Here is a 144,179-nt window from a genome sequence, read left to right as displayed (position 1 = left end):
ACCTAACATTAGAGTCCCTAACTATGTAAAGCAAAAATTAGCAGAGCTAAAAGGAAAAATAAACAGTAATACAATACTAAGTGAGGACTTTAATACTCCACTCTCAACAATGAATAGATCATCCAGACAGAGAGTCAATGAGGAAACAGCTGATTTGAACAACAACATAGACTTAACGGACCTAATAGACATACACAGAACACTCTATCCAACAACAGTAAAATACACACTCTTCTCCAGTACACATGAAGCATTTTATAAGATAGAACATATGTTAGGTCACAAAGCAAGCCTGAGTGAGTTCAAGAAGATTGAAATTTTGCTAAGTATCTTCTCTGCGCACAAGAGCATGAAACTAGAAATCAATAATAAGAGAAAAACTGGAAAATTTCCAAAACACATAGAAACTCAAGAACAATCTCCTGAACAACCAATGATTAAAAGAAGAAATTAAAGGAAAAATAAAGTTTCTTGAGACAAACAAAAGTGGAAATACAACTTACCAGAAATTGTGGAATACAGCAAGAGTAGTTCTGAAAGGAAAACTCACAACAATAAATGCTTACACTAAGAAGCAAGAAACATTCCAAATAAAGAACCTAATGTTGTTCCTGAAGAAGCTATCAGAGAAATAAAAAAGAACGAACTGGACCCAAAGCTAGTGGGAAAAAGGAAACAAGAAAGATTGGAGAAGAAACAAATGAGTTAGAGCACAGAAAAACCATAGAAAAGATTAATCAAACACATTTTTCCTTAAAAATATAAACAAAATTAACAAATTTAGCTATATTAACAAAGGAAAAAGGGAAAAGACACAAATCAATAAAATTACAAGTGAGAAAAGGAGACAACTGATACCACAAAAATTCACAAGATCACAAAAGGCTTCTATGAACAATTATACACTAACAAACTGGCCAACCTTGAAAAAAATGGTAAAATCTTAGAAACATACAACTCACCAAGACTGAGTTGTATCAATAATTTATTCATTATTCAGGAATAAATATAAAATCTGAATAGACTAATTACTAAGAAGAAGTTTAATTCAGTAATCAAAGGCTCCCAAGGAAGAAAAGATCAGGGTCAGATGGCTTCACTGGTGAATTTTAGCAAAGATTTAAGTAAGAATTAACACCAGTCCTTCTCAAATATTTCAAAAAAATTGAAGTGAGAACACTGCCAAATTCATAATACAAGGCCAGCATTATCATGATTCCAAATCCAGTAAAAGGTATTACCAGAAAAGAAAAATACAGGCCAACATTCCTGGTAAATACATGATGCGGGGTCGTTGAGCCGAGGAGTCGAAAGAAAGACTTCTTAGACTCTCAAGATCTGGCAGTAGTGCTCTTTTATTTAGAGAATAGTGTGGAATAGCATGGGGACAGGACCCACGGGCAGGCAGAGCAGCTGCTGCTGCCCCCGCTGTCATGGGGACAGGACCCACGGGCGGTCAGAGCTCCTGCTGCTGCCCCGAGTTGAGGGTTAGGGCTAATTTTATAAGGCATGGGTACGTGACTTATTTTTACTGGAGAAAAGAAAAGATGATGTAAAACGTCATTAAATGATTTCAGTGCAGATGGGGTCTGGTTATTGTGCGGTCATATAACTTTAGATATGAATCTGGCCATATAGATCGGCATGTAGGTGAGGATGCCCTGGGCTTCTCTCCCTGGGGCGGTCCTAATTCATACCATAAAAAAAAGTCCACTGGGTCGTATAGTTTGGCATGTAGGCCAGGTCACCTTGGGCTTCTATAGCTGGGACAGCCTTAATCCACATCATACAGATGCAAAAAATGTCATTAAAATGCTAGCAAACCCAATTCAGCAGCACATTAAAAGTATCATTCTCCATGATCAAGTGAGATTTATCTGTGGAATATAAAGATATTCCAACATACAAAATCAAATGGATACCTCATATTAACAGAATGAAAGAAAAGAGTCTTACAATCATCTCAATAGAAACAGAAAAAGCATTTCACAAAATTAAAAATTTATTCATGATACAAACCCTTAAGAAATTAGGCATAGAAGGAAGATATCTTAGCATAATAAAAGCTACATATGACAGGTCCACAGCTAACAACATATGCAGTGGTGAAAGGTTGAAAGCTTTTTCTCTAAGATCAGGAACAAGACAAAGGTTCCTATCCGACATAGCACTACAAGTACTAGCTACAGCATCAAGCAAGAAAAAAAAATGTATCAAATTGGAAAGGAAGAAGTAAAATTGTCTCTATTTGCAGATAACATTATTTTATATGTAGACAATCTGAAAGACTTCAACAAAAAGTGTTAGATTCAATCAATGAATTCAGAAAAGTTGTAGGATATAAAATTAACATAAAAAATCAGTAATGTTTCTACACACTAACAACAAATATCCTTTTTTCTTTAGGAGGATTAATCCTGAGCTAACGTCTGCTGCTGGGAGCAATGCTACCGACGCCTATACAGCCTACATTAAACAATGTGCTGACTTTACACCAACCTTCATGCAAGAAGTTGCCATAGCAGCTGCCTTAAAAGGGGAAAGCCCTCTCTGTTGTGTGCAAACTATGACTCAGAAAGGAAATAGAGCTGTGAGAGCAGATGGTGGAAATGCCTGTTTTTCTTGTGGACAACAGGGACACTTTAGTAGACAATGCCCCAATAAAGCCCCAGGGCAAGCTAGACAGCCAACACCTCAGATTTTCCAACAAGTTCAGCCACAAAATATGAAAGGACCTCCAGAGTCTTTATGCCCTCATTGTCAAAAAGGTTTTCATTGGGCTAAAGAGTGCAGATCTAAATTTCATAAAAACTGCCAGTTTCTGGGACAACCTCAAGTGACATTACTGATGCTGATCTCACAATGCCCTGTGCTGACCCCCACAGCTAATCCTCCGGTTCAGGGAAACGGGCAGCGGGGCCTCCCCCAGGCCCCAACAATGATGGGGGTCAGCACTCTGAACCCTTCTATTCCCTTCGTCCTGTCTCAAGTCTCCTCCAAGCCACTCCAGGGAGTGCAGGACTGGACCTCTGTTCCTCCACCACAACAATACTAACTCCAGATGTACCAGTCACTCTTATCCCAATGGGAATTAAGGGACCTCTGCCAGAAGGAATCGTGGGGCTAATTTTAGGATGAAGTTCCCTTTCCATACAAGGCTTGTCAGTTATTCCTCTGGTAACTGATTCAGATTATGAGGGGGAAATAACGGTTATGATTGACATCCCCACAAAAACTCACTTCATAACTAAGGGTCAAAGAATAGCTCAATTGTTACTGTTACCATATTATTCCTTAGGGAAAACAGTAACGTCAGCCCCGCGAGGCGAGGGTGGCTTTGGTTCTAGTGACATGGCCTTTTGGTTGCAGGAAATTACATCTAATAGACCTATGAAGCAACTTATAGTGGAAGGGATAGCCATAGAGGGGCTCTTAGATACTGGAGCAGATGTCTCTTGCATTGCTGGAAAAGATTGGCCCTCTTCATTGCCAATACAAGTGACACCGATCAACTTAGTAGGAAGTGGAAAGGCCCCACAGGCTGACAAGAGTAGCAAAATTCTCCATTGGTCAGATGGACAAAACAATACTGGAATTTTTCAACCTCATGTAATTCCAGCTATTCCCTTTACTCTATGGGGGAGAGATGTCCTGGCTCAAATGGGAATATTATTATTCAATCCTGACGATAAGGTCACTGCTCAGATGTTAAATATGAAATATAACCCTCAAAAGAGTTTGGGCAAAGCTGAACAAGGAGTTCAACTCCCAATTTCTTTACAACCTAATAAAGACAGAAGAGGATTTGGATATGAGCCTGACTGTGAACTATCAAATTTGTCTTAGGGGCCACTGTTGAAAGGGCTGCAGACCCCATAACATGGAAGTCTGATATTCCAGTGTGGGTAGAACAGTGGCCTCTTCCATCTGAAAAATTGAAAGCAGCCCAAGCATTAGCTAAAGTTCAGAGTTGAGACATATAGAAACTTCTAATAGTCCTTGGAACTCTCCCATTTTTGTTATCAAAAAGAAATCTGGAAAATGGAGATTGTTACAAGATTTGAGAGCCATTAATGAGACCATGCAAGATATGGGGGCCCTACAACCAGGACTGACTTCTCCTGTAGCAGTCCCAGTTCAGGCTGCTGTTGTGGTTATAGACTTACAAGACTGTTTTTTCAACATCCCCTTAGACCCTAAGGACAGGCCCCGAATGCCTTTAGCTTACCTTCAGAAAACTTGAGAAGACCTTATCAGAGATTTCAATGGAAAGTATTGCCACAAGGAATGAAAAACAGTCCAACATTGTGCCAAAAATTTGTTGACATGGCCTTGATACAGATCAAACAAAATATCCTTCTATCTACCTGATCCATTACATGGATGACTTATTTCTGGCACATCAAGATAGAAGTTATTTACAGCAAGTATTACAAGAAACAGTTAAGGCTTTGACTCTTTATGGCCTACAAGTGGCACCTGAAAAAATACAGACTAATCCACCCATTAATTATTTGGTTCGAGTCATTCACACAGATCTAGTGACTCCCCAAAATATCCAATTACGAACAGATTCCTTGAAAACTTTAAATGACTTTCAAAAGCTCTTGGGGGATATAAATATGATTCGGCCCCTTCTGAAACTCACAATGGCCGAGTTCCAACCCCTGTTTGAAATGCTCAGGGGGAATAGTGACCTCACCTCAGAAAGAACTCTAACACCGGAAGGATCTTTGGCCCTACGAAAGGTAGAGGAGGCCTTAACACAACACCAATTACATCGAATAGATTATTTGATGCCCTGGAATCTTCTAGTCCTCCCTACACCTGCCACCCCCACAGGCTGTTTATGGCAATTAGGGCCTCTTGAATGGTTACACCTTCCTGCCACTCCCAAAAAGATTATTGTTTCTTATCCAACCTTATGTGCTCAATTGATAGCAAAGGGGAGAAAAAGAAGCATAGACTTATTTGGAAAGGAACCTGTTAACATAATGATTCCTTATACTAAAGATCAATGTGATTACCTGTTTCAAACAGATGATGAATGGCAGGTCTCTTTTGCAGGTTACTCAGGTGCTGTGTCTTTTCACCTTCCTAAACACCCCATACTACAATTTATCAAGAGACATCCCTTTATCTTTCCCACTAGATGTCAGAAGGGGCCCATAGCTGGAGCAACATTAGTATTTGCAGATGGTTCCTCTAATGGGAGGGCAGCCTTAGTCATGGGGGCAATTGTAAAACACAACAGACTAATGAAACCTCTGCTCAAAGGGCTGAGTTGATTGCTGTAATTACAGCATTTAGAGAACTGTCTAATAAGAAACTCAATCTTCACTCTGATTCACAATACATAATTCGTCTGTTTCCTCAAATTGAAACTGCCACTATCCCTGTTTATAAGACCACCATTTTGGCCCTGCTTTGTCAATTACAAGAATTAATTAGAGAACATTCCCACCCCTTTCATGTGGGACACGTATGTGCACATTCAGGTCTTCCGGGGCCCGTCCATGAGGGCAATGAATTAGCTGACCAGGCAACAAAGATAGTTGCTTGTTCAGACATAGAAGAGGTCACCCAGGCTCATCAGCTACACCACCAAAATGCTACAGCCCTCTTTATCAATTTCAAATTTCTAGAGAAGCCGTGAGACAGATAGTGAGAAATTGCACTGCCTGTCCCACTACTATGCGCAGCCTGGCCATGGGAGTAAATCCCCGAGGTCTTCGCTCTGTCTGTGGCAGATGGATGTAACTCATGTTCCTCAATTTGGAAAGCTTTCCTTTGTACATGTGTGTGTAGACACTTTTTCTCATGTTATTATGGCTACTGCCAGAACAGGAGAAGCCTTTAAAGATGTGATTCAATGCTTGTTTGCCTGCTTTGCTTATATGGGACAGGCTTTAGAGCTAAAAACAGACAATGCACCTGCATATACCTCTAAGGCTTTTCGAGATTTCTGCAAAACCTTTCAAATTAAACATTGCACAGGTATTCCATATAATCCTCAGGGTCAAGCCATTGTTGAGAGAGCCCATGAGACCCTGAAACAACAATTGGAAAAATTAAAAGGAGGAGAGCTCAAATATAGCTCTTCCCATCATTTACTGTCATGCTCTATTTGTAATAAATTTTCTCAATTTAGGCTTTCATGGTAAGTCACCCATGATGAGACATTGGAGTGATGATAAACAGAAAATTTTACCACAGGTTAAATGGAAGGACTTGCTTACAGGACAGTGGAAAGGTCCTGATATTCTCTTAACTAGCAGTTGAGGATACACTTGCATATTTCCACAGGATGCTTCATCTCCTTTGTGGATTCCCGATCGTCTGATTCGGCATGTACCGCAAGCAGGCTCCGTCCCCACGTCCACTAAGGTGGATGAGCCCCAGCTCCCAGTCAAGATGGGTGATGAATCTCCCCCGTAGCCCAGATGAGACCACTTTCACTCCGTGAGAAACCTTTTCAATGTTCAACTCCCCATCCGCGCTTGCCTCCGCCCTCCTATCAACGTGCTCAGTCGACTCTTGCAGCATTGATACCGACCTGGGGCCAACTTAAACATCTTACCCAGGAGGCTGAACAGCTCGTCCTGGGACAGGGAAGCATGGTTACCCCCTCTACCCTATTTGTAGCTATGTTGGCTCTCATTGCGTGCCAGGTACAAATGGTCTCCTCTTCCTCTACGCAATATTGGGCCTATGTTCCTAAACCGCCTCTGTTCCATCCCATAACCTGCTATGAGAGACAAATACCCATAACAAACGACAACCCTCAATTACTTGGAGGCATTGCTGGATACCAAGTTAAACATAGCTTTAACAGATATTTTTCTTTCCTGGGTACTTCCACTAGCCCCCCCCCATATGTTTTGACATTAATCCCTCATTCCATGTGACAGCCCAATTACCCTTAACAGAGATACATGGTTGCATTCTTACTTCCATAAAAGGGCTTCTCACTGACTCTCCTAATGGTATCTGGAGAGATTTGTGGTGGTTACAACTTCTCTTACCCGGAGGTACAGACCCTAGAATTCAAAGGTCTACTGCCCACCCTCAAGGATATCCTACTTGTCCAGGGTTGCCCCCTGAAAAATTGCCAACACGTAATGATTGGATATTCATAGACAAAAGGGTCGGGTTCCCCAAGTGGAGAGAATGTATGTATCCCTCAAAAATCATAATGTATATACCCTCCTTTGCGGGAGAGGTATTTGATTGGAGCTGCCAGGACCCCACAAAAGATTATAGAGATTATTTACATGAGGCTGAAAGGTATCAATGATCTGATCACTACATTCCCTCTGATCTAGGAGTAACTCGGCATGTGAATGGCGGGATTCCTCCTATTCTTTCTACTGACTCTGGTAAAATCCAACCTCACTTGTGGCAGGCAGTTGTTGCTTTAAATCCCATCACGTTACATAGAACAACAGGACATGATACTTACAAAGTTAAGGCTTGTGTTCCAGCTCCCTGTGTTTTTCTTGCTGCCCCTACCTACAGTCATGCTATGGCTATTCTACCACCCACCGGGAATATTTCCATATACAATATTACCTGTCTCAATTGTATTTTAACAAACTGCTTGTCTCCTGGTATGGATGTTGAGACTGTTATGATTCTGCAACAACCTCCTTATCTTGTGTTGCCTGTAAGCATACCTTAACCTTGGTACGATGATGCTGGTTTGCTCACCTTGAAGCAGGCTACAGACCTTTTACAGTGACTGCGCTGATTTGTAACTGCTCTCATCTTAGGCATCTCTGCTTTAATAGCGTTGGCCACCTCACTCACTGTTTCTGCTATTGCCTTAATGAAACAAATACACACTGCTTCCTATGTTGATGATCTATCCAAAAATATAACTTTAGCTTTGGCCACACAAGAGATGATAGATAGAAAATTAGAAGCAAAGGTAAATGCTCTTGAAGAGGCAATGTTACAGATCGGTCAGGAACTCACAAACCTCAAAGTTAGGCTAGCTCTTCATTGACACGTGTCCTATAGATGGATTTGTGTAACTCCTCTTCAAGTAAATCAATCCTTACACTCTTGGGAGAGGATTAAGAATCACATCCAGGGAATATAGAATCATTCCTACCTCAGTTTGGACCTCAATGAGTTACATGAACAGATTCAAGAAATTAGTCAGGCTGAAAAGTCCTTTTCTTCCTCTGAAATGGCTTCCAATTACTTTACCTCTCTCACCTCCTACATAGGCAGACAAGATTGGTTATCCTTTATTACTAATGTCGCCATTACTATTGATGCCTTATTTATATGTCATTGTCTTTTTCCAGTCTTCATCAAAATAATATACAAGTCAATCTCTCAAGATTCTGTGGAATTGCATCTCTTGGCCTTAAAAAATAGAAAAGGGGGAAATGCCGGCAGCCGTGTTACTGATGCCTATACAGCCGTCTGACATGGTCTGGGCTGAGAAGGGCTGAGGGGTGCGGGGATGCCCCTCGGTGAAGAATGGCCAGCTGACACCCCTGATATTTTCTGAAATGTATGCATGATTTCTATCAAGGTTATGACTATACTTGTTCCTGCTTTTTATTCTTGAAGATATATAATTTAACTTAGCTTTTCAGCCTGATGCCTTACTAGCAAAATGATATTTTCTCCAGGCAGTGTGCTCAAGGGACAGTTAGCCCTACCTCCTGAAAGACAAAGGAATGCTTTCACCCCCTAACGGGGGTGGGAATGTAAAGAATTTTAACTACCCACCGAGAATGCACATAGACCTGGGGATAAGATACCCAGGAGTTGCCTTTTGTTCCCATTAACCATCTACACTAATGGCATGGATGATTGAGGGAAGCAGGGGTGGCTCCCCCAAGAGGTAACCAGACAGAATGCTGTCCTGTCTGGAGGTATGGACCTTCTCTCTTTGATTTGACTTTACAATGAATTACAACAGATGTCAAGGTACCTATCTCTTTTAGCTTAGAGACAATAAATAATAGTTAATTGTGGAGAAGAGGATCATTAACCTTATGCTCTATAGAATGGAATGCTAATAAATATTCTTATGCTCGTTTTTTACTTCCTTATCTCTCTGAGAATATTTGTAGAGCTATTTCTGTACTAATCCTGAAAAATATAAAAGAGGCCCTTGTGCACAGTAAAGTTAGACATGATTACACCAACTCAAGTCTCACATCTCTTCCCTCACTGCGCCGACTCTGTCCCTCCCTCAGGAACCTGGACTCAGCTGGAGCAGGACTCCAGCAATCTGCTGCCAATCCTCCTCTTTTTTTTTTTTGGCTGAGGAAAACTGGCCCTGAGCTAACATCCATGCCCATCTTCCTCCACTTTATATGTGGGATGCCTACCACAGCATGACTTGCCAAGTGGTGCCACGTCCACACCCAGGATCTGAACCAGTGAATACCAGGCCGCTGAAGTGAACATATGAACTTAACTGCTGTGCCACTGGGCCAGCCCCACAACATATATTCTGCAAAAATAAACAAATTTATCCCATTTACAATAGCATCTAAAATACTCAGGAATAAATTTAACCAAGGAGGTGACAGATCTCTACTCCAAAAACTGCAAGACAATAATGAAAAACATCACAGAAGATACAAATAAGTGGAACGGAATCCCATGTTCATGGTTTGGAAGAATTAATGCTGTTAAAATGTCAATAGTATCACAAGCCATCTATAGTATCAATGCAATCCCTATCAAAATTCCAATGGCCTTTTTCATAGAAATAGAAAAAGCACGCCTAAAATGTATGTGAAATGATAAAAGATCCCAAATAGCCCAAGAAATCCTGAGAAAGAAGGTCATTAAATCAGTATGGTACTGGCAGAACAACAGACAAATAAGCAAATATAACAGAATTAAGAGCCCAGAAACAAACCCAGTCATATATGGCCCACTAATATTTGACAAGGGAGCCAAGAATACTGAATGGAGAAAAGACATATCCTCAATGAATGGTTCTGGGATAATTGGATATTCACATGTAAAAGAATGAAACTGGATCCATATCTTAGATCACACAGAAAAAATAACTTATAATGGATTATAGATTTAAATGAAAGATTGAAACCATAAAATTCCTAGAATCAAATGTAGGAATGAAGCTCCTTGACATGGGTCTTGTTAATGATTTTTTGGATCTGACACCTAAAGCACGAGCAACAAAATTAAAAATAAATAAGTAGGACCAATTCAAACTAAAAAGCTTCTACACAACAAAAGAAACCATTAACAAAGTGAAAAGACAACCTACAGAATGATGAAAAGGGTGCAAACCATGTAACTGATGATGTTAACATCCAAAATGTATGAAGAACTCATACAACTGAAAGCAAATAATAAATAACCCAGTTGAAAAAAAAATAGGCAAAGAATCTGAATAGACATTTCTCCAAAGAAGATATACAAAAGGCCAAGAAGTGGATGAAAAGATGTTAAACGTTAATAGATATTAGGGAAATGCAAACTAAATCCACAGTGAAATATCACCTCCTGCCTCTTAGAATGGTCATCAACAAGAAGAAAAGAGATAAATGCTGTTGTGGATGCATAGAAAAGGGAATTCTTGTACACTATTGGTGGGGATGTAAATTGGTAGAGTCATTATGGAAAACAGTATAGAGAGTCCTCAAAAAATTAATAAAAGAACTACCATATGATCCAGCATTCTACTTCTGGGAATATATCCAAAGGAAATGAAAACACTAACTGGAAAAGACATCCACTTCCCTATGTTCATAGTAGCATTATTTACAATAGCCAAGACGTGAAAACAACCTGAGTGTGCATCAACAGATGAGTAGATAAAGAAGTTATGGTATACATATATGCAATATAGCATTATTCAGCCATACAACAATAGGAAAATCCTACCATTTGTGACTATATGGATGGCCCTTAAAGGCATTACGTTTAGAGAAATGTCAGAGAAAGACAAATACTGTATGATCTCACTAACGTAGAATCTAAACAAACAAATAAAATCTCATAGAAGCAGAGCTCAGACTGTGGTCACCAGAGGGGGAGAGCGGGGAAAAGGGAAACCAGAGGAGGGTGGTCAAAAGATGCAACCTTCCAGGTATGAGATAATAACGTACCAGGGATGTGATGTATAACACGATTTCTTTAGCTAACATTGCTGTGTCAAAGATAGTTGTTAAGAGAGTGAAACCTAAGACTTCTCATCACAAGGAGAATTTGTTTTCCCTTTTTAAATTTCCTTTATTTTTATTGTATCTATGAGAAGATGGATAGATGGATGTCAGGTCAACCGATTGTGGTAAGCATTTTACAATACCATCTTTTTGTACACTTGAAACTTATACAGTGGTGTATGTCAATTATTTCTCAATAAAACTGGAAAAAGATATATGAAATATCACAAATACAAGAAATGAAAAAGAAAACAGCAGGTGTTAAAACTATAATAAACTACTTTGTAAAACTCCAATAAATTTTTTAAAAAAACAAAATGGAATTGTTAATATTCTACATAAATGTAATTTATCCAAACTGATTCCAATACAGAAAGATTATTCAAATGTTTGATTTCCACAGAATAAATACATCAAGTTTTGACAGAGTCCCCTGGCCAAAAATCACCTCAATACTTTTGTTTTACAGGATATTTTTTACCCATCCTCACATCAGATAGTACCAATGCTACTTCAAGTATTCTTGGGCACACTCGATCATTTTCCTGAAGCATGACATTGATATAATAAACTGACAGAGTACACAAAAATGCATACACATATTACTTATGGAAATTGATGCTAAAACATTGAATAATGTATTAGTGGAGACAATCCAATTGCATATTAGAAAATCTATCATGAGTCTGCAGATCTTGGTTCCTTTTGTGTTCAGGTCCATTCCCAGCTCTTCCTTGCATTTCTCTATATCACAAGGTCTGGTGCTAACAGGTGTTTTCAGGCTCAATTGTGCTGGGCTCTGGTTGGGATCAGCAAATAGGAGCAAATAGTGAGAAACTGGCAGAAATCATCTCCAGTTTAGCTATCAGATCTTCTGCCATGTTGCCATTTTTAACTGAATTACTTCCATTGTAAATATTTGAAATGACTAGTGCATCTCTTGGTATAAGGAGAGATAGTAGGAAGTATATTCTCAAAGATAGTATTATGAGATTGCATTACTTCTTTTATTTGGGAAAGTGGAACATTATTAATAAATAGAAAAATTCATCCCTAAATTTAACTATCATTTTTATTGATTTGGGATAAACTGCCTATTGTACAGGATCTGGGGGAGTCAGTATTAGCTTCTACACTGCTGTCCAGCAGTGACACAGTTCATAACCACTGTAAGGTAGATATGTACTTGTGATCACTGGAGAGTTTATTAAAAGAAAAGTTTAAACAGCACATAGGTAGCATATAGAAAGCTTTTATGGTTGTGTTAAAATATATTTCTTTTGGTCTTGTGGATGCATGACTACATAGTTGAAGGTCAGGTTTAGGGAACTGGTGGAGAAAGAGAAGGACCTTGAACCTTGGATAGGAACATGCAAGTGTCATAGGATGCAGCCAAGAATTTTCATTCTAATATAACTTGAAGCACATTTGCCAAGGTAAGCCAAGCTTACTCTTCTAATTAAGGAGACCACCAAATCTTGCTTAGTTTCTATAACGGTGTGACAGGAGGCAGGTACCTTGCAAGTGGATACCAATTCTCTTCAAGACTCAATGCCACCATCTCATATTGCCTCTAAGTTTTTAAGAATTTAAAATCCCAGCCTAGCCAAGAGGGAGATTTGCAGTGTCTGCCCAAGTGGGGAAGTGCACAAACTGAAGGAGTTACATAATTTGTCAGATTGTACTGCTAGGCACCTGGGCACACTTGTGGGTCTGGATTTTCAGTTTAATTCAAGAAGGAAGAAATGCAAACTTGGATCCAGCTTAATTTGTACAAATGCCTGAGATTCTTGATGTGGTATTCTACCTCAATATAGCATCATCTGATGTACAAAGTTTTAAATTTTGATGATGCCCAATTTATCTTTTGGTTGCAGTTCTTGATGCTTAGATTCCGTTGTACATTGAAGATCACTTACCCGTGGTTTTCTTCTAAGATTTTTATAGTTTTAGCTCTTATATTGAAGTATTTGATATACTTTGAGTCGTTTATTATATATGATATGAGATGGGGTACAATTGATTATTTAGCATGTATAAATATAATAGTCAGCATCATTTGTTGAAAAGACTGTTTTATCTCCCATTGAATGTTCTTGGAACCTTTGTCAAAGATCAATTCCCTGAAAACATACTTCTGAACTCTCAATTCTATTGCAATGCTCTGTGTCTATCTTTATGCTAATACCACACTATTTTTATTAATGTAGTCTTAGAGTAGCTTTGAAATTGCAAAGTGTGAGTCCTCCCACTTTGTCCTCTTTTTCAAATAAGTAAATACAAAGAAAAAGAAGAAAAAGAAAAGAAAAAATATGCTCCTGGCATTTACAGATAGGCTTTGAGTAGGGACAGCTCTTCAATTTTTAGCGAATCCATTAGAGTCTGCCTTAGCCTTCACTTCCTGTTTATGCTGAGCCTTAAGATAAGCCAAAGGTAAATGTTTAGAGACTTAAGTTATTTTCTGATCACATATTCTTCACTGGGCGTGTGTCTATTTATCCAGATTCTCTGTCATATTATAACACATGAGAGTTTTTCCAAACACTGTTCCCCAAAATAATTCTCTCTTCAGTTTTTCCTCCTTGGCTATCTGCATGTTCATTGTTATACCTAATTTTATACTCTTTTGCCCCAGGTGGGAGTGGCTTGTTCATTTGTCTTTCAAAGTTTTTAAGGAACAGCCTCCACTTAGCCACCATTCCACCCTGAGAGATTTAGGATTAGACTCAACAAGGGCTAGTGCCTTGTCTCAGACCTTTGTGGAGTCAAGATTCCTTCTACTTCCCCCAGAACGAGGTCCCCACACCAGGAATGCAGGTTTCCACTTTATGACCACCACTGGGAAGGGAGGCAGATTGAGTCCAAGTTAAATTTCACAAAGCTGTTTTACTATTCATAAATAATATTTTTCTTGATTTAGTGTTTACCAATTGCTTAAAACGTTGACTATTTTCCAATTTTCTGACAAGGGTGATTCTGACAGATTTGTTTTTTTTGATGTTTCTGTGGAGAGTTGGGCCATTGGAGCTCCCTACTCTACTCTTTCCATTATCACCCTAAGTTTTAATTAATCAGAGTTGTAATTACTGACTCATTCTCTGTAGTTGTTATAGGTCTATTATATTTTCTACTTCTCCTAGACTTAGTTTTGGTATCTTGTGTCTCTAGAAATTTGTGCAATTCATCAGAGTTATCTAATTTGTTGGCTTACAGTTGTTCATAGTATTCTCTTATAATCCTTCTTATTTCTATAGTGTCAGTCATAATGTCCCCGCTTTTTCTGATTTTAGTAAATTGAGTCATCTCTGCTTTTTTCTTAGTCAGTCTAAAGGTTTACAATTCTACTGATCATTTCAAAGAAGCAACTTTTGGTTTTATTGATTTTCTCTATCGTTTTTTCTATTTTTATTTCACTTTATTATTTCATTTCTTATACTAACTTTAAGTTTAGATCATTCTTTTTTTCTAGTTTCTTATAGTGTAAAGTCAGGTTATTGAATTGAGCTCTTTTTTCCTTGTCTCTTTTAAGGTAAGCATCTTTGGCTACAAATTTTCCTCGAAGCATGGCTTTTGTTGCTTCCCATAATTTATGGTAGGGTGTTTATTTTTGTTTGCTTTTATTTGTCTCCAAGTGTAGTCTAATTACCCTTGTGACTTCTTCTATGGTGGATTGGTTATTTAATAGTGTGTTGTTTAATTTCCACCTATTAGTAAATTTAGGTGGATTTTTGTACAGAATCTTTTTTATGGTTGTTTGATGTTTTCCCACTAATTCACCTCATGGGAATTTTTTTTTCAGGTATGGTCCAGATAGTTGGATTAGACAACTCAGTGACAGGCAACATCTTCATACTGACTCCAGACAAGTAGAGTGAGTGATATTATGTTTGAAACTACTCCTCTATATCCATTACCTTCTACTGGAATAATCAGAAATGTTGCTGAGTAAAATGATAGGATTTATTTTTCACTCAAGCACTTTTGGAGTTCAGCTGATCTGCACTGGGCTAAACTGGGTTGTGTCCAGGCCTTAGGTTGGGTTTAAGTTTGTTCCATGTGCTTTCTTTTTCCTGTGACTAATTGGCTTCCTAGGACATACTCTTCAAAAGACATTGGCAGAAGCTCAAGAGGCAAGCATAATTACTTAAGGACACTTCAGAGCTCTACTTGCACTATGGCTACTAATATATCATTGGCCAAGGGAAGACACACAGCCACACTCATGGTCAAAGAGTGGGGGGAAGTACAGTCTGTCCACCAAGAGGCAAGAGTGAGAGCTTTATAGGAAATGGCCCCTGATTATATTACAGTCCTGCTACTTGGAAGAACCTCATCATGTCATTATTCTCTACAGCTCTTTGTTCTATCCTCTTGGAAGATTTTCCTTTACATTACCTGCATGGGCCAATTTAGAAAGATTTATGTTGGCAACCATAATTGAATCTACCACACCATTCCAAGGAACATAGAAAACCGACAGCAATACTACATCAGTTGGAAATTTACAGAAATTAGTCCTTGAATATTTTGAAAGACTAGCCTTGGAGTTTGCAGGATTTCTGATTATGTTGTCAATAAAACCTGGGTAGGTCTTAGAGATCGATTGTGGACAACTGTAAACTCAATCATACCATAATACCAAATGCAGCTGCTTTTCCAAGTAATGTATAGTTACTGGAATAAACCCACAGAGTATCAAACCCTTTTTATTCATCCGTGGATATGTCAAATTGTTATTCTTGATATCAGCCTGAAAGAATGCACATAAGTGGTTCATTTCACCTGCTGGTAGGTGTGGAAATTCCAATTCCCTTCACTGTCTTAACACAGCCTTAGTTAAATCTGCTACGATAGAACACCGAGCATGGATATCTGATATCAGCTGCCCCAATATAAAATAAAGGTGCCTTGTCAAGTTTCTAGAATTGAGAAGGCCTCAGACCCAGAGGCTACTGAGGATTTATTGGGCCTAAATCCACTCTATGGTTATTTCTCTATTCCTTGAGCAGACTTGTAGAGTGAATATATTTAGCAGCTGGCAGAGCTCTGACATTGGTTCCCTGACTGAGAATAAGAGCCATCAATGGGAGTAGAGCCATAGCAAAGTGAGAGTTCTTGAAACTATTTTTATCTCCCTCCTTCCTAAGGCAGTATACAAACACACTAGTAAGCACTGTGTCTTTCTAACTTAAAAACACATCCCAGTGATCACTCCATATCCATATACTGAGATTGTTCTCATACCTTTTACACTTGCATAGCACTTTATTGTATGGATTCCCTAAGTTCATGCAACCAGAAAGATATTGATGGACATGTGGGTTATTGGGAGACTTTGTAGAGCATAAAATCAGACTCCCATGTACAGTCCTATTTCATGTACTTTTTTATATTCATGGAGATGTGACACTATTTGAGCAGGTAAATTAATGTGAAATATTGTTAGTCATTTTCTAATTCCCTCCATAGAAGTTTTACTGGTTTTTATCTCCTCATGCAACAAATGAGAGTGTCTGTTCCCTAACAACCTTGAAGCCATTATCTCATCAAACGTTTAGATTTTGGCCAACATTAGAGATGAAAAATTGAAACAGTGTATTTTCTTTTTAATGAATGTTTGTGTTTTGTGATAATTGTAGATTTATACAGAACATAAAAATAATGCAGACAAATCCCTTTGCATTTTTCCTGGTTTCTCCAAATGAAATCAACTTGGAAAACTACAGTATAATATCACAACCAGATATTGACATTGATACAGTTTATCAAAGTTACATAGATTTCCTTAGTTTTACATGCACTAGTCTGTGTGTGTTTTGTCCTCTACGATTTTATCACATATGCAGACTCGTGTATCCACCACTGCTGGCAAGACACTGAACAGTTTCACCACCTCAAGGATCCCTCATTGGCCCTTTAGGATCATATTCAGTGACCTACTGCTCCCCAGCTCCCCAGCCCCTAACAACTACTCATCTGTTTATTATTTCTAAAATATTGTCATTTCAAAAATGTTATATAGAAAGAATCATATAGTATGTAGGCTTTTGAGATTTGCTTTTTTCACCCAGCATAATTCCAAGACCCATCTAAGCTGTTATATGTATCAATAGTTTATGTCTTTTTTATTCCTTATATTATAGCATCCTATAATATATATACAACACAGTTTGCTTAACCAGTCACCCTTAGAACAGCATCTGTGTTGTTTCCAATTTTAGCTGATACAAGTAAAACTGCTATGTCTTATTCCATGTGGGCTGCTATACAAAAATGCCAGAGGTTGGGTGTCTCATAAAGATCATATATTTACCTCTCACAGTTGGAGAAGATGGAAGACCAAGATCAAAGTACCAGCATGGTCATGCTCTGGTTAGAGTCCTCTTTCTGGTTCATAGCCAGCACCTTCTTGCTGTGTCCTCACATGGTGGAAGGGGCTGGGAGACATATGAGATCCCATTTATAAAGGCACCAATCCCATTCATGAGGACTCCACCCTTCTGACCTAATCATCCTCCAAAGGCCCCACCTTCTATACCAACACACTGGACATTAGGATTCCAACATGCAAATTTGGGGAAGACACAAACTTTCAGGCCATCAAAGTCTATGAACTTGTGTGTATGGGTTTTATATTACCATAAGTTTTGAAGACTACAATCATTGGGTCATATAGGAATTGTATGTTTAGCTTCATAGAAAACTGTTCAAAGAGTTTTCCAGGATGGTTGTACCACTTTTCCTTCCCTCTGAAAGTATATAATGATCAAGTTTTCTGCCTTTTTCCCATCATTTTCTGTTGTAAGTTTTTCATTTTAATCATTTGGATTAGTGTGTAGTGATATCTCATTACAGTTTTAATTTGTATTTCCATGATGGCTAATAATGCTGAATATCTTTTCAAGACATTATTTGTCTTCTGACTATCCAGTGAATTACAAGTTCATGTCTTCTACTCATTTCTTAGTTGGTTTTTGAGTTTTTTATCATTGAGTTTTGAGAGTTATTGATATATTCTAGTACTTTGCCCAATATTAGCTTGCAAATATTTTCTCTGAATTTTTATCTTGCTTCTCCCAAAACTTACCAGGATTTTTCAAAGAGAAAAGTTTTTAATTTTAACGAAGTCCAGTTTGTGAATTTTTACTTTTATTGATTATGCTTTTGATGTGAAGCCTAGAAGCTCTTCTTCTATTCCTAGGTCCCAATTAGTTTCCCCCTATGTTTTTTTTTTGCCTGGAAATTATAATTTTTCATCTTAATTTTAAGTCCATTCTACTTTGAATTAAGTTTTGTATAAGTTGTGCTGTTTAATTGAGGTTTGTTTTATGCTTTTGGATTTTGAAATTCTCCGGTACCGTTTATTGAAAAAAGCCATCTTTCTTCATTGAATTGCTTTTAAAGACATTTGTAAAAGATCAATTCAGAGAGTAGAACTCCAGAAATTTGGTGTGAACCATTTGATGGACCCTATTCCTGTGAAACAACCATTTAATCTGATGAAAATTAAATAATTAACCACTAAAAGCCTCTGGAAATTGTCCTAAAAGTTTCTGGAAAATGGATAAACACTTATTCAATGAAAACTCTGTGTCTGACTAAGAATGACCACAGTTTGTGGTAGGAGTCTGTGGTGTATGAGTCACAATACACTCTTACTACCATGCAAATCCCCTTGTTCCTATGGGATGGCTCCTTTATCCAGGCATTCTGCTGAAGGCGGGTGCAGTCAAAAAGACAGGGCATATGGTGTGAGAAATGAACTCAACTGCAGGTTTTTCATACAGCTATCCAGCTATCCCAATAACATTTACTAAAAAGCCCTTCTTTTAAGAAGCTGACTTTGATATATTCTAAAATTTTATATGAACTGTGTCTATTTATTAATTTTTAATCTGCTATCATTGTTGAGTCTATCAACTTACATGCCTGTGTCACTCTATTTTAATTACAAAAGTTTTAGATTATGTTTAATATCTGGCAGAGAGTGGAAGAGTATTTGATATTTGTCATTAATAGGGAAATATATGTTCAAATATTACTACTTAAAATGTCAGCTAATGCATTAATTAAAAAATAAAATGAAACATTGTCAAACCATCACAGCAAAGGGAGAAATGAATTATGTACACTCAATGCATTCAAAAATATTAGAAAGTTACAATAAAAAGAAACCTAATACATAAAAATGTAGATAATAAAAATATCACTCATACTAGGTATGTCAATAACAGGTAGGAGAAAGAAATAAAGAAATAAAAATTCTACTCTGTAGAGAAGCCTAGATTCATGATCAAATCAATTTTATATAAAAAGGAGATTAAAAGAAATAGCAGGATTGATCTATACCACTAAGAGTTAGATATATTGGAAAATACATACACGATTTTAAAACATTTCCATAACCCCAAAAGTATTGCTCATGGTAGATTGCATTGGATCCCTACTTCTGCAACCAAGCTTAGGGAACTACGATTCTACTTTATTTTTTATTTCCTTTTTTATATAAATGGAAATATTTCATATTTCCATATATATGAAAATATAATAATGCATGATGTGTATATATGTATATTATATAATAAATGTTATAATGTATTGATATATTGATATTTCACTAAGTGAGATAGAAAGTTTACCTTCTTCATGTCACTTTGATCCACACCATTTACAATTGTCTTAAATATTTTTCGTACCTACATTGAGAGCTACATTTGAGAGTAACTATAATTTTTGATTCTACTCTCAAACAAAAATTTCAAAATTAACAGAAGGAGTCTACTGTATTTACCCATATTTTTCTCTTCTTTTGTTCTTTCTTCCAAGTTTCCTTTTTCCATTACCTTTCTGTTTAGAAAACATCCTTAAGTGTCTGTTTAGAAAACTTTTTAAGTCATTCATCTAGATCTACTGGTCATGAATTATCTCAGTTTTCCTCCATCTGAGAATGTCTTGATTTCTCCTTCATTCCTGAAGAATCTTTTTGCTGAATAAAAGTATTCTGGGTTCATAGTTTTTTTCTTCAGCACTTAAAAATTGCGTTTCTTACTACTGGACTCTATAGCTTGTGATAAGAAATATACTGTTTTTTGAGGGGCTCTCCCTGAGGCGTGGCGGTGGAGTCAGTGTACTCCACTTTGGTAGCCTAGGTGCTTGGATTTGGATCCCAGACACAGAGTTGCACCACTCATCAGCCATGCTCCATACAAAATAGAGGAGGATGAGCATGGATGTTAGCTCAGGGAGAATCTTCCTCAGCCAAAAAAAAAAAAAAAAAGAAAGAAAGAAAGAAAAGAAATACACTGTCTTAAATTACTTGTTCTTCATGGTTAAAGCATCATTTCTTACTGGTCTTTCAGTATTTTGTTCTTTAGTCTATTTTTCAGAAATTTGTCTATGATGTTCCTTACTGTGAATTTCATCGGATATATACAGTTTGTGAGTCACTAGACTTCTTGAATCACTAGATTTAAGCTTTTTGGCAAAGTTTATGAAGTTTTCATTCATAAATTTTAATTCAAAAATTTCATTATTTCTTTAAATTCATTTTCAAGTCTACCCTCTTTCTTTGTCTCTGAGGGACACAACTCATTAACGTGGATAGTACCTCTGCTGTTATTGCTCCACATGTCCCTGATGCTTCATTTGTTTTTTCAGTGTGTTCCTTCTCTATTGTTCTGATTGGGAAATGTATATGTTCTATCTTCAGGTTCACTGAATCTTTCCTGTGTACCCTGAATGCTGCTGCTGAGACCCTTTGTTTAATTTCTTAGGTTGTGTTTACTGCTTGTCATATCTGGAGTTTTCAGTGAATAAGTTTTCATCTGATTTCCTTGTGTCATCTGTTTTCTCTGGGTTCTCTCCTTTTAAATAAAATCAGGGGGATGTGCAGTTCTTTCAATTTTACTTCCCTGTTGTTATACGAGAGCCCTATCTAAGTGCTGAAATTGTTGGGGAAGGGAAGCATTCTATAGTCCCCTTATCAGGTCAGTCTTTTAGGAGCCTGTGCCCTGGGGCAACGACCTTCACAGTGGTTCTCACTTCCTGCCCCCTCCCACCAGGGGGCAGCAGGAGTTGGGATTTCTCTTCTGCCAGGTCAATTAGATTCTGGTAAAACCTAGTTGAGAAAATAGATTCCATTGAGGGCAGACCTTGTTAAAAAAAAATCCTGAGTGCTCTTGGTGTATTTAAAACAAGTACTTTTCCCCTCCATCTGCTGGAAGGCCCAGAGGATTGTTCTCCAGTCTTCACTGGGAGAGCCTGATACTCTACCTCACATTGGTTCACCTGGAGTTTTTAACTGAAGCTTCAGCAATTTGTCAGCTACATTTCAGGTTTTTCTATCCTGGAGCTGCTTCCTGAGGAGGTTTCTGCCTGTGTGCTTCTGCTCTGGCAAGTTTAGAATCTCTCTATCTACCTGCGTGTCTCTCCAATTATAGGGACAGTGCTTTGCCCTGTGACCTCAATTTTCTCAAGGACATAAGAAAAACTATTATTTTCAGTTTGTTTAGGGTTTTTTTGTTGTTGGAATGGAGTGATGACTTCTAAGCTCATTATATGACTTGTGGGACACAACTTTTGTTGTTGTTTGGTTGGTTTGGCTATTGTGGTATTTTTTTCTCTTTTTTTTTTTTGGCGAGGAAGATCAGTCCTGAGCTACATCATGTTGCCAATCCTCCTCTTTTTGCTTGAGGAAGTTTGGCCTGGAGCTAACATCTGTGCCAATCTTCCTTTATTTTGTATGGAGGGCGCTGTCACAGCATGGCTTGATGATTGGTGTAGGTCCGCACCTGGGATCCAAACTTGTGAACCCCAGGACGCTGAAAGGGAGTGCACCAAATGTAACCACTATGCACTGGGCCAGCCCCTTTATTGTATTTTTTAATTCTACACTTGTTTATATTTTCTATTTCATTGCTAAGACTTTCTGTTCTTTGGCTGAAACATTGTATTTTTAATTTTTTTCAAGTACATTCATAATTACTTTTCAGATATGTCTCACATCTGTATTATTTGGGTGTTGGCATCTGTTTATAGTCTCTTTTTTAAACATCTTTGTCTTCCTCAGCATGATCTTGTTTTTTGTTTTCACAGAAGTAACATTGGTTAAGGCATTAAATAGATTTCAGGTGTACATCATAATATATTTCAAGTTCTGTGTAGATTATATCATATTCACCACACAAACACTAATTTCCATCCATCACCACACACCTGTCCCTAATCACCCCTTCTGTCCTCCTTGTTCCCACTTTCCCTCTGGTAACCACCAGTCCAATCTCTGTCTTTATGTGTTTGTTTTTTTGTTGTTTTCATCCTCTACTTATGAGTAAGATCATATGGTATTTGACTTTCTCCCTTTGACATTTCTTTTAACATTATAGCCTCAAGGTCCATCCGTGTTGTCACAAATGGCTGAATATCATCATTTCTTATGGCTCAGTAGTATTCCATTGTGTATCTATACCACATCTCCTTTATTCATCTGTTCCTTGATGAACACCTAGGTTGCTTCCAAGTCTTGGCTACTGTGAATAATGCTACAATGAACATAGGGGTGCATGTATCTTTATGCATTCATGTTTTTGTATTCTTTGGATAAATTTCGAGCAGTGGAATGAATTGCTGGATCATATGGTAGTTCTATTCTTAATTTTTTGAGGGATCTCCATACTGTTTTCCATAGTGGCTGCACAAGTTTACATTCCCACCAGCAGTGTATGAGGGTTCCCTTCTCTCCACAACCTCTTTAATACCTATTGCTTCCTTTCTTGTTAATTATAGCCATGCTGACTGGAGTGAGGTGATAGCTCATTGTAGTTTTGATTTGCATTTACCCAATAGTTAATGATGTTGAAAATCTTTTCATGTGCCTGTTGGCCAGCTGTATATCTACTTTGGAGAAAGGTCTGTCCAGATCTTTTGCCCATGATTTAATTGGATTGTTAGTTCTTATGCTGTTGAGATCTATGAGTTCTTTGTATATTTTGGATATTAATCCTTTATCAGATACACGGTTTGCAAATATCTTCTCCCAAATGTTAGTTTGCCTTTTTGCGTTGTAGTTTCCTTTGTTGTGCAGAAGATTTTTAGTTTGATGTAGTCCCATTTGTTTATTTTTTCTATTGTTTACCTTGCCCAGTCAGTCATGGTACTCGAAAATATGCTCCTAAGACCAATGTTGAAGAGCATACTGCCTGTGTTTTCTTTTGGAAGTTTAATGGTTCCAGGTCTTACATTCAAGTCTTTAATCCATCTTGAGTTAATTTTTGTACATGGTATAAGATAATAGTCTACTTTCATTTTTTTGCGTGCGTCTGTCCAGTTTTCCCAACACCATTTATTGAAGAGACTTTCCTTTTTCCATTGTATGTTCTTGGCTACCTCGTCGAAAATTAGCTGTCCATAAATGTGTGGGTTTAATTCTGGGCTATTTGTTCTGTTCTGCTGATCTGTGTGTCTGTTTTTGTGCTGGTACCATGCTGTTTTGGTTGCTATAACTTTATAGTATATTTTGAAATCAGGAAATGTGATACCACCAGCTTTGTTCTTTTTTCTCAGGATTCCTTTGTCTATCCAGGGTCTTTTGTTGTTCCATATAAATTTTAGGATTCTTTGTTCTATTTCTGTGAAAATGTGGTTGAAACTTTGATAGTGTTTGCATTGAATCTATAGATTGCTTTAAGAAGTATGGACATTTTAACAATGTTAATTCTTCCAATACAAGTGCATGAAATATCACTCCGTTTCTGGTGTCTTCTCCAATTTCTTTCAACAATGTTTCATAGTTCTCAGTGTACAGATCTTTCATCTCCTTTGTTAAGTTTATTCCTAGATATTTTATTGTTTTTGTTACAACTGTAAATGGGATTGTATTTTTTTAATTGCAGTAACATTGGGTTATAACATAATATAGTTTTCGGATGCACATCATAATATATTTTGAATTCTGTGTAGATTACATCGTGTTCACCACCCAAAAACTAATTATAGTCCATCCCCTCCCATGTGAGCTTAATCACCCCTTTTGCCCTCTCCCCTTCCCCTATGGTAACCATCAATCCAATCTCAAATGCTATGTGTTTTGGGATTGTATTCTTAATTTCTCTTTCTGTTATTCATTTTTAGTGTATAGAAATGCAATTAATTTTTTTGTACATTGATCTTGTTTCCCACAAATTTACTGCATTCATTTATTGCTTTTAAAAGTTTTTAGGGGAGGGTTTATGGTTTTCTATATATAAAATAATGTCATCTGCAAATAGTGACAGTTTCTCTTCTACCTTTCCAATTTGGATCCCTTTTATTTCTTTTCATTTCCTAATTTCTGTAGCTAAGACTTCCAAAGCTATATTAAATAAGAGTGGCGAAAGTGCACATCTTTGTCCTGTTCCTGTTCTTAGAGGGACAGCTTTCAGCTTTTCTCCATTGATAATGACGTTAGCTGTGAGATTGTCACACATGCATTAATTTTGTTGTGATACTTTCCTTCTATGCCCATTTGATTCAGAGGTTTTTTTCCATCATAAATGGATGCTGTATCTTGTCAAATTCTTTCTCTGTGTCTATTGAGATGATCATGTGATTTTTATTCTTCATTTTGTTACTGTGTTGTATCATGTTGTTTGATTTGTGGATGTTAAACCATACCTGCGTTCCTGCAATATATCCCACTTGTAATGGTGTGTGATCTTTTTAATATATTGCTGTATTTGATTTGCTAGTATTTTGTTGAGGATTTTTGTATAAATAGTTCATCAGTGATAGTGGCCTGTAATTTTTTTCTTTTGTGTTGTCCTTGTTTGGTTTTGGTATTAGGGTAATATTAGCTTTGTAGAATGAGTTAGGAAGCCTTCCCTCCGCTTCAATTTTTTGGAAGCGTTTGAGAAGGAGAGGTATTAAGTCTTCTTTGAATGTGTGGTAGAATTCACCAAGGGAGCCATCTGATCCTGGGCTTTTATTTTTTAGGAGTTTTTTAACTACTGTTTTGATCTCCTTACCAGTGATTGGTCTATTCAAACTTTCAATTTCTTCTTCATTCAGTTTGGAAGGTTGTATGATTCTAACAATTTATGCATTTCTCCTAGATTATCCAATTGTTGGCATATAGTTTTTCATAGTATTCTCTTAGAATCTTTTGTATTTCTGAGGTGTCTGTTGTAATTTCTCCTCTTTCACTTCTGATTTTATTTATTTAAATCTTCTCTCTTTTTTTCCTGGTGAGTCTAGGTAAAGGTTTGTCAATTTTGTTAATGTTTCAAAGAACCAGCTCTTCATTTCCTTGATTTTTTCTTTTGCTTTTTTAGCCTCTGTTTCATTTATTTCTGCTCTAAATTTTATTATTTCCTTCCTTCTGCTTATATTGGGCTTTGTTTGTTCTTTTTCCAGTTCCTTTAGGGGTACTGTTAGATTGTCATCTGGAATTTTTCTTGTTTGTTGAGGTAGGCCTGAATTGCTATAAAATTTCCCTCTCAGGAACAATTTTGCTGTATCCCATAGATTTTGGCATGTCATATATTCATTTTAATTTCTTTCCATGTACTTTTTATTTCTCCTTTGATTTCTTCATTGACCCAATCATTGTTCAGTAGCAATTTGTTTAATCTCCACATATTGGTGGCTTTTCTGATTTTCTTCCTGTAGTTGACTTCTAGTTTCACACAATTGTCATCAGAAAAGATGCTTGGTATTATTTTGGTCTTCTTAAATTTATTGAGACTTGCTTTGTTGTTGAACAGGTGATCAATCCTGGAGAATGTTCCATGTTTACTCTGTGGATTTTGGATGGAATGTTCTGTATATATCTACTAAGTCCATCTGGTCTAATGTGTCATTTAAGGCCAATATTTCCTTATTGATCTTTTGTCTGGATGATCCATCTATTGGTGTAAGTGGAGTGTTAAAGTCCCCTACTATTATTGTCTTACTGTCTATTTCTTCTTTTACATTTGTTAACAATCGCTTTATATGTTTAGGTGGTCCTATGTTGGGTGCATAGATATTTACAAGTGTTATATCCTCTTATAGGATTATTCTCTTTCTCATTATGTAGTGCCATTCTTTGTCTTTTGTTACAGTTTTTCTTTTAAAGTGTATTTTGCCTGATATAAGTATTGTTACCCCAGCTTTCTTTTCATTGCCATCTGCATGGAGTGTCTTTTTCCAGCCCTTCACTTTCAATTTTTGAGTGTCTTTAGGGCTGAAGTCTGTCTTGTATGCAGCATATATATGGTCTCATTTTTTTATCCAATAGACCAGCCTATGCCTTTTGATAGGATCATTTAGTCCATTGAAATTTAATGTAGCTGTCAATAAGAAACTACTTATTGTCCTTTTGTTACATTTTTTCTGGGTGTCTTTATAGTTCTTCTCTGTTCCTTTCTTCTCTTGCTCTCTTCCCTTGATGAGGAAGAGTTTTGGTGGCTTTATTTATAACTTTGGGTTCCTTTCTCTTAATTATTTGTGTATTTATTATAGATTTCTGGTTTGTGATTACCATGAAGTTCATATATAATAATCTACATATAAAGCAATATATATTGAGTTGACGGTCTGTTTTGTTTGACTTCTTTCTAAAAGCTCTACTCTTTTCCTCCCCTCCTCCCATATTTTACTTTTTTGATATCATATCTAACCTCTCTTTTTGTGCATGAGTATCCATTCCCCCCTCATCATTGAAAAAGTTTATTTTATTACTTTTGTCTTTTAACCTCCATATTATCTTCATAGGTGTTTGATTTGCTACCTTTACTGTATTTTTGTCTTTACCAGTGATTTTATTGCCTTTTTGTAAAATAATTTTCTTATTTCCATTTTTGGTCTTCTCTTTTCCGTTTAAATAAGTCTTTTTAACATTTCTTGTAAAACTGGTTTCTTGGCAATAAACTTCTTTACTTTTTGCTTGTTGGAAAATTCTTTATCTCTCTTTCCATTCTGAGTGATAACCTTGCTGGGTAGGGTATTCTTAGGGGTAGGTTTTCTTCTTTCAGCAATTTAAATATATTGTACCACTCCATTCTAGCCTGTAAAGTTTCTGCTGAGAAGCCAGCCAATAGGCTTATGGGGTTTCGTTTTTATGTCACTTGTTGCCTTTGTCTTGTGGCTTTTAAGATTCTCTCTTTATCTTTAATTTTGGACATTTTCCTTATAAAACATCTTGGTGTGGGCCTCTTTGGGTTTATCTTGCTTGGTGCTCTCTGGGATTCCTGTACTTGGATGTCTGTTTCCTTCCTCAGGTTAGGAAAGTTTTCAGCTGTTATTTCTTCGAATAGATTCTCTGCCCCTTTGCCTTTCTCTTCTCCTTCTGGACACGTATAATACAAGTGTTAGTGTGCTTGATATTGCCCTGAGTTGCCTTAGACTGTTCTCATTTTTTTAATTCTTTTTTCTTTTATCTGTTCACCTTGGATAATTTCCTCTAATCTTTCATCCAGCTCTCTGATCCATTCTTCTGTATCCTGTTCTCTGCTATTGAATCCCTCTAGTGAATTTTTCTTTTCCACTATTGTATTTGTTATTTTGGATTGGTTCTTTTTTTATATTTTCCAATTCTTTGTGGATGATCTTACTGCATTCATCCATTCTTCTCCCAAGATTAGTGAGCATCATTATGACTTTCTGTTTTATCTCTTTGTCAGGGACATTGTTTATTTCTATTTCATTTAGTTCTTTTTTCTGGGGTTTTGTCCTGTTCCCTTGTTTAGAACACATTCCTTTTTCTTGTCTTTTGCCTCTTTCTTTGTGCTTATGTATATGTATCAGATGGATCAGCTATGTCTCCTGATCTTGGAGAAGTGGCCTTATGTGAGAGACACTTTTTGAGGCCCAACAGTGCCCTTCCCTTTCATAACCAGTTCCAAACACTTCAGGAGTTTCCCCTATGTAGACTACATATGTCCTTGTGTGTGGCAGGTCTGCTTTTGCTGCAGGTTCCCAGGGCAACTATGTTGTCTCCCTTGCCCAGCTGGTTGTAATGTTCAGATGTCTGTGGCTGATATGCCCCTTTAGTCAGTTTATTGAGTTTTGGGAGCCCCAGTACAGTTGGTTGCAATGTCTAATAGCACATTCTTTTTGCAGTTTTTTTGTTAAGTAAGTATGCCCCCAGTGTGCCTGGTTGCTAGGCTCAGGGGCTTGCAGTTGCTGTGGACCTTGGGCCTGAAAGGCTCTTGTCAGTTCTTTCAGGATTGTAGCTGAGTGAGGTTGGACCCAGGCACAGGAGTATCGAATCATTTCAGGCTTTGGAACGTGGGCCTGATCGCCTATGTGACTGTTTGCAAAGCACAGGTCTTCTGCCCCTGATAAGCCCCATGGCCCACAGGTGCACACGCACTGTCAACACAGTCCTGGCCCATGCACATGTCCTTACCCCTTGGAGTGTCCATCCATGGATCTCAAGGTCCATCCATCTTGTCACAAATAGCAAGACTTTATCTTTTTTTTATAGCTGAGTAGTAGTCCATTCTGTATATATGTACCACATCTTCTTTATCTCTTCATCCATTGATGGGCACTTAGGTTGTTTCTAAGTCTTAGCTATCGTGAATAATACTAGAATGAACATAGGAGTGCAAATATCTTTTCACATTCATGTTTTCATGTTTTTTGGATAAATACTCAGAAGTAGAATAGTGGAATCATATGGTAGTTCTATTTTTAATTTTTTGAGAAATCTTTATGCTGTTTTCCATAGTGGCTGCACAAGTTTACATTCTCGCCAGTAGTGTATGAGATTTACCTTCTCTCTACATCCTCTCCAACACTTGTTTCCTGTTTGTTAATTACAGTCATTCTGGTGGGTGTGAGGTGATATCTTATTGAGGTTCTGATTTGCATTTCTCTAATAATTAATGATGTCTAAAATCTTTTCGTGTGTCCATTGACCCTCTGTATATCTTTGGAAAAATGTTGGTTCAGACTTTTTTGTGTGTATGATATACTTTCCATCATATTTTCAGATTTGATTGTATCAATTATTCCTGATTGCCAAGTTTCTTTTGAAAAATATACTTGTAAACTTATTGATGTTTCTTGGTATGTGTAGAATCACTTTTCTGTTGCTACTTTCAGAATTCTTTCTCCATTTTAAAAGTTTGACAACTGAATTATAAATATTTTTATGTAAACTTCTTTAGCTTTGATGCATGTAGGATCATTTTGTCTTCATAAATTTGATTTCCATTTGTATCCAATTTTGAAAAAAATCTACTTTTAAATTAACCTTCTCTTTTTCTTCGTACTGGGAATCCCATAGTGCTTATGCTGATTCTTTTGATGATGTCCCATATCATAGGGGCTTTCTTTACTTTTTCTTTTTTAATTGTTCTTCTGACTGAATAATTTTCAATGACTGGTCTTCAAGGTTGCTGATTCTTTCTTCTCCTGGATCAAGTGTGTTGTTAAAGCTATTTATTGAATCTTTTGATTCATTCACTGTATTTTTCAGCTGCAGAATTTGTTTGGTTCTTTACTATGCTTTCAATCTCTTTTTTGAACTTCTCATTTTATTAAAGTTTTACTTTCCTGATTGCTTTTAGATGTCTCCTGGCGTTCTCTTATAGCTCTTTGAACTTATTTAAAGTGAACATTTTGAATTATTTGTTGGGCTACTATTAGGCCTCCATTTCTTTACTTTTGGTATGGGATATTTATTATATTCCTTTGATAGTGTCATGTTCTCATGGTTCTTTATTATCTTTATTGCCTTGTGATTTTGTCTGTGCTTTTGAAAAAGAAATCACTTATTCCAATGTGTACATAATAGATATGTCAAGTAAAGCTCTTCAACAGTCAACCCAGTAGAGATTCTTGGTCAGTCAGCTGACATTGTCCATGAATGGAGTGTCTGCAGACCTGCTTCAAGGACTGTGGGAGGGGCCACTACCAAGGGCTCTGCGTCAGCTATTGAGATCTATGTGCAGATTTTTTAGAGCCATGTCTCTTTTCTTTGTTCTTAATGGCCCCCTGGAAATCTAGCCATGCCAATACCCTCAGAGTTTGAGGTGAGACTCAATAGGAGTGAGCCTCTCAGTTAGTTTCTTTAAAGACTGGGGAAATCAGATATTCATTTTGGTCTCTCTTGTCTCCCAGAGAATTTGATGGCCAAAAGATCTCTCTCAGCACTGAACTGTGCCACATTGATGGAGGGGTGATGTGAGTAAAGTGATACTGTTCTTCTTACCCTCTGCAATGTGTCTCATCACTGTCATATGAACTTGGTTGTTGTAACTTCTTACCTGAACTGTGGAGAACTCATGAATTTATTTTCATTTGTAGATGGTAGAAAATAAGCATTTCTGGGGAAAGTGGGGCATGGAACCACCTATTCCACATTCTTGCTGATGTCATTTGCTTTTGAAAAAGAATTTTGCTAAGTACAACATTCTAGGTTTGTGTTTCTTTTTTTAACAGTTTTTTGTTTGTTTGCTTTTTATTTTATTAAATTTTTTTGAGGAAGATTAGCCCTGAGCATTAATCTGCTGCCAATCCTCCTCTTTTTGCTGAGGAAGACTGACATCTGTGAGCTAACATCTGTGCCCAACTTCCTCTACTTTTTTATATGTGGGATGCCTGCCACAGCATGACTTGCCAAGTGGTGCCACGTCCACACCTAGGATCCAAACCAGCAAACCCTGGGCCACTGAAGCGGAACGTGTGAACTTAAGCACTGTGTCACCAGGCCAGCCCCATTGTGTTTCTTTTTTTAATGATAAGATTTCACTCCATTGCTTCTTGCTTGCATAGTTTCAGAAGTGATGATTGATGTTATTCTAACCACTGCCTCTTTATAAGTAGGGTACTTTTTCCCACTGGCTTATTTCAAGATTCATTCTTTGTGTTTCATTATCTTCAATTTGAATATTTTATGATTAGGTGTTGATTTTTTGTTATATATTTTATTCAGTGTTTTCTGAGCCTCTTGGATCTGGGGTTAGGTTTCTATCATTAATACAGGAAAATTCTCAGTCATTATTACTTTGAATAGTTTTTCTGGTTTTTCTTATTTCTAATTCTTGTGTTCTTCTTTTGTATATGATATGTTATTTTGTAATTGTCCCACAGTTCTTAGATATTCTCGTCTGTCTTTTCCATTCTATTTTCTTTGAATATTAGTTTTTTATGTTTTTATTGACATTTCTTCAAACTGTCTGAGTCTTTCTTTGGAACTGTCTGTTCTGTTGATGGGCCTATCAAAGTCATTTTTTTCTGTTATATTTTTTACTTGTAGCTCTTCCTTTAGTACTTTCTTACAGTTCCCATCAATTTGCATAGATTATACATGTGGTCTCTCATGTTGTTCATTTTTCATTAGAGTTCTTAGCATAATAATCATGGGGACTGTGATGGTTAATTTTATGTGTTAACTTGACTGGGTTAAGGGAGGCCCAAATAACCAGTAAAACCTTATTTCTGAGTGGCTTTATAATGATATGCTGGAGGAGATTGACATTTGATTCAGTAGACCTGGTAAAGAACACCCACAATCAACAATGTGGAGAGAAATAGTTGAGGGACAAATAGAACAAAGACAAAGAAAGGTCATATTCCTTCTCTCTTTTTGAGCTGAAACGTCTATACCTCTCTGGCCATGGACTTCAGAGTTTCTGGTTCTCTGACCTTCAGACTCTGGCTTTTACATCAGTCACATCCAGATTGCAGACCTTCAGACTAAGAGTGAACTATACTACTAGGTTTCCTGGTTTTCCAGCTTGCACATGGCAGATTACAGTGCCTCTCAGCCTCCATGATCGTATATTTGTCAGTATTAGCTAAATTATTTGTATATAAATATAACTGTAATAATAATATAATATATAAATATGTATTAAACATTATAAATGTATACATTTATAGTTACTATTTGTAATTTAAATTATTCATCATTATAAATTACATATGTATATATAAAATCTCCTTTTGGTTCTGTTTTTCTGGAAAACCTAACAAACACAGTTATTTTAAATTGTAGATCTGATCATTCCAACAGTTTTACCATATCTGATTCTGATTCTGATGTTCTCTCTATCTCATTTTTTTTGTGTGTACCTTACAATTTTTTGTTTTAACTTGAACATAATTTTCAGTATAAACGTAACTGAGGTAAATAGAATGTTAGTATGATGGTTACTGATTTTTCTTGTGAGAGGTCATGCTGCCTTTACTGTATGCTACAGTGGTAGGTGTGAGAGATTGAACTTTTCTGTCTACAATATTTTATGTCTCCTCACTTGTCTTTGGGTTTCCTGAGAAAGTTCTTTATATGGTAAAATTTTTTTCTATTGCCTGCAAGCCTTGACAAGACTAATATACCTAAAAATGGCTACTTTATAGCTCTTTGTGCCAAAAGCACAAGAGGATATGCTCAAATCTTCACTGTGAGATGTGAGAAGACTCCTGGAAGTAAAACCCTAAAGTGTGGGGTTCCCCTAACACAGATCTTCACTGGAGATTTACTCTCTCAAACTCGTCTGTAAGCCTCCAGGAATTCATCAGTTTATATTCCTTCTCTACTACTTGTTCCCACAGATTTTTCTGATCCTTGGCTTCTGTTCTTGTAGGTTCATATTCTCTGTATCTACCTTTTTGTCCTTTGAAATTTGGGGCAGCTGTTTGTTTTATGACATTAGTTTTCACAAATGCGTAATAAGAGTTTTTTATTTTCACTTTATTCAACTTTTCTTTCTGTGGTGTGGACAAAAGAGATAAAATCCAAGCTTTTTATTTGCCAGACTGGAAATCAAACTCTGATTTTTTTTTTTTTGAGGAAGACTAGCCCTGAGCTAACATCCATGCCCATCTTCCTCTACTTTATAGGTGGGATGCCTACCACAGCATGGCTTACCAAGCGGTGCCATATCCACACCTGGGCTCCAAACTGGTGAACCCCGGGCCACTGAAGCAGACATGTGAACTTAACCACTGCACCAGCAGGCCAGCACTTGTTGGAGTCTCCAGGACAATGTTCAATAGAAGTGACGACAGAGAAAATCTTTGGGTTTTTTCTAATTTTAGAGGGAAAGCATTCATACTTTTATCATTAAATATGATATTATTTGTAAGAGTTTCGTAAAGTCTCTCCAACAGGTTGTAGAATTTTCTTTATATCTCTATTCTATTGACTTTTATTTTAAAAAATGGAAATCAGATATTGTCACTTTTTTCTGCACCATGCTGATAATCATATAAATGTTATTATTTATATAATATGTTGAATTACAAAGAATGATTTTGAATGTTAAGCCAAGCATATATTTCTATTCTAATTCCCAAGAAATATAATATTCCATGTATATACTATTTCATTTAATTTTCTAAATATTAAAAATAATTTTTACTTGTTTATTCATGAGTGATAGTAATTTTATAATTTGTTTCATTACAATGACTTTATTTTTGTGCACTCAGAGTGGTAATGGCTTTATATAGTAACATTTGAAGAACTTCATCCTCTTCAAATTTCAGGAAGACTTTCCTTAAAGTTGCTATTATTTCTTCATTAAATGTTTTATAAAACATAGGCATCTGGAATTCTCTTTAAGGGTTTTAAGTCTACAAAATAAGTTTATTTTATAGTTTTGAGTAAATTTTTGTATTTGGTGCCTTTCAAAGAATTTTCCATTTTAACTCAGTATCCTTATTTACATAAAGTTATTAATATTTTCATTTATCCTTAAAATATCTTTAGAATATTTACCAAATTATCCTTCTTTATTCCTGATATTGTTAATTTGTGTCATCTCTCATTTTTCTATATTTGTCTGTGTAGAAATATAGCAATTTTAAAAATTTCATTGAAAATGTGTTCTTCTTTCCTTTTAACTTTTTGTGTTATTTAAAAACAAAGATTAATGCTATTAAGATGAAAGAAATGTAAGTGCTGAGGGGATCACCTGCTTCATCATCTTGTCAGTGATGTGTAATTCATATTTATTTATTTTTCTTCAACATAGTCCCCATTTTGAGTACTTCTTCTATTTAAATTATTTTAGAAATATCAAATGCTTGAGGTAGATGTTATTAAAATATTATAAATAAGGCAACTGAGGTTTAACCTTTTTTGAGGAAGATTAGCCCTGAGCTAACATCTGCCACCAATCCTCCTCTTTTTGCTGAGGAAGATTGGCCCTGAGCTAACATCCATGACTGCCTCACTCTATTTTTATATGTCAGATGGCTGCCACAGTATGGGTTGATAAGCAGTGCATAGTTCCATGCCCAGAATCCTAACTGGTGAACCCAGGGCCATCAAAGCAGAGCTTGAGAATTTAACTGCTACTACACTAGACCACCCCCTGAGGTTTAAACTATTTAAGAGGCTTATCATAGCTATATAGCTATAAAGCAAGTGAGTGGTAGTCAGGATGGAAAGCATACTTTCCCCTGAAGGGGGTGGAGTTTCAGCTCTATTGTGCTGCTACATGGAAACTCAATCTAGAACTGAAAATTGATTGGGATATATAGAACAATAAATTTTCATTATATGTTCAAACTCTCAATAGCTACATGTTCTTCACTGTCATGGCATAGGACCGCTATGTGGCCATCTCCCAGCCCCTCCACTAGACTGTAACCATAAGCCCTTGGCTTTGTATCCACATGACAATGGCCTCCATACTCAGTGGTGTTGTTTATTCAGGTTTTGACGCTGACAACAAATTTTGGCTGTCCTTCTGTCAGTCCAACGTGGTAAATCAGTTCTTCTGTGACATCCCTTCTCTGCTGAAGCTCTTCTGCTCTGATATCTTAAACAATCAAATTGCAATTTTTGTCTCCATAGTGATGACTGGTGGTAGCTATTTTCCTTCATCACCATGTCTTACATTTGTGTATTTGTTAGTGTGCTCAGGTTTTCGATCAGAAAAGAGAAAGAAAGAGCTTTTTCCACTTGTATTCCTCACATCCTCATGGTGACAGTCTTTGTCAGCTCAGCCACTGCTGTGTATTTGCAGACCACCTCCAGCTCATCCACCATTCAGGAGATGATCATTTCTACCTTCTACTCTATAATCCCTCCTTTCTTGAATTTTATTATCTACAGTCTTAGAAATAAGAAATAATGACACAGGAAAGAAAATTATGAGAATATTTCATCCAGAAAAAGGATAAGATTATTTTTAAAAACTCCCACTTAGGTAAAATAATTTTAAAAATGCTTCAAAATAATTTTCTTGCCTATTTTGAACTTTTAAGCATCTGACATTATTTTGAAGTGAAAATCATATGTCAGCATAAACAAACCATAAACTTAATTTTTAAGGTTTTCCTTCCATGAAATACACATTTTCTGATGTTTGAAGCATAACTGGTAAAGACAAATATTTTACTAAATATATATCTATTATCCTTTAAGCTTAAAGAGTCCTAGAATAAATAAGATATATACTATCTTTAATCTTTTTGTGCACTTATGAGAGGAAATCATTTTCAGTCATAGTTAAAATAACCTAAAATGTGTATAATGACATCTGAAAGTCAATCATGAAAAAAATACAAAAATATTATTTTCTTAGTAAAAAAGATGAATAATGGAACACAGGAAACTTTTAGGGTGCTAAAGCTATTCTATGTAATAAAGTAATGGTGGCTGTATGGCATAATGCATTTGCCAAAACCCACAAAACTGCACAACACAAAGGTCAAAACTAATGTAAACTATGAACTTTTTATTAACATTTCAATATTTTTCAATTGTAACAAATGTATCACACTAATGGAAAATTATAGAAAATAATAATAGAGAAAACTGTGTGTGTTTGGCAAGGAGACATAGAATTTTCTGCTTAATTTTCTATAAATTAAAACTGTTATAAAAATGAGGTTTATTATTGTTTTTCCAAATTATTTATGGAAGATATGACCAGTAAAAGAGATCAATCAGACCTTACCCTTTTTGTCATAATGTAAAAGAATAAATTTTAAATGAGTATCATTTTTACTCAAGCTAAAAAATTTATATTTAAAATGTAAATCATTAGTGAGTTTAACAAGTGATACCCTTATTATTAGCAGTTACAATCTCCATGCCAAGACCAAATAAGGTATACTTTTCTTTTTCATCATATAACGCTTTTGATGAATCATTTTAACATATCAAAAAGGTACAATGAGGAAAATATTTATTGGGAATTTTGTATAGTTTTGCATATATTTGGACCCTTAAAGCCCATGGTAATTCTTGAGGCAGACACTATATTTTCCATTCGATGACAAAAGAGTTTGCCATGTAGGTAATCTAATTTAGAAACCAATTCCTGAATGAAAGAAATTATCTTACCCTTACAATTTATAAAGTTAATTTTGAAATATTCATTCAAATAAAATGGCATAATGTTTTTTACACATATTAATATGTCATCATGATATACAGAGCAAAGAAGAAAATTAAAAGAAAATGTGCTTTCATACTTAAATATTTTAAGATGTAGCTTACAAAAACTTATAGAACATAGCAATAAAAATAAAAAATAAGATAGATATAAGATTTACGAACTTGACCACATTGATAATTGTAGGATGGTATGCACTGAAACTGCAGATTAAAATTTTTTCAAATGTGCATTGTGCACACACCTAAATATACCATATTTTGTGATTAAGAAGGTCTCCACAAAGTTTGAAAGACTGAAACGATAGAGAATACAAACTTTGACCTCAAGAATCAACAAATAGAGGGAGGTATAAAAATCTCTGTCTATAATTTCTTATCTATTTCTCCAGGCAGATCAATCAATTTTGCTTTATTTATTTTGAAACCCTGCTATTTGGCGCATAAATATTTAGAATTTAATTTCGTCTTAGTTATTTGATGCATTTACCACTATAATAAGGCCTTTTTTTGGTCTTATAACAGTCTTTTCTCTAAATTCTATTTTGTATGATACATTGCCACTTTAGCTTTCTCCTTCTTAACATGAGCATGTATATCTTTATCTATCTTTTTGCTTTGAGCCTATTTGTTTCTTTATATTTTAGTTTTATTTTCTGAAGGCATCATTGAGTTGGATCTTGCTTTGTAATCCTATCAAAGAATCTCTGATTTTTGATTGTGGTGTTTGTATAGATAGAAAAATTGAAATTATTGATATTGTTAACTTTACTTATATCATAGAGCTATATGCTTTCTTTTGGTCTGGTGTGTTATTTGTTCCCTGTCTCCTTGTGTCAACCTTTATTTGGATTAAGTATTTTTTTCTGTTTGTTTGTGAGCTATAATTCTGCAATTATTATGCTACTTGTCACTTTAACATTTATAGGACACGTTTGAATTCTCTCTGGCAAACTTCATTTGATAACACTATACATAGTAAAAGGAGCTTATAACAATATACTTCCATTTCTCACCTCCTGACCTTTGCCTATTTTAGTCATACTAATAGATGTATTATAAAGTCTACAATACATTGTTATTATTATTTCTAAATAGTTCATTACATTTTTAAAAATCTTTTAAGCATAAAAATTAAATCGTATATACTAAGTCAGATATATATATCATTTTTATTTTGATGATGCTCAGTTTTCCTTTGTGTAAATCAGCAATTTCAAATTGACAGATTTACTTTAACATTTGTTGTAGTATGTGTCCTTTACTTTGAGCTTTTTTTCCTGTGAAAGTCTTTGTTTTACCATCATTTTTTAAAGTAATTTAATTGGATATATAACTCTCTACTGGCATAATATCTTTATTCTTTCAGTAATTTCCTCCCTCTTGTGGATCTCAGGATTTTCTTCTTATCAATGGTTTGAGCATTAAAACTGATGTGCTTTGGTGTAGTTCTTTCCATACTTTTTATGCTTTGGCTTTGTTGAGCTTTTTGTGTCTGTGGCTTTAAAGTTTTTGATCAAACTTTTCAAATCAAAGTGGAAAAATGTTGGCCATTTTCATTTGAATCTTTTTTCTGCTCACACTTTTCTGTTTCAGATACAATTACCTATATAGATTACTGTTCAAATATATTCTCAGTTCACTACTTTTTTTAATTCCTTTTTGTTTCTGAGTTTCATTTTGGATAGTTTCCATTGCTGTGTCTTCAAAGTCAGTAATCTATTCTTCTGAAAGTCTAATCCGCTACCATCTAGTCTTCATCTCACAAATTGTATTTTTATCACTCATACTACCACTAAGGGCAATTTTCTCTTCCACTTCTCTACTTAACTCTTTGAATATATGTCAAACTGTTATAACAGATTTAATTTTCTATTGTAGAAAAATATACATATCACATTTATTCATTTTATGATTTGAAAGTGTATAATGTCATCTAATAATCACCACTATCTGTACCCAAAATTTTTCATTATCACCCAACTCTGTATCTGTTAAATAATAACTACCACTTTCACTATCCCCAGCCTCTGGTGGATTCTATTCTACTTTCTGTCTCTATGAATTTGCTTAAACTATGTACTTCATATAAGATGAATCATATAATACTTGTCCTTACTTCCTTATGCTTATTTCACTAAGCATAATGTTTCCAATATCTGTTCATGTGGTAACATAATCACAATTTCCTTCCTTCTTATGGCTGAAGAGTATTTTATTGATTACATTTCTTTCATTTACTCATCTGTCGATGGTCACTTGAGTTGCCTCCACATTTTTGCTATTGTGAATAATGCTGCTATAAATTTTGGGATACAGATATTTGTCCATGTTTGTGCTATCAAATCTTTTAGATATATAGTTGTAGAAGTTATTTATATATCCTATACATTAATCCCTGAACAAACATATGATTTGCAAATATTTTCTTCCATTTAGTAAGCTGTCTTTGTATTCTTGATCATGTACTTTGATGCACAAAAGTTCTTAAGTTTGATTGAATCCATTTGTTCTGTTTTTTTTGTTGTTGTTGTTGTTTGTGCTTTTGGTATCATATCCATGAAATGGTTGCCAAATGGAATGTTGAAAGTTTTTCTCCAATATTTTCTTTTAAGAGTTTTATATTTTTAGGTCTTAAATTCAGCTCTTTGGTCCATTTTAGATTTTTGTTTTTGGTGTATCCTGTAAGGTAAGGGACCAACTTTATTTCTCGCATGGAGGCATCCAGTTTTCCCAGCCCTATTTATTGAAATGGGTGTGTTTTCACAATTGAGTAATCTTGGGACCCACAATGTGTGTGTTGTTCTCCTTGATGGAGTTCACAGCTTGCTCAGGCTCTGTTCACATTTTTTAAAATATTTTTTACTTTCTGCTCCTCAGACTAAATAATTTTAATTATCCCATCTTGACTTCTCTGTTTTTCTTTTGACTGCACAAATTGCTGTTGAATCCCTCTAGTGAAATTTTCATTTCAGTTATTGTATTTTTAGGCAAGACATTTTTTCTGATGTATTTTTACATTTTATCTTTTCTTGATATTCTAATTCTGTCTATAAATTATTTTTCTTTCTCTGTTTATGTCTTCCTTTAGCTTATTCAGCATCTTTACGAAGTTGTTTTAAAATCTTTATCTAGTAAATCCAACATTGGGTTTTCCTCAGATTTTCTGATTATTTATTTTGTTCCTTTGAATGAGTGATACTTTTCTGTTACTTTTCACATCTTGTATATTTTGTTGTTGGTGGTTCTGAAAACTGGACATTTGAATGTTATAATGTGGCAACTATGGAAATCATATTACCTCCTTTCTCCATTGTTTGCCGTTATTATTTGTTCTTGTTGATGTTGGGTATCTCTGTGCTGGAGAGCAACCTGAGACAAAATTTTGAAGAACTTGAGTGCTGGAAAACATGGTAAGTGTATGTTTAGTTTAGAATCAAACTGTTAAAATATATTCCATAGTGGCTGTACCACTTTGCATTCCCACCCACAAAGAATAAGATTTACTGTTGCTCCACATCCTTGCAAGAAACTGGTGTTGTCAAAGTTGCATATTTGGGCCATTCTAATTAGGGTATATTAGTGTCTTATCATTTTAGCTTGCATTTTCCTGATAATATATGATGTAGAACACCTTTTCATATGATTATTTGCAATTTATATATTTCTTTGATGAGGTGCTTATTAAGGTTTTTGGCCCATTTTTAAAATAGGTTGTTTATTTTCTTATTATTGATTTTTAAGAATTCTTTGTATATTTTTAATAACAGTTCTTTTTAAAATGTAACTTTTGCAAATATTATCTCCCAGTCTGTGTTGTCTTACTCTCTTCACATTACTTTTTGCAAAGCAGTTTTGTTTTTTTAAAATTTTTATTTATGTTTTAATTGCAGTAACATTGGATTATAACATTATATAGCTTTCAGATGAACATCATAATATATTTTGAATTCTGTGTAGATTGCATCATGTTCCCCACCCAAAAACTAATTATATTCCATCCACTCATATGTGAGCCTGATCACCCCTTTTGCCCTCCCCCTCCTCCCTTCCCCTATGGTAACCACCAATCCAATCTCTGTTGCCATTTGTTTGTTTATCATTGTTTTTATCTTCTACATATGAATGAGATCATATGGTATTTGACTTTCTCCCTCTGACTTATTTCACTCAGCATAATACCCTCAAGGTCCATCTATGTTGTCACAAACGGCCGGATTGCATAATTTCTTATGGCTGAGTAGTATTCCATCGTGTATAAATACCACATCTTCTTTATCCATTCGTCCCTTGATGGGCACCTAGGTTGCTTCCAAGTCTTGCCTATTGCGTATAATGCTGCAATTAACATAGGGGTGAAAGCATCTTTATGCATCTGTGTTTTCAAGTTCTTTGGATAAATACTCAGCAGTGGAATAGCAGGATCATATGGTAGATCTACTCTTAATTTTTGCAGGAGATTCCATACTGCTTTCCGTAGTAGCTGCACAAGTTTTCACTCCCACCAGCAGTGTACGAGGGTTCCCTTTTCACCACATCCTTTCCAAGACTTGTTGTTTCCTGTCTTGTTAATTATAGCCATTCTGACTGGAGTGAGGTGATATCTCATTGTAGTTTTCATTTGCATTTTCCTGATAGCTAACAATGTTGAACATCTTTTCATGTGCCTGTTGGCCATCTGTATATCATCTTTGGAGAAATCTCTGTTCAGATCTTTTACCCATTTTTACTGGGATTGTTGTTTTTTTTTGTTGTTGTTGTTGAGATGTGTGAGTTCTTTGTATATTTTGGGTATTAACCCCTTATCTGATATATGGTTTGAAAATATCTTCTCCCAACTGTTAGGTTGTCTTTTTGTTTTGTTGGTGGCTTGCTTTGCTGTGCAGAAGCTTTTTAGTTTGATGCAGTCCCATTTGTTCATGTTTTCTTTTGTTTCCCTTGCCTGGTCAGACATCGTACTTGAAAATATGCTTCTCAGACCGATGTCAAAGAGCATACTGCCTATGTTTTCTTCTAGAGGTTTCATGGTTTTGGGTCTTACATTCAAGTCTTTAATCCATTTTGAGTTGATTTTTGTGCATGGTGTAAGGGAATGGCCCACTTTCATTCTTTTGCATGTGGCTGTCCAGTTTTCCCACACCCTTTACTGAAGAGACTCTCCTTTCTCCATTATATGCTCTTGGCTCCCTTGTTGAATATTAGCTGTCCGTAAATATGTTGGTTCATTTCTGGGCTCTTGATTTTTTTTTTGAGGAAGATTAGCCCTGAGCTAACATCTGCTGCCAAACCTCTTTATGCAGAGGAAGTTTGGCCCAGAGCTAACATTTGTGCCCATCTTCCTCTACTTTATATGTGGGATGCCTAGCACAGCATGGTTTGATTAGCAGTGCCTAGCTCTGCACCGGGAATCCAAATGTGTGCACCACAGGCCACCAAAGCACAGCAGGCAAACTTAACCACGACACCCCCAGGACAGCCCCTGTTGCATTCTTTATGTAGATAATCATGTCATCTTCAAGAAACTATGGGACTTTTTAAATTTTTCAAATATTGTACATCATATTTATTCTTGTACTGCATTGTTTAGCATCTCATTACAATGTTAGATAAAAATATCCAAGTCAAATAAGTGTCTTGATTCTGATTTTAAATTATTTAAAACTTAGAAATGGTATATAATGTTTAGAGTACATATCATGTTTATATTATAGATCATTTTTATATTACATGTCATTTTATATTACCTATTATTTTTATATCATATATCTTATATATATTTACATATATATGTATACATGAATTTTTTAGTAGTTTAAGGAAATTTACTTCTCTTACTTTGCTAAGAGTTGTTTTTTAATTTCATAAAGTAGAGTTGAAGTTTGGTGAACACATTTTTCTGCCCTGTATGCTTCTCTCAGATAATCTGGAAATATGATGTATTATATTAAAAGGAATTCTGAGGCTCTTTGAATTCAATGAAAAAATGGAATGGCCATATTAAAAAAATAAACCTTGAATGTCACCATACTCCACATGTGAAAATTATTTCATGATGGATTATATATCTAAATCTAAAAGCTAAAATGATGACTTCTAGAAAATAAATCACAAAATTGAAGTAGGAAAATATTCCTTAGATATGACACCAAAAAAACTAATAATAAAAGAAAAAATAATAATAAATGAAATTAATAAAAGTTTAAAATACTTCATGAAATAAATGAATAGGCCATCAGTAGTCTGAGAAAGTACTCACATATAAGTACATATATGTGACAAAGAACTCTCAATTATGCAAATTATATAAAGAATCCCTAAAAACTGACAATAAAAAGATAATTTAATTAAAAAATGAGCAAAGGTTTGAGCATTACAAAAGAAAACACATATATGGATGGCCAAGAAGTACATGAAGAGATGTTCAAGAGAATTAGCCATTCAAAAGTGAATATTACTCTTCCTCATGCCCTAGAATATCTAAAAGTAAAAATTATGGGAGAATTTAAATATTTACAAGGATATAGAACAAGTGAAACACTCATGTGGTTTATGCAACCCTCCTATTATCCACCAATTCCATTTATAGGTATTTACCCAAGACAAATATAAGCATATGTATACAAAAGGATTTATACAAGAATGTTCATAAGCAGCCATATTCATAGGAAATCTAATCAAAATGTCCATAACATACATCTATATGCACACATACACATACATGTACACCTATATAAATTATGTATATTCTTTATATTATATAAAATAGAAGTAGTAATTTACACAATACATAAATAATATTGCATTATATAATAATGTAAGTATTATAATATGTAAAGCTATATTTATTAATTTATCAGAGGAAAATGGCTGGAGGACTAGGTAGGGATATTAGACAATGTTCTGGGGCAATGGTAATAGTGTGTATTTTCTTATGGTGCTGGTTATACAAGTGTATACAGTTGTGGAAACTCAAGGAAAATCTGAGAAATAAACAGTTTTTAAAAGAATTTCTGACACTGAAATGACTTGTTAAAAACTTTAACTTGTTATGACAGGGATTTTGTTTATTTTATTATTGTATGGCTGAATACTACTTGTTATTTTTTATGGATTTTTGCACATATATTCATAATGAAATGTATTTATAATATTCTTATAGTATTATTGGATAATTTTATACTAAGATTATTATAGATCTAATAAATGAATTAAATGGTATTCTTTGCATCTCTTGCTACCCTTCAAAAAACATAAATTTATCTAGAGAATATTTATTTCATTTTTGTTAAGAACACATTGTAAATCATCTAGCCCTCATGTCTGCTAGAGTGATATAGTTTTAATTATCTCTTAATTTTTTAAAAAAGTGATTAGTTTGCAATGACACTAGAAAAATGGCAGACTAGGAAGTGCCAGGGTCTTGATTCCCCGTGATTACATCAAAATCAACCAAAAATTTGGAGGTCTGGAAACTAGCCAAAGGTGTATAAGCAGCAAGCAAATATCCAATCTAGCCACATTCAAAATGGTCAGAAATTCCATGGCATTATTGTTTATCCCTGGCCCACACCCTCCCTAAGTGGGATGGCCTTGGTGTAGAAGAGGCAGCAGGCCCATTCCCAGTTCCCACTCTCAAACCAGAGAAAGCAATCAGACCTCATTCTCCACATTCTAACTTGTGTGGGTGCTGCCTGAAGGACTGGTCTCTGTTTCATGTAACTCAGATCTCCGGCAGGAAGAACTAGCTCACCCTCCTTATAAAACTTGATGGTAGACACATCTGCAAACACTTGGGGCAAAAGATTATGGGAGGAAACTTACAGTAGACCAGCTAGGGCAGCAGTCCTATTTCCAATTCCCTCCTGTGTTCTGGAAGCAGTGAAGACGACATTATTTCAATGTTCTAAACTGTCAGGGGCTACCTGAAGTGCTGGTCTGTTTTACCTAACTGGGATATCAGTTAGGAAAAAGCAGCAGGCACTACTCAAAATGTTGCACAGAGACTGAACCACAGATGCCTGAAGCAAGTGATTATGAGAGGAGACATACAGCAGACTACCAAAGGCCTAAAGAAGAAAACTCTTTGGAAAATTAAGACATTTAAAAGAAGTTGTGGGGGCCAGCCTGGTGGAACAACAGTTAAGTTCACACATTCCACTTCAGCAGCCTTGGGTTTGTTGGTTTAAATCTCGGGTACAGTCCCACACGCTGCTTGTCAAGCCATGCTGTGGCAGGCATCCCACATAAAACAGAGAAACATGGGCATGGATGTCAGCTCAGGCCAGTCTTCCTCAGCAAAAAAAAAAAAAAAAAGGATTGGTGGCAGATGTTAGCTCAGGGCTAATCTTCCTCCAAAAAAAAATAAAAAAGAATTTGTGCATATGGGAAAATCTAAAGAGCAACACACAAGTCCAGATAAGATGCATGCTGAAAAAAGATTGAGAGGACATTAAGCTTTCTCTCAGGCTGATTCTAAGGACCAGAACCAAGGCTCAGCTAATTAGTGAAGGACTTCCCTGGCACAGAGCCATTCTTCAAATACTTGGAGGGATGGGTGTATTTTGAAGGTCCGTTTTTTTATAAAAATAATCACAAAGCATGCAAAACAGAGAAACATGACTCATTCAAAAGAAAAAATGTCCAAAAACCATCCCTGAAGAAACATAAGTGTAAATCTATTAGATAAAGACTTTAAACAACTGTCTTACAAATGCTTAATAAGCTCAGAAAACAAAGAACTAAAGGAAATCAGAAGAACAGCAAATGAACAAAATGACCATATAATATAGATAGAAATTATAATAAATAATGAAACAATATTTGGAGCTGAAAAATACAAGGAGCAAATTGAAAAATTGAGTATAAGCTTTCAGTGGCTGACTTGAGCAGAAAGAAGAATCAGAGAACTGAAAGTTAGATTTGTGAAATTATGGAATCTGAGGAACAAAAAGAACAAAAAGTTACCAGAGGCCAAAGGACTTATGGCAGACCATCAAAAGGACAAAAATATGCATTATGGAAACCTCAGAAGGTTAATAGAGAAAAGGGCAAACAGATTATCTGAACAAGCAATGGACAAAAACTTTCCAAATTTGAGAAAATACATGGATCTACAAATCCAAGAAGCTCAATGAACTTCAAGTAAGATAAACCCAAAGAGATCAACAAGACACATTATAATCAAACTATTGAAAGAAAATGATGACAAAATTTTGACATTAAAAAAAGTCACATACAAAGGATGCCATTAAGATTATGAATCGACTTTTCCACAAGAACTTTGGAGGCCATAAGGTAACAAGATGATATATGTAAATTGCTGAAAGAAAAAGTAAAACAAAAAAGCTGTTAACCATGAATTTTTTTTAAAGATTGGCACCTGAGCTAACAACAGTTGCCAATCATCATTTTTTTCTGCTTTTTCTCCCAAAATCCCCCAGTATATAGTTATATATTTTAGTTGTGGATCCTTGTAGTTGTGGCATGTGGGACACCACCTCAATGTGGCCTGATAAGCGGTGCCAAGTCTGAGCACAGGATCCATAGCAGTGAAGCCCCAGGCTGGAAGTGGAGTGCGTGAATTTAACCACTTGTCCACAGGGCTGGCCCCAACCATGAATTTTCTATTCAGCAAAACTGTCCTTTAAAAGTGAGGTGGAAATTAAGATATTTGCGTATAATCAAAAGCTGACAGAATTCATTTCCACTAGACCTGTCCCACAAATAATGCTAACAGGAGACCTTCAGGTTGAAATAAGAGGATGCTAGATGGTAACCAGATAATGTACAAAAATATGAACCTCTCTGGTAAAGGTAAATACATGGTCAAATATAAAAAACAATATTATTGTGATTTTGGATTGCATTTCCATTTCAATTTTTTCTACATAATTTGAAAAATAGCTAAAATATAAATAAAATATCAATTTTATATTTAAAATAAAGACAAAAGTAATTTTAAATTTACAGTAAGTACGCAATAGCTAAAGATATAATCAGTGACATTGATAACATAAAATAGTGACATTGATAACATTGATAATATATTATAAAGATATAGTAGTGACACTGATGACATGATCACATAGAGTTGTAAAGGAATAGAGTTTTAATATGCAATTGAACTTAAGTTAATATTAATTTGAAATAGATTGTTATAACTTTATGATTTCATACATAATCCATATGGTAACTTCAAAGGAAATATGTATAAAGTATACAAAAAAGGAAAAAAGAAGGAATCAAAATGGTTCACTACAAAAATATCAACTAAGCACAAAAAAAAGGAATTGAAGTTGGAAACAGGGACAATAAGATAAAAGAAACAAGAAAATGACAAAAGTAACTCCTCTATAAATAATTATCTTAAATGTAAGTGGATTAAACTCCCGAATCAAATGGCAAAGAATGGGAGAAATAATTTTTTTCAAAGCTTTTGTTTTTTTTTCCTTTTTCTCCCCAAAGCCCCCCAGTACATAGTTGTATATTCTTCCTTGTTGGTCCTGCTAGTTGTGGCATGTGGGACACTGCCTCAGCATGGTTTGATGAGCAGTGCCATGTCTGCACCCAGGATTCGAATCAACGAAACATTGGGCTGCCTGCAGCAGAGCGCATGAACTTAACCACTTGGCCACAGGGCCAGCCCCGAGAAATAATGTTTAAAAATTATCCAACTATATGCTGCCTACTTTAGAGCTGAGGACAAAATCAAGTTGAATAAGAAAAGACTGAAAAGAAAAAAGATAGTGCATGCAAATAGAAAACAAAAGTGAGTAATGATGACTATACTGTTATCAGTTAAAATAGCCTTTAAACAAAAAAGTTATAAAGATCAAAGAAGGACATTATATACTGATAAAAGAATCAATTCACGAAGAGATATAACAATTACTGCATATGCAGCAAACATCAGAACTCCAAAATATACAAAGCAAACATTGACAGAATTGAATGAAGACATAAGAAAGGCTACAATAATGGTAGGAGACTTCTGAACCCCTCTTTTCTTTTTCTTAGGAAGATTAGCCCTGAGCTAACATCCGTGCCCATTTTCCTCTACTTTATGTGTGGGACACGTGACACAAGATGGCTTGATAAGCTGTGTGTAGGTCTGCACCCAGGATCCAAACCAGCGAACCCTGGGCCTTGAAGCAGAGCACACGATCCTAACAACTGCACCACCAGGCCAGCCCCAATACCCCATTTTTAATAATGTTTAGAATAACCAGAAAGAATTTCAATGAGGAATTAGAGGACTTGGAAAACATTCTAAACCTTGTGGACCTACTAGAACACTCCACCCAACAAAAGACAAATACACAATTTTATCAAGTGCACATGAAATATTCTCCGAGATAGACTGCATATTAGGCCACAAAACAAGTCTTAATAAATTTAGAAACATTGAAATTATTCAAAGTATCTTTTCTGGCCACTTTAAAATGAAATTGAAAATCAACAGCAGAAGGAAAACTGAAAAATTCATAAATATATGAAAATTAAACAGCACAGTGTAAACAACCAATGGATCAAAGACCAAATCATAAAGGATGTTATAAAATATATTTAGACAAATAAAAATGTAAACACAGCAAACTAAAATATATAGAATGTAGTACAAGCAGTGCTAAGAGGGAAATTTATAGATATAATTATCTACATTAGAACTATTACAATTAAAAACTAGCACAAGAAAGAAAATAAAGATTAGAGGAGATATAAATAAAATAGATAATAGAAAAACAATAGAGAAAATCAACAAAATCAAGAATTGGTTCTTTTAAAAGATTAACAAAATTGACAATTCTCTACCAAATTAACCAAGACAAAAAGAGTAAAGATTAAAATTACTAATATCATAAATGAAAGTATGGACATTACTACCAATCAACAAAAATAAAAATTATTAGAAGAAATTACTATGAACAATTGTACACCAACAAATTGGATAATCTAAAGTCAAATGGAAAAATTCCTAGAAACCTAAATCTACCAAGATGGAATATTTAAGAAATAGAAAATCTGAACAGAACAATAACTGTTAAGGAGATTGAATCAGTCATTGAAAACCCCTCAACCAATATTCCCAGGGCAAATTGGCCTTACTGGTGAATTATGTCAAATATTTATGACAGAATTAACATCAATCATCCTAGAACTCTTCCGGCAAAATGAAGAGGGGGGAAACTTCCAAATTTATTTTGTGAGCTCAGCATATCACCCTGCTACCAAAGCAAGACAAAGATGCTGGAAAAACCCTACAAACTAATAACCCTTATGAATATTGATTCAAAATCTTCAACAAAATACTAAAAAATCATGTTCAGCATTAAAAGGGTGGATTACACAGCATGACTAAGTGGGATTTGTTAAGTAATGCAAGTACGTAGCACAACTGTTATACAGAATGATAACATCAAGTTGAGTAGTTTTTATTTTTATTTCTATATATTAGCAAAAAAAATTATTGCCCACGTTAGAAGAAAATATATGCCCTTTATATTTATTGAAAAAAATCACAAAAATACCCCCAAATTTGGTTGGGAATATAAAACTATTTTTGTCAAATCTCAATTATTTTACTCTCTAGATTAATTTTAGTCCCTGTCTTCAATCTCAAAATAATATTATTCCTAATGAGAATGTGATGTTAACTTGATCCATTGCTGAGACTACAGTACTAATGAAATCTTTATGTACATTTTCACAGAGTGAATTCTATGAGTCACACTTCTCAGGGCCCCATCACCTCCTTGTTCCTCAGGCTGTAGCTGACAAGGTTGAGCATTAGGTTTAAGATGGTGTTGAAGACAGCCCAAACTATCTTGTGTTGTCCTCTGTCAGGGACTGGAGGGATCTTGGGCATAGACAAGTGTAAGCAAAGAGCACATAGTAGAAAGCCACCACAGCGAGGTGAGTTCTCTAACTTGAATAGGCTTTCCTTTTCCCTTCTGCTGAGTGCATGCGGTAGACAACAAGGAGAACCTGGCCATATGAATATGCTATGCCAATGAAAGGCAACACAAGGAATCAAGAAATAGGGTGATGCTCACAAACACTGTGTACTCATAGACCAAGGTGTCAATGCAGACCTGAGTCAACATGGCTGGGTCATTAGAGAAGAAATGGTTGATGGTCCAGAACCAGCAATAAGGAGTATAAGGGCATATACAATGTGGGCACAGGAGTGATAAAGCCCATTATCCAAGATCTTATTATTACCAGCACACACTTATTTTCTTCTATGGATGGGACAGAGGGGAGAAAATCAAGTAGTCACATAATGATCATATGTCATAGATGTCAAGAGCAGTGCTGCAGTAAATGCTAAAGTCAAGAAGATCTGAACCTCACTCCTGGTGACGCAGATAGAATTGTTTCCAAATGGATAATTAGAAGCCATTTTTGGGACAATGGTAGAGATGAGGTTCAGTTCCATGAAGGAGAGCTAAGTAGGAAATACATGGGTGCGTGGGAATGGGTGTTCATGAAGATGAGGAGGATTATGGACTGGTTGCCAAACAGAGCCCTTAGGAAAATGAGAACAATGAGAATGAAGAACAAGCCAATTTCTGATGGTGAAAAAAATCTCCAAAATGATAAAAATCAGTTAAGGTTTTGTTTTAATTCTCCATTAGAATTCACTGTTTTTCCTGAAGGAAGAGACAAAAGCATGCGTGGTAAATAAAGAAAACTGAACTGTTTAGTTACTTATTTTTTATTTTTTTAGTTTAGCCATGATTTCCTCAGAAAATGCCCAGTTACTTAAATGAGTAATAAAAGTTTCTTATTTTGAAAAAAGAAATCTCATTCTGTTACCAAAAGTCACAAGGTAAATTGGTAAGGATTGACATTCAAAATCTTTTGTAAAGGATTCATTAAACAATAAAAGGAAAATATCTATACCTACTTGGATAAGATATGGATGATTGTCTGCCCTTCATAAATTTACATATCAAAAAATATCAAAGATTTTAATTAAACATTTACATAATTCTTCTTGCTAGTATTGAGCACAAATGGAATATCAGTTCAAATGGATATAGGTTTGGATTATCATGTGAATAAACTTAGTGATACACAGGAGGTGGTTTTTCTTCTATACAGTCATGTGCTGCATAATGATGTTTCAGTCAATGACACACTGCATATATGCCTGTGGTCCCACAAGATTAGTATCATATAGCCTAAGGTGTAGTAGGACATATCATATAGGTTTCTGTAAATACACTTTATGATGTTCACACAATGAAAAAATTGCCTAATGATTCATTTCTCAGAACGTATCTTTGTCATTAAGCAACACATGACTGTATTTAGGATTATACTCCTTGCTTATCCTTTATGATACATATAAATAACTGTAGCTTTTTTCTAATGTTGAGAAGCTAGATTTGCTTCTTGATGTCACTGTGTCCAACATTGCTGAACCTTCCTGAAAGTCAGTTATCAGTAAGTAACATGGGCTCAGAAAAATACAAGTGTTTATTGCCTAATACCAACAAGTAAAACTTAATAGTTTTTACCCTCCAATGCCCCAGTACATAGTTGTATTTCCTAGTTGTAAGTCATTCTATTTCTTCTACTTGGGATGCCACACAGCATGGCTTGGTGAGCTGTGTGTAGGTCCACGCCCAGGATCTGAACTGGCAAACCCCAGGCTGCTGAAGTAGAGTGTGTGAACTTAACCACTCAGCCATGGGGAGGGCCCCAAAACAATAGTTTTGATTTTTAAATTCCTCTATTATCATCATTTTCAACCTTCTAGCTCAATTGTTTGCTCTCTAGTATAAGGCAGACATTTCTCCAAATCTATAAGCCCTCATTGCATGCACTGCAGTCCCCATTACTCTGCTCAGAAATCCACAAATATTAGAGTGAAATTTGAAAATGTCTTAAGCCTCTTTCTCTTGCTCCTCTCTCTCTCATCAAGTAATGTCTTATATCTAAAGCCTGTATTAGTAGAGTTAAAAATAGTAGTCTGATAAAAAATATTTATCACCTCTCCCTCTGAAATACAACTGAAATAATGATAATGAAATAAAAAATGTTAGTTATTACAAGATTTTTAAAAATTACATAAAGTAATAAGTATCAGATGGAAGATTTCAGCACATTTTAGATGATGAGATTTAGATGGAGCAATGGTTATTCAATTAATGGGGAAAAGGTTTTGATACCTTAAGAATCCATGGGGGTGGGAGGAAATTGTATTCCAAGGGAAAGTCTATTGGCAGACAAACTCTGATACCACCCATCAGTGAGCTGCCAACCATTCTGATCTGCCCAACTGGAACATGAGGTTTTCAGTTTTAACATCAGGAAACTCCTGTACAAACTTCGTCCAGCTAGTTACTGGATGAGTCATATAAATTTCTTAAGCTGGAGATTACTAGATCTTTGAGGAAGTCACCATGAAAGAGGGCAAGATTAAAATATACATGGAGAGAAAACTGAGAAGAAAAAGAGAAAATCTACATAGAAAAATATTTTAAATAAAAATTAACATCTTCACACATCTATAATATATTAAACCCACAAAGATAAGAAGAGTTCTTGAAAACTAACTAAATAAATATATATTATATATATTAGCCAGTATAAATGACTCATTCAAAATTTTGAAAGTCAAATATCAGAAAATCTTCCAGTAAGTATAATACACTTGATCTTGGACAAAAGTAAAATAAACAATAGACAGCATAAATACAGAAAAAAGGCAGAGACAGTAAGAAATAAGAGAAAGGAAATTAGAAAATTGATGTAAGAAGTTATGTATGATTACGGTAGCTCCTAGAAGTGTATAGGAAAAAATAAAGGAGATAAAATTGTCAAAGTATATCTCAGAACTGACCAATATGAGTCACCGTTGTATCAGCATTGAAAAGGTCCGGCAAAATAAATGAAAACCACGCTGATAACTTCTGATATAGTAATTGAGGAAAGCAAACTTTTTTCTTAAAATCTCCTTTGGTTTTCACTATAAGCATAGCATAGAAAGTTGATATCAAAATACATAATTTACATTAGTCTGAATTATTAATACTTTTGCCAAGATAGTATTTGAAATACTTTTACTATCTCTGGCTATCGTTTATTTTGTAAGAGGATTTCCATGGGAAAATCTCTGACAGGTATTTAATATTAACCTAGTTTTATACATGATGAAAAAGAAGAGGATAAGGGATTTGAAGAGGGTCATGAAATAGATGGCCCATCAGGCCTGGTGCTGGATCCCAATGTGTCATTTTTAGGTGCACCACTTAGACTACGACTCCATTAAAATGAATTGTCTTCCTAGCAAGGATTTAATCATACCCACTAAACGTTTATTTTAATATTTAAAGAGAATAAAATGTTTTTTGAGTGTGTAAAAAAACTTCTATTAGATTATTTTTACCCATTTCTTCTGCTTCTAGCCACTGAAATAACAATAACTAACCTGTCTGGTCTATTTACATAAACTCTCACCTGTACTAATTTCTTTCAATCCCCTTAAAAACTTAGACACTTGAGCATTAGCATTAATTTCACTATGCTTATGAGAAAACTGATAGCATCCATCGAAAGTTACACACTGGGTGAGGGAAATAAAGCCTTGCTCCTGGGCCACTTCTGTATGTGGAAGGGAAGACAGGTGTAAACTTTATTGACCATCTCCACTGGCACCTTGGACAGGTGTCAGGAATTGTGCCAACTTGAGAACAAGCTTCTGCGGTTGGTATCACCATCCACATTTGTAAAAGAACTGACAGTCATTGAATTCAAGTGACTCTCTATATCGTGAGCTAAAAGGATATCCTTATCCATCACTTTATGAGAAGCAATGAATCAGAAATAAGGGTGGCTCACGGGTTTAGCCACCCAAAACTTCCTTTAAAGTAGCTATTTTAAACAGGAACTATCTCTTCCTACTAGGCCGTAGATGATGGAAAATGCATTTAAGTTATTTTATGCCCAAATAAAATTGTTTTAAAGTTTACTTACACATTTCACATCTTCTCCTTAGAGACTTGCTTCCTAAGGTCTCCTGAGTTTACTGTATTCTCATTGATTCCCTGCAAGAATCCAACAGTTCACATCCATCCTCTAGTAACTGGTAGAAGGGAGGCCTCACAATATCCTTTACAGATAAATAATATCTCATGGACTCTAAATGAAGTGTAAGTCATATGTTGCTTTCAGTCAAAAAGTATTTCTAGAAAGATATGTTTACCAAAGAATGCCCACGTTATCTCCGTACATCAGATTGCAGATGTGCAAATTGTATTCTCCAGTTTTTCACAAGTTTGAAAGTGACTCAGATGTTACATTTATGTAACTTCTTTCCTTGCATAAATTCATTTTCTGTCCTTTTCTTCAGAAGTTTGTAATATATTGTAAATTTTGACTCCATTTTTGAGTTATATATTGTTGTTACAGATATTTAAAATGTACTCCCACTGTTATACACATAAAAAACTAAGGCCAAAAGATTTACAGTTATTTATTCAAGACCATACAGTGAGCCATGTATAACTGGGTCTAGAATTCATGTTTTTTATTTACTATTCAGAGGTCTATCTCCAAGTGAAAACAATTTCAAAATTCTCCTTCCCTGCTTTTCTACAATGACTTTTCAAACCAGCAATAATTGTTACCAGAAATTAGCCTATTATAGCAAAGATAAATCATTTAAGTTTTAAGAAATCCTTCATGGAACCTAACCATCCAAAGCTCACTTATATATGCTAATTATCCTACTTCCCTTACAGTGTCTAATTCTGCATCCATGGATGCAATCCTGTATAAGGTCCCTCCTTCCACTAAAGCTTAACGCAACCACTCCCAAGATAGGAGAAGCAGAGGGAGCTTAATAGTTTAATAGTGTGTATTACTTGAATGATTTAAATATTTAGGCATATCGCTTAACGTTTAAACAAATTACATTTTTGCTAACTAGGGTAAAAAATGAAAATTTATATTTGTGCATGTGTTTCTATAAAACTTGATAAAATAGAAAAGTTATACACACATGTGCACACACATGCAGAACATGCATAGGATGTAAGCTTCCTTTGCATTGTTTCAGGATGGGCTGATACTGCTACATTTCACAAGTAAATTTTGCAAAATTTGGTGCCAAACCTTAGATTTATCTCTATTACTGCCTCTTAAGAATGTGACATTAATCTGGTGAAGTTAACTCTATGAGCTTGTAGTTTGCAAATTAAACAGGTATAAAAAGTTAAATGAGATGATACAGAGTGAGTGCTTAGCACATCTGACATATGTTATCAGTTAATGCAGTTGTTCTTAACTGGGGGTGAATCTGCCCCCTCCTTGGGGGACACTGGGCAATATCTAGAGATGTTGCTGGTTGGCACTCCTGGGAAGTGCTACTGGCATCTAGTGGATGCAGTAAATATTCTACAAAGCACAGGACATTTACCCACAGGAAAAAGAACTATCTGGTCCAAAATGTTAATTTTGCTGATGTTAAGGTAATCGAAATTAATGGTAGCTTTGATCTTCTTCTTCCCAACTTTATCTTCATTTGCACACTCATCATCTACTAAGATTAAACAATGATAAAGTTTTTCCACTTTTTTTCTTTGTACTCCCATTTGAATCTCACATGAGACAGCCAGGTTGCCTGTGTTATTATCATTGTACCAATTTTAGTAAAGGCTTACTGAGTGCTTAAGATAAAGCCAAAGCCACCATGTAACCACTACCCCCTCACTGCTAAAGTGACACACAGGAAACAACACTCACCAGGATCTTTATCGAGGACTTGACTCCAGGAGTTATCTTGATTCCCTGGATAGTCTGTGCATCCCAGTCGACTTCAGTTCTCACGTACGTAGACCCTGCATAAGCCCATTCCAACAGGTCTCAGCCTGACCCTCATCCCTCTTCCAATTCAGAAACCATGTCTATAAATTAGCTTGGAAAGCAAACAAAAAAACCCCCAAACTGTTGTCTTTGTCCTCCAGGCACTCTGCCTAACACTGCTGTATAAGTAGCAGTCAACACTCCTCCTCTCATCTAATTCTGAACTCTACTTGTCTTCTAATTGACAACCGGAATGGCAGCATCATTTCCTTCCAGATACTCAACCACATTGGCCAAAGGATAGTTTAAAATGGAGCTAAAATGTATATGATACTATGATTTGCCTAATGGGAACGTCTCTACTGCTTAAGGTATAAAGTCCACATGAAAACACCACGGTACAAACATTCTCACCTTTGCTGTCACCTTCCACTCTAGCTCAGAGATTCTGCAGCATGCTTTAGCTACATTACACCACTAAGAAATCCCTTTCTTCTAGTCCTGGAGTTCCCTTTCCTGTATCATCCAACCTATTGAATCCTCTAATTTTAATTATCCTCTTAAATTACATCATAACTCAGGACAAATAAATTATTCTGCTACTTGTGTTTCCGTCTTAGTTCAACTATGCTTTTATTTTAGCATCCATTACCTGTTATCATCATGTTTCAAGTGCCTATATCTCATGAAAGTGGCAGCCTTGAGAGTAGTACTGTGTCTTGTTCCCCATAATACATGTAAGAAGTTCATATACAACATCAACCACTTCACTACTTTTCAACTTCCTTCTAGAGTGGATTATTTGTTATCACAAAAGTTCTTCCCAGAATTGAAGATACCATGTTTTGGTCGTATATAGAACTGTATAGCTTAAAAAATTCACAAGTAGCCAACCAGTTATTTTATTTTCATTTTTTTAACCTATGCATATAGTAATTTTATACACATTAGGACCCAAATATAATTTTGTTTCTGAATTCTTCTAGTTAATGAGATGTGGACTTAGTCACTTATCTCAGTACTTAACAAAGAGCAATTCTTTATTAATTGTAATCAAAGTGCTCCTAAAGTATTTGCATATTCCTCCTTAAAAACACTTGTTAGAATTGGTAGCTCACTGTCTTTTTAACTTCTGGGTAGTGCCGTGTGCATCATCTGAGCAAACTCCCATGAGTATTTTGTGTAGAAGACTACAAACTCACCCTCAATACTGTACTTGATATTTCCGCTATATCTGTGGAGATGATACCGACCCTGATATCAGTTTCCCTACATTAAACCCAGCATATATGGGGTTAAAACCAAAGCACTCATTCCCTGCTTACTCCCTGGCTTCCTGGCTCCAGAATCCACTATCCTCCACGGAAACAGACACAGCCAAGGACAAGCACCTGGATTCATTATCTCTTCCCTGCAAAGAGATATAGGCTGGTGGGAAAGCTGCTGACCAGCAAGGCCATATGCTTTCCCTCCCCTACCTAAAATCCCAAATAAAAACCCTTCCTTTTAGCTTTTGGGGATTTGGGGATTTCAGCATTAGCTGCCCTCTCTCCTTACTCAGTGCTGTGCAATGATAAACTTCCTACTTTCTTCCACTATACCCGTGTCAGAAATTGGCTTTCTGTGCAATGAGCGAGTGAACTCACTTCAGGTTCACTATCAATTTGGTGACCCAGATGTGACCCTGTCTCAAGAGGACATCTCACCTGTGGCAAACCTGGCCTCTGGCTAAAGGAAGATGTCCTGCAGCTGCCTGAGCCACTTGTCTCAGGGACAGTCCCAAGCAACGTGCTGCTAACAAAACATCATTGGACCTTGGTGCTTTTGTTTTAGTGGTGGAGGAAACCAGGTTCAGGGTTTAGGAAAACATCTCTTGTAAGTAGCTGGTAGTTTTTGTTTTTGCTCTTGTCTTAACCTTTTCCAACAGGACTGGCCAGAAATAATGGGTACCTGGCAGCCAACCAGGCTCCAGGTGTTTTGAAGTTGCCAACCCCCAGCAAAATTTTGGTAAGTCCACTGGGAATGCACAAGCAAGGTCCCTTGTCCTTGCTTATTTGGGAAGATCTGCATAGCAGAACTTCATTTGTTGGGTGCCCCCCAAGTATAGGACATGGACTAAGCTTGGACTGGAAGCACTTTGGTTTTGGTTTTGGTTTTGGCCTTCATTCTGGCTTCCAGTTGTGGCCGAGGGTTTTTGGGAAAGTGCACTTCTTTGGTATTTTTTGTTGTTTGTCTATTCGTCTTTCCTTTTAAAAGTGTTAACATGGAAGGTGCCGCATCTACTCCACCTAAGAACCCCTTGGGAGAAACTTTGGCTGACTGGTCGACCTATAGCTATAAGGCAATGTCTAAAGAGGGATCATTTTCTTTTGTAACACCACATGGCCACAATATTCTTTAGACTCCAGAAAAAAAAAAAAAAGGTCAAGCAATGGATCCTTAAGTTGGGAAAAATATTAGGGAGTTCTCAAGATAAACAGCTCTTTTATTGGTACCTATGAAAATACCAAATTAAAATGAAACTATAACTCATCTTAAGAACTTAATCAAACTGGGGGCACCAGTTTCTCATAGTCTTATAGATGCTAATGAAAATATTAAGTTTACAAAGAGAAATCAGAAAGGGAAGAGTCACAGGACTCATCCCAATGGGATAAAAGTCTTTAACTAGTTATTAAAAGAAAAATTAGATAAATAGAACAGATATAAATAAGGTTAAAACAAAGCTTTTCATAAAATACTGCCTAAGGTTGGATGGGATAAAGGGACCCCGCTATTGGCTATCCAACATTAAAGGACATCAGACAAATATGTTCTATTTAGCCCAGTCAGAAAAATTTAAAAGGTCAGGAGGCAGAAATCAGAGTAAGAAACCTGACCAACAGTTGTTTGGGGCAACAGTTAGGCTACTAAGATTAATAAGACTATAAAGATCAAAGTGTTTAAGCTAACATTATATGAAGAGGTTATGTCAGCTTTGCCTGGATATTTGCTTTGGTAATAAACGTTATGTGTAACTGGGAAGGCTTCCCCTACCCAATATTGTAATACCAAAACTTGTTAATGGAATTCTAATGTAAGTTTTAATTAAAAGTATACGAGTTAGTAAAACTAAGATAAAGTTTTGTAAAAATTGATGTACTTAAACGGGCCAATTTCAGTTCACCCAAACTGAGGTATGCAATTGGGAAAGCCAGATACAAAAACGGGAAGCCTGTTTGAGGCTTCTAAATAAAATCAGAAATACTTACTGCCTCTTTAAGAGAAAATAATTAAATAATTAAACATGCAAACAGCCAAACCCAAATCTGCTGCTTTTGTCTACACTCTTGCTGAGCTTTCCAGCAAGCTGAGCTTCACTTTAACTCCCCCACAATTCCTGATCTAAAATTGAACAAGTAAAAATAAGTAAACTTTTGAGATAATTTGTAATTGTAATGGCCATTCTGGAGACCTGTTTCAGAAGAGGATTCAAAATCTCTCATAATGGAATGCAGTCTTTAATGAATATGCAAAAGCTTCTAAGAGACAAAGTTATTTAACATAATATAAAATGATCTTTGATGAATGAAAGCCTGTTTAAGTTTGCTGGTTTGATTTAAAATAGAGCAGCCCTCAAAGTTGTTAGCATTGGCTATGATGCAGACATACAGCCTAGGTTTATTGGTCAAATGAGCTCATGTCATCTCTGCTACAAAATTTATCAGCAAAACTAATAATGCAGTATAATAGCTAATTTTGTTTAATGTCTCATGAGGTTTTTGTAGATGATCTAAATATAATTGTTAAGAACAGGTAAACTAAATAAATGTAAAATGATAAAAGTTTTGGGAAAAACTTTTAAACAATAATTGTATGTATTATGATGTATGTACTTGAAAGAACTGAAGATGATAGCTAGCTGCTATAATGTCACGTGAAATTTTTAAGAGTAATTGTTAAAACTGGGTAAGAGATTTAGGTACAATTGTTATGTTTTATAGTCTGCATACTTAAAAACAGCTTCAAAAATCTTTTTGGAAAAAACTTTATAACTTTACTAAGTTAAGTTAAATAATAACAGTTTATTGGGTATCTAGGTCATTTCCAAATAAGATACAATACTAAAGGTTAAGTACTAAGTATGTATTTGTCTGCCTTTCGTGTATTATATCAAAGAAACTGAAAAGTGCTTAGGTTTATTGATAAACATGTTTTATGTATGCTGAGGAACTTTCTATAAGAAGATGTATATTCCTAAAAGGTCTGTATACAAGGAAAGTAAAATATATGTTTTCAGTAAAAAGTTATAAAGAATGGAAATATTTTTGTTTCTTGAGTTGAGAAAGGTAAATTTGCCCTAAAGTACTGGGACAAATTCTGAATGCAAAAAAAAAGTAACCAAAGGTTTGTAAAAGTAAAGCCCTAAAGAGTTTCATGTATGGTCAAGTTGGCTAAGATTAAAGTAAATTCAATTATGCAAATAAATTTATATATCAAAAGTAAGCTGGTACAAGGTTAAAAGTTGGTTTCCTCTTTCCTAAAAAGGTCCTTTCCTAAACTTTTAATATGCTTTTGATAAAAAGATTATAAAAAGGCTTTTTTTGACTATTTTAGCTATTTCACCTTGATTGTTTCTGTAGTCACTTCAAGTAGATACCTAAAACATGGCTTTGCAGTGAGCTTTGTCTCCTATCTGAACAAATGTTTTAAAGCTTTTATTGTTTTTGACAAGCTCCCACACACAGACAAATATTCAAGTCCTGACTAACAGCTGTCTTTTGACCTAGAAGAGGAGAGAGAGTTTCTCTGGGGATTTTCAGAGGGCCCCTGGTAATTCTCAGAGAGATTTGCTCTCTTTCTATAACAAACATGCTAAACTAATTAGGCTCATTTTGTATGTTAAATTACATGAGAAGCATTGTCAAATAAGTAACAATAAACTTTCTTAAATGGCATTATGTGAATGAGTGTTATTGACATAAATATTTTAAAAATTACCTGATCTGTTTTTATTGTCAACCATAATTCTGGTTATTATCCCAAAATGTTGTATATCACAGAGGTGGTCAAATGCCTTTGTCAATTACCATTTTTGAAGGTTTTGTTATTTACAGTCAGTTGCTGTTTTACTTTGATGTTTTTACAAATATGTTTCATCTTCAGTGAAATTCATAGAAAGGACTCTGACACTCTAGAATACAGGTTTCCAATAAAAGTTGAGATTATAAAACTAAACTGGGTAAAAAATACAGAACTCTACCAGAGAAACTGATGACTTTGCAAACTGCTAACAAGATTAAGATCAAGAGCCAATCATACAGGACTGAATAAACCAATAGGGATGATTATAATTTTTATGCCTTTTTCATTGAGACACTGATGATTTTTGATGTTTTGTTTTTTCTGGTTTTAAGAAAACCTTTTTCTCTGTTCTCTTAAGGAACTATGATTTATAGCAAATGTAAACAAAATTGAAGCATTCATCTTTTTATCCCTATCTGAGCCCTCCAAAATGTAAAATCTCCTGATGAGTACGTATTCTTATTCTCATGGGAATATGGCTGTTTGCATGAGTCCAAGAAAAATCTGTTCTTCTTATAACAGGACACAATTACAAACACTGGTTATATTACCAAGGCTTTGACTAGAACATCATATTTGAAAAAAAATACGGGCTTGGATATAACAAGACAGCTTTTGAGGAACAAAGGTTGACATTCTGGAATAAAGCCACTTTGAAATATTGGCCTGATACCTTGCTTATAGGTTCAGTTACCTGTTAAGTTTGAGCAAAGAATGTCACTCCCTCTGGCAGACACAAGGAACCTCAATATTTTGGGGAACCTCACAAAGAGAGGTATTCTCCCAAATCTGTAGGTACTGCAGGCAGAATCTGAGGACAGGTCCTTTGCTTGGCTTTCCTTGAGAGGCCTTTAAAGTTCAACGTGAGATTCCCTATAAGGTTCCAGTAAAGAAGATTTAAAAGGGCCTATATAATCAATTACTATTCTTACTGCACTTATGTAAACAATTATGCCAAATTTATTAAAACTAGACTTATTTTACAAACTAGTTAGCCTTAATTTGGCTGTATCTAGTGGAATTGAGGGTTATTTTAGAGAGAAAGATTGTGTTTCAATAGAAACTATAATACACATTTGTGGATATTGGATTTTTGTTGTGTCAGTTGTATTTAAGATTTTTGTTACATCAGTTAACTGGATTGGATATTGAATTCTTTTAGTCTCCTGAAATATCTGGCTACAAACCTCCAAATTAACATTTTCAGGGTTTTTCTCCATCATTTTCATTTGGAGTCATTGGCAACTATGTCTGCCCTTTTTTCTAAAGCCTTGGAAACTGAGGCTGGAGGACTTAATATAAACTTAAGAGAGATTCATGTCTACTGCTGTCTCAAAAAGCTACCTGAGTGCTTGATGATGCCATCAGAGATATTTGAAACTGCAAAAGATGCTTCAACATTGACTTCTAGGAATCTTGATTGGCTGCCCCTTGAGCTCAGGAACTGGTTTATACTTTGCTCCCAGCATTAACCTTGTTTTTCTCTTTTTGTTTCTCTAGAAAAACTTCTTATTAAATACCTGGTTACTTACTTACATGATACAGGCCTAACTTTGGGAGCCCACCTGCATCACCACTTTATTAAAATACTAGTTTAATGAGATGAAACAACCTATGCCCCATTTCAGCAGGAAGTAGCTCGATGTGTCACCATCCCAAATCCCTCAAGATTTAAGGATGGACATAAAATAGGGAGGAATTGATACCAACCCTGATAAGAGTTTCCCTACATTAAACCCAACATATGGTTTAAAACCAAAACACACATTCCCTGCTTATTCTCTGTCTTCCTGGCTCCAGAATCCACTATCCTCCCTGGAGACAGACACAGCCAAGGACAAGCACCTGGATTCACTATCTCTTCCCTGCCAAGGAGACGTAGGCTTGTGGGAAAGCTGCTGACCAGCAAGGTCAGGTGCTCCCTCCTCTCTGCAAGTGTCTCAAGGCCCAACACAGGCTGGTGGGAAAGCTCTGACCAGCAGGGCCATATGCTCCCCGTCCTCTACCTAAAACCCCCCAAAAAGACCCTTCCTTTTAGCTTTTGGGGAGTTTGGATTTCAGTGTTAGCTGACCTCTCTCTTTGCTCAGTGCTGTGCAATAAAATTCCTACTTTCTTCCACCATACCCGGTGTCAGAGATTGGCTTGCTGTGCAACGGGTCAGTGAACTCACTTCAGGCTCAGGATCAGAGACACATCTGCAACCATGACTTTAGTCTTCTCTACTTAGAGGTTAATTCTAACATGTGTTGTTTTGTTTGTGTTCATTTAACAATGTCCCTGAAACTAAGACAATGTAGAAAGAGTAACCAAGAATGCAGGACAGCCTCAGGCCCCCCAGGAGAAAGAGCTCATAAAAACCTCCCAGGTAGTTTCAGAAACTTTGTCTCTGCCAGTTCATGGGAAGAAAAAAAACAATTATTATTTAATTGGACTCCAAAAATAATTTTATTGAAATTTTCTATATTTTATATACTAAGACCCAGTAAGTACATAGTTATAATGTGCTCACACATACTAATTAATTTGATAGATTTACAAAATTGACCAACACATCTATTAAAATAAAATGGAATGTATTCAATTAGAGAGACACAGTTTTACATATATATGAAATTATATATACATATATATGTATATACCTAATTGTATTAAATGTATTGTTTTATATTATGCTATATGTATAATTTATTTGGCTGAAAGTTTACTCTTTTAATTGCTAATCTTCTACACAGCTTGGATGATATAGTTTTTAAATTTTTAGTAAAAGGATTACACATTTCTACATTCTTTTTCACTGTTGGAAATGCTAGATATTACCACAGGTGAAGTATTACTCATTGTAGTTTGTGATATTTTGAAAATGTGCATTAATACAATTCTTACTCCTGATAATACCTACTTCTTCTCAATGTTTATATGTCTCCAATAAGATAACTCATGACAAATATGGATCCAGCACAAAGAGATTTTAGAAGAAAATGTTTAAAATTTCCTAGTGAAGTAAATTATCCTAATGACAAAGTGCATTGAATTTGCAATTCCAAGTTCTTGGGAAAAAACATTCTTATGTGGAAATTAAGCACTCTGTTTTCCACATTAAAAGCAAAGCCTTGAAACTGCAGAGCTCAATGTTTATTTTATCTTCTTTAAGGACATGAAGATGTCTGTGATGAAAGAATTGTCAAGAATCTTTATTTGACCCTTGGAGGGAAGTTAAAAAGAATTTCCACTGGGAAGTAAGACATCTTAGACTCTGCTTCACAATATCTCTTGGTGGTCACAAATGTAGGTATGGAGGATCTTCAGTAAGTACCATCCCCTGGATGGATTTGGGTATGAAAAACTGAGGAAGGCTGTGGTCTGGATTCAGGGCAGAATCATTCTCAAAGGACAACAGTGGTGAGTGCATGGGGCAGCTACAGGAGAACGTACAGGCCAGGATGGCTGTGTGTCCTCAGTTATCACCACAGCCTTAAGCATGGCACAGGGCATGGCACAGGCCTGGGCTGCAGCTGGAGCAGCCAGTGGATGGAGGATGAGGCTGAGCTTGGAGGGCACTTGGTGCCAGTGAAGGGCGAGGTGGAACCAAGCCAGCAAATGGGGGGGGAAGGCAAGACCTTCCTCCATATTCCCCACAGTATGTGGCCTGTGCCTGGAGATCTAACTATGAGTTACATGAGAACAAAACAGGGATGCATCAAAGTCAGACTCATGTTCACAGTTAGGATAAATACACCTAAGGAAGCTGGTGAGAACCAGGGGAAGGTCTTAGACCAGAAAACCTTTCTCCAAGAAGAGAAAATGCAGTTATAATCATGACATCCTTCACACAGTCCACACTTGAATCCACACAGGAAGAAAGGGGAAAAAGAGAAGGCAGAAGAATCTTGATTCAGCAGAGTATAAACCTCGGACTGACCAATAGTAAATCTACGCATGCTCCAGTCCCTTAAGGGCAAATTTACTGTTTTAATTTTTTCTTCAGTAAATAAAAAAATAGGTTCTCATAAGCTTAGGTGAATTTAATTATAGAAAAGTCAACTAGTATTTCAGTGTATGAGAGTAGTGAAACACAAGAAATGAAATACAAATAAAATCAGAATGAAGAAAATGCAAGATAAAACCTGGATAATCATAACACTCACTAAGCCTTTGACTGCCTCTGTAATTTCCAGATGGTAGAATCAAAATATAAAAATATTGCATCTCTTCACAGATGTGTAATTTTAGTCATTCTTTCATAATTTTCAAATTCCACGTTATATTTTCACAGGAAAATCTGTACAAATCACATTAATTTTTAAGTATTAAAATTATTTACTTATTCTATGTTATATTATATATTGGAATTATTATATTAGAAGTATATAATTATTATACATATTAAGTACTTAATTGTAAAGAGAATTCAAATTACTTGGGAAGTTATATATATATATTTTAGAAAGAACTTGATTTGATCAATTTTTCACGATTTTCTAAACATATATGTAGGATGCTGCATATAAGATTTTTACAATTAGAAGAGGAAGCAAACATTAACAACTGCAAACATTTTCTTTAAGTGTATCATAGAACTTGGCAGTATGGTGAATCACTCCTATAATAATTTAATAAATTATTAGGAGAAATTCTGATAGTATGTTACATTGTATTAGGACAATCAATGTTGGCTATCGAAATAAGCAACTTCAGTGTGTTAAGATTGCAGAGTTGGACTGTCTTTGATGCTGCAGTCTGATGAGAGTGGGGTTACCTTCTTTCACTGCCATGCCCTTCTGGATCATGTGATGGCCAATATCTCCATGGCTGGAGAAGTCAGAGATGGATGGCTAGAAATGACACATTTTACTCATGCTCATTATCTTTTGCACAGAAATAATCATGTGGCTACGAGTGAAATTCCACAGGTTAGCAAATATGGAAGATCACATGGATATTTCTTAAGCACTGTCTTTGGTACATATTCTTCATATAATAAAAACAAATAGACTAAATGAACAGAGTTGCTAATAGTAAAAAATGATGTTGTATGTAAGTAAAAGGAGGGGTGGCACTGAATCTAGGTGTTTCTTTTATTCAATTTTGTTCCTTTGTTTAGGTGTAGAATGACTTGTCTCCAGGTGAGAGTCTAATGCATCTGTAAATGTCAATAAAAATATAAACTTGGGTTCACAGAGAGAGTGAAGAGTGTGAGAGAAGTCACAAATATCCACTTTTAGACAAAGTTATTTTTATTGATTGCAAACTTCTGCTAACTGATACCACTATCATCCACCCAGAAGGTTTTACACTACTGACCTAATACTCTTTGAACTTGCTTCTTCATAGTCACTAAATCTATTAGAACTTCCAGTAGAGGCAATAATCAGGGACAGCAGGGACTTAAGAATATTGACATTTCTGTCCTAGGTCCTGTTTGACCTGCGATGGTAAAGGCTTTGTGTCATGAACTTGAAAGTCTCAGACAAAGAATGCAGGGTTAGAGGCATGGCTTTCAAGTCCTTCCACTTGAGTTGCTGGCTGCTCTCCAGTCCAAATATCCTTGAGACTAATTAATATTTATTTCAGATCTTGCATTCCTAACATGTAGCTTGGAGAAGGAATGTGGAATTCTTTATTTCTTGCTTGCCTTAAATACCATGGCTTTTCAGTATCCCTTCATCTGCCTTTAGATGCTAAAATGGTATTAAACTAAGACAGAAACATGACGGATATTGGTTTATGCAGAATTTTCAATCAAACAGTTACAAGGCCAACTGGTGGTCATTTTTCAGTTCACATTATTCATTTAGCAACAATCCAATACCAGTAATGAGAGAGCTACTCAGGGCTCTGATACACTGAAGGAGGCATCAAGTCTCAGGGATTCTCTTCTTGTTAACAGGTTCTAAAAGGATGATTTCTAAGACAGCAGAGGAGAAAAAGCAGGAGGCACATGATTTCTCCTGTAATACCTCAAAAGTTGAGTTTTAGAGGCATAATATACCTCTAGATGATACCAAAATGAGGCCTAAGATGGCAGGGCAAGCCTTCTAACCATTCTGCCCTGTTTTCTGTCTCTTTGCACAAGAATCCAGAGTTCATATTTCTGATCATTGCCTGGTGAATTATTATGGATTCCAAACCTCTTCCTCAGTTGGTGTTCTAGCTTAGGAACTTATTATTTTGAATTGCATTGCCAATGCAATTAGCAAGGCATGTTCATCTTATAGTATGGCTCTGTATTTAGATCTATCTGAGAATACATTGTTTATACTAATAGATAGAATGCAACTCTATATCCAATAGACTGATAGAGGATTGTTGTCAGAAAGTCTAAAGTGCATCACACAATGTAAACATTTATACCCAATAACAGACAATGTCCACTGAGCCTTTATATTTACATTTTAGAATATAATGAAAACTTCCATAAAATTCTTCCCAGGGTTCCCATCACATCCTTATTTAGAATTTTTATTTACACTATGCCTCACAGGGTTGAATATGGGTGTCAGAATGGTGAAGAAGCCAGATACTACCTTATCTTTGTCTGAAGTATGGGAAGTGACTGGCCAAATATACATAAAAATAATGGTACTATACTATAGGCTGACCATGGTCAGGTGAGATGAACAGGTGGAGAATGCTTTCCTCTGGCCATCAGTGGAGGCCATTTGGATGATGGTGACCAGGCTGAGTGTGGAGGAGGCAAGGATGACTGAATGGAATAAGAGGAATAGTAGTGCTGATCAAAACCTGGCAGATCAAGATAGCTTCACAGGAGACATGCAAGACCTGGAAGTTTACAGTAGAAATGTTTTTTTCCTGGATCCATAGAGGGGGAATCTCATGGTGAAAAGAGGATATAGCAAGACACTGAAAACACCACTGGTTCATAAGCTAACAGCCATATGCCTACAGAGGGGCCAGTTCATGAGGAATAGATAGTATAGAGGCTTGTAGAGGGCAAACTGTTGGTTATAGGACATGAGGCCCAAGAGAATGCATTCAGTTCCACCCAGGGCCAACAGCAAGAAGATCTGGGTGCCTCAGTCCAAAAGAGAGATGACTGTCTTATGCAGAAGCTAGTCAGTTATCATCTTGAGGGCAAGAGAAAATGTGAAGACATCAATAAGAGAACTGCCAAAGAAAAAACACACAGGAATGTGAAGATGCGGGCGTATCCAGATCAGCAGAATTAGTATGCTCTTTCCAGTTAGTGTGGGGATATCATGGTGACAAGTGCAAGAGACAGAAGTGAGTTGAAGTGCAGTGCAGCAGAGCCAGCAGAATAAATTCAGTGATTGTGTGGTTCTCCAAATATGTCAACCTTTGAATCTCCATAGAGATAAAAGGTAAAGCAGATAATGTGGAAAGTATTTCACAATCAATAATGGGCTACATAGAAATTAACCCAGCAAAAACATTGTTAATATTACCTAAGGAATCTGGAAAAAACTGGTAAATTCAGTAGACCTAAATTGGTCTAATGGCATTTGTCTTGTTTGATTTGGTGCTACATGATGTGAAACATAAAGTTAGATGGATACTTTCATCTTTTAAATATATTTGGATCCAGGCTTTTTCAGTCTAAAATATGTTGAATTAAAAGGTTTTTTTATTAGTGGTTTACCTGCACTTTCAGTGATGGCTCTCCAGGAGAATACAATTAATCAGATTGACTTCCTTTGTCCCACCTCTGTAAGTACACCTTGGCTTCAGAACTCTGATCTCTAGAACAAAGCAAAGTTCTGTAAGCATGTCTGTTAGAAATGAAAAGCACTGTGCATGGAAATATAAAACACTACAGACATAAATACATACGGATTCTACGTTGGTTGGTAGAATCTAATTCTCCAAAATTGATTTGGTATATTTTTCCTCACTTCAGATAGCTAGAATTTTCTAGATATAATGAGCATTTCACACATAGTTTCCCCTCAAATATTATCATTCATTCTTTGGACCATTCACCCAACTTTCAAGGACAAAAATGGATATGGAGAATATCCATGTAGTTATTTAATCTTGGTGATGAAGAAAGTACTCACTGGATCCCAGTAGCAAATGTTCACTTTAGAAATCTTCTGCCTGATACAGTCTCACATAGCAATGTCATCATCATTTCAACACAGGAAAGCCTTGGTTCAAATATGCAACAACACCTCATCCTCTAATAAGTTCCAAATTCTTCAGTCTCACAAGAACATTCCTTCAAGTAATAGTCTCAATCTTTCTCTTGAAAAGTATAGTAAAACAAAAAAAAATCCTATCAAAGCATTAAATCCCTTATTATTAGGGCAAGGCATCATTTAGTTAAATTAGTCAGATTATTGTCTCTTACATAATGTTTACATTACTTTGTGGCTTAACGCAATAATCAGGTTTTCAGTTATTTGTATATCATAAAACTCACATTACAAAACTATGTTCTCATGTTTATATAGTGGGAACGATGATAGTTGTTAGTGGATACTGAATTACAAGTATATTTTCATGTCAAAGTTTCAACAATATGTGTTTCATAATTTAAGCGTATTTGCATTAAAACAGTTAACAAAATACACTGGGTGATGAAAACAGACAAAAGCAAATAAAAACATTATTGAACAGTAGAATAGATTATTAGATATCATCATCATTATTATAAACAGAAAAATAAAAATAGCAGTTTATTAATATTATGCGAAACAGCTAAGTATCTACTCAAAATAAAACAGTGAGATGTCCTCTTATTCATATCCAACAGCTTCTTCCTTAGTGAGTATTGCAATTTCTGCTTAATTGGAATTAAAATAAATAGTTCACATGACGCAAACAGTACTTTTAAGTAAATAATTCATGTTACAAGTTTTGTGTTGTAGGACAAATGTCTGAATATTTTCATAAATATATCTTTGCTCACACTTTTCCCACTTGGATCCCTGAGTTTTTCCTGCTTTATTATTTGATAAAAAAAATTTATGCAAATCCTTCTAAAGCTGTAAGCACAAGTTCTAGTTCAACCACTTTCTTATGCCATGCTGGCCACTCAAGTCCCTGTAAAGTCATCCTTCTTTATATTCATAGCAATATGGTCTCTTATTATGATGGCCCTTAAAATATTTACTGCCTTATTGCATTTTATTCCTTGATTATTATTAACTGCTGATTTCTTTCTGTAGTACAAAATCTGTAAAAGTGAATTTTTGTAATATTTCTATTTATTCACTCATAGAAATCAGACATGGTTAAACATATTGATAATTGAATTTTTGTGCAGAGTGAATAGGAATTGGAGTTCACATTCAGTACCTAGGTTTTATGTCCTGCATTTATTAGCTGAATATCTCGGGATGAAATACTTAACTCACTTTGTCTCACTTTCATCATTTTCAAAGCTGAGATTATAATCTCTCTCAAAGTTCTTTTACACATGAAATGTGTTATATAGCAATATATACCTTTTAAATTGTTGGATACAACTTCATCCATCAATATTATTAAAATTCAATTTTTTCTTGTGATAAAACAGGCAAATTGATCAGTTCCACCTGTAACTGGGAAAATTAAATTGCTTTGAAAATAACTGCGCATTAGGTTTCCCCATATTTTGCAAATTCTATAATTGAACTTCTTTCTCTGAATGGCCATTATTATGCTATCAAGAGTGGATGATTACTCTTTGCAAATAATTATATGACCAATAGATTTGAATTATCTTTTCTTTCTAATACTTCTTACTTCTTGAGACCAAACCCATTCCATTTCATATTATTTGCTCTAATGAGCAATGTCTTTGTAGAGGTGGTGAATATTTTAATGTTCCCATCACTTTCATCATCATCTTTTTATGCCACTAGGAATATGTAGGGTTAGAATACATGTTCTTTACTGTTCAGGATGTTTGCATTATAAGCATAAAGTGTTAGCTACTATAAGTGTAAAGAGAAAATCATTAACAGAATATTGGGTTTTTGGTTAGAGAGATTTATGTTTGTAATCTCACTCTGCCAGTTATAGGCTGATGATTTTAGGCAAGTTAATGTTCTGGAGGCTTGCTTTACTTATCCACAAAATGGGATTATGATCCTCACTTGGAAAGAAAAAAAACACATTTATATATGAAGTTTTTTTAGGACAATGGATAGAACCAAGCTAATACTAATAAATATTGATATGCTTCCCAGCTGCCTTCTTTACCCATTCCAAACTTCCGGCTAGTTTTTTCAGTACTATTTTCTTTGTTTTTTACTTTTCTCTTCCCTCTCTCCCACTCTTTCCTTCCTTCTTTTCTTTCTTTCACTCTAACTTCTTTCCTCTCTCTTTCCATTTCATTGTGTCTTCAACAGTGCTAGATTGAATTTAAATATTTACATATTTCTAGGAATATGCTTTTACGTAAGCAAAGCAGCCTTTATAAACTTAAAATAAAGACACTCCTTATCCTGCCTTCTTCACATGGTGTGAGAAAATTTAAGATAAGAAAACTATAAAAAGTTTCTTGCTGATTTATCTACTGAATACCAAGATACTTTCCCTGGTACATTGAAAGGATTAACTATGAATACAGATGGTAGTATTTTGGTATTAATGTAAGAAGATATAAAAAAGAGACTTTATGAAGTGCAGTTGAGGATTTCAAAAGAAAATGATTGAACTTAGAAAGATAAAAACTAAGCAAAATGCAAACTGTTAATAGAAAGAGTGCATAATAGGTTTCTTTCACAAGTATATATAAAATAAAACAATGTATATTTGATTTGACAGTAATTTGGCATTACCATTCATACAATGATTGTTTTATGGGAATTTCTAGATAACAACTATCCACATTTATGATTAGCCTTTCACAGTCAAGATGCTATCACTGAATTATTATTTGTTGGAAATTACTCATTTATAAAAAAATGTAAAAAGCAGAAAACAAATAAAAATTAGAAATAATGCTGAATTTATTTCTTCACTGAAATTGTGGTAATGCCATTAAAGTAATTATTTTGTAGCCTTTTGTAGCTACAGTCAAGTTAGAAAGATGCTTTGTTCATGTAACAAAATAGAATTATCTGCAAGATATTAGTAGCAGAAGATTCACTCACACCTCAGTCAGTGATGAATGTCTAGAATTTACACACTGAGATGTTCCATAATCATAAATTTGAAATCATGTGCGCAGAAATATCGTATTTTCTAGTTACTTGTTTTCCTCGTGATTAATTGTTTGTTCACAAAGACTAGGAAACTAACCAAGTACAATCTTGGTCTACGTCACTGGGTCACAAGTGGAATGTTTAAGATAAATAAATAGTAATACCTTTAAATAAGGGATATTTTCTGCATGTATTTGCTTGGAAATGGCAGGAAATAAACACTAAACAAAATAATTTAAACTAGAGGGTGTGTAAACATGCGAATTTAATTCTTTCTTGATCATTGAATCATTTTGAATCATCTCCAGTGGGATTTTCATCACAGAAAAAGGATTCAGGGTAAGGAAATACATGATTGGAGATAACTGTGAAATATTACTAAGTCTATCAACACTGTCGAATTCCCCAGGAAAGAAGAACATCAGGAATTTAATATGATTTCAGTGAAGCATGAGAAAATGGAATATGTTTACAATTATCAACACAATTATTTACACAATTTTTAGATGTCAACTGAGCCATTTTCTGAGAAATGAGGTGAGATTATGCTATTTAGTCAATAAAATTGACTAGCATTCAATTTTATCTTGAAATTAGGTTGATGGACACTGTATATAAAAGTTATCAAAAATCACTTGGATCATTTCAAAGACACTGATAAAAAGTGAATGAAGGCAACTTGAAATATTGGGTCAACTATGAATCACTTAAAATAACAGGATCTTCAGGGCTGGCACAGTGGTGCAGTGGTTAAGTTCACACATTCCACTTTGGCGGCCCTTGCTTTGCTGGTTTGGATGCTGGATGAGGACATGGCACTGCTTGGCAAGCCATGCTGTGGTAGGCATCCCACATATAAAAATTAGAGGAAGATGGGCACAGATGTTAGCTCGTGGCCAGTCTTCCTCAGCAAAAAAGAGGATTGGCAGGAGATGTTAGCTCAGGGCTAATCTTCCTCAAAAAGAAAGAAGAATGAAAGAAAGAGAAGGGAGAGGCAACTCAAGATGGTGGCATAGGAAGACCCTGAGCTCAACTCCTCACACAGAAAAAAATTTACATATAAAACAATTTCCTGTTAAAAAGACCTGAAAATTAGCTAAATAGCACCTCCACAACAAAGGATGAAAGGGCTAAATTGAGATGAGTAGGTGAGGCAGAGATGTGGTCTTGCCAAAACCCCCATCCTCAGCACAGCAACCCATAATTGGGATATATCTCACATCTCCAAATCCTCTCCCTGAGAAGCAAGGGCTTTGTGCCCTACAGTAGGCACCCCAAACCTTGTGAACTGCACTAAAGAGATGAGCCCCCAAAACATCACATTTTGAAAAACCAGTGGGGCTTATGTCCAGGAGACCCTAAGGGCCATAGGGAACTGAGAATCCGCTCTTAAAGGTCCATGCATAGACTCAGTCACCCCAGGACCCAGCACGAAAGCATAGTTTGAATAGTACCTAGACCATATGGGAAGGAGATTCATTTGTTTACCTTAAAGCATTTGCTAGAGGATCAGGGCCACTTTGGACTCTCTCCAGGGACAGAAGCACTGGCGAACACCATTTTTTTACTCCTTCTAAATTTCTAGCACAGACACTGGTGAGTGACATTTTTACACTCTCACACTACCTTATTAGTGCCAGTAGGCACATTCAGTCACAACAGTTTCTTGCTGCCATGATCAAGCTGGCAGGCACACTCCACACCCATGCTCTCTACAGTCTTGTAAATTCATTGGATGCAACCTGCCCCCATACTCTCTCATGACTCCTCTAAAGCTGGCAGACATACTCCACTCTTGCGCTCTCCCATGGCCTTGATAAAGTGAGTGGGCACACACCACCCTCATGTTCTCCCATGGTCTTGCTAAAGCCAGCAGGTGCATGCAGTCCATACATGGGATGCCTCTTGAGCTCCTGGCTCTGGTGGCTTGCCTTTCTGGGCCCACAGGACTGAAATAAATAGACAGTTCTTGGAAGGCTACCATTCCCATGGCACTTCATAGGCAGCAGACTGAAAAAAGTCCCCAGTCTTCCTGGGAAAAAGACCTATTTATTTGTTCTGGAGCATTGGCCTGAGAGGCAGGTTTCAGGTTTCAGACACATAGATGCTACAGAGGTGCTCTTGGGGGACACAATTTTTATGCTCTTTGTTCTTGCTATAGCTCATCACAGTTCCCATAATGGAGCATATACACTCATCTGGAACCCTGATTTTTCGAACTGTAGCCAAAGGGACACTTCCAGATCAACTGCTCTGGACAACAGTAATGTTTTTGATTATGGTACCACATGACTGTATACATTTGCATACTTTAAAAGCTGCTGCCTGAAGGTCTGGCTTCATTTCCAGTAAGTTTCATTTTTCAAATCAAAATTCCATTCAAAGTACATTATAGTTTATTAAAGATGGCTTTAAGAAAAATATATACAGCTGTCAAAATAAAAATATTTTTTCTTTTCTAGATATCTGCGACAGTCATTTTTATAATTATTATTTCACACTAGTTCTTCAATACAAAAAAAAAGAAGAAAAAGCTGGCCTATTCAAGAAATCTAATTTGAAGGCCTCCCAACATTTTGAAAGCATTACTGTGACTTTCAGAACACATACTTGCATCCTGCCAGACAACTGAGCATAAGCTTTCTGTCTGACCACGTCCTGGGCACTTTCTCACTTGCTGTCCACCAGGTTCTATGCTTGACACGTCCCCGCATCAGCTCATAGGCTTAACAACTGCTGCAGCACTGAACGCAACAGCAAGCCGTCATCCTGTAAATATTAGTGCAGATCATCAATACAGACGATAGCGCTAAAGTGACAGTAACGCCTCACACAGTGTACTGTCATTAAGTCCAAAAGTTTGGTCACTTTGCCAACCCAGAATCTGATCGGCACCATCACGAGGCAGAGAACACCATCAGTGGACGCTTTGGCAGAGAAAGCCATTAAATGACCTCTTAAGCGAACTTCCCTTCTACAGGGAGCAGATGAACATCACCTTATCTACCCAGAAACTTAATGCCAATCACAACACGCTGGTTGCAACAGCAATAAACAGGAGCAGAAACACCCTAGCTTCTCTCTGAAATTACTTTAGGATTGTAGATCAAATTCTTCCCCAAATGATCCTGCTCTGCATGTCATAAAAAGTAAGGTGCCTTTGTTCAGAACTCTTACAAAGAAATGCTGCCCTGCATTTCCTTTGATGGTTGCAAATTTCAGGCTCTACAGATAGGCAATTCCAGTACAAAGGAGAAAAGGAAAAAGAACTCAAGAGGCTCTTCGACAGTCCCCCAAACCCACCATCCTCCCACAGCAAACGGGTAAGTCCAGGCTGTTCCAGGAAAGGGAGATGGGGAGAGACAGGAGGCGTCCACACCAGGCAAGACAAAAACAGGGGAGTTGAGAGGAGGCAGGTAGAGAACGGAGCGGCCTCCCCCCTCCATCAGACCGGGAACTCTGCCGGCTGTCCCTCCCCCCCCCCGACCCGGGACCGGCCGGCTGTTCCTCTCCCAAACCCCTGACAGCGGGTAGCTCAGACGCACGTGGTGTGCACAGCAGGCAGCCTCTCTGAGCCTGAGACAGCCGCCAGGATGGCCCGCGTTGCTGGGGAGCGGGGATAGAGGGGACGGAGGCACCGAGGAGCCCCGTGCAGCCCGCGAGCCCAGCGCCCCAGCCCTCCAGTACAGCTCCCCGCAGGGCTCAGCGGACAAGGCGGGCCAGGGCCGCGCCACCTCCCGGAAGGCTGTCTGGGACCCGAGCCCGGGCTCAGGGTACGTCTCCCCTCCGAGCCGCCCTCCCGCTCAGCTGTGGCCCTGCCCGCTGTCCTTGCATCGATGAGGTCTGGCCAGGGCATCCCCCAGGTGCACTGGGCTAAAGGGGACCGGGTAGGAGGGGACAGCTGCGCGGCCCAGGGTTTCCCGCCGGTCGTCTCAGGCGAGCCGCACGTGGGTCAGAACCTGCCTGACCTCACTTTCCCCCAGCTCCACGCCAGGGCACGCCCCGCCTGAGGATGTTTGGCGCCTCCCTATAGGCTGGGGCGAGCAGGGGGGCGGAGTGAGAGAGGAGGCAGGTCCAGCGGGAGGGGTGTAGGGAGCCCAGGGGTGGGCCAGTGACGTGCTGGGCTAGCGAGGAGGCAGGGCAAGCAGGGACGCCGGGAGACAGAGAAGCCAGGGCTGCAGTGCGCCCCCACAGTGTGGGGAGGCCAAAGAGCATAAGTCTGAGTGACAGGCCTAAGAGGGAGGCGGGGCAAGTTGGGGTGTGGCAAGCAGGGAGGGGCGGGGCCACAGAGGAGGCGGGGCAGCGGAAAGCAGCCCTGCGTGGGGAGACAGCGGGAGCGGGAGTAACCGCGTGAGCAAGAGAGTCAGGCAAGTGCGCTGGCTGAGAGTGTGAGGATTCCTGGCCAACAGGATCACCCCCCGTGGGGGCGGGGCCCACACCGGCCACCCTGCCTGGTGAGAAAAGCCAGGAGCCATGCTCCTCCCGCCCACTGCCTGATGGGAAATGGAGTCTTTTTTTACTGGAAACCTATGAGCTGTGAGTCTGACCTTAGGCCTTTGGGAAATGTGGTCCACAGTTGCACCTTCAGATCAGATGCTGCAACCATCAGGCCAGAAAATCTGAAATAAACATTCTGGGTCATATGATAATTCTATGTTTAATTTTTTTTCTACACAAAATTCACCTTGAGGTGGAAAGTGACTCCATGAACTTGAGTTTTGTCACAAAAATAACTGCATATTTTCCGTATTCTTCCAACAGGAACCAAAACACACTTATTTGGGTAGGTTTCCCAGTTTTCCCTGTAAATCGAGATGAGGCAGTAGATATAGTCATGGGCAAAGACTGAAGAAAAGACACAAATCCATTTCTGTCATCCATGGCCTCTGACTCTGTCTTGACCCTGAAACAGAGGTTTTCAGCATATTGCTGCTTACGAAGACAGAGGCTCGACACAGGAATCTGAACAGCAACAACCAGAGAAAGCTTTGTGTGCTCGCCCCTGAGAACTTCCTCAGGGGCCTATTCTGTTTTTGGATTTTTCCCAGGTAGGAGCCATCCTTCTTTGTCTCTTTGTATGCCTTGGAACTTTTGGTAGAAAACTTACCATTTGGAATATTATGACATGACAACTAGGAAAATCATGTTCTCCCCCTCCCCAGCATTTCTGGGGGATGCTGACTGCAATCGATGGTGATAGTTTCTTTAGGGGATACTCTGATCCAACCCTGAAAGTTCTGTAGTGTTTGTCATGTGTGGCCACTGAACACTTGGATCTGTTAGCCTAAGGATCTTCTAGCGATCCTGAGTTCAATGGGTCTTCGGATGTCCTCCTGGGGAAACAGGGCGAGGGAACACTGTATGTGACAGGGATAGCGACTGTCTGCTTTGGTGTAGAGAAAGAGCGTGGCAGACTGCATCCAGTTCTCCTTTCATTCTGGCACACAGAAGACTAGGTTTCCTAGCCCTCTTGGTTTTTGAATGGACGTATGGCTACTTCTGCCCAACAGCATCACTTTTCGGCCAAAGGAGAAATGAGGGTGTGTAAGGCCCCAGGTGCTCTTTGTGTCCTTCAGCAGCAATGGAAGAAGGTGTGAGTTTCAGATGGTGTAGCAACAAGGTCATGGGGTCTCCATCAGCCTTGCCCAACAAGACTTGGGAAGCAGGGGTCCTTTCACCCCAACGACCAATGTTTGATGTAAATCTGAGAAGAAATACATCTTGAGTCATGGATTTCTTAATTGTTGCATTTAATTTCTTACCAGAGCTGTTGTCCTGAAGATTATGATGACCTACCCTCTCAGATTGTCTAAAAGGTGATTCTCCCAGAGCAGAATTGGCCGAATCTCATGTTGCTATGGTCAGATGTCATGTCTCCTGACGGCTGCTTGTCACAGATCGGGGCCCCACCAAGAGACTCTGAGTCTGATAGGGAGTATTGCATGTGGAAAGTGTATGGAAGTGTTCTGGAGAGATATCCCTATGGGAAGTTAGCAAAGCAGAGATGGTCGCAGGAGAAGCTGAAGCACAAGCTCGTTGCCACTGGGTCTCAGCCAACCCTCAGGGATCTCTGGAGCTGGGACGGCCCTTTGGTGTTGTCCAAAATTGAGACAAGGGAACCAGGCTTCTTACTCCCTTATCTGCCAGACATGGGGCCCTGGCTGTCCCTGGAGAGGGCTGTATCCTCGGGTTAGGTGGTTCCCTATGCTGTGGGGATGTCCTGTGAGGGAAAGAGCTGTGAGCTGTCCTCAGCCAATATTCCCAGGAGCTGTGGGGTGGATGCCTTGGCCTTGAGCATGAGTCTGGGCTGAGTCTCAATGTTTCAATGGCACTGCTCCTTCACCATGCTCTTCCTTCCCAACCCAGCTAATAATCTCCCGATCTGAGGAAGTCCCTGGGAGGACTTACGTAGAGCTCTGCCTTTCCCTGTGATTGGATGAGAGAAAGGCATTGGGGAAGACCAGAGTCTCTCTCTCCAGGATTCAGACCCTCTTCCCTGGGGGCTTCTGGTGAGCCCCAGAAGGATTCTGACCTCAGCTGACCGTGCTGAAGTGGTTCCTGTAATGGTAGCCACAGATTTGCATAGTCGGGTGCTTGTAGTTAGGGAGAATCTGATTCCCTCCAGAGAGCCAGAACAGGGTGCTCTCCAAAGTCTTGGGGTCATGGGGACAGGCCTGGTAGACATCAAAACCCAGGGGCAGGTTGGCGAGTCGAGGGGCATTCTCGTTGGTCTCCTCAAGGGTGAAGGAGAGGCCAGCCCATGCTGGTAATTCTTCCAGACACACCTAAGCCCAGGGGCAGCATTCGGGAGAATGGTCGAGTCATGTCATTCAGGGACAAATCCTAAGCCAGGCCAAGGGAAAGGCCGGGTTCTGGACTCAGGTTACCCGTCCAGAGATGCTCCTGTCTTGGCAGATGGAGGTGGTGTGAACATGGTTCCCAGCGCTCTGGGACACCCTGGTATGGCTCTCTCACTGTGATGAGGCAAATCGTGTCCAAATCAGCAAGATGGGTTTGCAGGGCACTGTGAGTGGGAGGAGATGGCATTGAGCTGGATGGTGTGGCTGTCAACTGGACAGATTTTTTGTTAGCTTCCACAAATGGAAGATGCATCCATGCATGGACCACACAGCAAGATATTTTCGAGGTCCATGAGTGAGGAGTACAAACGCCGTCTCATCGACCACTTTGGAGAGACTGAGTTGAATTCCACCATGATCTTGTTTTCGCTTGCACTGGAAGCCAAGATGCAAGCATCCGTCCCCACCTTGGACCTGGAATAGTTTAAATGGCACCCGACTTACCAGTTCCTCAAACATTTTGAGCATTTCCTTCCAACACCATATTCACCTGAGGCATTTCAAGGGACTCACATTATTAGATTCTCTTCTCCTAAGTCAGCTCTTAGGAAGCCAGTTTTGGTAACTTCTGTGTGCCTTGAACAAGAAACATTTCATCCATATTTGCTAATTTCTTTCCTCGTGGACTTCCACAATCTACGTTGAATTTGGAAACCCAAAGATGGGATAAATGTGCCTCCTGTGTCCACAGCTGTACTCCCACAACAAACTAAATGTTTCTACGTGCCGGGTAGGCTCTCAGGAGCACCCCAGTCCTGGAGGAGACACTCTTGGGACACCCATGACATCATCCTGGCCCTGGACTAGCCCTGGGACCTGCCACAACTCTTTCTCCTTGGAGGGACAGCACAGCCTTCCCCACCTTCCTCTGGCAAGTCTCTTTCCTGGGTGGCTGTGCTGCATCAGGAAGGGCCTGGGCTGCCGGGGACCCGGATTGATCCTTAGCTTCCAGCTGTGCTGAGATGGCCTCCCTGGCAGAGCCCAGCCTGCCGTGTGTCTGAGTGACACTTGCAGCCACCAGGAAGGAGAGGATGAGTCAGAAGTGGCAAGCGATTCACCCAGCCCTTGTCTTTCAGGCTGTTTCCAAGGGACGAGATTGCAAAGGCTGGGTGGTCAGGCTTTCCCTCCTAGTTCTGGAGCTGGTGCTCTGGTTGAGCTCAGAGCAGTGTCTGTTTAGTACCCAGATGGGAAGCATTTCAACATTTCCCTCGGTAAGGCTGTGTCCACACACATCCACAGATCATCAGGTTGCTCTCATTCCCTGCAGGACCCCTGACTCACACCCTTCTTAGGCCTCCTCTTTCACACCCCCCACAGGAAAGGCACACATCCCCATGACAGAACCACAGCACAAGACTGTGGAAAGAACACAGCCAGCAGAGGGGCTACACGCTTGCTGGGCTCAGGCACAGCAATGACTTTAGGAAAAGTCACTAAAAATACTCCAGATTGTGTAAATTTGGGACTGTCCGACACCACGGGCCTGAGAAGCACACAGGCCCAGAAGTCACCCTCGGCGGTAGGGAGACTGTGGGGTCATTCCTGGTCAGGATGATCATCTATCCTCCTGGGAAAGCAGAGCTCACCTGGGATCCATCAGGCCCAGTCTGGGAGGAGTGGCCATGATGGATCTGGCAGAAAGGCTGGGGGCATCTAGGGAATTTCTGCCCTAAGATACAATTGTATGCAGGAGTGCAGAGACACTGAAAATCCTATCTCACAAGGAGCACTGGGTTTATGGAGGGATACCAGGCTGAGGCCCTAAAAGCTGCATCCCACAGCTTTCCCCTTAGATAGACAACAAGCAGGAAATGGTATTCAGGGTTAGGGACCAGAAGCCCAGGAAGATCCAGCCTAGGTCAACAGTGAACAGGGAGCCCCTCAGTGGGCCCGAGAAGGCAGAGTCCTGCCTGCCCATGGTCCATCTGCACAGGACCTTCCTCTGGCCTTGTCCTCTTCACAGGCACATTTTGAGCTTTTGACGGTATTTTCCCCAGTTTGAGCTGAAGACATTCCAGAGACTGAATCAGAAAACAAGGTCCTAATCTGTGTGCCAGAGAAACCAGGAAAATGTTCCCTCTTCTGGCAGAGTGTAGAAATGCAGCCACTGTCCTGGGCAGGACATGTGCTAGGGACAGGCATGTGCTAGTTTGAAAGACACACCCAGCTCAGTGGTTGTCGTTCTGCCTGAGAAAATGCCTTCAATCTCTTAGTCCCAAGAGGTCGGAGGGGCCATCTCTTCTCCTGGACAGGGTGAGCCCCACTGCAATGATCCTGTCCTTGGAGGAAGGGGGACTTGGGCATGTCCTTCAGTAGCCAGGGAGGGGACTGGCACTTCTCCAGTCTCCACATAAACTGAGCTGATGACTCTGTGAGGTTTCTAAATTCGAGAAGGAATGTGAGTTTCTGGATCTGGTTTCCATGAGTGCAGGGAGTGAAAGACACACACCTCCACTCCCAGGATTAGAAAGAAGCAACAATTTAATGTTATACTCAAATGCAGCATTTACCATTGACAACAAAACATGGCCCCTCCAAATAGGGAGATAGGTGCTGGGGAAAAGGGGGGAGGGAGAAGAGGGGTTGGTGCCTTCCATTGTGGTCTCCAGGGGACCCCAGGAAACGGATCACAAAGTTCTCATCAGAATCTGAGGAGATGACCCTGTGCACCCTGAGTGTCCCCACTGTGTACCCACTGTAGCTCAGCTGGTCTCAGGAGGGTCATGGACCACCACCACTGGGCCCTTGGTTGGGGGTCTGGTGTCTGGAGAAAGAGAGGCATTTCCTGAGGGGCCTGCCCTGGACCCACAGCACACACCCCCTCCCTGCTCCCACTGTGCTCTGTGCTCCAGCCCTTTGCTGAGTGGTCAGACAGCCAACAGGACCCCATCTGTCCCTGACACAGGGGCTGATATTTAACATCACCCATTTCACAGAGGAGGAAACCAGTCCGAGAAACATGAGTGCAATTGGCCAGGACAGGACTGCTCAGCAGTGGAGTTGGGACCCAGGGCCAGCTGTCTGCCTCCCCAGGCCCATGCTCAGCCTGAATGTTTCCTGAGCCTGTGGATTCAGCCACTGCCGGTGCAGATACACACTCTTCCCTGAGCTGTTCTTCTTGTCTTTGAAGAAGAGTCGAATCTTTCTGGCCCAGTGGTATCTGGGCTCCAGCTGGCAGGACAGGCTGTAGCTACAGGACAGAGTAGAGCTGGAAGCTCTCAGGAGCCACACATCACATGTGCATCCTGGAACCTGCCAGCAGCTGGAGTCCAAGGGTCCCAGGGTTCGCCATGCAACTAGATCTGAGGCTGACAAGGGCCATGGGCTCTGGAGCTGGTCAGCAGAGAGAGTCTGCCCTGCCCTCTCCCAACTTCTGACCTCCCTCCCCTCTCCTCCTCACTCAGGGGCTCCATGGCCTGGAACCAAGCCCCAAAGTGCTTGTCAGGCTGCACGGTGTACAGATTTGCAGCCTCCTGGAGCAGCTCGATCTCCTCCATCAGTTTGAATTGCTAGGACAAAGCAAGCACAGGATGCACACAGGACCTGAGTCGGGGTTCCTGCAGGGCTCTTGGAGGGTGTGACGAGGGGGACAAGGAGCCAGTCTGGGGCCTTTGCCCACTTGGGAACCCTGCCTCCCTGCAATTCCAGTCAGGACTTGCCTGCTCTCACACTTGGCCCGAAATAGCTCCTCATCCAGGAAGGTGTCTTTGATGCCAGCCCTACCTCCACCCACCAATGCCATAGGATCCCCAGCTCTGTATATCAAACTCTACAAATAAATGTGTGACCCTGGGGATTGGGCCAGAGGGGGTCCTGCCCACGGGGGGGTGTCTCTGATTTCCACACCCCCAGCCTCCCCACTGTGAGGCTGCAGCCGCTTACCTCATTCCATTTCTGACAGTGCAGCACATCCCCTGGAAGGCAGACAGCCACAGTCCATCAGAAACAGCCCCCTTACACCAGCACTAGCCCCTGTCCACACCTCTTCCAATGTTGCACTGCTGCCAGTGGGCAGGCCCTTCCAGAGACAGGACTTGGACCTGGGCCAGTCTCTGGGCTCTAGAGCAGGGGCACAGAGCAACTGAGGCAAGAGACCTTGTAACCCAACCCTCTCTGATGAGACATGGGGAGACTGAGGCCTCAGGCAGGAAGGGACAGCTCAGCCATTGATGTGCTTCCTGACTGGGAGGGGCCCAACTTCTCTTCCCTAATTGGCAGAGCCAGAGGGAGAGGCTGAGTCCAGCACAGACACCACCTCCTGCGGCCATGCAGTCAGGCAGCTCTGAGCCTCAGCAGCCCAGGGAACCTGGACGGTGGCTTCTGCAGAGCCTGCATTACTCACTGGGGAGATGGGCCTGACGCCCCGACTCCCACACAAGGTTGGAGGCTCTGCTGAGAGGACCTTTGCCAAATGCAGAGAGCTCAGGGCTCAGGGAAGGACTCTCTACTCCCAACCCTCAGGAGACTGAGCCCCCGGACCCAACTCCAGGCTCACTCATCTCCACATAATCCTGCATCATAGCGTCCAGCAGCTCCAGGGAACTGAAGAATGTCACCAGGGAGGGGACGACACCCTGTGCAGCCATCGGGGTGGGCTCCAGCTCTCAGGTGCCCCCATGAACCCTCCTCTGAAACCCCACACCCCAGCCCCCTGCCCACCCCACACTCCCACACAGAGCAGCCTAGGATCCTCGGGACACCCCAACACACACAATTCCCTCCTCCCCTCCCCTCCAGGAGCACCAAACTCCACCAGTCTAGTCCCAGGGCTGGCTGTTGGCCCATCCCAGGGGGTGTGGTCCCTGCCCCTCCACACCCCAAATCTGTCCTGTTGCCAGTGCTTCCAGGCCTCCTCCTGCTCACTGCTATTGCAGGCAGATCACGCTCCATGGCCAGAGCAGATGCAATGGAGGAGGAAGACCCCTCTCCTGAGGGAGGTCTCCAGCTGGAGGGGGAGCCCCCTCTCCTCTGACTCCTGGGACCCTACCCCACAGGCACCCTCACCTGCTGCCCCTGCCTCTCCTGGACTCCCTGGAGGGCCCTCTCTGCAGTCACTAACATGGAGGTCGGCTCCTGTTGGGGCCGAGGACATGGTCAGTGTGCCCATACTCCCCTCCACATGTCCCCCAAGGCCCCTGACCTCAGACCTTGGCCATCGGCTCCAGTGCCCTGCTGCCTCTGCTGCTCCCTCCTCCAGGGTGCTCTGATTCTAGACCAGTCCCGGCTCCAGGACTCACTCCTGTGTGACCTTGGGCCTGCCCAGGCCTCCCTGGACATCTTTCCTCATCTGAAAAATGTGAAGAGAATGTCACCTGCTTCCAGGAGTCTCCTGAGGATTCAGGGTCATCTGCGTGTCATCTCTGTTCTCCCCTCACCTCTGAAGGAGGAGCCAGCACAAATCTCCTCACATTCCTGTCCTCCCTTGGACAGTATCACCCCGCTAGGAGGCCCACACCACTGATCATTTCCCTCCACTTCCCAAAGGAGGAGACCCAGGCCCCCAGAGGGGCAGTGACTGGCCCAAGGACCCACTGAGGAGAGGCTGCCCCTCATCCCAGCCAGAGGCCCTGTCCCCGCTGCCTTCACCCCACCCCCAGCTCCAAATCTGATGAAGACCCCGACCTCTGGACTCCCAGGGTTTGTCCAGACCCCAGCTGAACAGACAGGGAGGGAGAGGCCAGGGTGTCTTGAGGGGCCTGGCCAAGTGGCTCCGGCCTGCCCCACCCTCACAGGTCTCTCTGACCCCCAGCCTGGGCAGAGCCTTGCCATAGCCTCACCTCCTAGGATCCCCTCAGGATGTTCCCCTCCCCTCTCCTTCTGGCCTCCTTCCAGATCTCCAGCCTCCAGGTTACCTGCAGGAGCAGCTCCCTGCTCACGCGCTTCTCTGCACCACTTCTTCCAGGTTCGAGAACTCTCCTCGTGGGGTTGGGAAAGAAAGAAAGAAAGCAAGAAAAACTGGGATGGCTGAAGGGTAATCCCTTTTATTTGAGAACCCAGCAGATCTAAACTGCCTGGGGCCTGGATGAGGAATTCACTGGGGTGCTCTGAGCTCTAAGGTCCCCATGGGACTGTGGAGGGGCCTCTCCTCTTGTCCCCTGAGGCCTGCATTCCCATATGTCCCAAACAGATCTCTTTGGAACAGTGTTGGTTTCAGCTGCATAGAGACTTCTGTTGCTGCAAAGGAAACACTTGAAAATCTCCACCTGGGCTCAAGCCAGGATGTGGTCTTGAAGGAAATGAATCTTTGGGGCAGAACTGCTGGCCTAAGGGCCCTGAGAGACTCAGAGACCCAGCACCCAGGTCAGTCCCTGTGCCCGGTGTTCGCTGGCTCCCAGGTGGTCTCAGCTGAATTTGGGGGACATGCCAGCCCAAAGCAGGCTGCCTGGTCCACCTCGCCCTCATGGTGCCTGGCTGGACAGCAGCCTAGCCACCTGGAAACTTGTCCCCAGGTCTCTTGGAGATGGGTAATGGCAGGGCTCTGCAGGGCAGAAAGGATGGTGTGGAGGGAAGAGAAGTTTCCCAGGTCTCGGCACTCCTGGGAAAGGGAAGAGATGGAGCCATGAGGGGGAGCTGGAGCTCTGCTACCTCTGGCTTCTGTCCCCTCACAGACTTCTCCTGTCCTGGAGGAGACAGATGCCCAGGGAAGCCAGGGTAGGCACACATGGCACCTGATGAGTAACACTGCCAGGCACAAGGATTTGTAGCTCAACACAAGGAAGGAAGTGAGCTTGTCCACACTGGGACCTCAAGTCAAAGTCAGTGTGGCCCTGGGAGGAGGGCCAAGGGACAGTCCAAGGACTCAGACCCCAGGCTTCAATCCTGAGAGCTGAGAAACAAGAGGCAATTCCCATGCCTCCAGACATGGCCTGCCATGACTTACCTCAGCCACCCAGACCCAGAGCTCCACCACCCTGGCCCTGTCCTGCGCTGTCATGCTCGGGTCCCCAAGGCAAGTGAGGAGGATGCAATTGGCCACGGTGTTGTCATGCATCACAGTGTCACGGACAGTGGGTGCGAGGTACTCGAGTTCCCTGTTGTCGCACTCAGACCAGATGGAGCCGAGGCAGTGGGCGGGCACCAACGTCTTAAACAGCTCCTGAAGAAGATTCGGAGTATCACCCAGCCCTGCTGCACCCCAGCTTGGAGTCCACAGTCCCCCATAGGCCCAGGCAGGGTGAGATCAGAGCTGGAGCTCAGGAAGCAGAGCATGTGGCTTGAGGCTTATGGGAGTCCCTGGGTTTGGCTGTGTTCACTGAATGCACCGAGTCCAGGATGACCCCAGACACAGTACTATGGGGAAGGGAGGGGACATTTGCTCCCAGCCTTGTCTCACTTCCTCTAAGCTCCAGAACGAAGCCCACCAGAAGGGCCATCATCCACCCATCTCAGCCCCCTAGGGTCCCACTCCCCATTCCCATGCACATTCCCCCGAGGCAGGGACAACCAGCAGCTTTGTTAGACTCTCTCCGCTGGAGTCAATACACATCACCTGCCTGATAAGTGCTGAGGTTGTCCAGGCCACCTGCGCAGATGGGGGATCCACCCAAGGACCTGGCAGCATCTCACTGAGTTCCCATCCCCCACCAAAGGGCGAGACTCTGCCCACCTTCCACTCTCTCCCACCTCATTCATCGGCACAGCCACCCTGTGCAGCAGGTGCTCTGAGTGCCCATCTCTACTGTCCCCTGTTCACTAGGGGACAGCGAAGGCTTGGGGGGAAAGAAAGCTGCCGAGGTCACATTGTTGGTAAGGGAGGGAGCAGGGATTTGGACCCAGATCATCGGAATCGTGAGCAGGGAATGGCAGGTGTGGGGTGGTTCATGGCACCAGGAAGGCAGGGACCACCCGCCCTGTAAGCCCCGCTGCTCACTGCAGCCATACTTGTCAGCTTCTCTGCCACAAGCTGAGGAAGGTGGTCCAAGAGGTTCGGCTTCTCTTCCCACAGCTGGTCCTTGGTGGTCATGGCCCAGGGGCAGGTGGGCTCTGGGGCTGGATCTGGTGGGCTTGTGACTGGTGCAGATGGAACTGGAAGTCTCAGTAGAGCGCAGCGTCCAGTGGGCTCCAGTGCAGGAGCTGGTGCTGGGGCTGCCTTTAATGGTGGCCCTTGCTCTCGTCCTGGAGCAGCCAATTCAGGGGATGCTGGCTCCAGCTCTACCAGGGGTGGCGAGACTGGAGATTCAGCTGGCTCTAGCCCGGGGACTGGCACTGGCTCTGGCTCTGGAAGTGACAGGAGCTTTGGAGCTGGCTCTGGAGCAGGATAAAGAGTAAGTTTCACCCACACACTTGACAGTTCCTGTGCCTTTCCCAAAACAGGAAAGACTCCACTGCCTTTAAGAGAACTCCAGCCCATGAACCTCAGCACAGGCAGTTTTCCCAGAAAGCAGTCCCCTCACCTTTCTGTTCGGCCTCAATGGCCTTGAGATGCTCCAGGTGGTCTGGCAGAAGGCAAGCATGGCCCTCCAGGTCTGAGCCACCAAATATGATGTGAACAGTGGCCAGCTTCACTGTCAAACAGGGAAACTGCAGGGGCTCCCTGCAATCCTGCCCTTGGTCCAGCCAGCTTCCCAACATCAAATAGATAGCACTGGGGGAAGGCAGATGGACCATAGGGTCAGAGGCCTGGCCTTTCCTTCCACATTGCTGTCCTAAGGCACTCTCATTTGGACTGGGACCCTTGTGCCTGCTCCATCCCTTCCAGGGGAAAGCCCCATCCCAGCCTTGCACCCTGCCTGGCTGTCCTGGCAGTGGCAGGCCTGCTCCTGCAGCAGGTTTAACACAGAGTCTGTGGCAGTCTCTTGTTCCCACTGATACTCTTCTCCCAAAGGGCTCAACGTTCACCCCAGCTCTCCATGCATGTGGGTTAATGGAATGAAGAGTCAGGCAGATTTGTAAGCAGCTTGCTCACGCACCATCTGCTCTGGACCTGATGGTGGTGGTCACAAGGGGTGGATTTGGAGAAAGGGTGGCCAAAGGAGCTGGGACTCTGGTGGTGATGGGTCTCTAGGGGACAACTCAGCCCAGACTCCCTTCTGGTTCTCAGGGGGCCTGAGACCCATACAAAGCTCTCTTATACTCCTGTCCTCTTTGAGAAGAAGCTACCAGAACTTAACCCTCCCAGGGGAATCAAAATATAATTGAGACACAGTGTTCTTCCAGGCCTGGCAGAGCCACGGCCCCCATATTCTTCCCCTACCCTCTCTGCTAGAGACAGGAAACCCTCCTTCTGGACCCATAGACCACTCACTTATTTAGGTCGGTCTGCGGTCCATCCCACTCACAATGGGGGAAGATGCCTCCAGATGCCCAAGAGCATATGAGGACGTCACACAGGATGTATGGTGGAAGGGACCTATTAATGATGTCAAGAGTGACTGTCTCTCTGACTAGAATTGAGGCCCAGACAGGGTGTCTGCTTCATTCACTGAGTTACGCTTAGTGTCTCCAGAAGTTTAATATCGAGTAGTTGTTTAATACACATTGTTGAGTGAACTACAACTGTAACCATTCCAGGTATCTGAGTGGTCCTGGGGCCCCTTTGCTGCCTCAGAAATCCCTCATTGGCTACGTGAAGGGCAAGGACCAGGACCAGCTGGATGGAATCTCAAACTCCTTGACAGTGTGCTCTCCAGGTACTGTTCCAAACTCAGAAAGGCCACAAGTCAGTGATGAAAGAGGAAGAGTAAGTTTTATGGGAGACAGAGAAGTTAATCACCATGAGCAACCACAGCCTGTCCCACAGCCCTCTCTGTAAAGCCAGGCACCAGGAACAACTTGCCATGGCTGATTTCATTCATTCCTGGGAGAACCGTATGATGTTCATTGTCTCCCACCCCACTTCTCACAAGACCAAACTGAGGCTCAGAGAGATGTGCTGACATTCCCAAAACTTACAGCTGGCAATGGGCAGAGTCACCACAGTGCTGAGGATGAGGCAGGCACTCACTTAGTAAACAGCTGGTCCAGGACCTGGTGGAATGTACTGAAGGCCGAGTAGTTGCACACAAAGTTGGTGATGTTGCAGATGATTCTACCCAGGAAGGCTGGGACCATGGACTCTGACAGCTTCTCTATCACAGCTACCTGGAGAGCATGCATCCTGCAGGCCTCGTTTGGATAAAAAGTGGACTCATCTTCAGGCTGACTGGGACCAGGAGGGACATACTGTCAGTGGCACCATCTCAGGGTCCTGGATTAGGAGACCCTTCTGTGCCCAGTCACCTCAGACCAGCCCTGGTCATTGTTGGTGGCCTGTTGCATCTGCCCTCTGTCCAGGGAGATGGGGAAACTGAAGCCATCTGCCATCTCTTTGGCCATCTCCTGTGTGCAGCTCTGCAAAGACATTGCCCCAGGGACAGGACAGAAGGTCTCAGGGGCCTGCCTAGACTTGGTTATGGGGAAACTCCCACCACAAATCAGGTACAGAGTGCCTCCCGTCACAAATCCATTGTGAAAGGAAACTTCATTCCCTATTTCCTGAGTCTAGTTTCCCCAAGAACACCAGGAGCCATTCCCTCTTCCTGTAATGCAGCATCAGCCCCTATTCCCACTGCCAGAAAATTAGCACCCAGTTTCAAGCACCACCAGATCCTGAAGTCAGTTCCTGCTGAGGCCTCCCATCCATTCTGTAATTCCATGGTAACTCCTGAGCTCACCTTTCCCCTGAGACCCAGCTCCCAGCCTGCCCTTGGCTTCTTAGAGGATTTCCTTAGTGGGATTTCTTAATGGGATTTCCCAGAAGCACTCCCAGCCTGGGCAAGAAAGGTTCTGATATGTTCTGTATGTATTTTCCAGGACATGGGATATTGGTAGAAGTCATTTTGGTGTGTATGTGCAACAGTTTTGATGTAAATAATATCTTTTTCAGACAGAGATCAAAGAGTGGGGTTACTGGGTGTAACAAGGAAATGGATACACTGATCCAATGTTTTCATGGTGTGATGACTTAGAGAGGAAATATCATGGTTAAGAGCAGAGAATATGAAGCCAACATCTTATGTTCTGATTCCAGCTCAATCACTTCGTAGATATTGGTAGTTGGCAAGATACTTATCTCGTCGGGGCCTCAGTTTCTTTATCTGTTGTTGGCAAGAATGATAAGTGTACCTAATTTGTAAGGACGTGGAGAGAATTAAAGGAGTTGATGTTTGAAAAATGCTTGGAACACATAGCACATTACAAGCACTGTACCTATATATTATAAATGAAAATTAATTCTTCTGACAGTGTGAGAACCAGAGGAGAGAATAGTGCCTGGGTGGACATAGAAAGCAGTCCATGATATAGGATGAATCAATGAATGAACAGCACTGTTGAAGGCATTGCCAATGACACATACATCTTCCTACGGACATTCCCAAGCATAGTCACACCCAAGCATCACTCCTCTGTCCTGCATCATCTTCTTTGATTCTTTTTTTTTTTTTTGAGGAAGATTAGCCCTCAGCTAACTACTGCCGGTCCTCCTCTTTTTGCTGAGGAAGACTGGCCCTGAGCTAACATCTGTGCCCATCTTCTTCTACTTTATATGTGGGACCCCTACCACAGCATGGCGTGCCAAGCGGTGCCATGTCCGCACCCAAAATCTGAACCAGTGAACACCGGGACACTGAGAAGTGGAACGTGTGAACTTAACCGCTGTGCCATCGGGCTGGCCCCTTCTTTGATTCTATCCAGGAGTCATGGAGGCTTCTTGAACCCTAGTACCCACACCCACTAAAGTTTCTCTTCTCTCTCTCAGCAAAACCAAGTGCTTGTCCTAATGGCTGCAGCTCACACGGTCTGCAGTCTGATCCTGATTTTAGATTTACAGTGGTGCCAAAATACCCTGGGTTTTTTTCCTTCTCATCCAAAGACCCACAGTACATAGGTGTATACTCTAGTTTTGAGCACCTCTGGTTGTGCTGTGTGGGACACCACCTCAGCATGGCCTGACGAGCAGTGCCATGTCCATGCCTGGGATCTGAAGCAGTGAAACCTCGGGCCACCGACGTGGAGCACATGAACTTAACCACTCTGCCACGGGGCCAGCCCCCAAAATATCCTGTTTTGTCATAAAATCATAATACCATCAGCAGCTAAGGCATGGGAAATAATCAGATCTTCTCAGGTTGAAGTTTTACAAGGCAGCCATGATGAGCAGTAAGAATATTTGGATGGTTCCAAGGGAATTACTGAGGTCATAGACCATGGATTCCAGGAATGGTAGGATAGGAGAAGAGAAATTAAGCTGAGGGCATGGTGATGTGGCATCACTTCCGATCTTGAGGAACGGGTATCTATGGTATGAGAGTGTGGGTAAAATCTAGTCATCAGAGATTTTTGGAGGGTTAATATGTTTCTGAATTATTCATTATTGAACATGATCCTTTGGGTTGATGGAAACACCTGGGACAGTGGAGTCAGCCCCTCAGAGTTGGACGGATGATAATGCCACTACTGATTCAAGCTCTAAAGGAGCTACCAACATCAAGTCGCCAATGAGAGACACTATTTGCAAAACATATCCCTAGTAAAGCACATATATTTATAATATAGCAAGAGCTCTTACAACCCAACAGAAAGAAGCCAAACGACACTACCCTGCTTACCAGGAGACCGCAGAGCAGGCGTGTGATGAGCACCAGGAGCCCTGCCAAGTAGATGAGGATGATGGCCCAGAAGGGGAAGTCTAGGGAGATAAGCGCTGGGCTGAGCCACCTCCTGTCATTCCCCCAAGGCTTCTGCTGTCCCCGCACTGTCTCACGGTCCTTGACATGTGTTGGCCAGCTTTCATCATCATCCAAGACCCAGTGTGCATGGTTCTCTTTGAGGCACAGCATCAAGATATTCCCTCCCCACCCTGGACTAGGGCTTCCTTGACGCTTACCAGAGTTATCAGTCAAGGCATTGTTTCTGTTGGGAGAGTACCCTGGAAGTCAATAAAATGGAATACGTGTGAATGTGCTTTACTTTTTTAAATAAAAGTTTGCAAAAACACAGGAAAGGAGAACAGTATTGGAAACATCGATTGACTAGATTTAACAATGTAAACTTCATCCAATTAAAACAGTATTCCATCCAATGTGTAAATTACTCACACTTGCCACCTTTGCTTTCTCCCATATTTTCCTTTAAAAATGTTTTTTATTTAATTATTTTATTGAGGTCATATTAGCTTATAACATCGTGTAATTTCAGGTGTACATTGTTATATATCAGTTTCTGTATAGACACCATAATATTCACCACTAATAGTCTAGTTTTTTTCCCTCACCATACATATGTACTCCTTTGCCCCTTTTTGCCTCTTCCAAGTCCTTCCCCTCTGGTAACCACCAATCTGTTTTCCTTTTCTATGTGTTTATATTCCACATATTGGTGAAATCATAACGTGTATGTCTTTCTCTGGCTTATTTCACTTAGCATAATACACTCAAGCTCCATCCATGTTGTCACAAAAGCACAATTTTGTCTCTTTTTATGGCTGAGTTGTACACCATAGTGTGGGCATCTATCTGTCTATCTATCTATCTATCTATCTATCTATCTATCTATCTATGTATCTACAACATCGTCTTTATCCATTCATCTGTTGATGGGCATTTGGGTTGCTTCCACATGTTGGCAATTGTGAATAATTAATAAATCTCTGATTTGTTATTTTATGTTCCTTGGATAAATATTCAGTAGCGGGATAGCTCTATGTGGTATTTCTATTTTTAACTTTTGGGGAAATCTCCTACTGTTTTCCATAGTGGCTGCACCAGTTTCCATTCCCAGCAGCAGTGTCTGAGGGTTCTCTTTTCTCCCCATCCTCTCCAACACTTACTATTTTTGTCTTGTTAATTGTGGCCATTCTGACAGGTGTAAGATGATATCTCATAGTTTTGATTTGCAATTCCCTAATAATTCGTGACACTGAACATCTTTTCATGTGCCTATTGGCCATCTATCTATCTTCTTTGGAAAAATGTGTGTTCATATCCTCTGCCCACCTTTGTTTTTATCATTTTCTTTTATTTTGGTCACATTGGTTTATAACATTATGTAAATTTCAGGTGCACCACTTTAGGTGTTTCCATTTCTGTGTAGATTACATCATGTTCAGCACCCAAAGACTAATTACAATCCATTACCACACACATGTGCCTAATCACTCCTTTCCTCCTCCTGCCTCCCCCCTTCGCCTCTGGTAACTACCAATCCAATCTCTGCCTCTATGTGTTTGTTTGTCGTTGGTTTTACATTCCACTTATGAGTAAAATCATACTGTATTTGACTTTCTCCCTCTGAAATATTTCACTTAGTGTAATACCCTTAAGTTCCAACCATGATGTCACAAATGGCAGGGTTTCACCATTTCTTGTGGCCAACTAGGATTCCATTGTATATATATACTATATCTTCTTTATCCATTCGTCTCTTGATGTCATCTCAGTTGCTTCCAAGTCTTGGCTATTGTGAATAACGCTGTGATGAACATGGAGATGCATGTACCTTTCTGCATTTGTCTTTTCATGTTTTTTGGATAAATACCGAGCAATGGAATAGCCGAATCATATGGTAGATCTATTCATAATTTTTTGAGGAATCTCCATACTGTTTTCCATAGTGGCTGCACTAGTTTGCACTCCCACCAGCAGTGTATGATGGTTCCCTTCTCTCCACATCTTCTCCAACACTTATCGTTTCCTGTCTTCTTAATTATAGCCATTGGGATGGGAGTGAGGTGATATCTCTTTGTAGTTTTGATTTACATTTCCCTGATGGTTGATGATGTTGAACACCTTTTCATGTGCAGGTTGGACATATTTATATTTTCTTTGGAGAATTGTCTGTTCAGATCTTTTGCCCATTTTTTAAATTAGGTTGTTAGTTTTTTGTTGTTGAGACATATGAGTTCTGTGTATATTTTGGATATTAACCACTTATCAGATATATGATTTGCAAATATCTTCTTCCAATTGTTAGAATGTCTTTTCGTCTTGTTGATGGTTTCCTTTGCTGTGCAGAAGCTTTTTAGTTTCATATAGTCCCGTTTGTTTATTTATTTTATTGTTTCCCTTGCCCTGTCAGACATGGTACTTCAAAATATGCTGCTAAGACTGATGTCAAAGAGTGTACTGCCTATGTTTTCTTCTAGAAGTTTAATGGTTCTGGGACTTACCTTCAAGTCTTTAATTGACTTTGAGTTAATTTTTCTATGTGGTGTAAGATGACCTACATTCATTCATTTGCATGTGGCTGTCCAATTTTCCAAACACCACTTATTGAAGAGACTTTCCTTTCTCCATTGTATGTTCTTGGCACCCTTCTTGAAAATTAGCTGTCCACAGATGTGTGGGTTTATTTCTTGGCTCTCGATCCTCTTCCATTGAACTGTATATCTGTTTTTGTGCCAGTACCATGCCATTTAGCTTACTATGGCTTTGTAGTATATTTTGACATCACGGAGTCTGATACGTCCATTTTTGTTCTCTTTTTTCAGGATTCCTGTGGCTATTCGGGGTCTTTTGTTGTTCCATATAAGCATTAGGATTCTCCATTCTATTTATCTGAAAAATGTTGTTGGAACTTTGATAGAGATTTCAGTGAATCTGTAGATTGCTTGAGGAAGTATGAACATTTTAACCATGTTAATTCTTCCAATCCAAGAGCACGGAATATCTTTCTACTTCTTGTGTCATTTTCAATTTCTTTCAACAATGTTTTATATTTTTCATCATACTGACCTTTCGCCTCTTTTATTAAGTTTAATCCTAGATATTTTATTCTTTGTTATGCAACTGTAAATGGGATTGCATTCTTAATTTCTCTTTTGGCTACTTCGTTGTTAGTGTACACAAACTCAACTAATTTTTGGATGTGGATTTTGCATCCTGCAACTTGGCCATATTCATTTATTATTTCTAAAAGTTTTGGGGTGGATTCCTTAGGGTTTTCTACATATAAAATCATGTCATCTTCAAATAGTGACAGTTTCACTCTTCCTTTCCAATTCGGATCCCTTTTATTCCTTTATCTTTCTTGATTACTCAGGTTAAGACTACCAATACTATGGTAATAAGAGTGGTGAACATGGGTATTCTTGTCTGGTTCCTGTTCTTAGAGGGACAGCATTCAATTTTTCTCCATTGAGAATTATATTAGCTGTGAGTTTGTCATATATGGCCTTTATTATTTTGAGGTACTTTCCTTTTCTACCCATTTTGTTCAGAGTTTTTATCAGAAATGGATGCTATATCATGCCAAATGCTGTTTCTGCATATATTGAGATGATCATGTGCTTTTTATTCTTCACTTTATTAATGTGGTGTATCACGTTGATTGATTTGCAGATGTTGAACTATCCCTGCATCCCTGGAGTGAATCCCACTTGGCCATGGTGTATGATCTTTTTAATGTATCGTTGTATTTCATTTGCTAGTATTTTGTTGCAGAGTTTTGCATCGATGTTCGTCAGTGATACCGGCCTATAATTTTCCTTTTCTGTGATGTCCTTGTCTGGTTTTGGTATCAGGGTTCTATTGGTTTTGTAGAATGAGTTAGGTAGCTTCCCCACCTCTTCAAGGTTTTGTAAGATTTCGAGAAGGATAGGTATTAAGTCTTTGAATGTTTGGTAGAATTCACCAGGGAAGCCGTCTGGTCTTGGGCTTTTATTTTTGGGGAAGTTTTTCATTACTGTTTCGTTCTACATACTGGTGATTGCTCTATTAAAATTCTCTAGTTCTTCTTGATTCAGTTTGAAGGTGGTATGTTTCTAAGGATTTATCCAGTTCTTCTATATTATCCAATTTCTTGGCATATAGCTTTTCATGGTATTCTCTTGTAATATTTTGCATGTGTGTGGTGTCCATTGCAATTTCTCCTTTGTCATTTCTGATGTTATTTGAGCCTGCTCTCTTTTTTCTTTGTGAGTCTAAGTAAAGGTTTGCCCATTTTGTTTATCCTTGCAAAGAATCAGCTCTTGGATCCATTGATTTTTTCTATTGTATTTTAGTCTCTATTTCATTTACTTTTGCTCTGATTTTTATTTCCCTCCTTCTACTGATATTGGGCTTTATTTGTTTTTCTTGTTTGTTGACATAGACCTGAATTGCTATAAACTTCCTTCTTAGAATTGCTTTTGCTGTATCCCATAGATTTTGGCATGTCGCATTTTCATTTTTATTTGTTTCCAGGCAATTTTTTATTTCTCCTTTGATTTCTTCATTGACCCAATTGTTGTACAGTTGCATTTTGTTTAATCTCCACATATTTGTGGCTTTCCTGATTTTCTTCCTGTAGTTGATTTTTAGTTTCATACCTTTGTGGTCAGAGAAGATGCCTGGTATTGTTTCAATCTTATTAAATTTAATAAGACTTCTTTTGTGGCCTAATATGTGAGCAATCCTGGAGAATGTTCCATGTGTATTTGAAAATAATCTGTATTCTATGGTTTCTGGATGGAATTTTCTCTATATATCTACTAAGTCCATCTGATCTAAAGTGTCATTTAAGGCTATTTCCTTTTTGATTTTCCATTTGCATGATCTATCCATTGGTGTAAGTGGAGTGTTAAAGTCCCTTACTATTATTGTGTTACTCTCTATTTCTCCTCTTATGTCTGTTAATAATTGCTTTATATATAAGGGTGCTCCTATGTGGGGTGCAAAGATATTTACAAGTGCTATATCCTCTTGTTGGATTGTTCCCTTTATCATTATGTAGTGCCCTTTTTGTCTCTTGTTACAGTTTTTGTTTTAAAGTGTATTTTGTCTGGTATAAGTATTGCCACCCTAGCTTTCTTTTCTTTGTCATTTGCATGGAGTATTTTTTCCCATCCCTTAACTTTCAGGTTGTGAGTGTCTTTAGGTCTGAAGTGTGTCTCTTGTATACAACATATGCATGAGTATTGTTTTTTCTTTAATCCAATCTTCCACCCTATGCCTTTTGATGGGAGCATTTAGTCCATTGACGTTTAAAGTAGCTATTGGTAAATATGTATTTACTCCTATTTTGTTTTTTTCTGGGTGTTTTAATAGTTCTTCTCTATTCCTTCCTTCTCTTGCTCTATTCTCTTGTGTTTGGGGGCTATCTTTATTATCATGTTTGGGTTCCTTTCTCTGAATTATTTATATATTTATTACAGGTTTCTGGTTTGTGAATACTATGAGGTTCGTATGTAATAATCTACATATATAGCAATCTACATTGAGTTGCTGATCTCTCTAGTTTGACTTCTTGTTAAAAACTCGACTCTTTTACACCCCTCCTCCCACATTTTGTGCTTTTGATATCAAATCTAACCTCTAATTTTGTGTGTGAGTATCCATTATCCTATTATCATTGAAATAGGTAATTGTAGTTCTTTTGTATTTTGACTTCCATATTATCTTCATGTGTGGTTGATCTGCTACATTTACTGTATTTTTACCTTTACCAGTGATTTTATTGTCTTTTTATTTTATTATAATTTCTTATCCCTGCTTTTTATCTTCTCTTTCCCACTTAAATAAGTCCCTTTAGCATTTCCTGTAAAACTGGCTTCTTGGGGATGAACTCCTTTAATTTTTGCTCGTCTGGGGAACTCTTTCTCTCTCCTTCCATTCTGAGTGAAAACCTTGCTGTGTAGAGTATTTTTGGCTGTAGGTTTTTTCCTTTCAGCACTTGAAATATATCCTGCCTCTCTCTTCTAACCTGCAAGGTTTCAGCTGAGAAGTCAGCTGACAGCCTTATGGGCTTTCCTTTGTATGTCACTTGTTGCCTTTCTCTTGTGGCTTTTAGGATTCTCTCTTTATCTTTAATTTTTGACGTTTCAATTACAATGTGTCTTGGTGTGGGCCTCTTTCGGATTATCTTGTTTGGTGATCTCTGTGCTTGCTGTGCTTGGATGTCTCTTTCCTTAGGTTAGGAAAGTTTCCAGCTATCATTTCTTTGAATAGATTCTCTCACCCCTTCGTCTTTCTCTTCTCCTTCTGGGATACCTATAATATGAATGATAATGGGCTTCATGATGTCCCAGAATTAACTTAGATTGTTGGTTCTTTTTAGTTCCTTTTTCTTTTATCTGTTCAGCTTGGGTGATTTCCCCTACTCTTTTGTCCAGCTGGCTGATCCATTCTTCTGTATCATCTACTCTGCTATTGAGTTCCTCTAGTGAATTTTTCATTTCTACTACTGTATTCTTCCTTTCATTTTTTTTTATATTTTCCAATTCTTGGTTGACGTTCTCACTGGGTTCATCAAATCTTATCCCAACATCAGTGAGCATCGTTATGACTTTTTCTTTGAAGTCTTTGTCAGGTAGATTGCTTAGTTCCACTTCATTTAGTTCTTTTTCTGGGGTTTTTCCTGTTCCCTTGCTTGGAATGTATTCCTTTGCCTCCTCATTTTGCCACTTTCTCTGTCCTTATATCTATGTATTAGGTGGGTCAGCTATGTCTCCTGATCATGGAGAAGTGGCGTTATGTAAGACATGTCTTTTGAGGCTCAGCAGTGTGCTTCCCTCTCATCACTAGTTCCAAATGTTCAAGGAGTGACCCCTGTGTGGGCCACATGTGTCCTTCCCTTGTTGCAAGGTTGCTTTTACTGCAGGTTCCCAAGGAGTCCAGGCTGTACCCCTGGCTGGCTGGTTGTAATTCTCAGCTCTGTGTGCTGCTGTTCTGGACACTTCAGTCACTTTGTTGCATTTGGGGACAGGCAGCACCACTGGCTGTAATATCTAAGAGCAAATTCCTGTTGCAGTTTTTCTGTTAAGTGAACAGGACTCCAGTGTGACTGGTTGCTAGGCTCAAGGGGTTACAATTGCTGTAGGATTCCAGCCTGCAAGACTGTTGTCAGCTCTCTCAGGTTTGCAGCTGAGTGGGGCTGGCCCCAGGAACCAGAGCACCCAATTGTTTCAGGCTTGGGAAGGAGGGGCTGATCCCATATGTGACTGTTTGCAAAGCACAGGTCTTCTGTTGCTGATAAGCCCCATGGCCCACAGGTCCACACACACTGTCAGTACAGTCCTGGCCTGTGAACACATCCCTGCTCCCTGGAGCAGACCCAGTCACCACACTGCAGAGGCTCCACACATGCTGTGCCCAATGCCCAACCCACTCCAATGATCCTCACATGTCCTGCCCTGCAGAGGCAGAGCCACTTTCCTGCCTGCAGCAGATCCTGGCACACAGCCTATGCAAGTCAAAGGTTGCCTGAGGGCTTGCTGTTGGTTGGGGCCAGTCCCTAGGGTGGGCTGTCTGCCCTGTCTGAGTTGGATTAAATACTTGCTGTAATGGGTGGGGCAGACTCCAAGGCTAACAGGCCAGAGGAAGAACTCCAATGGCATCAGCCAACATCTGTGTCTGCACTCCTGTACTAGATCATGATAACAGTTGCCACCAATTTCTCAGTCCTTGGAGAGCTCTCACATCTCAGAGAGATGCACCCAGAGCTTATCAAGTGAGTCTTTCTTCATCTAAGGACTTTGCACCTTTCTTTCTGTTGATTTTAGGTTGCTTTCTGAAACCTGTGAATGTGTGTGTGGGCCCTTTAAGAGGGCTGTTTCAGCTTATGTCCAATAGCTTTCCTAGGGGTATTCCCAATTCCATTTACTAGCCAGCAAAGCCAGATATTCTGAGACTCATTTCAGTTGTACGGAGTCTGATGGGTGCTTATAACAGTAATGCTTCCCAGTTCAGATCCCCCACTCCTCCAGGGAAGGCTGTGAAACTTAGGGTTTTTCTCACCCAGATGTGAAGCTCCATGGTTCATGAAGGTGACATTTTTATATCCAGAAGGAGTTCTTCCCTCTTCTACCTTGGTCAGAACTGTCCCCTGTTTTGGGGATCCTTTTTATCCAGTTTCCACTTCTCTCTCAAGCGTAATTGTTCAAAAAATGGTTGTAGCTTGGTTGTTTTCATGGTAGGAGGTGAGTTCAGAGTCTTCCTATGCTGCTATCTTGACACCAACTCCTCACTAAAATATTAAAAGCAAGTAGACATCCTGATTTCACCCCATTTCAGTTTGCATGTCTGAAAAATTTGGACACTTCGCTACATAATCCAAGGCCATTATCACACTACAGGAGTGTAACAAATTAAATTAAATTTATACCTCTGGGCACAGAGGACTGAAATTCCGCCAAGCCATCTTATGATGGGGGGGAGCAGAGCACACATCATTAGTTGGCAAGCCCATGGGACCTGTGTAAATTTGTAAGTTCCCATTCAAATGATTTCTTCTCTGCATAGAAACACATTCATTGCCTTCTCCTTTACCAAGTTGTTTTATATTCATATGCCAGGATTCACCTACAATGGAATTTCCTTCAGGAAACCTTCTCTATTACAGCTCCCAAGTATGGACTGGTTCACATCATATCATTTATAATTTCAGTCACCTATTCTTGTTATTGCCAGCTACACCATCAACTCCAGAGGTTAGGGACACAGAGCACTCACTGGGCACTGGGGAGGGTTACAAATCTCACTGCATGTGCAACCTCTCTCCAGGCAACTTCTTAGTGATGTGTTGTCCAATATGGAGTATCAAGTGCCTTTTTAAATAAAAATTAATTTTAATTAAACAAAATTAAAAGTCAGTTACCTTAGTAACATTAAAAACAGTATTGATATAAACCAGTCATGATGCCACCCTTCAATTACTTGGTATCCACATGTGGCTTTGTACTGGACAGCACAGATATAGAACATTTCCATCATTACAGAAAGTTCTAGTGCATCCTTCTGATCTATAGCAGGACTTGGCAGAATACAGCCTATGAGTCATCAAGCCCTTACCTATTTTCATACAGCCCATGGATAAGAAAACAGGCCCATCTTGTCACATCTGCCAAGGCTCGTTCACACACAGCTGAAGGTCCTCAATGATCATCTGACCAAGTGTATTCAATGCAGAGATAATGTAGCAGGTGTCCTGACAGGGGAAGTGACTAGCCTGAGGCCACAGAGCCATCTGAGAGAAAGCAAGTGCCTGCTATATCCCACTGGGAGTCCTTTTCTCTCCCTCAATGGTGGGCAAAGCCTGGGGGACTATGTCATCTTCTGCCGGTCTGAGAAAGTCAAATGCTGTCCCATTCCCAGACATCCAGATTCCCAGCAAGGACCCCAGGTGTGGAAGTTGGAAACCACACTCCACCCCAATGTGGAGGAAGCCTTACCATCCATGAGGACACTGTTCTTGTCCAGGGAAAGGCTCAGCAGCTGGGTACTATTCTGGGTAAGATACAAGAATTCCTCACAGATCACAACTCTATCCATTCTGTGTCCCAATTGTGAGAAGTTACACAGGGAGGCTGCCCTATTGTGGTTACTGCAGGGGACAGAGCTGGAAGGGCACAAGGGGTGAACAAGATTGTCTGGAGTTCTACCCTGATTCTAGATGCCCTGCTTCTAGGGCCTGTTTAAGAGAACTTTCAGCAAGGATGTTAACATTTGTGTCCGCACTATCCAATAGAATCATTATTAGCCCCATGTGGTTTTTGAGCACTTAAAATGTGGCTAATGTGTGTGAGTGAAGAACTAAATTTCTCATGCCATGTAATTTAACGTAATTAATTTATAAATAAATAGCCACAGGGAGAACATTTCTGAAATGTTGGAGTAAGCACTTCTGAAAATCCATGCAAACAATGAGGACACTGGTGAAAATGGTAAAAATCAACTTTTTCAGAAGTCTAGAAGTTAACCAAATGCTTGCAACAATCTGAGGAGTGTATAGTTAAGAAAGGCAGTGGAATTTTGGTAAAGGGAATAATCTCAGTGACATTAAAATTTGTGCTATTCCCATCCTGCTCTGATAATAGCCTCAGCAACTAGGAAAACCATCTGTCTCAGAACCATGGTAGATGTAAAAACCTGCAGCTTAGAAGGCATAATGGATTTGGAGTTCACAAAGACCCATCCCCATTGAATTTCACCATCTGACCTACCTGTCAGCTCCTTGTAAATGTCCAATTTTCGGGGCTTCTCTTGAGTTGACTCAGAGCTTGCTCAGCGAGGAGAACCTCCCCTAGCGTGCTTACCAGAACAATCAGTGGTAATTATTTGCTATTGTAGCTACCTGAGTGAGCTATACTAGTTGAGGCAAGTGAGAGGTGAGCGAAAGACTGAAAAGAAAAATTAGGAGAATGACATGTGTATGAGGGCTCTGAAAAGCTCCAATGTATTGGTGAGGATCTAGAAGGCCACAAGTGTGCAGGGCTCTGTGCATGCCCAGGAAAGACTAGAGAAAGTCTCAGTCTCTCAGCTCTAGCTGAAAGTGTGGCTTCCTATCTGCAAAATTGATTCATGTAACTGGCCATATTAATAGAATAAAGGAAAAATGCCACTTGATCGTGATACAGACATACAAAAGAGAATTTCACAAAATACAACATCCTTAATAATTAAAAAAAAAAATAACACTCAACACATTAGGAACAGAAAGGAACTTTATCAATCTAATAAGTAAAATCCTTGAAAACCGACAGGTAATATCACAGTTGGTGGTGAAAGACTGATAATTTCCCCCTAAGACCAGGGACAAAACAATGTTCTCGGCCCTCGTTTCATGTGTTATTCACCTTGAACTAGAGGTTCTAATGAGGGCACTTAGGCAAGACAAATTTTAAAAAGGCATCTAAATTCAAAAGGAATATGTAAAATTATTTCCTTTTGCAGATGACTTGATAATTTATAGAGAAAACCCTAAGAAATGCAAACACATAGTATATGAATCAGATCTAAGATAACAAGAGAGAGTCTCCCTTTGGAGGTTTGAGGAAGGTGTCCCCCAACCAGAACTTGGGCTGATTGTTAAGGAGGAAATAAAATAGAACAGTATAAGTAATGATCATTGTAATTCTAAGCTCTGCATGAACACTTACCACTGACAAAAAGGCTGTCCCTGACCAGGTGGTAGAGGTCCCTTGGGGTGACATGGTGGGTCAGCTGTTTCAGCTCCCAGGAATGCTGCTCTTGGTCACACGTGGCCTCTGTCATGAGCCATGGAGTGAGCGTGGTAGGTGCAGACAGAATCCACACCAGTGGCTGCCCCATCCTTCTGAGGCCCAGGGAGAGGGGGACTCTAGAGAGATGTCCTGAAACCTCTGATAATGGGGGCCAGAGTGAGGGAGGAGCAAATTGGCAGTCAGTGTGAAGATTGAAAAACGGGGTGGTCACCAAAAGTGGTCATGACTGGCAAATTCTATGAAAAGGAAATTACCTGAGGGAAATCAGTCCAAAATCCATGTACAAGGGGCCCAGGCTACTCTTCTTGAACAAGGATCAAAGCCGTGGAGAAAGGAGGAGGAGGAGGATGAGCAGGAGAGACAGTACTTGAGGAGTGGCTGGCTGGGGCTCATCTTACCAGGAGCTGCGGGCACCAGGGTCTCATCGGGTGCTGCAGGACTCTCCCAGTGGAGTTGAACGTGCCTGAGCCCTTGCTCATGTCTGTTGAATACTGGAGGTTGGAGATGCTGAAGTTGAGGGTGAGGGTCTTCAGGTCATGCCTCAGCTGCAGTAAGGGGGGGGAGAGATGGCCCTCACTGAGAGCTGGCCTGAGGCCAGATCAGAGGCCCACATTCATTATAATCATTTATCCTCTCTCCCAGTGGTACCACCATCCACTGATGTGGTCATCCATGTTGAAGCCAGCATTTCTGCTCAGATCCTTCTCCCTCACTTCCTAGTAACACCAATTCCACTTGCAGAATGGTCCTCATTACATTTCTTCTCTCCATCCATGTCCCAGCCCTGTCTTGTCTTTTCTCACCAGAAACAACACCTTAACAGACTCATTGGATGCTCTGTCTAAAGGATGCTCTCTGCCTTGAACACTAGAAAAAATTTTTGAAATGAAAATCTCACTAGGAGCACTCCTGCTCTAGTAACACCCATGCTCCCTAAGGTCTTCAGAATTAAGTTCACGTTTCTTGACCTGGAACTCAAGGCCTTTCAAAATCTGGCTCCTGCTGACTCTTCAGCCTCATTGATTCATTCACTCTGAGTTTGGCTTTGTGCTTCAGGCAAACCAAATTCCTATCAATTCTTCCATACACTATGCTGTTTTTGCATACTGGGCCTTTCCTCATGGAATTCCCTCTGCCAGGAACACTCACCATACCTTATTTTCCTCAGTAACTCTTACTCATTATTAAAGATCCAAATTAGGCAAAACTTTCTGCAGAAAGTCCATGCCCTTCAAATGTTGCCAGGTGCCTCTCCTCAAAGCATCCCCCCTTATGGTATATTTGTTTCTTAATTTGGCAAGACTAGGGGCTCAAAGACTGGCATCAGATTGAATTATTGGTATAATCTTTGTGGTCAGTATGACGGCCCTAAAACCAGAATTCCATACCTTGGCTTCCCAGCTCCCGAGTAATAATTGGCTGGTGGATGTGTGGGGCTGGAGGGCTTCTCTTAGGAAGGAAGAGGGGCCCCATATTCTTGTGGTGGCTTGTGGTGGGTCTGGTCATGAGGAAGTAGGCAGGAACATGGTGCCAGGCTCAGAAGCTGTGGAAACAACTGTCATCAAGGGTGGGGGGCCAGAGCTCCACACAGAGTGAAGAAGCCCCCCAGGCTCCTCTGTGTTCCACTAGTGGCTGTTCCAGGACAATCATTCACAGGTGAGCCATAAACATGAGTGACAGAAGGAGTGATTGTGTGAGTAGAGGGAGGAGCAAGACTGTGAATGAGATGAACCTAAGAGAGTGAGTGTGGTTGAAGAGAGAGACGGAAAAAAGAGATAGGTAGAGGCACAGACAGAAAGGATACTTGGATGGACAGAGGAAGAGTGGACAAATGGAGGGTCAAAGGGAAAGCAGGAAGAATAAAGACAAGGAAGAGAAGTTGGAGCTATGGGAGGAAAGAGTACGGAAGGAGAGGAGAAGGATAAACAGGTGAACACGCAGAAGGACAGTTGGATACATTGATATCTGGACAGATGATTGGATGGCTAGATGGAAGGAAGGAAGGAAAGAACGGATGGAGGGAGCGAGAAAGGGAGGAAGGAAGGAAGGGAGGAAGGAAGGAGTCTGAGAGGAGGGAGAACTGGGAAAATAACCTGCCCAAGTTCAGAGGGTGCATTAACTGTTGGTTAAGCCTGAGAATACATGACCCCTAACTCCCAGGCTTGTGTCCACCTGTCCCAATGCTGCCTGTTATTACTCATAGAGATAAGCATATGGATATAGAAGAAACTTTGACCCCTACCCTCACAACACACAAAACTCAATTCCTGGACACTTTCACCTAAAGGTGAAAGGTAAAATAAAGCATCGAGAAGACAACATAAGAAAACATCTTCAGGACGACAGGGTAGCAAAAACTTCTTAAAGAAGACCCCCACACACATACACACAAAAACACTCTCTCTCTAAAAAAAAAGATTGGTAAACTGGAATTCATTAAAATTTAGAATTGCAATTCGTGAAAAGACACATTACAAGAGGGAATTGGCAAGTTGCAGGATGGGAAGAGATGTTTCCAATTCTAGTAGTCAAAACAGGATTCACATGCAGAATACATACAAACTTCATCATTACAATAAGAAAAAAGGGAAACAACCCAATTTGTTAAAAATGGGCAAAAGACCTGAATAGGCACGTCACAACACAGCGTGTCCCAATGTCTAACAAGCATATATAAAGGTGCTCAACACTAGTTATCAGGGAAAGGGCAATACAACCACACTGAGATCTCATACACAACCACAGAAGGGTTAAAACCAGGTATTAAAAGTTGAACTATGGCAGCAAGAGGAGGTGAGGCTGCAGAGCAAGTGGAATTCTCACACATTGCTGGTAAGACTATGAATTTGTACAACCACTTTGGAAAACTGTTTGGCAGGATCTATCTAGTGAAGCAGAAATATACATACAAGGTGACCAGCAATTGTACTCTTAGATATGCAGTCAACTAAAATGCAAACATGTGAACCAAGAGAAAGGAGCAAGAATGATTAGAGCATCATTCTCCTTATTCCTCCATAGTAGAAAGTACTCAAATATCCATCTACAATAGAATGGATAAATCAATTCTGGTATCTACTTCATGGTGGTTTTAAAAATTGGCCACAAATTCTTGGAGACACATGCCATAAATATGTGAGGTTTAGGTTCCCTCCTCTTGAATCTAAGCAGGTGTTTATCTACTTCAATCAACAGAATAGAAGTGTTGTTCTGTGGAAGTGGTGTTATGTGACTCCCAAGGATGTGCCACTCTCAGGAAGCTTGCTCAGGGAACCCAGCCAACAAGCTGTGAAAAGCTAAGGCCTCACGGAGAATCTCCTCATGGAGAATCTGCAACCAGGGCACAGCCACCTTCATAGCAACTGCTATGCTGGCGATCAGGTGATAAGACTTAGTTCCCAAACAGAAGACGAACCATATGCACTGAGAAAACAGACCACCAACACAAGCCCTGACACACACCATGTCCATTTATACTTAGTATCTCAAGACCAGGGGCCAGGATGAGGAGGCAGGAGTTCATCCCCAAATTCTTGTGATTTTATCCAATACCAGACAGACTATGCTCACCAAGCATTTCCTAAACCTCCTCCCTTCCTCAAAGGAATCTCTGCTTCTAGATACCAACATTAAGTTTCCTCTGGTCATATATGATCACCAACCCCAGTACAGCCTTTGTATCAGCAATATCTGAACACTATTTGATCAAGTCACTTGGGACCCAAAAGTAGCAAAGAAGGAGAACAACTTTCAAGTAGAAGTTTCCATCTCCATTGAAATTGCACTTGAGATGTACCATTGGAAAAATAAAACAGCCACTTTTCAAAACAAGAAATGTAGGTGCCCTTGTGAACAATCCCAGAGGATTTTGGTCTTCAAGACATCCCAGCCAAGGTACCATTCATGTGAGTGAAAGAGCCTCTAAATGATTCTAGACCCTAACCATAAGAGAACAGGGCAATGTCTCCCTAATAAATTTCTAACCCATGGAATGTGACTAATAAAATGGTTACTGTTTCATTCCACTAATTTGGAGTTCCATGTTACACAGTTATCAATAACCAAAACTAATGTGTTATGCAATAATAAATAATCATATCTACAGAGCTATATAAAAGCCAACCAATTACCTGCAACAACATGGATTAATCTCAGACAGGATGTTTAATAAAAGGAGCCTGGTAGAAAGGAATACATAGAGTATAATTCTATTTACATGAATTCAAAAACTGGAAAAACTAAGCTACAGAGATAGAAGTTAGAGTAGTGGTTACCTTGGGTGGGAGTAATTTCTGCAAAGGGGCATGATAGAGGCTTCTGGAGAGCCAGAATAGTGAATGTCTTGATCTAGGGCGTGGCTATTATAGTGTATTTACATTGTTAAAGAAAGTCATTGAGCTAGATACTAAAGATTTGTGCGCTTTTCCAGTAAGTATGCTATAATTCAAAACGATGTTTTGTCAGTAAAACGTGGTTAACCCAATATATGCGAGATTATGAAGGACAAATAAAAGATGACTGCAAGTTTTCAGGCACGAAGGACTAGGTAGTGCCATTAAATGAAGAGCTGAACCATGGAGCAAATCAAAACAGGAGCAGAGGCAGAGATCATTTCCTTTTCATTATGTATTCAGGTGTCTACCATATCCTGAATACACAGTCAGTCCACCTTCCAAGATACTCCTCTCCTTTTCATAACACACTATGGCCCACCCCTTCTTGGTGTCTTCTGTTTCTTCCTTTCTCCCAGCTGCCTCTTAACATTGGGATTCCTCAGGCTTCCATCCTCAGTCCTCCTTTAATGCATGCGTGCATGTACACACACACGTTTCTCCTGTATTTTTGATCTCAGTTGATGGCATAATCATCTACTCGTTTTTTTAAGCTAGAAGCCTTAGAGTCAACCAAAATTAGGATTGTAGTAACCCAATCAAAAGAAACCTAACAGGATAAACATAACTTCCCAGGGTTAGCCCCAAAACTAATGCATAAAAACAGGATAAATGTATAGTTAGACAGATCTAATGGTTTTCTTTTTTCTTTAACTCAATGTATGATGTAGTCATCACTGTATGATGTAGTCATCAAAAGGATAGAGTTGATAATCATATACAGTATGTACAAGAAGAAAGGGAATATTCTTACCTATACTGATAGCAGAAAAGTGCTCTAATATGAGACATGGGAATCTATCTTTTGCTAATCAAGCCATCCCTAGAGTAGTGCATTCCCTTCCAAATCCTACTGTTTAAAAATGAATTGAAACAAAAGAAACTACCAATGTGACCTGACATGAAACCATGTTTTTTAAGGGATGGCTGATGAACTGGAGATGCTTCAACTCAAAAAGTCTGAGAATACTTGACCATCTCCCCATTTTTCTAAGGATGTTCCATGGAACTGGGATCCAGACTCTACTTGTGTCTCCAAAAGACAGGATGGGTAGGAGAAATAAGAAAGTACACTTCCACTCAATGCAAGAAAGAACTTACTAACTAAGAAACAATAGTGTATGAAAAACAGGATAGGCTGGAGGAAAGGGATGGAACCTACTTAGGCTAGTGGAGAAAAGAGGCTGTGAGAAAATAGAGAATCTCATCTATGAGATCTTTTATGCAAATGTAACAGTAACGACTAAACAAAAAATCAGAGCAGAGCCGCAATTCATAAATAAAAAGAAAATCTGCAAAACCACCAAAGAAAACCTCCAAAGTGAAATGGCAGTCAGACATACAAGGGAATGAAAACAGTGGAAACATAGAACAGCTGGAAAACAAGAGATAAAATGAAAGCATTAAGCTTTCAAATATCAATAATAACTCTAAATGTCAATGGATGGAATTCTCCGATCAAAAGACACAGAGCAGCTTAGTAGATTAAAAAAGAAAACCCAACAATATGCTGCCTCCAGGAAACACATCTCAGCTCTAAAGACAAACACAGGCTTAGCGAAAAGGAATGGAAGACAATACTCCAAGCAAACAGCAAATAAAAGGAAGCAAGTGTTGCCATACTTATATCAGACAAAGCAGACTTCAAGGTAAAAAAGACAAGGAGAGACAAAGAGGGGCAGGAGACAATGATAAAAGGGATTTTCTGCCAAGAGGACATAACACATTAATATATATGCACTTAACACCGAGACGCCAAAGTACATAAAGCAATTATGAACTGACCTTAAGGGAGAAATTCACAGCAACACGATCATAGTAGGGGACATCAACACCCCACTTATGTCAATAGATAGACCATCCAGACAGAAGGTCAACAAGGAAATAGTGGATTTCAATGAAACACTTGAGCAGATGGGCTTAATAGATATATACAGAGAGAACATCCCATCCTCAGTAAATTTAAGGAGATTGAAATCATGATAACCATCTTTTCCAATCACAGTACTATGAAGCTGGACATCAACCATACGAACAAAAGTGAGAAAGTCAGAAATATCTGGAGACCAAACAATATGCTATTTAACAACTATTGGATCACTGAATAATTCAAAGGGGAAATTATAAAATGGTTAGAGGCAAACAAAAATGAAAATACAACATACTAACTCTTATGGGATGCAATAAATGCAGTCATAAGAGGGAAATTCATACCAGTACAGGGCCACCACAACAAACAAGAAAAATCTCAAATAAGTAATCTAAAATGCACCTAACAGAGCTAGAAAAAGAAGAATAGATGAAGGTCAAAGTCAGAAAAAGTAGGGAAATAATAAAAATCAGAGCAGAAAAAATGAAATAGAGACCCAAAAAAGGGATAGAAATAATGAATGAAACTAAGAGATGGTTCTTTGAGAAGATAAACAAAATTGACAAACTCTTAGCCAGACACACCAAACAAAAAGAGAGAAGGCCAAATAAATAAAATATGAAATTAAAGAGGGGAAACTACAACAGATATTGTAGAAATACAAAGGATTATAAGAGGATACTATGAAAAACTATATGCCCACAAGTTCAATAATGTAAAAGAAATGGATGAATTCCTACACTCATACACCCTCCCAAAACTGAGTCAAGAAGAAATATGGTATCTGAGTAGACCGATCACAAGTACAGAGGTTGAAGCAGTAATTGAAAAATTCCCAGAAATCAGGAGTCCAGGACCAGATGACTTCTCTGGAGAATTCTACCAAACATTCAAAGAAGATTCGTATCTCTCCCTCTCAAACTATTGAAAAAAATTGAAGAAGATGGAATGCTTCCTAACACATTCTATGAGGCCAAAATCGCCCTGATACCAAAAGCAGACAATGGCAACACAAAGAAGGAGAACTACAGACCAATATTGCTGATGAACATAAATGCAAAAATCCTCAACAAAATATTGGCAAACCCAATACAGCAATAAATAACAAGGATCGCACACCATGATCAAGTGGGATTTATTCCAGGGTTGCTAGGATGGTTCAACATCTCCAAATCAATCAATGTCATACACCACATTAACAAAATGAGGAATAAGAATCACATGATCATTGCAATAAATTCACAGAAAGCATTTGACAAGATCCAACATCCATTTATGATAAAAAAACTATCAATAAAATGAGTATAGGAGGAAAGTACAACATAATAAAGGCCATATATGACAAACCCACAGCCAACATACTCCTTAATGGTGAAAAACTGAAAGCCATCACTTTGAGAACAGGAACAAGACAAGGTGCCACTCTTGCCACTCTTATTCAACATACTACCGGAAGTATTGGCCAGAGCAATTAGGCAAGAAAAATAAATAAAAAGAATCCAGATTGGAAAGGAAAAAGTGAAACTTTTGTTATTTGCAGATGATATTATCCTATATATAGAAAACCCTAAAATATCCACCAGAAAACTATTATAAATAACTACAGCAAAGTTGCAAGGTACAAAATTAATTTAAAAAATCAGTTGCATTCCTATACATTAACAGTGAACTAGCAGAAAGAGAAATCAAGAATACAATCCCATTTACAATTACAACAACAAGAATAAAAGACCTATGAATAAACTTAACCAAAGAGGTAAAAGACCTGTACAGTGAAAACTATAAGACATTATTGGAAGAAATTATAGAAGATATAAAGAAATGGAAAGATATGCCATGTTCATGGGTCAAAAGAATAAACATAGTTAAATGTCCATTCTACCTAAAGCAACCTACAGATTCAATGCAATCCCAATCAAAATCCCATTGACATTCTGCACAGAAATAGTACAAAATGTCCAAAAATTTATAGGGAACAACAGAAGACTCCAAATAGCCAAAGCAATCCTGAGAAAAAAGAAAAGAGCTGGAGGCATCACAACCCCTGACTTCAAAACATACTACAAAGCTGTAGTATTCAAAACAAACAAACAGATCAATGGATAAGAATGGGAAACCCAGAAATAAAATCACACATCTATGGACAGTTAATCTTTGACAAATGAGCCAAGAACATACAATGGAGAAAGGAAAGTCTCTTCAATAAATGGTTTTGGGAAAACTGGACAGCTACATGCAAAAGAATGAAAGTAGACCATTATCTTGTACCATACACAAAAATTAATTCTAAATGTATTAAAGGTTTGAATGTAAGACCTGAAACCATAAAACTCCTAGAATAAAATATAGGCAATACAGTCTTTGACATTTGTCTTAGACTCATCTTTTCAAATACCATGTCTACTCAGCCAAGGGAAACAAAAGAAGAGGTTAACAAATGGGACTACATCAGACTAAAAAGCTTCTTCAAAGCAAAGAAAATCAGGAACAAAATGGAAAGACAACCCATCAACTGAGAGAAAATATTTGCAAATAATTTATCAGACAAGGGGTTGATCTCCAAAATATATAAAGAAGTCATGCAACTCAACAAAAAAACCCCAAACAACCCAATCAAAAAATGGAGAGAGGATATGAACAGACATTTTTTCAAGGAAGATAGATAGATGGCCAACAGACACATGAAATGATGCTCAACATCACTAATTATTAGGGAAATGCAAATCAAAACTACAATGAGATATCACATTCCACTGATCAGAGTGGCTAAAGTTACCAAGGTAAAAAACAGCAAATGTTGTAGAGCATGTGGAGAAAGGGGAACGTTGCATACACTGCTGTTGGGAATGCAAACTGGTGCAGCTACTATGGAAAACAGTATGGAGATTTCTCAAAAAATTAAAAATAGAAATAGCATATGATCCATCTATCCTACTACTGGGTATTTATCCAAAGAACTGGAAATCAAAGATCCAAAGAGACTTATACACTACTATATTCATTGAAGCATTATTCACAATAGCTAAGGTGTGAAAGCAACCCAACTCCCCATCTATAGATGAATGGATAAAGAAAATGTGGTATATATATACACTGGTATACTACTCAGCCATAAAAAAGACAAAATCATCCTATTTGCAACAACATTGATGGAATTTGAGGGTATGATGTTAAGGGAAATAAGCCAGACAGAGAAAGACAAACACTGCATGATTTCATGAGTAAGTAGAAGATAAGAAATACATGAATAAAGAGAATAGATTAGTGGTTACCAGAGTAGAAGGGGGTTGGGGGTGGACAAAAGGGATAAAGGGGCACATATGTGTGGTGATGGAGAAAAATTGGACTACTGGGCGTGAGTATGATGGAGAGTATTCAGGAATTGATAAACAACAAGGTAAACCTGAAATTGCACAATGTTACAAATCACTATAATCCCAATAAAATTACCTGGAAAAAAATTGGCTACACTGTTTCTGTCATAAATTACCTTTCTCCAACATGTGACTGGTACGTGCTAAAGTCTTATTTAATCTTTCAAATAAATGTTTACACTCAAAAATTTACCTCCCAGAAGACAACAAACTGAGTTTTACCTGCTAAGCACAACTGATGTATTATTCACCTCTACTTCTCCCTAACAAATGATCTTTTTACTTCTTAATCTTTAAGTTGTTGGTGTTTGATTTCACTTTTTCTAATGCGTGAACATAATTGTTTTTACCATTATTATACGACCATACCCAATGGTAGTTTTTCAAATCATAATTCATTTGGTCTGATTGTCATCAAAAGTTAATCACCCATAAGCTATACCAGGCACTGGGGTTTTAGTGCAAGAAAGCAATATTGCTTTTTTTGGTGTCTGATTCCAGTGAGGAAACATCTCATTACATAAAAATACAAACAAATAGAGAGTCCAGAAAGTAATTTGTCTTAAAATAAATTAGAAGAGAGAAATCTGTAATACTTATCTCTTTCTCCAAATATTAGATGGAAAGATAAGACGTGGTATTAAAAATCAGAAGGTGTCTTAACACTTGAGACACCTTATCTTTTTTCATACTAAACTACCTACTATGTTTGGTATCTCCAAAATAACTTAGTAAAGTTTGCACTAGCTGGTTTGTGTTGATTGAACTACATAAATAGACTCTTCCCTTCATGTGATGAAATTATAATTTTGAAATTTTCTTTTTTAATTTGTTTTTTCTTAATGTACAAGTCTTATAAGGAATTTATAAGACAAGACAATTTTCTTATAAGGAAATTTTAATTATGGAGTTTAAACCACAGTCACGTACTGGAAGTAAACAAACATAGATAAGACCACTTGATTCTTAGTTAGAAATGAAGACCGCTTCTGCAAATTTTAGAAAAGTTATTTCTGAATAAACCTGGGTGTTCTTTAAAACAAACGAACACATAAATATGGCTGACACATTTTTGAAAAGTTATTACTATAAAATTTTTGGAGTGAGTCTAATCTCAAACCACCTCAGATGTAAGATATGACAAATCCTTATTGGAAAATTTACAAGTGAAAAATATGATGGAATTACAAATAAAACATTAACTAGAAATGAAAGACTCATAAGACAGGTGGGTTACTTACTTTATATTATGCTGCCAATTGTTTTAAAAAAAGAAAATATGCATCTCTTAAAAATTGAAAATAATTGTTTTAGTTGCGGGATTACAAATTATAATTTACTTTCAAAATCATATTACACCTTAAAAATGTTATCCAAGTGTTATTTATAAAACCTTTGGGAAACGTTGAAGTAAACTTAGTAATTCATTGAATTCTAAATCTACTTCCTAAAGTTAAACATACATATTTGCATGTACTTAAATTATTACAGATACTCATATATTTATATTTATATTTATAGCTCTATCTACCTATCTATCTCTCATCACCTCTCTAAAACTATACTACTCTAAGTAAAATGGTACATGTGTGTTTAACATATACTTATAATATTGTTTGGTATAAAAATGTGAAAGGGATTGAAAAAAATAAGGATGCTAGAACAAAAAGTAAGATTAATTGATTTATTTTGTATTCCTCAATTTGCTCAGTGACACAACACAAAACTGCTAGTCATAGTGTGGTTAGACAGCATTTGATTCATAAGAAGTAACATCATTTTTTACATTGGCAAGGGAGCAGACTAATATTCAAGTGACAGTAAATTATATTTCTTATAAATTACGAGTAAAAAAGCTATATAAACGTTAAGGTAAAAACTATTTTCTATACATATTGAGAAATCTTAGCAAAGGCTGATAGCTAAATTATTAATATAGGTGACAAATAAATATGGGTGAGCAATATTTAATAAATACAGTGATGTTTAATATTACTACATTTGTGACAAATTTGTTTTAAATATCAGTCACTGATTATTTACTAAGGAACTATTTATTGCATATTAATCTATTTACATACAATATATTTAACTGCTTTAATGCTCAATCTTGACAGAATGATCAAGCCACTATTTATAAGAATAACCCATAATCCAGCACTTTATTTTTAGTTTGGGTATATACCTTTATGTATAAATCCTTCGTCTTTAAATACTAGAGGCTATGTGTCCTCTTTATTAATATCCTGTAAGTGATGAAGGTATTGAGTTATCTAAAGGTGATGCCAATAAACACAGGTACTTTGAATCCTTTATTTTGGGTCTATAATAGAACAATTTAAGAATTTAATTTCAATTATCTCTTGGAATCAAATGATAGTTGGCAGAAATCAAAGAACACAATTTTTATTTTTTTGAGGAAGATTAGTCCTGAGCCAACATCTGCTGCCAATCCTCCTCTTTTTGCTGAGGAAGACTGGCCCTGAACTTACACCCTTGCACATCTTCCTCTACTTTTATATGTGGGGCGCCTACCACTACATGGCTTGCCAAGCCATGTCGGGTCTGCACCCAGGATTCAAACCAGCAAACCCCGGGCCGTCAAAACAGAACATGTGACCTTAACTGCTGTGCCACTGGGCCAGCCCCACCAAGAATACAAATTTAAAGCTATCTTTTTTAACTCATTATTTAGCCTTGTTCAGTATACCTGATATATTTGACCATCACACATATGTTTTATTTGAAATGGTTAATATGTTAGCTAATGTTGTGGGGTTTTATTAATAATTCAAGTATATCAGGAATGGCAAACTAGCAGACATTGAGCAATATTCAGAAAGTTCGGTTAGTGAGACTGAACCATCTTTACATACAATTGGAAAAGAAGGAATCCAGTCCTATAGACATACCTCTAAAGTCGTCCACTTTAACTGTGTATACGATAGTGAAACATTCTCTTTATATATTTCAACTAATCTCTATGTTATTATTTTTTATTTAATATTGATATTCTTAGTCTCGTCTGTAACATCTGCACAGATAGTGCTGCACATTTTCCTAATAAATGGTAAATAAAGATTATTTTAAAATACTGATTCTTGAATCAATGAAAATAGCATAAATAAATAATTGTCAACCATTTGTTATATTTATACACTGGAAATGAGTTTACACACTGCCTGATATTAATATTATTACCTTTGATATTACATCAATGTTTATAAAACAAATTATAAAAAAACTTTTGTGATTGCTATTTTCTTCAAAGAACTGACTATTTGTTTACTTGGTCAATTAATGAAATTATTAATTGCTCAACAAAAATATGTTGGGCTATTGCATTAACATCCTTCCATAGTTTCAATTCAAATGTCATGTCCATCTCTAAAGAATTTTGTTTTTAAGTAAATCAAAGTTTGCAAGGAAATGATCATCTAAGGGAGAATGAGGAGAAGGGAGACATTAACCATGATAGTAAGTACAAATTAGTCACTCTTGAAAATTGTGTGCTCTTAACCTGGAGAGGAGAACAAATGTTTTGCTTGTTAGCTTCTCTAAATTAAGGGCTTCAAGATGATTTAACCAAATTTACCTATACAGACAGTGTTTGTGAGTGTCTTTAGATGAACCAAAGACCATTCTTATGTTGTGTAAACATGTCAGTCATGTTTTGCCTTATCTAAAAGTGTAGACATACCCCTGCCACCACCAATAAGGTCTCTGGGGACAGAGTTTTTACCATCTACTGATGGCCAGTTTCCCAAGGGTAAATAAGCATGTAGTAATTTCCAGAACACATGTAAATAGGACCCAGTTAAAATACAAGATGTTAGATCCCTAACACTTGGTAGCGGCGACTGAGAATGTAAAGCCATGTGATAGGAACCATCACTAATGTTTTGTTAAATTAGACTATTTCACTAATATCACAGGTACAAATACCCGTCCTGGGCCACTTCCCAAGAATCTCTCCCCAGTTCTCTGCACACAAGTTTAGGATCCTTACATCCTGCTGGTGGAGTGGCCCATTTATCACTCTGAAATGTCCTTGTTCCCATCGAATATCTCTCCCATCAGCCGGTGTTGTCTGAAATTGGTGTACTACTCCAGTTTTCTTTTTAGCATTACTTATACAACATATACATTATCCTTTCAACTTGTACGGATACTTTAAGATCAACCTAAGAGCGCATATTTTGGTTTTATTTTTATTCTAAGAAACTTTGCCTTCTAATGGAGTATTTATTCCATTTACATGTCATGAAATCACTGATATTGGACATCTAGGCACCATTATCACTGTTTGCCACTGTTTGCTCTTTATTCTGCCTGTTCTGTGCTTCCTTGTTGCCTTCTTTGGGTTTATTCATCCATAATGATTCTATTCCTCCCCCCTCCCTCATGAGCATCTGATTAATATTCTTTCACTGTTTATGCAGCCTTTATAGCATGCTCTCTTGTTTTATAAAGTCCACATCATTTTCCTTGGACCCCTTCATGGACAATGTGTGAACCTTAGAAGCCCCTTTATTTTTCCTGCCGTTGGTGTTATTATTGATGTCTTTTTAAATTTCATATGAGCATAAAACCCCAAAGCATTACCATATTGCTTTATACTTTCAATAGGTATTTAGGTGTGCCCGCATATTTATCTTTTCCTTCAGTCTCTGCTCTACTGGCAACACTGAGCTGCCACCTGTGGTCAACATCTGCCTTTTGTTGTTGGTACTCAGGTGACAAATTCTGTTAGTTATCTGCGTGGAGACAGTAGTCCAGGTTGGCAGTTCCCAGTGTCAGCACTTTTGTGTACATTTTCTTCTGGGCTTCATTCTACTTGCTAAGAAGTTGGGGGTCGTCAACTTCTGTTCTTTGACACGAATTGTCTCTGCTCTCATCATGCTTTAACATTTATCTTTGTGTTTCAAAGCACTGAGGTAGTTGATGGGCCTTTCTTTGGACCCATCCTGTGTCATGTTCTTTTTTTTGTTTTTAAAGATTTTATTTTTTCCTTTTTCTCCCCAATGCCCCCCGGTACATAGTTGTGTATTCTTCGTTGTGGGTTCTTCTAGTTGTGGCATGTGGGATGCTGCCTCAGCATGGTCTGATGAGCAGTGCCATGTCCACGCCCAGGATTCGAACTAACGAAACACTGGGCCGCCTGATACGGAGTGTGCAAACTTAACCACTCGGCCACGGGGCCAGCCCCCTGTGTCATGTTCTTAATGCTTCTGAAATCATTCACTTGGTGTTTTTTTTCTTGTTTGAGAACATTCAAGGCTTCTTCTGACATGTGGCCTGTTTCCTCTCTCTCCTTTTTCTGGGAATCCAGTTACACCACCCCTGATATTCCCTCATACCCTATGTGTGGGAGGCTCTTTCCATCACCACCCATCCTTGGGTTTCTCATGCATCAGTCTCAGTATTTCCTTCTGCTCTGTTTTCCTGTTCACTAATTATCTCTTCAGATGCATAGAATTTGTTTTACGATCCACCTATCATGTTCCTATTTCCAGTTAATATATTTTGCTCTAAATTCTCTTATAATTTTTCATAGTTTCCAAATTATTTTTCATGGCTTCCAAAATTGTCTGACAAAATTCTCAAAAAAGTTAATTCCTTTAACAAATAAGTTATAATTATTTTAAAACCAGTGTCTTATAACGACTTGTAAATGTAATATCTAGATCTACTCTAGCTTTTTTTTCTTGTCTTTGTTTTTGTACAATTCTTTTTCCTTGTTCACCTGGTTATTTTTGAAGAGTGCAGGGCACTGTGGTGAAAACGTAAGGAAAAATGTGAGGCTCCAGGAAAGTCTCATCTTCCCCCAGGGTTTCCTTGACTGTGGTAGGCAAATATTAAACCAACAAGGGATTCTGATGGTGTGACTTAATGGTCCCACCCCTATTGGAACTGGCTTATTTCTGGGACAATTACTTGTAGGATGTCAGGGTCACCATGAAAGCTTCAGGTGCTCTCAAGACCTTCCCTCTGATGGACGCCCCCTGCCAGACTCACAAGAAGGCTTCTCAGATGGTCCTTTCAGAACTAGCTGCTACCAAAAGGCAAATGTGGATACAGCTCCAGGCCCATGGCTTGGCTGCTCTCCTCCCCAGGTGCTGAACTAGAGGCTCTTGCTGCCAAAGGAGCTCTCAAAACCATCAAATATTTCTTTTTTCAAGTTATGTTCAGACTTTCTACCATAAGTAGAATAACCTGGGTGAGTCAGAAAAAGAAAATAAAATGTGAAGCTTTTCCAACCTGGATACCTAGGGGCACAAAGTGGTAGTGATCCCTTTTCTTGTGTAAAAGATGAGCCCATTGGCATCTCCCCAGCATCTGCTAGCCACAGAGAGAGCTGTAGGAAGCACGGCGTGATGCACCTGCCTTGTGGAAAGGAGGAAGTGTGTCCTTCCTCAGCATCTGTGATTCATGCCCAAATCCCATTATGCTTCATCTTTAATGGGTTGATTGTGGACTCCCTTTTAATTCATTAACCAGAGGATACAGAAGGAGGTTAATAAAACCAGGGTCAACACCTGCAGAGATGGCCACTGGCGGTGAAATGGAGCTGCAAGACTGGAAATTTCTTGTGCATTTCAGTTTTCCAGGTTTTTGCTGCAGTGACGGTTCCCACTGCACATCTGTGGACAAGAACTGGACCTTTATTATCCTGATGCTGATGAACATGTGAAAAGAAAATGTGTGATTCACAGAGCAGCTACCCTCAGGATGCAAGGCTGACCCAGGATGGGCTGGAGGAGACGCAAGCCAGTTCTATCCAGTTCTCAGGAGGCCACTTTCCACAAGCTCACACCTGATCAGCAAGTTTCCAGTTTCAAATTTTTGCTTTAGACCTTGTCCAATTGTAATATAGATTGAAGAAGTGCCATAAGCTTTGCACAAGCTTTGTAAATGAACTTTGACATCCTTCAAAAATGTGCATTTGTATATTGAATTCTTTATTCTTTCAAGTATAAATTACCTCTGTAGTTGCAAAAACTTATTAAACAACTTGACTTCTTTTAGTTTCATCTAATTTATTTAGCCATATATGTGCATTTCTGCAAGACTAGATAAGTAAAAAATGAAAAATTTGGAAGGCCTCAATTCACAAAAACTAGATTTTACAAAATAATACAATTTGAGTTCCTCCTGAGTACTATCAGCTTAATTTGAAACTATGCTAATTTCTCTAGAAATGAAATAATTAAGAGTTAATAGGTAATTAATTTGCAGTTATATTCATTGGTGTTTAATGATAGTGATAAAAGATCTATTAATACTCAGTATTTACAGTTTCATTTGAGAATATTAAAAAGATAATCTGGTGTATTATAGTTGGGGCAAATTTAGTAAAAAGTAAAAATTAAATAAAAGTGTTGGCATCTTTAGGAAGTAAAGCTTCATATATAGATTCTCAATTAGTTTTTACTGGACATGAAATGAAACACTTGTTTTCAACTTTAACTTCTTTTTAATAAATCGTCATCAGCACCTGGGCAAGTTTGCCAACCACTTACCTGAACACAGGTGGTTCTGGGCTCGGGAGGTCCTGTAGGTCTGGGCCAGTGGTGGGACTCACTGGGGCTGCTGATGGAGTCTATGGCTGCTTCATGCTCTAAAATACTTGAAGTCGAAAATCATCAATTCTAAAAGCTTTTCAGACTGTTCCTAATTGATAAAAGTAAGATCAGGAAAATCAATATTTCAATTAAGAAAATTTGAATATGTATTTATCTAAACACAAGTCTATGTCTATGTGTATTTATGAATGTTTACTTAAATGTAGAAAATTCTGGGAGACACAGAAAAATGTGTCTAGTGGGTAATGGGGGGATTATGTTGATTTTTAAAATTTTTTCCAGTTTTCTTGCAATAAGCATATGCTATTTTTTATTAAAAAAATCTGCAACTTCTAAAAATAGTTTATTGTTCATTCTGAGCCTGAGGTCATGGTCAGTGTGAAGGTCCTGGGACTGAACCAGAAATGGGGGTAACGTAGGATCAAGGCATCTCCAGAGAAAGTACTCTGGTGGAGGGGCCATCTGATGCTTCCAGAGGGTTCTGGAAAGTTCTAAGAAGGCAGTAGGATTTCCATGTAAAGCAGACAACTCCACAATCCAGGTGTTAATGTGAGGCCACCGAGGCCCAGGGAGTCCTCCAAAATCCTTCCCTTGCTGTCCTTGGGGCCACCCTCCCCGGCCCTCCTCTGCTCTGGGCCCCACCGTGACTCAGTTTCCCTCCCTGGTGTCAGTACAGAGACTCAAAACACCAGGAACAGCTGCCCACAGCTGCTGCAGAGACTTGGCCACCATGGGCTCTGCAAGACTTCAACCCAGCATCTTGCTGCCCCACAGACCATTGCACTCATGTGAGCTGCCACCAGGTTCCCTCCTCGGGGCCCTCCCACAACCCCCATTGTGTACCTGCAGCCCAGGGTCACGGGGTCAAGGTTGAAAGGCCTGACTACTACAGATGCATTACCCAGCATATCCTGAGGCTGATGGACTTGCCGGACAGTGAGTGTCCTCTGCAGACAATGTGTCCACTCTGTTCGACAGAGAGAGATAAGCCTGCCTTTGAGTCTCTACCCAGCCGAGGCCACTTGATCACTGGGAGGGGCAGAGAGGGTGTGCCAGAGGCAAGAAGCAGAGGTTCAGAGAGCTTCCTCCAACACAATTCTTCTTGTTTCCTAAGAAAAGCTGATGGAGAGCAGACATGTGGTGTGATGCCCCCAGGTTAGCTGCGCTTGAAAAAACGCAAGACAGAGCCCTGGGCTCTGTCGTTTCCTCAGTGAAGACTCTTGACACAGTCTCCTTCTGGTGTTGAGTGTGTGACATCAGGCTGGGTCTGCCTGGCACATTCCCAGCCCCCAGTCTGTCATCCCCACTCCCTGCTGAGGACCAACTCAGTCTTCTTCTCAAGGGTCATGAAACTTGCTGAGACATGTTCCAGACATCACAGTTGGTGCCTGTTTAAGGATGTTCTACCTGCACCAGGTGGGGTCACAGTCGATGAGGTGCATATCTGGCTGCATTTTCAAGTTGTATTTGTTAAGGATCATTTCTTAAATTTCATGTGTAGATACAGCTGGAGGTCACTGTGGTCTAAGACTACCCTGATCCCTGTGCATCCTGCCTTTCTGAGGTTTTACGAATGTGGAGGACATCACAGACTTCCTCGGGAGTTCACAGGCTGGCCCGTATTTTGGCGTATAGTGAAAAAGACCACTTCAGATTTTGACCGATATCACCAGTTGTCTTCCAAAACAGTTTAAAACAATCCATAGTCTCATCAAAAAATATGAGCACATACATTTCCTATACATTTGTGATGTTTTAATATGAAATGAGAAACTATATCTCTTTTATCATTGTTTATAAATTGATTAGTGAGGCTGAGCCCCTTCACATGTTAATTGGACATTTCTATTCCCTTTACTCTGAGTTACACAAAAATATACTTTATTCAATTTCCCCTTGGAATGCTTGTGTGTTTCTTATTGAAATACAAAGATTTTTTGAACATCTAAATATTAATCCTTTGTGCCACTTCTTAGTGAAAGTGTGTCCATTTTATCTTTCTTTAAAAACAATTTAAGGGGCAACCCGGTGGCATAGTGGTTGACTTCACATGCACAGCTTTGGCAGCTCAGGGTTCATGGATTTGAATCCAAGGTGCAGACCTACACACCTACACACCAGTCATCAAGCCATGTTGTGGCAGCGGCACACATGAAAAACAGAGGAAGATTGGCCTGGGTGTTAGCCCAGGGCCAATCTTCCTCAACAGCAACAACAACAGAAAGAATTTAACTTTCAATTTCCTGGGTAAGGTTCCCATGTCCCTTCAGTCAGTTTCTTGGTCCTAATTCCTAATCAAACACTTGTTCCATTTGCTAGGTCTGTTTGTCCCTTCTCTTTGATTCTCTTTTTCCTCTTGGGGTGACTTGACCAAGGTCTGGTTTCTCCTTGGTGTTGTTCCATGTGTTTCTGTTTCTCTTGTGGTTGAAATGTGTACATTCCAGGCTTTTTCTTCCTCTGGTTATTCTAAGTGTCTAAAACCAGGTATATTGTAAACAAATATCTTTCACAACCAAGCTTGGGTAATTGCCACTATATCCCCTGAGCTACAGAATCACTTCTGCATGATTTGACTCCACATTATTTACCATTTTGAAATAATCTGGGGATTCTAGTCCAGATTGTTTTCTTTTATATCCAAAGTATTATGCTATAAAGAATTTAAGAAAAATGCACATTTTAGGGTTTTATTACCATGTCCTCACATTCTTTCATGCTTCTTTATTTTCCTGTGCTTCAGCATTTTGCCTTTCTTGCAATGTATTCTGCTATGATCAACCTCTGAAAGGCCTCTATCCTCCTTTCTCTTTGCATGATGGTTAGGTTTGGAACCAGCCTTAAAATCCTAGGAGGTGATGTTGTGTATTCCTCTGATGAGCTTGGAGATTTAGCAATTGAACCTGCAGTCTTGACCATGGTCAGATCGATAGTTATGACTTTCCTTGAATTAATCAAACATCTACTCACTTCTCCATGTGCATCAGGCACAGTGCTCCAAGGGTCATGGAAACCAGATCAATATTTCACAGCTCAAGTCCTCCTGACTTCACAGTGTCAAATCTTTACCACAGATGACTCGTAAAACAAATCTGCTTACAGGGGTTTTCATGTCTAAAAATTAATACCGCATTTCACAAGGAGAAAGGATGTGGGAGTTTAAAAGGCTATTTAAAATTCATTAGCTAAGTTCCCTTGTTGACAAAGTGCAGGTGGCAGAGAGAAGACAAGGTGGTGGTGGACACCATGCCTGAGAAAAAGTGTCTTACCTAAATTTTCTTAGAAAACCCTGGATCTCTGCAGGCCACTCTGTGAAGGTCCTTCCTCTGCAAATCGGGACCTACAACAGAATATACTAGGCCTGCTTTAAGGCCTGACAAGGCACCCAGATGCTTGTGAACTGTGAGGCTGTGTGGAGCACATTTGTCAAACTACACTCTTTCAGGAGCCATTTATTCCCGCACAGCAGGCACAGTGGACACTCACTGATGTGTGTGTTAGATCCGCTTTGCCACCCCCTTGTGTCTCAGCTTTGTTTCCTCTCACCCCAGATCCAGATGTCCTCCAACAGGAAGGCAGTCTCTGGTGATCTGAAATCCAGTGCCTGCTCTGCCCTTAGCAGCAGCTGCAGGCCTCAGAGAAGCTTCAGAGCTGCTTCCATTGACCTGATGTTTAACTTTGGTTCAACAGCAGACCCTGAGCTCTGATCCTTCTTTCTGTCTCAGGACAACTGTAAAAGTCACACAATGAGCTCATGTGTGGGCTCACCCACATCCCAGATTTTGTTGGGGCACTTTGTAGGAGATGGTAGCCTCCATTTATAAACCATGATCATCTCCTCCCTCTTCGTGGAAGCAGAGGCTCCCCTCCATGGGGTACCAGGAGGCTCTGTGGGATGTTACACTCAGCCCAGGGCCAGGCCAGGTACATGTCACACTGACAGCAGGTCTAAAATGACAAGTGATGTGTCTGTTCAGAGAACAGACAGTGACAGTCATCTCTGGATTCTGCATCACATCCAACTGTCATGGCAACATCAAAGTTCTCCCAACCCCTTTTGTTACAAGAAATGGTGGTATGGCTGTCACTTTTCCTAACTGAGATTCAATCCTATATGGGGAAAATTATGGAGGCCCTGTGGACTGACCATAACTCCTTTCTGCCTGACAGAGGAGAGCAGTTACTCTCCAGCAGCTGCACGAGTCAGGAGGCAGCCACTTGGCCACAGCTGCTCCATAAATTTGCAACCTGTCCATGAACTGACATGCAGCACCCCATGTAGGTTAAGCAGATTTGCAGTAAATCCAGATCAGGGGTGTAATGTAAGTTCTGATGAATCCTTAAAGGGACATCTGGAGAGTCTCTGACTTGGAGGAGGTGACTCTGAGAAGATTTACACCCTGGATGGGGCTGATCTCCACAAGTGCATGAAAAATAGCTCAGGATCCTAGCAGAGTTGCATTAAAATTCTGTAATTATAGCAACCCTCTCAAATACACCCTGTCTGCATGTTGTAGAGATGTATTTCCTGGAGATTCCTGAAAATGCCATCAGTTGCAACCCCCACCAGTTAATCCTTGTATCTGATACACTGCATAGAAAAGCAGGCCAACCCAACAGCAGCCTGGGACAAGGCTAGTTCTCTGAATTTGCAGTTTTCACCAAATGCTGCTTGACAACAGAAGGAAATAAGAGTTAGAGGCAGCAAGTCTGTGGCCTGACCAGAGATGCCCCTTTGGAAAGAAGGAAAGACAGCTTCCCAGCACCCAGCCTCCTTCCCAGTGGGTATGTCCCAATCCTACACTCAGAAGAGAAACTTATGAAGGGTCAATTCTTTGTCAAGATGACTAGAATTATGTCGATTAAAAACCACTAGTTTGAACAGTACGCAATCTATCTGCTTACCTTTCTCTTCTGGTAAACTCAACTTGCTTTTGAGTTTAAAGAGTACAAATTCTCACAGAAATAGACAGAGCTTAGCACTAATGAAAAATGAATTCATAGAAAATCATCCATAACAAGCAGACAATGTAGGCCTACTGTTAAGTGAGCTGAAAGAAAGCTTTAGGATTACAGAGGGGAAGGGAAGTTGTATTTCAACAGTTTCCAGGAGTTCCTAATCACCAGAGATGTGGCTTTAAATTCACTTTGGGTTGAATGACTTCTTTGAGGAATGTCATTCACATGGGCTCCTGAGTTTCATAAACATTTAGGAGGAGGTATTATTGATCATGGTCCTGTTTCTGTGGCATAAAGGCCAGGTGAGGCAGGGAAGTGTGGTGGTGTATCCAATAACTGACCTCTAACAAACGTGGTGATGGCTTTGTGCTTTGGGGTCCCTTGGAAGTCTGAGGTTGGCCTGTAGGTCACGGAGTGACCAGGGAGTCTACAAAGGCTGCATGTGTGTGAGGACATGAGTCCCAGGCTGTGAGAGACAAAAGGACCCCACACCCAACACCCTTGTGCAGGTTGGCTTCTCTTACGAGTCTCTCTGTGGGACTGTCCAGAGCACATTCTCAGGGTCACGGGGTAAGTCTGTCTAGTGGGTTTCAGAGTGGCTGAGTACCCTCAGTGTGCTCTTTGGCTTCAAGTGGCATTCCCTCCCCTTGTGCGTTTGTGCACAAGTTTGCCTTTTTATAAGGACATCTGTCATGTTAGATGAGACTGGATGACCTCATCTTAACTAATTACATCTGCAATGACCTTGCATCCCAATAAGGTCACATTCTGAGGTCCTTGGGGCTATGACTTCCACACATGAAACTGAGGGGCACAAGTCAGCCCATAGGGCTCACCCACACAATGCTGTGTTGAGGTGTGTGGCCTTTGCTGAGCTGATGTGTGAAAGAGACAGTTCACTGTATCATTTTAGTTTCACTGAATTTCTGGGTAAACAGTGATATTTTCTGCTAATAAGTATAGTTTTGCTTCTTCCTTTGCAATGTTTATTATCATTTTAAATGTTTTTTCTAATGTCCTTGGCTAGATCTCCCACAACCTATTTCATAACGGGGATAATAACGGACATTCTTATTTTGTTGCCAAGTTTGGTGGTGGCACAACTGATGTCTCAACATCAGCTTTTCATTCCTGTGTATGTTTCAAATAATTCTAAGAATGTATCAATTTCAGTTCATTCTCACTTAAACAACTTTGTTTAAACAAAAATGGAAAGCCGATATTTTTTTTTTCCTGAGGAAGAGTCCCCCTGACTTAACATCTGTACCAATCTTCCTCTAGTTTGTATGTGGGCCACTGCCACAGCATGGCTGCTGACAAGTGGTATAGGTTCAGGCTGGGAAACGAAAACCAGCCACCGAAGCAGTGTGCTGAAGTTAACCACTAGGCAATGGGGCCAGCTCCAATAGCTGATATTTAAAATTGTTTTTCTCTCTGTATAAAAAAAATTTGCAAGTCCCTCTTTTAAACTACAAGGCCTTCTACCAGTTACTCTCCATCAAGCCAGACTATTTTTCCCATTATTGTCTTTCTGTGTTTATTTATTTATTGACAGCCTCTTGAATTCACTAGAGTGCAGGAGGACAGGAACTTTGCTTCTTGTCCTATTTATTGCCAACTGGGGATGCAAACCATCATTAAATATGTTTAAGGGCTGAGTGGATGACATGAGGAGTGAGGAGACCTTATAGAGTGAAAGGAGCATCAGCCACTGTGACACATGGCTGAAGCATCTGCAGTGAAGCCAAATCTCAGTGCTTGCTGCAGTACTGGTTCAATCATTTAAATGTTGTAGCTTAGGCCATTTGAAGTGAGAAGAGAAATTCAACTAAGACCCCACAGTTATTTAATAATCAGCACACCAAGAGTAGCCTAAGGGTCATCTGCACATCTGAATAGTCCAGCATGTGCAGGCTCTCCTCACATTAATTGGAAGCACACAGGAGATGCTCCCTTGCTGTTAATCAGCCTGGGAAAGCAGGTCTTATCAAGCACAGGAGAGGCGAGAAGCAGTGCTACTGCTTAGAATAAGGTTGAACTGCAGCTCAGGCAATGACATGCATCCCAAAGATAATAATTATAAATTCTGGAAAATATTTTTAAGAGAACAATTTGCAGGCAGATGAGGACAAAAACAGGTGGAAGCTAGAGTATCACCCTGCGGAAGAAGGCCATGTGGGGCAGGTGTCCCTTTAGGTGGCTTCCTCTTAGATTCCTCCCAAGTTTTAAGGTGTGGAGTAGCCAGAACATGAGCAAAACCCACAGTTTTCTCACCTGGAGATGTCTGAGAACAAAGTTTTGGCTTGCTAGAGTGGCTGGAACCTGAGGGGGAAAAGGAAAACCATATTTGGGGGCTTCAAATTTTCTATAGGCTTCCCACAAATCCTTAGCTGACCTCTGAACTTTAAACACATGAGGCTGAGTCTGAAACCTGGGTGCAAAGCAAGATCTGGAGGCCTAGGCCATCTGAGCTGAGATTTCAGCTGGTGCCCACCACAGAAGGGTGGAACTTGGAGTTTGAATCCTGCCAAGTTAGAATGGTGAGTAACAACCCAGCTTTGGATGAAACACTGATGGAACTGAGGATTCATGCTAAAATTCCAGAAAAAAACGATCCTTATCTTTTTTAAGTCCAAGGTGATCAGCCAGAAACTTAAGTGCCAGCTATAATAAAACAATGCCTCATCGCTCTTCTGAGGGAGATAACAAAATTCAGTTTCTTCATCAAACCATCCACAATGGTTAGCTTACAGTAAAAACAATTGTTAGACATAAATAGACACAGGAAAAAAAATGGCCCATGTCAAGAGAAAAAATGGTCAAGTAAAACAAGACATGAGATGTCTCTGATCTGCAGTTAGCATGTACTAAGGCTAAGCGGCTATTCAAAGTATTTTAAAGGACTTAAATGACAAGATGTCATGATGAATGCTCAGATGAGGAATCTCAGCACAGATATAAAAAAATTAATAAACAACCCAATGGAGATTTTAGAAAAAAGTTTCATATAGCAAATTAAAAAGAAAATATTTACAAACTCAAAAACCACTTGGAGGTGACAGGTGAAATTGACAGTGAATTGAAGCAGATCAAGAGAAATTATACAACCTGAAGAAGACAGAACATGGAAGAATCACAAGCAGAGCATGAGTGACCTGTAGGACACTATCATGTGGTTGCCATGCATATTCTTGGAGTTCCAGAAGAGAAGAGAGATTTGGGCAAATATTTTTTTTTAATAATGTTTGAATATTTTCCAGTTTCAGTGAAAAATATCAACTTATAGATTCCAGAAACTCCTCAGCAAAACCCATGCAGGTTTAATAAAGAGAACACCATGCCTGGCACATGGTAGTCAAGTAGTGGAAAATCAGATAAAAAGGGGGCATATGAAAGCTGCTGGAATAAAAAGACCATCACAAACAAGAACCATGATGACAGCAGATGGCAAAGGAGCACACGTTCAAGTGATGAAAGAAAATAAAAGCAAAATTGAAAATGTGAAATTCTGTATCCAGTAAAAATTCTGTGTACATTCTAGAAGAAGGCTTAAGGGAAATGAATCCCAGTGGAAACTGGGATCTGCAAGCAGGAAAGAGAAGCACCCAAATGTTAAATATAGAAAACATAAATAAACATTCTCTTAATTTCTTTAAAGTCAAATTTCTGTTTATGCAAATATAATCATATCACACGACTTATAACATATGCATATATAGAACAGATGACAACTATAGCACAGAACAAATAGAATTCACCATTGCAAAATTCTTAAGTTTGCATTGAATAGTATATTAATAACTCTAGGTAGCAAACACAATTTAAAAGGTTGTAGGTAATAGGTTTTGGAGGAACTGAAACAGAATTTTTAAAAAATACCCAAAATGCTAAGAAAGAGATGTGGAAAAAAAATTAGATGTGTTGAATTGTAACACATAACAAACTAGTCCAGTCATATCAATAATTCATTTAAAGTAAGTGGTATAAGCTCTTTAATTAAGAGCTATATTGTGAGGAGGAACAGAAAAGAAAGACACAACTATATCCTACCCATTTTAAATACAAAGACAAAGGTTGAAAAAGAGAGAATGGGACAGATACACCGGGCACACAGTAGGCACAAGAAAGCTGGTCAGCAGTGTCTATATCAGACAAAACAGACTTCAACACAAGAGTATTGCTGGAGACAGAGACATATCTAATGATGATGAACCATCAATTCACCAGGAAAACATACAAATCTTAAACGTGTGTGTGCACCTACTAATGGAGCTTCAACATATGTGATGCAAAAACTGTCATGACAAAGGTTGAAATAGACAAATACATGTCACAGAGGGCAATGCCAACAGCCCTGTCTCAGTAATTAACGGAACACACAGACAAAATTCAGTGAGGGCACAAAATACATGAACAAGACTATCAATCACCTTGACCTAATTGAAATATTTAGAACATCTCATGCAAAACTGTAGAATACTCATTCTATTAAAGTAAAAATGGAATGTTCCCAAAATTGACCATGTGCTGGGCAATAAAATGTCTCAGTAAATTTGAAAAGGCTGGAGAAATACATTGTATGCTCTCTGACTATAAAGGAATTCCTATGAGTCAATAACCATGAAACATGTAGGAAAGTACCCAATACTATAAAGTTAAAACATGCAAACGCACATACACATACTCACACACTCACACGCACACCTGCAAGCATGCACATAGATGTGAACACACGCAAACACATTCCATCCGTATGAAATCTCAAAGCAGGCAAATGAATCTACAGTGATACATTGAGAACAAGGGTTAACACTGAGAGTTGTGTTTTCCAGGAAAAGCCAAAACAAAACTTTTTAGGGTAGTGAGACATTCTGTATCTTGATTGTGGTGCTGATTAAATGAGTGTATACATTTTCCCAAACTCATCAAATACATCAAATTGTGTAATTCGTTGTATGTAGATTTTAATTCAATAAAAATATGAAGGAAACAAACTGAAATAAAAGATGGTTAACTATCATCTCTGCTCCTTTCTCTGTCGGTAATGGAAATAGCCCTTTGTGAATCACAGATGCAACTGTTTGCCACCAGAAAACAAACTCCATCATACTTCCAGGCAATGGCAGGGACCAGTCTTGGCTATTGGAGTCACATGTCACTTTCAGTTTTGGGGACAGTAACCAAGGAGTATAGAAAAGAGAAAATACTTTGGCTAAAAAATTCCCTTATCTTCTTTTTCAGTTTTGATTTTTCAATAGAGTTTTAGTATAAAATGAATGAAAATAGTACCTCAACAAAATCTGCTCCAAGTGATTAAATACCTTCTCGCATGTTTCCTGGCTGGACTTCAGGTTGACTTTCCTTTGCTCTAACTGTCTTCAGAACAAGATCCACATCCTCATGGATCATCCCTTCTTTAAGTTCTAACCCCTCAGATTCCAGCCCAGTGCAAGATTGCTTTCACTTCCTAGATGCTGCTGTCTCTCCAGAATCAAGATAATGTCAGTCCCTAAACTGAGAATCTATAACAAGGATATTGATGCCACATTGTTATGTTTGAGGAAGCTACTTATTCAACCCTGAGATTCCTCAATGTTGATGGAACATTTACCACACTCTGAGTAAGTCAAGGGATGAGGGAACAAAAATGATCATTCTGTGCCCCACACATAACAGAATTTGCCACAAAAGGCAGGTTCATTAAAGCTTATTTTATTGAATGCTTACATCATTATTAATGCTTGAGGAATTTATACCATTCATAAGATTTACTTAATAAACTTACCGTAGGAGGGCTCCTGATCAAATAACAACTACGCGAATGTTAGCAACACTGATGTTGGAAAACCAACACCTGTTAGTAAGAGAGATTTCTGAGGTCCTGGGCTCAACCCAGTATTCTCGTATATTCTAAAATTTTCCTAGTACTCAAAAATCTCCAAAATTTCTCTTCGAATGGAGAGAGCCAGTGACTTCAGATTTTGCCTAAAGAGAGTTCCCTAGATCTCAAGTACTGAGATGGGAACGGGTCAATCCCAGGATCTCATTCAGTATGTTCCAAGGGTGAGTTACACAGAGTGAAGTCAGTAATTGTAAGTTGATATGGTTCTTCAGCTGGCCCAGCAATTGGTGATCCATCTCAGAATGACCCAGAGTCAATGAAGTGTAGGATTCCCAAAAATGCCCTGCACTGATCATTCCAGTATTGGAAAAGCCAAGTGCTTGGGGACAAAAGAATCATCATATGGCTGACACACGGGCTTGAAGACACTCCTACCAGCCAGGTAACTGTCACTGATGCTTTTCATTGATGAAGCCACCTTAAAGAAAGCCATTTTACAGTGATCCTCTAAGAAAGTAAAATACTAACAGGAAAGGGAGTAAATATGTAAGTGCTGTATTCTAGAGAAAACAGTTTGTTGGCTTTATTTGCTGTTATTATTTTTGTTGAGTGTTGGGAATTTATACAGGGGTAAAATGATCATGCTAATGATATTCTTTGTTACTATTCAACCATGAAAAGTACAAAATAAGTTCCAGGGCCAGCCCCCATGGCCTAGTGGTTAAGTTCAGTGTGATCCACTTTGGTGGCCTGGATTTGGTTCCAAGGTGTGGACCTACACTGCTCTGTTAGCAGCCATGCTATGCTGGCAACATGTGTACTAAAAGATGGAGGGAGATTGGCATGGGTGTTAGCTCAGGGCAAATCTTCCTCAGGAAAATAAAATAAAATAAAATAAGTTACAAATTTCTATAGCTACACACACGTTAACTTGTTCCAGGGTATGGAATGGATTAAAGGAGGTACATTTGCATCTTCCAAAGAAAGGTAGGTAAGTCTATAAAAATGTAAGGGCATTTAAATTTCTGACAATGAAAGTAGACCCTTTAGATGGGTCTTTGTTTTCATTGCAAATCTCCTTTGCAAACCAGCCCAGACATTAATTTAAACAGATCTAAGTTTTGAAGGCAGCTTTGTTGAAATGACTTTGAGACAGATGCTACTTTCACCAGTGGAAGCAAGGACAATACAAATAGGCTCCAGCAGACTTCATTTGTCCACACAAACCAAATCTTCTTTCTCTATTCATGATTGACAGTCTTAGACAAAAAGGGTAGAGTGGAAATTAAAACACATTTTGATAGCAAATGAGCTCCAGTATGAAGAGTGTTGGTGTGTATCTGACCCACAGTCTGCAAGTTTCCGGCAGGATGCCGTGCAGCTTCATGTGGACTCAGAGCTCCCTCTCACCTGCCGATGGTCACACAGCCACTTTTCTCTCTTTAATCAGAGGAGTCTGGAAGGACAACATAATCCATTGTCAGTGAAATAATCTCACTCCATTCTAGGGGAAATGAGGAGTCCTGCCTAGGAATCACCTTGCCATGATATGTGGAGCTAACATAACACTTTTTATAATATTATGTTTTTAAGAGAGAATTTCAAACAATCTGTTTCATTCTCTGAACAAAAGAAAAGAAAAAGAATGGAATAAAAGACTATTTTCAAGGAAATAAAGAAATGGCCATGTGCATTCTGTGCATGATATGCCGTGAAGAACCACTAGCAAAGGTGCAACATGAACAGACACCCTGAGGCAGAGGTCGCACAGGCTCAGGGAGGGGCTTAAAATAAAACGAACCCAAACAGAAGCCTGAGTGATGGACTTGACACTGCCAGCTCCATACCCACACACACCACTCTAAACACTAGCAGACAATAAAAGAGAATTAGGTGAAAATAACAGATAACTCACCAGCAGTGGATCTCTGCATAACTAGCCTCAACACCAATGGAGGGGCAGAACACAGGGAGGTAAAGAACATCTTCCAGGGAGACACCAGGTGGAGCATCCGGGGACCAGCTCCCAACAGTCTCACACAATAGTATCTCTAAGTACTGATCAAAAAGAACCATGTGCATTGAAAGACAAGCTTATAGAACCATAGAAAGAGATGAAATGGGAGTTCACAGACCTCAGGAAAGAGTGGGAGAGAAACAGAAGCTGCAGAGAAAAGCGCCACATTTATTGATTATGATTTAATGATTATAAAAAAGATTGTTGATGTTTCTGAAAAACATGGAGCAGAAAACAATATTTAACGATTTCATTGAATAAATGTTTTGTGAACTAAATTATGTCTCCAAGTTAAAAGGGCATACCTCTTCCCAGGAAACAAACCATACAACACTTTCAACCCAACAACAACCTGGATGTGTGGCTGAATTAAGTGGGGAAATAATTGTAAAATAAATTTAGAACTCAACATGCAAATGGGAATCCCTGGCAAGTCTAGACATCCCTGCAGCATCTATGACAGAAGAAATGAGAGCATTTTAGACACACTCAAGTTTCCCTAAATTATAGAGGAATTAGATTCAAGCTATAAAAACCCGAGAATCTTTGTTAAAATTACTCTAAAAAATTATGTAATAAATAAAATAATAACTAAAGAGTAGTGAAATCATGTAAAATAATTGCAAACAAACGTGCACCCATCACTGTGAAGTAATTTAAAGTATACTAAGACTAAACTGTATGAATAATCAGTGCATGATAAAAATGAAAATGAGAAGCATCTTGAAATGCAAAAATAAAAATGCCAAATGCACAAATCAGAAAAGGAAATAAAGGTTTTGTGGGGGTTGCTTTTTAATGTCCTCACCTGTTACAAAAAATAATCAATAGGCACTTTCAAAATGAGAACCATTTGAAGAAAACAGCTCTAATCACTTAATATTTTTGCAGTATATTTTCTTAACTATAGTGAGACCTTTCAAGAAATAATACCTATTAGGGTATTAGGGTAGATGGTTTTTATCAGAATGTCACCAATTTTCTTTTTCAGAATTATTTCATTTTATTTTTTCTGTTAATTCAATTTGAATTTGCAAATTGTATTGAAAAATAAGCCTTAAAATCACATCTCAAAGGTATCTCTGAGTGTTCACCAATCTTTCTATTTAAGCTTGTCAATATCTCTCTGTACCCCCTCCCTCTCCCCTCCCTCTTTCTCCATAGACACAGGAAGAAGCCCTGCAGACCTCAGGGCAACTTGTCCAACAACAGAATCAAGAGCTAAATAAAAAGGAGTTTTAAATCACTAACTTTTGGACTGGTTTGCCATCTTGAATAAACTAACTAATGGATCATGTAACTATGCTTTTCCTCAATTCCTCATCTATGAAGCATGGGGTGAAATAGGCTCCCTTAGAGTTGTTAGCATTAAATAAAATGTGCACCCACTTAACACGGTGCCTACTACAGGTGGGGGCTCATTACAGTTTAGTTAGGATTAAGGAAAAGAAAACCAACTGCTTTACTTATTTATTTATTTCACAATCTTATTGAGAACATGTTGGTTTATAACATTGTGTAATTTCAGGAGTATATTATTATATGTCAGTTTCTGTATAGACTGACTTGTGTTCATCACCAATAGCCTAGTTTTTATCTTTAACCATACATATGTTCCCTTTTATCCCCTTCACCCTCCCTTCACCCCCTTCTCCTCTGGTAACCACGAATCTGTTCTCCTTTTCTATGTGTTTGTTTATCGTCCACATATGAGTGAAATCATAGAGTATTTGTCTTTCTCTGTCTGACTTATTTTTCTTAGCATAATGTCCTCAAAGTCTATCCATGCTGTCACAAGTGGCGCGGTTTTGTCTTTTTATGGTTGAGTAGTATTCTATTGTGTGTGTATATATATATATATATGCACACATACATATACATATGTACACACACACATCTTCTTTATCCATTCATCCATTGATGGGTACTTGAATTGCTTCCATGTTTTGGCTATTGTGAATAATGCTGTGGATGTGTAAATCTCTTTGAATTGTTGATTTCATGTTCTTTGGATAAATATCCAGTAGTGGGATAGCCAGATCATATGATATTTCTATTTTTAATTTTTTGAGAAATCTCCATACTGTTTTCCATAGTGGGTTCACCAGTTTGCATTCCCACCAGCAGTGTATGAGGGTTCCCTTTTCTCCACATCCTCTCCAACATTTGTTATTTCTTGTTTTGTTCATTATGGCCACTCTGATGGGTGTGAGGTGATATCTCATGGTAGTTTTGATTTGTCTTAATAAATGCAGAGAAAGAATTTGACAAGGTCCAACATAAATTTATGATAAAAACTCTCAATAAAATGGGTATAGAAGGAAAGTACATAATAAAGCTCATATATAACAAACCCACAACCAATATCATACTCAACAGTGAAAAACTGAAGGCCATTCCTCTGAGAACAGGAACAAGACAAGGGTGGCCACTCTCACCAATCTTATTCAACATAGTACTGAAAGTTTCAGCAAGAGCAATTAGGCAAGAAATAAAAAGAATCTGAATTGGAAATTAACAAGTAAAACCCTCGCAGTTTGCAGATGGCGTGATTCTACAAATAGAATACCCTAAAGAATCCACCAAAAGATGGTTAGAAATAATCAACAATTACAGGAATGTTGCAGGGTGCAAAATCAACTTACAAAAATCAGTTGCATTTCCACACTCTAATAATGAACCAGCAGAAAGAGAAGTCAAGAATATAATCCCATTCACAATTGCAACAAAAAGAATTAAATATCTAGGAATAAATTTAACCAAGGAGATGAAATCCTATACAATGAATATTATAAGACATTATTGAAAGAAATCAAAGAAGACACAAAGAAATGGAAAGGTATTCTATGTTCTTGGATTTATAGAATATACATAGTTAAAATGTCCACATTCCCTAAAACAATCTACAGATTCAATGCAATCCCAATAAGAATCACAATGACATTCTTCCCATAAATAGAACAAATAATCCTAAAATATATATGGTACAACAAAAGATCCTGAAAAGTCAAAGCACTCCTGAGAAAAAGAACAAAGCTGGAGGCATCACAATCCTTGACATCAAAATATACTACAAAGACCAACTTCTTTGTGTTATGACCTCAAAAACATGAGGACTCATCACTAGTGTCCATGAGAAAAATGTTCTAACATCAGAAAGATTTATGCAAATCTCCAGTCTTGAACCTATAACTTCCTCACCTAGAACTAGTTTGTAAGTGAGCCCAGAACAAGAGAGAGAGAGGAATGAAGAGACTCCCAGGGAGCAGGGGCAGTGGAGGGTCACACAGCTTCCTCACCCACCTCTGCTCCCCATCCTGGCCAACCCCCTTCCCAAACTACAAAGTCAATCATTGTTATTTTCCTTTGATATTTTTCACACAATCCTCATCTCCAAATGGACTTTTGACTGAGTCTTCCCTAAGATCCTAGGCTGGCATTATTTTATTTTTTAATTCAACTTTATCTTCCCTTGATTGCATTTTATTTAACATCATTAGTTAACATATTTTAACTTTCATCAATTTTGTTCAGCAAACATATTCATGGAAGAAGGCAGGTTGACAGCCAAATGTTCATCTTTAGCTGCTACACATGTAAAGATTCATGTTATCAGTCAGAGCCAGCGGTTCTGAACAGGAAGGTGCCAGTTCTCCAGAAGGAAGAAAGGAAGTTTCAGGGACAAGGCAGTAAACACTTGGAGGAATGAACATCCATGACTGTTTCTATCCTCATACTATGTTCAAAGAGAGAGAAAGGAAGAGAGAGGGTTTGGCTACAAGAGTTGTTTTCAGACTCTTGGCTGTGAAGGACTATTTTTAATTGATCACATAACAGGAAGGGGGAAAAAGCTGTAACAAGTAAGAAATTGTAACATTGAAAAAAATTAAATCCTTCCAGTGGCATGTTCTTCAAATGCCAACTAATTACAGATGTTAGGGAAAAGTTCAGGAAGCAAAATCGCACATCTTCTGATAAATAGAGCAGAATCTGGCTGCGTTAAACATGTTTGCACACATCCGCCCACCTCTTCAGCTGTAGAGCAGGGACATCTGTCAACCAGCATTGCTGCCCGTGAGCTTCCCCAGGCTGTGAATTCAGCCTATCATTATTTTATATATTTTATATACGTAGGTTATTTGACTTGCCCCCTGAAAATTTTTGGTGGAAGCACCTTATGTGTCTGCTGTTGGGAGAGGTGTATGCTTGCTCCCATAACGAGTTCCTTTTGAGGCTTGTTTTATTTTGTTGAGATGAAGTGTCTCCGTGGGAGCCATTTCTGAGATTGACAGAAGCACGTGCCTTCCTGTGTACCGTTGGAGTAGTACTTGTTCCTGACACGAATGGCATTGGTACTCATGCTGAGAGTGATGGGAGTGAGTTCATTCCTGACATTGGCAAGGGGAGTCATTCCTGAGAGCGAATCTGCTCTTCTGCAGAAAACTTGGATAATATTGGCTTTTAGTGAGCATCTAATTATTGGTTATTCCCTGTTAATGTAACTAATAATTATTCTCTGGAAACAATTATCTGCTTCCTCATCAGTAGGGATTAATTTATGATCCGGTCTTTCTGAATTGAAAGACAGCATGTTTTGCTTTTAAGAAATGAAATCTCCTTTATATTTTCAAACTAATAAAATATTTTACACTTGTGCATGAAAAGCTAGATCCAAGGGCACAAAATTGAGCTTGATCTAAATCACCAAATTCAGATCTGTGAGGAAATGCAGGTTCTAACTCCCAGCTGAGCCATAGCCTTTCACAGGTTAACACCCTCCTCTCAAAATGAAAGCAATCCTCCTGCTTTTTAGAACCAGCCTTCTCCAATAACGCAGAATTAAATTTGTGTGGTTGTAGGCTTTTGTGTTTAAAGCATTCTTCACTATATCCATGGATATACCTATCAGTTCAATTCAAGCTACATATTTCCAGCATAAAGATCCATTCCTTCCATCAAAAACACCTGATGTGAAGGAAGTCAGTCCTTTCATGTTTTTCTGTTTATTTGAATTAACTTGTTTCTGATGTCTTATGTAGAACAAATTCTAACTTCAGAACTTTGTCGCAATTGTACACAGAACGCCCCTTTGCCCATCACTTAGACTCACAAATTGTTAATATTTTACCGCATTTTCTTGATTTCTCATTCCCTCACCTCCTAATCTATCTACACATTTTGAAAGATTTTTGCCGAGTAATTTGAGCATTATTTGTAGACATTAAGACAATTCCCCTAAATGCTCCAGCACATATCTCCTAGTAACCAGGACGTCCTCCTATGTGTCCCAGCTCCTCTGGGCACCTTCTCTTCTCCAGGATCCATCCCAGACCTGGTGTCGAGTTCAGCCTCCCATCCCTGTGGTCCTCAACTTGATGAGTCCTGCCGTGTCCTCTTCCATTACATTGACATTTCTGAAAAGTCGAGGATGGTTGTTTTGTGTAATTCCCCTCAATTTTGAGTGATTGTGTGCTTCTTCCTGGTGAGAGTCCGAATAAACAGTTGGGGCAGGAACACTGCAGAAGCAGTTTGAGTTCTCCTCAGGCACCAGGGAACAACAGGATGGGATTCCCTCAGAGGTGGTGCTGATGTTGCACATTTGGTTAGAGTGGTGTCTGCCAGGTTTATCTGCTTCCAAGTGCCTTTGACTCTGAAATTAGTAGGCAATAATAAATATACATTGATTATATGTATATAATAAATATGCATGGTAAATATCACCTGTGGGATGGTATTTGGAGAGTGTGTGTTTATCTTATTCAACAATTGTTCATGCAGTGGCAGGTGAGTCAGGGCATGCAGGGGGCTTGTGCAGTGATGTGCGGGAACAAATAGTGCTTACTTCATCAGGGGAGGAGCTGTTGTGCTCAGATCTGAAGCAGAGGCCTGTGGGCGGGGATGTCTACTCATGGCTGGAAGACCCGCCTCATCACATGACACAGGTGAAAGCTATCATTTCAAAAATTAGGCATTTTTCCTTTTCTAAAATTAGGACTGAATTTGCCTATTTAACTATTTGGCCCATGTGGATCCAAGTTTATTTCCTCCTACACACTCCAGTTATTAAATTCTATGTAAGCAAATCTTTTTCATGATACTTCAGTTGATGACAGGTGAAGCCATTCATATAAAAGAAGAATCAATTCAAACCATCAAATAAAAACTCTTCTGAAGTTCAGCATAGTTCTTTAAATCACCATATGTCTCTGAGGAATATGACTTCAATCAATATAGGAAAGGAAAGCATTTAGCTACCAGGAAGGATAATAGATTACAAAGTCTCTGAGAACTCTCATGCTTGTGGCTAAAAGGCCAGGAGGGCTTTATGTGTCATGGTAAGTGGTTTACTCGAGTAGAAATAAGGCAGAGAGGAATTCCACTTGCCTCTGCTTGCAGAGAGAGGGGAAAGGCTTTGCTCCCATCCTGACAGCAGCCACGCTGGATAAACTAGAGTCACCCGAGTCCACTCGAGACCCAAGGTGACAAGGAAAGCAGATGGCCAGAGATCTGAGAAAGGCTGGCCCTCCAGGAGGGTGAAGGCAACACGCACATCTTGGAAGTGGTGAGAAGATGAGCTGAAATGTTTGACCCCTGGCCACAGACCACGTGGGCCCAGGAGAGGCTTTAGAAACCCTGGGGGCCACACATGGGGGTGTGTGCAGCCACTTTGGGCTCTTCTACCAAGACTCAAAGGAGCCTGTACCACCTTGGGGCACGTGAGGCTGGAGGCACCTCCACTGGCAAGAGGCCTAATGCCCCACCCCACCCCCTCTCCTGTAGGGACATCTGCTAGAGAAAGAAAGCTGTTACCTGACACCAATGTGTCAGTTCCCTAAGGATATTAATTCCAAATGCATGTGTGTAACAACAGAGCTTCTGACAGCATGGAGCAAAAACAAGGACTGATGGAGAGCAAGGTGAATCAGTTACAGTTGGAGCTCTTAGCGCCCTATTGCCAATCAATGCGCCAACCGGATAGAAAACCATCAAGGATGGAGAATAAGTGAGGAACACCATCAGCCAACTGGACCTCCTCATCTGAAGGACTTTTCCAGAACAACCCACCAACAACAGCACTTCCTCTAAGTGCACTGGATCTACTCCCAGGATACACCACTTTCAATGCCATAAAACAAAACTCAGCAAATTTTACAAAGTTGAAATCATACCAAGTATGTTCTCTAATCAGGATAGAATTAAACTAGAAACTGGTAACAGAAAGATATCTGTAAAATCCTCAAATGTTTCAAAATTACATGACCCTGTTCTCAATAATCCATGAGTCAAAGAGGAAGTGAGAGGGAATAGAGAGCATCTCAGAGGAGGAAACCTGAGGACACAGGTGCCTCGCTGCTCAGAGGACCATGTCTGCACCCACTGCTTACAGTGGAAAACTTGCAAAATCAGTTCTTGAAGATTCCACTCTCTGCACTAGTAGAAGAGAAGAAATTAAACCCAAAGTACCAGAAAGAAGTTAACAGAGAGAAGAACAGAAATCAATTAAATTGACACAGAAAGGTACTAGAGAAAATCAGTGAAACAGAAAGCTGATTTTTTTATAAAGATCCATAGAGCTGAAAAATGTCTAGCCAGACTGATAATGAAAATATACGAGAGAAGGGACAAATTAACAATATCAAGATTGAAAGAAGAGGTTTTACTAGATGTCTTAACAGGGGTTTTCAGATGAAATAGGGCACACCCAGGTAAATTTTAACTTCAAATTACAATACATATGGGACAAACACACTGACAAAGTACTTGTTTTTGTATCTGAAGTTCAATCATTATTATTATTATTATTATTATTATTATACAAAGTCTGGCAACTGTACATACTATGGACATTTAAAGGACAGTAAGTTTATATTATGAAAACTTTATGCCAATACATGTGGTGATTTAGACAAAACATACAAATTCCCTGAAAGACAAAACTTTCCAAAGTCCCCTTACAAAGAAACATCTTTCATATCTGTTAGAGGAACTGAGTTTGTACTTAAAATCCTTTCAACTAAGATACTCATGGTCAATCTGGTTTCACTGGAAAATTCTAATAAATAATCATAGAAGAAAGAAAATCAGTGCTTGAGAAATTCTTCCAGAAAAGAGAAGAGACAGGAACGCTTCCCAATAACTTATGGGGCCAGAATTACCCTGATTAAAAAAAAAAAAAGCAAAACAGACAAACACATTATAAGAAAATTACAGACATATGTCCTCATAAAGACAATTGCAAAATCTTTAATGAAATATTATTAAACAAAACCTGATAATATATAAGAAACCTATGACCAAGTGAGGTTCATACTGAGAATGTAAGGTTGTTTTTTAATTCATCATATTAATAGATTAAAGAAGAAAAATAATGTGGCTATTTTGAAATGTAAAGAAAAAGCATTTGAAAAAATTCAATATCCATTTATGACAAAAACATGCAAACTAGAAAGAAAAGGGAAGTTTCTTAACCTGAGGAAGGGCATCCATGAAGTCCCACAGCTGACCTCATGTGCTGTGGTGTAAAACCAGGACCACAAAGGACATCTGTCTCACTCTTCCTACCGAGCATTGTACCACGAGGTTCTAGCCAGTACAACACGGCAAGAAAAAGGAATAGCAGGCATTCAGATTGGAAGGGGAAAATCAAAATTATCTATACTTGCAGACAACATGATTGTCTAGGTTGGAAATACTAAATTAGCGGTAGAACTAACAAGTGATTCTGGCGAGTTTTCAGGATACAAAGTGGAGATAGAAAAATTAACTGTAATTCTATATGGTATCAACGAACAATGTGAAATTGAAATTTAAGCATATGATTTTCAATAGTACCAAAAATACCTTGAAATACTTAGGTATAAATGTTAATAAAAGTATGTATAAGATCTGTATGCCAAAAACTGCAAAATACTGCTAAGGGATAACAAACAAAACCTAAATAAAGGGAAAAAATATTTTGTTCATGGATTGAAAGTCACCATACATTGAAGACATCAATTCTCCTCAAATTGATGTATGGACTCAGCACAATCACCATAAACATAAGAGTAGGATTTTCTTGTAGAAATTGACAAGTTCACCTAAATTTATACAACAAAGCAAAGAACCTAGAACAGCCAAAATGATTTTCAAAAAGGAGAAGGAAGTAAGACTGACCCTACCTGATTTCAAAACTTAGGATAAAGCTACAAGAATCTGTATGTGTGGTATCGGCAAGTGGGTAGACACACAGGGCAAAAGAGAATTGAAGGTCCACAGACAGACCCCCCACAGAGAGTGGCGGCTGACTTCCGAAAGAGACAGAGAGACGATTCGGGGAGAAATGGCGACACTTTCAGATATAGAAATCTACGCGCAGAGAGTCTGTCAAGATCTCCTAGGGATGCGACTCCCAGTTAAGACGTCGGTGACATGCAGCTGTGTTCCCTCCCGTAATGAGAAGGGAGAAGGTGGGGGCACACAGAAAGAGGATAAACAGAGAGGAGGAGAAGAAATGGTGATGTCAGCTCTCACAGCCTGAGGCGGCTGCTTGTCCTCATTCCTGTCTGAGGTCCGTCAACCACCTGCAGGTCCTTGAGTATCAGGGGGCATTGGTTTCTAAGCATGTTTGATTTTTTAAAGGAGGTGATAACATACTAAGTAGATGCTAGCTCAGTTTATCCTTTTTGAGTTATTTTCAGGGTAGAAACAGGTCGACCATTATTAATGCATGCAAATCACATCATCTTTTTCTTTCTTCTTCTTCTTTTGTTTGCTTTTCCCTAGTTCTCAACCAAAATTCCTAACATCTCAAGAGGGTTGACTGGATATTTGCCACTCTTACATTATAGATTAAAAATACAGAAGCAAGATAAAAGGTCTGTTCAGTTATATGTGCTGCCTGGTGTCTTTAAAGTTTCCAATTCATCTCAAAATTATTTTAAAAGTAAACAGGGGAAAGAAACATAAAATAGCTCGTTATTTTCTCTATCCAGTCTACTCATGATTCTCTTTTTTATATTATTAACTAAAAGCAGGAAATACTATTCATTAACAAATACTTTAATTGCACAATTGCAGTTGAGGAGAAAGACTGATTTTACAGCAATGGTTACCGTCCTCAGATACCACTCTGGTGGTGTGTGGTTGGCTCTCTCCAAATGTTGCCACTTAAAACACATACATGCATCTCCCACGGTGCCTGACATCACTGGTTCCCAGACAGCAAACCTCTGTGTTCTTGAGAGAGTATGTGGTATTTGCTTTGAGCCCTGACAACTGGCTCCTTTTCTTTAATTTTTGAACAGGTGACACAACCACACAGTTTAAAAACAATGAAATAGTAAAAATATCAAGAGTCACCTGTGGTGGGGCAGCAACTCGCATAGCCTTGTTGCTCCTGAGTGGGGGTGCCAGGGCAAGGACAGACGGGGGACACCAGCCCGGGGTTATTGGTGCCGAGGGAAATGCCCACCATCTAGTGGAGAAGACACGGGATAGAGAGGGCAGAGGTTGGAGTGTCCAGAGGTGGTGCTGTGGGAAGGACACGGTATTCTTTATGGAAAGGATAACCGGAATCCAATTATAAGGAAACATCTGGCACAAAGGAGGAACAGTCTATGAAAAACTGGAAGAGTATTTTGTTCTACAAAAGTGGAAATGTCATGAAAGAAACAGACTGAGGACCTCTTCCAGACTGAAGAATGAAGGGAGATGGAAGCTCAGGGCAGCACGAGATCCTGGGCTTGATCCTCCGAGGGAGAAAAACACAATGTGAAGGGCACTTGGCATCGATAGTGGATTAGAGAAAGGAAGTGTGGGAATGTTGAGTTTTCTGAGGTTGGTACTGTGTGTGGCTCCAGAAAACAATGTCTCTCTTCTTAGGAAATACGCTCTGAAGTTTTAGGGGTGAGGGGACGTGTTGTGTGCACCTTAAGTTAAAGTGGTTGTCTACCTAAATGCCAAACCATCTCTCCTCACCTCATTTGCTGACAAAGAATTTGGGTGAAGTGCCCTGGCGTTCTTTCTACTCTCTTTAAATCTTCTCTAAGCTTGAGATTACTTCGAGACAAAAAGGTAAGAAGTAACAAGTGCAATAATGGTTTTGGGGGTGTTCCGGTTCACTTATTTAGATTCAGATGTGGCGTCAAATTTGCATGTTCATTTTGGTGCCTGGTTTTGTCAATGGTGATTCAAACTGTGGTCAATGGTGTTTTTGAGAACTGGTTTGTTTCTTTGAGTCATACAAAAAGTTGAAATTCAGCCCGTGGGTAGCCAGTACTCCTGGAAATTTCAGGGGAACCTCAGATCACCAGACAGCGTGGACTCCTCCTCGTCTCTTCACCATCACTTAGCCCACTGTGTGGCTGCAGTAGGTTGGCACAGCCCAGAAGCGGCAAAGGCTGGTGGGGCGAGCCAACCACATCCCCTGAGCCACTCTCAACTGGTGACCTCAGGTCAGATGAAGGTGACAACACCTCAGCATTCTAAACTCTAGCTTCAAAATGAAACAGCACAATGGAAAGACAATTCAACCCCACGTGAGTCCTTTCAGGGAGCAGACCCACCGTGTGTTCATTAGGTAAATGTCAGGCCCCACATGACCATGAGCCTCTGCTTGTCCTACTAGTTTTCCCAGGGGAGCAATGCTGCATCCCCACAGTGTGTTTCCTTTCCCAAATCCAGCGTCTGCGATTCCCCTCCTTTGGGTTCTAAGAGATCCATCTGTCCCTCTCTGTGCAGTTACTGAAAGCTCAGTATCTTAGTAGTGGTCTTATTTTTATTTCATTTATTTTGCTTTATGATGGTGGTCGTGTCAAAACACTCTGGGAGACCAGGGTGTTTTATTCCAACCATGGAATTTGTCTGCCTCTCTGGAGGTCCACTCTTTCCCTGCTTCTCCT

The 144,179-nt window shown here is 39.1% G+C and overlaps 1 protein-coding gene across 1 annotated transcript; it reads left to right on the top strand.

The window, feature by feature from the left end:
* Positions 1 to 3,213: 3,213 nt before the first annotated feature.
* On the top strand, positions 3,214 to 3,846 carry LOC138919021 (endogenous retrovirus group K member 7 Pro protein-like). Its single transcript, XM_070242931.1, has one exon. It carries the CDS (start codon positions 3,214 to 3,216, stop codon positions 3,844 to 3,846), a length of 633 nt encoding a protein of 210 aa, XP_070099032.1.
* The last annotated feature ends 140,333 nt before the right edge of the window (positions 3,847 to 144,179 follow it).

The sequence above is a fragment of the Equus caballus genome, chromosome 19 (genome assembly GCF_041296265.1).
Source record: "Equus caballus isolate H_3958 breed thoroughbred chromosome 19, TB-T2T, whole genome shotgun sequence".
Classification (NCBI taxonomy): domain Eukaryota; kingdom Metazoa; phylum Chordata; class Mammalia; order Perissodactyla; family Equidae; genus Equus; species Equus caballus.
The sequence above is the reverse complement of the archived record's forward strand: the minus strand, read 5'-3'. Positions and strand labels throughout refer to the sequence as shown.

Excerpts from the sequence above, each read along its gene's own strand:
- LOC138919021 (XM_070242931.1), top strand. The coding sequence starts at position 3,214 with ATGATTGACATCCCCACAAAAACTCACTTCATAACTAAGGGTCAAAGA.